We start from the raw sequence: 127,066 nt of genomic DNA on the forward strand, positions 1-127,066 counted from the left end.
CCAGCCTCCTGTTCTCCCAATGACCAGCCAGATGCCTGCGGGATCCAGAAGCAGGATCCGAGCACAAGGGCCCTCTGCCCTCCTCTGGGTTCCAGCCAGTGGCCTTCAGAAGCATTGCTGTCTCCAACTGCTGAGGCAGAACACAGCCCTTGTGGGAATAGTCCTCTTCTCCGTGAATTTATCTAATCCTCTTTGAAAGCTGTTCAGGTTGTTGGCTAGCATTGCTTTCTGTGGGAGGGAGTTCCACGTTTAACTATGTGCTGCATGGGAAAGTACTTTCTTTTACAGTGGTACCTCGAGTTAAGAACTTAATTCGTCCTGGAGGTTCGTTCTTAACCTGAAGCTGTTCTTAACCTGAGGTCCCACTTTAGCAAATGGGCCTCCTGCTGCTGCCGTGCTGCCGCCACACAAGTTCTGTTCTCATCCTGAAGCAAAGTTCTTAACCCGAGGTACTATTTCTGGGTTAGTGGAGTCTGTAACCTGAAGCATCTGTAACCTGAGGTACCATGGTACTTCTCCTGAATCTTCCAACATTGAGCCACATTGAGTTCTAGTGTTATGAAAGAGGAAGAAACACTTTTCTCTATCCATTTTTCTCCATAGAATCACAGAATTGTAGAGTTGGAAGCAGTGGCATAGCGTGGGTTGTCAGCACCCGGGGCAAGGCAAGTAATTTGCACCCCCTAACCTGTGGATTTGCGCCCCCTAACCCTAACCCCCAGATGTTGCGCCTGGTGTGGCGCCCCCCCTGCACCCCCACGCTATGCCACTGGTTGGAAGGGACCCCAAGGTTCATCTAGTCCACCCCCTGCAATGCAGGAATCTCAACTAAAGCATCCCTGACTGATGCCCATCCAGCCTCTGCTCAAAAACCACCAATGAAAGAGAGTCCACAACCTCTTAAGTTGTCCTCCCAGTTTGGTGTCATCTGTAAATTGGATGAGCATCCCCTCGATTCCTTCATCCACGTTGTTTATAAAGACGTTGAACAGCAACAGGCTCAGGACACAACCCTGCGGCACTCCCCCCCTTGTCACTTTCCCCCAGGGTGATGAGGAACCATTAATGAGCCCTTTGGTTTCCGTCAGTCAACCAGCCACAAATCCACCTAACAGCTCATTCAACCCACATTTTACTGGCTTCTCTGCAAGAATATCATGGGGAACTTTGTCAAAAGCCTAAGATACACTACATGCACAGCATTCCCCTGATCTACCAAACTCGTGGATCAAAAAAATAGATTCTTTTGACATGACTTGTTTTTGAGAAACTCATAGTAATCACACCATTCTTCTCTAAGTGCCCCAGGCTGACTGTTGAATGATCTGTTCTAGAATATTTCTATTGGATGGATTTTATAGACAATAAAGGATATATTTTACAATTTATCCTCCATGTTATTCATGTTTGTGAGCCAAAAGTTTAAAGTAATCAGTCTTGCGTTTAGAAGTCATACACTTAGTTAGCAGAGTTTAAAACACCCTCCCTTGCAGCATTAAAGTGGAATATTTGGAACTAGGCTGTGTGACCTTATTTTTATTTATTCAGGCTGTGGCAACAGACTTTATTTTTCCATGTTCCTTCTTAATAAAAGAAGTACACAACAGACAGTAAATTAAGCATTCAAATAGTATTTATTCACATAAAGTATTGCACTCAGTTCCAGCAGTCAGTAACAGAAGCAAGGCAGGCACATTCTACTTATAGATTACAAAATACATACTTTAGTTCAAGAATGGAGTCTCTGCTGGAGCCAAGACCAGACAGACATCCATCTGTCTCAGAAGTATTTTGGCAAAGGGAATGAGTTGTGCGGCAGGCGAAAGTAGAAAGGATTACACCCTCCCCCTCCCATCTGCCATAAAACCCAAGGGAAGGGGAGTCACACAGTGCCTACTCTAGTAATCATGAATTCTGTGAGTCTTAACTCCTTCATAGCCTTATTTAGCAAACATGCATTTGTTATTTTGACTGCAAATTCCCGCTCTTTCCTGACATCAAGATCAAGCTGACCAGTCTGTAGTTACCTGGGTCTTCTCTCTTCCCCTTTTGTGAAGATGGGGACAACGTTTGCCCAGCTCTCGTCTGAAGGGACATCACCTGTTCTCCAAGAATTCTCAGATTATAGACAGAGGCTTGATGCTGTGAATAATTTTATAAACTCCTATCATATCACCCCTGTCACTCACCTTTCATCTAAACTAAAAAGTCCCAAATGCTTCAACCTTTCTCCAGAGGGGAGTCTCGCCATCCTCTTGAATATTTCGGTTGCCCTTTTCTGAACCCTCTCCAACTCTCCAACATCCTTTTTGAGTTGAGGCAACCAGAACTGTACAAAGTACTGCAAACGCGGCTCCACCGTAAATTTGTATAATGGCATTATGATATTGGCTGTTTTATTTTCAGTTCCTTCCCTAATATTCCCTCGCATGGAATTTGCCTTTTTCATGGCTAATGCACGCTGGACCGACATCTTCATCAACTCTACTAGGATGCCAAGGTCTCCCTCCTGGTCCATCGCTTGCAGTTCAGAGCCCAGGAGGGTGGACATGAAATTAAGGTTTTCTCTCCAGCATGCATTATGTAATGCATATGTAATATGTACATATGTAATATGTAGCGGGCATACTACAGTGGTGTTGTAATTGCAGACTCCTGTACACAGCGTAAGGATGAGCAGTACATGCCACATGCTTAACTTTACTTTATTTACACTTCAGTGCTGAGAGATTACAAGCGTGCATCTTGCCTCTGCGAGAGCAGAGAGAGCAACTCCTTTCTCCTCGGAAAACAAAGAACACCGAGAGAACAGTGAAAAACAGGAAACCAGTGTACGTCACATCCAGTCTCCCATTCCCGTGGGAAACCCAACAGTACTTTGACTGTGGAATGCAAAACATTGTCCCGTGACAAGCACTTCGCTGCACAGTGAAGGAAGCAGAAACCAACATCCTCCCCCTTTCTGTGAACATCACTGGGCAGCGTGTTCGTACAATATCAGTACAAACCCAACTTCTGTACATAGGTACAGTGTTGATCCCTTGATACAATCTTGGACAATACATCAGCAGGAATTTCATTACCTGGCATATAGGACACCGTTACGAGTCCCTTCTGAATACATTCCCTAGCATGTTGCAACTTCAATTGCAAGTGCTTCGTGCTTTGCTTACAACCTTCAGAATTCAGCAAAGCCAAACATGCTTTGTTGTCCTGGTAAATCTGGATTGGACATTTGACAGGAATCTTCATGTCTTTGCACAATTGTAACAACCATTCACAATCCTTAAGTGAATAAGACTGTGCATTCAGTTCAGCTTCACAAGTACTTAAGCTAATTGTCGTCTGCTTCTTGCATGACCAATCAAATAGACCCTGATTGTACATGTAGCAAACTCCAGATGTACTTTTCCTGTCTGTAGTGTCACTTCCAAAACTTGCATCTGCAAATATCTCAAGACCACCAGACTTCTGATTGTTAAATCTCAGTCTGTAATGCATAGTGCCCTTCAAATAGCGTGCTATGCGTTTCAGAGCTTTCCAGTCCTTAACACTAGGATTGTTGACTTGTCTGCTTAGCAAATTACAGCTAACAGCAATGTCAGGTCTTGAACATCTGGCAATGAAGTTTAGCTTGCCTAGCACACTTCTGTACAGTGTAGTGTCAGAAAATGCTTCTTCAGTGTCATCTACCTGATAACTTGTTGTCATCGGTGTGTCTACAGGGTTAGCATCCATCAGGTTTAGTTTGCTTAACACATCAGCAATTTTCCGTGACTGGTGTACTAGAATGTTACCATTTTGATCTCTCTCTATTTCCAGAGATAGGTAGTTGTTTACCTCACCAAGATCTTTCTTTTTTTTATAATATACTTATTAGCAATTTTTTAATTTAATTACAATTACAATTCCAATAAACAATACCATAGAACATATCTTTTAACATAATCTTCTTAACTTCTTTGGACTCCCTCACATGTCCTGCTCCTGCGTTCCTAGCCAAAAAGATTTTTCCAGCAAATTTATCCCCTTATTTCGATTCTTGTTATCTAATTTTCAAAAATTATATCTCTAATTTTTAATATCCTTTATTCAAATCTAAAAGAATTAAATATAACTTAAAAACTTTCCAAAAATTTATCTTTTCTTAAATTTAACTTATCTTCATATATCACTTCCTCTATCTCAATGGTGCTCAGTTGTTTACATTCTAGCATCCTCCTTAACATTCATATAATTTATAATATTTTTGTAGATAGATCTTGAATTTCTTCCAGTCTTCTTCCAACGTCTCTTCTCCCAGGTCTCGGATTCTGCCCGTCATTTCAACCAGTTCCATGTAGTCTGTCAGTTGCATCTGCCATTCTTCCAGCGTGGGTAGATCTTGGGTTTTCCAATACTTAGCAATAAGTATCCTTGCTGCTGTTGTTGCGTACATAAAAAATGTTCGGTCCTTCTTTAACACCTTCTGGCCAACGATGCCCAAAAGGAAGGCCTCTGGTTTCTTAGGGAAGGTATACTTAAATACCTTTTTCAGCTCATTATATATCATTTCCCAGAAAGCCTTCACTCTAGGGCAGGTCCACCAGAGGTGAAAGAATGTTCCTTCATTTTCCTTACACTTCCAACATTTGTTATCAGACAAGTGGTATATTTTTGCAAGTTTGACTGGGGTCATATACCATCTGTAAATCATTTTCATAACATTTTCTCTCAACGCATTACATGCAGTGAAATTCAGCCCAGTAGTCCACAACCTCTCCCAGTCCTCAAACATGATGTTATAACCAATGTCCTGTGCCCACTTTATCATAGCCGATTTGACCGTTTCATCTTGTGTATTCCATTTTAACAGCAAGTTATACATTCTCGAAAGTACTTTAGTCTTGGGCTCTAGAAGTTCAGTTTCTAACTTCGATTTTTCCACCTGGAATCCTAACTTTTTATCAAGTTTAAAAACTTCTTTAATCTGAGCGTAGTGCAACCAGTCTCACACTTTGTCTTTCATTTTCTCCTGACTCTGCAACTTCCAACTATCTCCATCTTTTTCTAAAATTTCCCAATACTTCGGCCATTTGGCCTCCATATTGAGTCTTTTCCGGGCCTTAGCTTCCAATGGTGAAAGCCACCTTGGAGTTTTATTTTCCAATAAGTCTTTGTATTTTGTCCAGACATTAAACACTGCTTTTCTGACAATATGGTTCTTGAAAGTCTTATGAATTTTAACCTTGTCATACCACAAATATGCATGCCATCCAAAAGCATTGTTAAATCCTTCCAAATCTAAAACATCAGTGTTTTCAAGAAGCAGCCAATCTTTCAACCAGCAGAAATTTTCCGTGATTGGTGTACTAGAATGTTACAATCTTGATCTCTCTCTATTTCCAGAGATAGGTAGTTGTTTACCTCACCAAGATCTTTCATGTCAAAGTGCTCTTTCAGTTGAGCTAGGGCGTTATTGTACATTGTGACATCTTTCCAAAAGAATAAAATATCATCAACATAAAACAAACAATACAGCTTCTTTTGCCCCTCCTCTTTGACAAATACACATGGATCAGCTTTCCCTTGCTGAAAACCTAGAGAAAACAATACTTCAGTGAGTTTTGTGTGCCAACACCGTGCACTTTGTTTGAGACCATAAAGGGACTTCTTTAGAGCACAAACAAATCCCTGTTTTACCTGTACGCCATCAGGTGGAAGCATATAAAGTGATTCACCTAGAGATCCGTACAAAAACGCTGTATTCACATCGTGGTGACTAACATGTAGATTTTCCTCTGCAGCTAGCTTGAGCATAAGCCTAATGCTCTCATATCTCACTGTGGGTGAGTAGGTCTCGTGATAGTCTTCACCTGGTACCTGTGCAAAACCTCTGGCTACCAATCTGGCTTTGTGTCTGACTATCTTGCCATTTCGATCTGTCTTCGCTTTGAAGACCCATTTGCTTCCAAGCAGTTACATTCCTGGAACTACTGGAACTAGCTCCCATGTTTTATTTTATTTTATTTTTTTAAATAATTTTTTATTGATTTTTCAATTTTATCGACACAACAACACTAAATAATACATACAACAACAAACACACACAAAAAACATAAATCCTACTTTCTTAACCTCCTTTTCGTAAGCCTCTTTTCTCGGACTTCCCCATACCTTCCCCTTTTTGCATCCTAGTTTCACAATTTTTCAGCAACTCTTTTAGCCAATTAAAGTTTAAACTTATTCTCCTATTCAATATCACATTAAATCAAAAAGAATAAATATAGCTGTAAATATACATCTTCCTTTCCCTTCACACTTTAACACTCCTCAATTTTATAGCGATTTTTAAGATATACTTTAAACTTCTTCCAATCTTCCTCCACAGTTTCTTTCTCCTGGTCACGGATTCTGCCGGTCATTTCTGCCAGTCCCATAAAGTCGATCACTTTCGCCTGCCATTCTTCCAGCGTGGGTAGCTCTTGTGTCTTCCAATACTTTGCTAGTAGAATCCTTGCTGCCGTTGTGGCATACATAAAAAAGATCTTATCCCTCCTTGGCACCAGTTGGCCCACCATACCCAAAACAAATGCCTCTGGTTTCTTATGAAAAGTACATTTAAGTACTTTCTTAATTTCATTATAAATCATTTCCCAGAAAGCTTTAATCTTCGGGCAAGTCCACCAAAGGTGAAAGAAGGTACCTTCAGTCTCATTACATTTCCAGCATTTATTATTGGGCAAATGATAAATCTTAGCAAGCTTGACTGGGGTCATGTACCACCTGTAAATCATTTTCATAATGTTTTCTCTTAAGGAATTACAAGCCATAAATTTTATACCTGTGGTCCACAACTGTTCCCAGTCAGCAAACATGATGTCATGTCCTAGGTCCTGTGCCCATCTAACCATTGCTGATTTAACAGTTTCATCAATTGTATTCCACTTCAACAGCAAGTTATACATCTTTGATAGGTTCTTAGTATTGGATTCTAACAATTCAGTTTCTAACTTTGATTTTTCCACCTGGAACCCAATTTTCCTGTCTTGTTTAAAGGCCTCCATTATTTGATAATAATGGAGCCAATCTCGTACCTTGGACTTTATCTTCTCAAAGCTCTGTAATTTAAATTCGCCACTTTCTATTTCTAAAATCTCAGAATATTTTGGCCAATTAATTCTCGTGTTTAACTTCTTCACCTCTTTAGCCTCCATTGGTGATAACCACCTGGGAGTTTTATTTTCCAACAAATCCTTATACCGAGTCCAAACATTATATAATGCTTTCCTGACAATATGGTTTTTGAAACCCTTGTGCACTTTAAGCTTGCCATACCAGATATATGCATGCCAACCAAACATGTTATTAAAACCTTCCAAATCCAGAATGTCTGCGTTTTCAAGTAGTAGCCAGTCTTTCAACCAGCAGAAAGCTGCCGATTCATAGTACAGTCTTAAGTCTGGCAGGGCAAATCCCCCTCTTTCTTTTGAATCAGTAAGTATCTTAAAGTTTATTCTGGGCTTTTTGCCCTGCCAGACAAATTTAGATATATCTTTCTGCCACTTCTTGAAACAATTCAGTTTATCCACAATTTGTAATGTCTGAAACAAAAATAACATTCTAGGCAATACATTCATTTTAATCACTGCAATTCGTCCTAGCAAGGTAAGCTTCAAGTTCGACCATATTTCTAGATCCTTCTTAATCTCAGTCCAGCATTTATCATAATTGTCTTTAAATAAATTCACATTTTTAGATGTCATATTAATTCCCAGATATTTCACTTTTTTTGCCATAATTAGTCCAGTTTCCTCTTGGAACCTCTCTCTTTCCACGCTTGTTAGGTTTTTTTTCCCAAAACCTTGGTTTTTTGTTTGTTCAATTTAAATCCTGCTACCTGACCAAAAACTCGGATTAGTTCTAAAACTCTTTTTGTACTAGTGTCTGGCTCCTGTAGGGTCAAAACTAAGTCATCTGTGAAAGCCTTCAGTTTGTACTCTCTGGCTCCGACCTGAACTCCTTTTACCAGCTGGTCACCCCTTATCATGTTTAACAGAACCTCCAGGACTAATATAAAAAGTAACGGGGAAATTGGGCACCCCTGCCGTGTCCCTTTTTCTATAAGAAGTTCATTCGTAACCACATTATTTACAATTAGTTTTGCCCTTTGTTCTGAATATATTGCACCTATACCATTTTCAAATCTTTGGCCTACCCCCATCCCATGGAGATTCTTCTTCATAAACTTCCAAGAAATATTGTCAAAGGCTTTCTCCGCGTCCACAAAAATCAAAACTGCCTTTGTATTACTATTAACTGTCAGCATTTCTATTATGTCAATTATGTTCCTTACATTATCCGATAGGTGTCTACCCGGGAGAAAGCCTGCCTGGTCCTTATGAATCTCCTCCACCAACACTTTCTTCAATCTTTTTGCCAAAATGTCTGCAAATATTTTATAATCCACATTCAGTAAAGATATTGGGCGGTAGTTCTTGATCTGTTTTTTATCAACCTCAGTCTTTGGTATAAGTGTAATAAAAGCTTCTTTCCACGATTCAGGTGCCTTCCTCCTCTCTAATATTTCATTGCAAACCTCCTTAAGCGGCTGTATTAACCATTCCTTTAACGCCTTATAGTATCTGGAGGTTAGTCCATCTGGTCCTGGAGATTTCCCTAGTTTCATATTCTGAATGGCACCCTCTATTTCTTGCTCAGTTATTTTCTCATTCAGAGTCTGCACACTCTGTTGCGAAATTTTTTGTAATCCATATTTCTTAAGAAAATCTTCTATTTCTCCTTCATTTTCTGGCCCTTGTGCATAGAGTTTTCTGAAATAACTCTGAAAACAATTACTGATCTCATTTGGCTTAGAAATGCTCTTTCCATCCACCTCCAAGCTTGTAACAGTGTTCAATTTCTGTCTCTTCTTCAGTTGCCATGATAGGAGTTTCCCACATTTATCTGCTGATTCAAATGTCCTAGCTCCCATGTTTTATTCCTTTCTAAGGAATCAAGCTCAGCCTTCATGGCATTTAACCATGGCTCAGCTTCCTTTGAATCCAAATCCTGGATTTCTTGGAAACTTGAAGGTTCAAATACCTTCTTGGAGCTTTTAACAGCTGCTACTGCTGTCTTAGCAAATTCATCAGCAAATCTCCTTGGAGGTCTGCCTTTTGTGGCTCTTTGTGATCTGCGAATTAGCCTTAAGTCCTCAACACTTTCCTCTTCTTTCTTAGGAGAAAAGTGACCTATTGTGAACAATGGTTCTTCCATTTCTTGATCAGAGCTTTCAGAGGGTCACATAGAGGCTTTCGCACTCTTGAAATCCTCTGAATCATCCAATTCAGTTTCAGACTCAGAATCAGAACCTTCATCAGTGGGTGTGGGTTGTTGCGGCTGCTTTTGCTTATCATCAGTCTCATCACTGTCATCAGGATAACATTGGAAAATTCCCACATTCTCCCCCCATTTTGCATTGTACTCAACACTTCTTGTGAGTTTAATTGTCTTAGAGTCAGTCATCATTATTCTGTAAGAACCTTTCTGATAACCTAGAAAGATACCATGCAATCCACGCTTGCCTAACTTGGAGCTTTGTGGTGTGTGAACCCACATGTCAGAACCAAAAATTCTCATGTGTTTGATGTATGGTTTCTTTCCAAACATCTTCTCATAGGGGGTACAACCAATCGCTGAAGATAACCAGCGATTATAACTGTAAAGAAAACACGAGAGAGCTTCGGCCCAATAACTCTCTGGAAGATTTGCATCATGCAGCAAGGTTTTTAACCCTTGAAGCAATGTCTGATTTGCCCTCTCGCAAAGTCCATTCTGCCATGGCGAGCGAGGACTAGACAAATCGTGTTGAATTCCTTTCTCAGTCAGAAAAGCTTCAAACTGCTGAGAAGTGAATTCCCCCCCATGATCAGTGAAAAGAGTCTTTATCTTCTTACCATGCACATTTTCCAACCAAGCACAGAATTCCTTAAACCTTGGAAAAGCCTCTGATTTCTGCTTGAGATTGTACACATAAATATACCTGGAAAATGCATCAATGAGAACCATGAAGTACCTATTTCCACCCAAAGAGGGCGATAGTGGACCAACCAAATCAGCATGAACAACTTGGTATGGTTCTGTAGCTTGCCTACTAGACACCTTACCTTTCGCAGCCATTTTCACCTTGTTTGCTGCGCATGCTTTGCACTTCATGTGGTACCTGCAGGGTTTAATAATCATACCTTCAACCAAGGCAGGCATTTTAGATACTGCCTCAAAATGCAAATGACCAAATTTCCTGTGAAAATCATGAATACATCCTGCATGCAAACTTTTGTTAGAACCTGCAATGCAACAAGTTTCATCCTGCACAACATCATCATAATACAAAACAAACAAACGATCAACATATTCAGCATGCAATACATAATCGTTTTTCTTTGGGATGGTGCATTTCTTGTTCTTGAAGGAAACATCGATTTTCCGTTCATTCAGCTGCGCAACACTGAGTAGATTGTGTGTGGCATCTGGTACGTAAAGCACATCTTGTATCGATAAGTCCAAACTGTGAAGAACAACAGTTCCGTAGCCTTGACTGGGGATCGTGTGGTCATCCGCCTGGTGAATCGCACCTCCCTGCGGTGTAAAAGACATGAACAGTCGCTTATCATTGCACATGTGGTGGGTCGCCGCTGAATCAACAACGAAGAAAGATCTAGATGGGGAAACTCAGCCAGAAGGGCGGGGTATAAATAAATTATTATTATTATTATTATTATTATTATTATTATTATTATTATTATTATTCTGGACCTTTGCAACCTTTGGAGTGAAGCGTGAGACCATTGCCTTGTGCTGCGTTGTCCTGGACACCGGACCTTTGCCTTTGCTTTGGCCTTTTCCACACGATGAGCTTTCGCTGCGCTGCTCTGTCTTGGCCCTGGGATATCTGCATTCCCTCTTCATATGGCCTAGACGTCCACACGAGTAGCATTTCACTGCCTTCAAAGCTTTGGCGCCATCTGGTGGTTCCACTGCATTCTGGGATGACGTCTGTGAAGACTCCCCCTTACCCATGCAGCTAGCACCCCGGCGGTCTGCTTCATTCAGAATCACAGCAGTAACATAGGCTACTGTGAGCTGAGCAGTTGGCTGAACAGCAATCTGAGTGCCACAAGCATCAGCCAGCCTTCTGCAGCTAGCCATCTCTGCTGCTTTAAATCAAGCTGCGTCTGTGTTCTGCAGCCGCTTCATTCCAAAAGCACTTTTAAAAGTACTTTCGGTTTTCAAGCCTCCCCCAAGCCTCTGCGCTTGTGCTTTAGAGCCTTTGCCTGTTGCCGCGGCAAATCGGCTTTAAAAGTTCAAAGTCCAGCCATAAAGCCATCAACTAGAAGCTGGCAGGCTGCCCAGAGCATGAGCACATACCTCTCATCAATCAACTTGACGCGCAGAGCAGATAACACCCATCCGTTTCTCTGTTCCTCTGCCGGCATTCCGACTCGGCATCTGGAGTCCATCCTTCAGTTTGATTGCGTTTTTCTGGGCCCGGAACCAAAAATGTTGTAATTGCAGACTCCTGTACACAGCGGAAGAATGAGCAGTACATGCCACATGCTTAACTTTACTTTATTTACACTTCAGTGCTGAGAGATTACAAGCGTGCATTTTGCCTCTGCGAGAGCAGAGAGAGCAACTCCTTTCTCCTCGGAAAACAAAGAACACCGAGAGAACAGTGAAAAACAGGAAACCAGTGTACGTCACATCCAGTCTCCCATTCCCGTGGGAAACCCAACAGTACTTTGACTGTGGAATGCAAAACATTGTCCCGTGACAAGCACTTCGCTGCACAGTGAAGAAAGCAGAAACCTGGTTCTCAAGCTTAATCCATTCCAGGAGTCTGTTTGACTTCTGAAACCATTCAAAAACCAAGCCGCGGCTTCGGATTGGCTGCAGGAGCTTCCTGCACTCAAGCAGAAGCTACGTCAGACATTCAACTTCCAAAAAACATTCGCAAACCGCAACATTTACTTCCAGGTTTGTGGTGTTCGGGAACCGATTTGTTCGGCAACTAAGCTGTTCGGGAACCAAGGTTTGACTGTACATAGAACTGCATTTGCCCTTTCCCATTCACTCAGTTTGCTCTTCGCAACCTCTTTTTCTTTGAGCAACCCTGAACAATCTCGTGTCATCAGCATATGCAGTTTGAGCCTGAGAGTAACCACTCCTGGTGCTGCGGACGCAGGATGGTGCCTGCATCTTCAGAGCAAGAAGACACATGGGGGGGGGCTGGGACTTGGGCATGATGGACCCACTCTAGGCTGGCGGGTGTGTGTGTGGAGGCCTTGGAGCAGGTCCTGCCAATCTGGCCCTGGCATCTCCAGCCCCCAGAGGAACTGTAACGTGATGCAATCTAAACCACGGAGAAGAACGCTGCAGGCCCCTCACCTTACAAGGCTGGATGGCTGCCAGTCCCATAATTCATCAGAGCACCCGGGGGGCATTTTTGCATTGCCCTGTTTTTAAGTTTGCTTTGATCATGCAAGTCCAGGGCCCTCTGCACTGCCAAAGCCTTGCTAAAAGTAAAAGTGGATTTATGGTACAGTCAAATCTGGTCCATAGCTGAAAGATGAATTCAAAAACTAAGCTGCACTAGAGGGTGAACAAAGAATATTCACTTCCGACTATTTGGCAAACATTTATTCTATATACAAGTGATGATGACAATGTTCAAAAGACCGCTGTGAAAAAGATGACTATTTGGAATTCTCTGTGACGTTTCAGCTTTAAGTGAGAATGGCACAAGACCCTGAGGACAGTAGCCTGATGATTATTGATGAAACAAATCTTTTTAAAAAGGTTACTTCCCTGCAACACCAATACTACTACTACTAATGCTTTTTCCCAGGGATGGGGAATGAAACAATAAAAATTAGCATTTTCAATGTGCATGTTTAATTTCATTTTTATCCCACTGTATCATCTTTATTTCTTTATTCTTGTACATTGTGGAAAGGTGTGTTCCTACTTTAATCATTTAAATATTAGAACCATAGAATGGTAGAGTTGGAAGGGACCCTGAGGGTCATCTAGTCCAACCCCCTGCAAGGCAGGCATAAATTAAAATTCAATTTAAAAAGTGCCAATGTACACCAGGAAAATCAGACTGTAGCCCATTTGTGATATGATTTCACCCCCACATCTAGAAGTGTGTTGAATAAGAAATCTTCTAGCACCCTGGGGCACTCTGCAAAGGAACTGATCTATAAATCTGCGATAAGCTGTGCTTTAAGACGGCTGGTGGAGGCTGCTGATGTGCTTCTGTCTTCTCCATTCTGTTCCTGAGTCTGTGCTGTGCCCGCCCTCCTGCTTTATGCTACCTTTCTACAACCGAAAAAAGCCTAAGGATCTGAATGTGGGAATGTTGAGGGTGGCAGGAGAGGATATATTAATTATCCTTCCTAACTTGCACTAGCAAGCTTCTTCACTTAGCAGAGTACATTCCCCTTTACGCAGCAGAAAACTTGTTGCAAACTTGTGTGAGTTTCTTAAGACAATAAGCAATTCAGTCTGGCTTGTGCAGATTGAGATATGTTCTAATATTCCTGGTAAGGGCCCTTTGAATCCCTCCTAAAAGAACAAAGACACCACAGTCTTATTCATAAGTAACAAAAACTAGTTTTACTTACCATCAGGCAGAGCACAGTGTGATCCCTGAAGGCAGGCTTAAGGCTTAAAGTTACAAACAGGTTTACATCCATGTGCTTACCAGGAAAATACTCCTCAGCTTACAATCTCAATCCTTTGCAAGCCTTCAAAAATACTCAAAAATACGCTACGCTGGGGCCCATAACCCTTTGTGGGAATGTTGAGGGTGGCAGGAGAGGATATATTGATATATACTGATATCTTTCCTAATTTGCGCTAGCAAGTGTCTTCAATCAGCAGAGTGCGTTTCTTTCCCTTCTCCGACGGCAGACTTCCTGGGCAGACACCTGAGACACCTGAGGGCTCTCATGCCCAGATGCTCAGATGCAGGGAGTTCATGAGCAACCCCTCAATGGTTGAGACGGTGAGGAAGCCCAGATCCCACACGTGGCATGGGTGGTCCTGCACCCAGCAGAGCATCAGCACCCACCGAGAGAGGGGCACCCCCGGCACCCCCCTTGCTCTGGCGCAGGCACCCTTGGAACCCAGCTGGCTGCTGTGGCAATAAACAAGGCATCTGTCGCCATGGCAATGCTCCCTCCCTCCCTCCCACCCTGCGGCCAATGGGATGAGGGTTCCCTGGCTACAGCTGGCCTGGTCTGGCCTGCCCTGTGAGAAGCCCAGCCGAGGTAGGAGAGCTGCAAAGCCCGGCCACCAAGCGGCAGTTCTGCTCCCCACCAACCCAGCTCCCCCCGCTATGGAATGACCAGCCTGTCTTGACGCACCCTGTGCCCACCCCCCTGACACGGGATCATCTTTGGGATGGTCCTTTCACAGCCCTTGTATCTGTTTAGCAGGGCTTAGCATGACTCAGTCCCCATGAGGACGGCTTCCTCCGCTACAGACCCTCCGTAGGGCAGAGAGGGCCCTTCAGAGGCTCTGGGTGGGTGTGGCCCAAGAGTGGCCTTCTCTGTGGTGGCTCCTAATCTGTGGCACTCCCTCCCCAGAGAGGTGTGTCTGGCACCTTCATTATAAGACGCACCTCCTGACCCTGCCCTTTGCCACTTGTTGTGTATTTTTAGGACCCAGCTCATTTCCACAAATTTAGCTCGTTTTAATATTGCGTCTCAGACTTGGGGCCTTGGGGTGAATTGTGGGTAAATAATATTCATAATCACAATAGGCAGTGTGGTGTAGTGGTTAGTGCTTGACCAGGACCTGGGAGAGCAAGATTCAAATCCTCACTCAGCCTTGTAGATCCCTGGGTAACCTTGGGCCAGGCACTCAGTCTCAGCCTGTCCTACCTCGCAGGGTTGCTGTGGATAAGAAAGACATGAGGAGAACCATGTCCACCACCTTGACTCCTTGGAGAAAAGGTGGGGTATAAAAGAAATAGATTAAATAAATGAAATAAGAAGAGTTCAGGGGCAGAGCGCATCCTATGTTAAACTATGGAACTCCCGCCACGAGGAGGCAGTGATGACCACGAACTTGAATGTCTTTGAAAGAGGATTTGGCAAAACCACAGAGGATGGGGGGGGGGTATCAATGGCTACTAGCCAGGAGGGCAATGCTCTACTCCAGAGGCTTTCAACCTTTCTGAGTCCACGGCTCACTTGACCAACTCCATTTTTTCCTGCGGCTCCCCTGTGGGGCTCAGGAGCCCAGTTAGGTCCCCCCTTGCCTGCAGAGCTGGCAGCCCCTCACCCCTTTTCCAAACACCCTCCCTTGTGGAGTGTTCCCTCAGCCTCCTCTCCTCTGCCGCCCCATGTCTCTGAGCTGCCCTCCTGCCCCAAAGAGAGGGGCCTCCCAGAGCCACCATTCGCCTGTGGGGCTTAGAGCCAGGGCTGCTGCAATAAACAGCTGTGCAAGTCTTGGGGAGGCAGAGACGCAAGAGGGCATCAGAGGAGGGAGGGAAGGAGTCCAGAGGCCAGTGTTGCCCATGGCACCCCTGACCACCATTCAGGGCACCTCAGGGTGCCACGGCACGCTGGTTGAAGACCACTGCTCCATGCAGTTGGAGACAGCAGTTCTCCTGGAAATCTCAGGAGGAGAGCGCTGCTTGCAAGCTTCCCATTGGGCAGCCACTGAAAGAACAAGGTGCTGGACTGGCAGGGGCTACTGGCCTGATCCTGCAGGCTCTTCTTACGTTCTGATCCTGCTGTGTATGGCAGAAGGTCCCAGGGTTGGACCTCAGCACCTCCAATGGCCTTCCGTACTGAGGCTGGGAAAGACCACTGACCCTCCTGCTGCCATTCGAGAGTGAGGAGGGCTGCTTCCAGTCAGAGCCAAGGAGGCCCAGATAAGTGGCCAAGGGGTGGGCTCCAGGCAAGGCCTCCCCTCCCTGGGCTCACACATCCAGACTGTGTCCGCCTCTGCCCTGGCAACCTCTTCTCTCTGCCTTTTTTGGCCAGTCTCCAGCTGCTCCTTCCTTCCTGTTTGGTCTCCAGCACTGTTGCCTAGTGACGCACAATGCCGCCACCCCTTCCCTTCCCTTCTCTTCCCCGGCTGCACCCTGGGAATCCCGGTCAGCCCAGCCCCTGCACTGCTCTCACGGGCCCTGTTTGCATCCCAGAACAGCCAACATGGAAGAGGAGCCCATTGAAGACGTGCCCATGGGGCCCTCGGAGGAAGAGCAAGAGCAGGGGGGTCAGAGGACCTCCTCCACCGCCCTGGAGGTGGAAGAGGAGATCATCCTGCCTGCTTCCACTTCCTTAGATGATGAAGACGAGGAAACCATCTTGCCCGTGTCCACATCCCTGGAAGGGGAAGATGGTGGCAAGGAGACGTCGCTCCCGCCTTCGGAGTGGGAGACCTCTGAGTCGCTGGTCCCGCAGGAGCAGAGCCCCAGCAATGATGGGTCTTCTTCCCAGCCTCTGGAGAGCTCTGAGCCCTCTTCTTCCTTGGCCTCCTCACCTTCCTCATCGCCCGTTTCCTGGAGGAGGCAGAAGGAAAACCAGCTGCAACCCCTGGAGGAGGTGGAGGTCACTGAGGAGACCACGGCGGAGCTCAGCAGCATCCTTCCCCAGAGGAGCCTGGAGAAGAAGGCCAAGAAGAAGGGCGCCATGGTCAAGAAGGGAGCTCTGAGTAGGTGGCGCGGGATCTGACCCACAGGGCAGGGGGCTTCTTGGGGAGGACTTTGGGTTGGCTGTGCCCGGGAGGAGGGGTGAGGGTTCTGGGGGAGCAACATGTAGCACCTGGAAGCTCTGCAGGACAGGGAGTCACAGCATCATAGAACTGGAGAATTGGAAGGGATCCCCAAAGGGCATCTAGTCCAACCCCCCGCAATGAAGGAATCTCAGCTGGATCATACATGACAGGTAGTCACCCAGTCTCTGCTTAGCGCTTAAAAACCTCCAAGGAAAGGGAGTCCACCACCTCCTGAGGGAGACCGATCCGCTGTTGAACAGCTCTTACTGCCAGAATTCTACTGTGCTACTATCTTCTTTAAGGGACGCGGGTGGCGCTGTGGGTTAAACCACAGAGCCTAGGACTTGCCGATTAGAAGGTCGGTGGTTCAAATCCCCACGACGGGGTGAGCTCCCGTTGCTCGGTCCCTGCTCCTGCCAACCTAGCAGTTTGAAAGCAAGTCAAGTGCAAGTAGATGAATAGGTACCACTCCGGTGGGGAGGTAAATGGCGTTTCCGTGCGCTGCTCTGGTTCGCCAGAAGTGGCTTAGTCCTGCTGGCCACATGACCCGGAAGCTGGACGCTGGCTCCCTCGGCCAGTAAAGCGAGATGAGCCACGACTGGACCCCAGAGCGGCCACGACTGGACCAGGGGTCCCTTTACCTTTACCTTTACCATCTTCCTTAGTGAGTCAGGCAAACTGCTGTTCCAAATAATGCTTTTTGAAGAGCGGGGGGCCAGGGGGTGAGTTTGTGGAACCAAAGCAGCGGGGCCCCAAAAACGTTTGGGAAGCACTGATTTAAATCATTCCTATTCAGCCTTTCTGAAGTGAACTGAGCAGATCACGAAGCACCAACTCTTGCTGGGCTGGGCTTACATGTTTATGAGTAAATGGCAATCAGTCCATCGGAAGCCTTCCTCTCCTAATCCTGCTGGGCCGGATCCCGTCTCTCTTGCCAGACTACGCAGTGAGGCCTGTGGTGCCAGCTGAGAAGGCAGAGCTGATATCGGTGGCCAAAGCGATGCACCGGGAGAACTTTGGCAAGAACGTCAAGGAGCTCTTCCACCTGGAGAAGGAGGCAGCTCTGAAGTCCATCGAGACAGGTGGGCGGAGCCTGCAGGCCAGGCAGATGCTCCAACCTGTAACGTGTGTGTGAGTATGCCCAGGCACACGTGCAAAGTTCCGCTTTTAGGCAAACAAAACCCAAGGCACGTGTGCAGGAGGGGACCCACCTGCCTTGGCAGCAGCACATGTGGAAAGCATCTTGGCATCAATGCCAATTGCAAACTGAACATGAGGGAGCAGGTTGGGACATGGGTGGCACTGGGGTCTAAACCACTGAGCCTCTTGGGCTTGCCGATCAGAAGGTCGGCGGTTCGAATCCCCACAACGGGGTGAGCTCCTGTCGCTCTGTATCAGCTTCTGCCAACCTAGAAGCTCAAAAGCACACCAGTGTAAGTAGATAAATAGGTACGGCTGTGGCGGGAAGGTAGACAGAATTTCCATGCACTCTGGCTTCCATCATGGTGTCAGAAGCAGTTTATTCCCGCTGGCCACACGACCCAGAAAGCTGTCTGTGGACAAACGCCGGCTCCCTTGGCCTGAAAAGCGAGATGAGCGCTGCAACGCCATAGTCGCCTTTGACTGGACTTAAGCATCCAGGAGTCCTTTACCTTTTCCCTTTATGAGGCAGCAGTGGGACACAGCTGCAAGTGCAATTTCAGGCTGCATTAATACAACCGTAGTCTCCAAATCAGGAGAAGAATTACGGTAGTTCCATTTTATTCTGAGCTAGTCAGGCCTCACCTGAAGTCCTCTGGGCGGTTCTGGAACAGCTTCAGAGGTGGAGGGCTCCAGAGGAATGGAGAGCTAGTCCTGTGCGGACAGGTCAGAGGAACTGGGTGTGCTGAGCCTGGAGAAGAGAAAGAGAGGGGGCGACAGGAGTCTTCTTCTTCTTCTTCTTCTTCTTCTTCTTCTTCTTCTTCTTCTTCTTCTTCTTCTTCTTCTTCTTCTTCTTCTTCTTCTTCCTCCTCCTCCTCCTCCTCCTCCTCCTCCTCTTCCCAAGGCCTGACAGGATCTCACAGCCAGAAGGGGCTGCTGTGGCTGGTTCTTTACTGCCTGCGAGGGCAAATGAGGCAACCGTTTGCCAGTGGAGCCAGTGGGCTTTCTCATCACGGGAGTTCCTTGAGCAGAGGCTAAATGCCCACCTGCTGGTGATTCCCACAAGATCCCCTTTGTCCTGACTCTACGAGTCCCTCTTGCAGCTCGAGGGTGAGCTAGGACAGCCTCCCCAAACTCCACTTCCGAGGGTTTCTGGCAGGACCATTTCTGCCACTGGATGTACTGGAAGCCCAGCATTTGGGGGCTGAAGAACCCTCTTTTCTCTCTCCCCAGGTAAGACACGAGAGGACCATAGATGCCAACTGTGCTGTGCCAGCAGGGGCAGCCCCCATGAGGAGATGTCGGGCCCCCACAGTGTTTCTGCCACCCCCAAACCATACTGGCCGAGGAGGTAATCCCCATTCCCAGCAGTGGGGTTATGAACAGGGGAAGCGGCTGGATCCTGGTCCCGTCTGTTGGCTCACCTGGCACAGCAGGATCCGCTGTGGCTCTCCGGGGACTTGGGCAGGGAGGGGCTTTCCCCAGCCTCCCACCCCAAATCCAGTGAGGGGGCAGGGGGCAGACGCAGACCCCATGAGCTGGGCTCTGGCCCTGACCTTTCCCTCAAAGCTTCCCCAGGCAAGCAGCACCCCCACGCCCAAAGTCTGTTGGAGTGTAGAAGGAAGGGCACAGCTTGGCATGGCATGCCCCTCTGTCTCCTGGCCCAGAAACGGAGGCGGCAGCAGCCCTTGCCCTCTCCCACGGGGTCAGGATTAGGCCCAGGAGGCATTTGGGCTCCCTAGAGGAAGGTTGCAGGGGGAGATGGGGCCTTTTCTGTGCTTACAATATGCCTTTAAAGCACATTCAGAGAGCGACTGTAGTTTACCCTTCAGCCACTACAGTCCTTTCCACAGGGGTTAGGCTCAGCCTGGTAGAGGCAGCGCCTGGTGGTCTGGAGTGGCCAGGCCCAGATATCAGGGAAGGAGTGTGGGGGAAAGCTCCTCACCTGTGCCAGTTTGGCCCAGGCAGTGGGTGGGCTCAGCTCCCCTGCCTCCCGTCTGCCTGAAAAGCCGCCTCTCCCACAGGCCTCTATATCGGCTGGCGCTGCCCAGAGTACCTGTGGGACTGTTTCCGCGTGGGCGACGAGTCCAAGTGTTTCTGTGGGCATCTGCTGAAGCAGCACCAGGTCTATGTAGGTAAGTCATGGTCATGGGGGGGGGAGGTAAGGAGCTGGCAGTCACGTCGTTGGCCCTGTCTGAGAGAGGACAGAGGGAACTGCGGGCATCAGAACCAAGGGCAATTCTGAGCCCTGCAGCAGAAGTGGCAGCTCCCCCCCCTTATTGGTTCGCCCATAGCCCTTGATGTGCAGGTCTCCTGCTTCTGTCCATGGAGGTTCCACTTAGCTCTCATGGCAGTTCCTGCTTGATGTGCCCTCCGTCAATGTGCCCAGTGCTAATGATGGCACTCAGGTGGCGAATGCAGTCATCATCTCACAAAGAAACGCTCCATGGCGAGTTCAATCATGGAATCCTCCAGGAGTTTTCAATTCTTGGATCCCCAGAATCAGCGGTGGAGGAAGCCGCTCAGGCGCCTGGGGTGGGGTGAGCCCCCCATAGGGGTGGGGCACACTGCAGGCCCTCTGGAATCTGCCTGCCCCCTCCCACTCAGCCACCCTACAGCTGGGAGGGGGGAGGCAGTGGGCGGACCATTTGGGCAGTGCAGAGTGGTGGCTTGGGCGTGCTTCAGGCTCCGTGGTGAGTACCGCCTGGCATTTTGTCGTCCCCCTCAGTGGTGACACCCAGGGCGGACCACCCCCCCACCCCTATGCCCAGAATGAGAAGGGACTGGGGATGCCCTGCAGACTGACCCCAACCCCAAACTCACAACTGTGTCATGTTTCATCAACAGTGTAGATAAAAGCTGGCACACCTAGGGCACGCCCAGGGCTGGATCTGCTGCGGCAAATCTTGCAAAGTGATGGCACAGGAGATATGGGGCACGTTCAGCTCCACAGGGTGGGGCATCTGTCTCTTGCCACAACTCATCTCTGAGCAGCTCCTGCCTTTCTTTCAATTCCCCCCAAGGACTTCCCCAGCCCCTGCTTGGGCTCCTTCTGTCCCCCCAGCTCTTCCTGACCAGCTAGCTCACTGCCACTCCTTTCTCCAGACAGGCGGGCGACCGTGCCCTGCACCCTGCAAGGGTGCAAATGCCAAGCCTTCATGTTCATCCCCTCCCGCCCAGAGGAGGTGGGCGAATTCTGGCTGCGGAGGAGAACCGGCTTTGACCCAGCGGCCTGGCGGGCCAAATGCCGCTGCAAGCACACCCACGAGGAGCACACGCCCAACGGAGCCCGGGGCTGCGGTGCCCGAGGTGGGTGTCCCTGGGGTGCAAGGAAGGGGAGAGGGTGCCAGGCATGAAGGCCTGCCCTCTGCAGTGGGTTGGACTAGATGACCCTGGGGACCCTTCCAATTCTACATTTCTCTCTTTGCCGAAGCCCATATCCTTGAGGGTCTCTTGGCTGCTCCTGCAAAAAACAGGATTTCAGGAGAATCAGAACCTGAATGTCCATTTGTTCCCATTCAGATTTAAAGAGCAGTTTTCACGAATAAAGGACTGGGGCAAAAAGAAAAGGGCACTCAGACACAGCACTATAAATTGTAGACCTGTGCCTAGAAAGTGTGGGGCAAAAGCTTAGTGCGGGTGAGCCCTCTGGTTTTACAGAAATCCCTTCTTGCCCTGAGCTCTGAACAGCCCTTGTTCCTGCTGTGGGGGACACAGTTTATGAACTCTTCCAATAACCCCCTCCCAAGGGGCCTCTTTGGGGTCTTCCCATGAGCCCCAGGAGAGTTGAGAGGGGCATGCAGCCTGGCCTCGAATGGTGTCCTGCCCCCACCCCAAACAGGACTCCAGACCCTCCAAGGGTCCCTCTTTTCCAGGGACGTCCCTGACTTAGAGAAGCCGTCCCGGTTTCTGAGTTGATCCCAGAATGTCCCACTTTTCCTTAGGATGTCCCTATTTTGATCGGAGAAAGGTTGGAGGGGATGGAGCTATGTGACCCCTGAGCCGCTGGAAGGCATTTTAAAAATGCTTAATGTTTTTATATATGTTGGAAGGTGCCCAGAGTGGCTGGGGCAACCCAGTAAGATGCGTGGGGTTTAAAGAGTAAAATTATCGTGATGGATAGGGATGCCCCCATTTTCATTGGAGAAATGTGGGAGGGGATGGGACCAGAGGAGGGCCAGTTCACCCATTTCAGCCTGACAGCCCTCTCTGTATTACACAGCCCCCCAGATCCTCCCATGCCTGGAAATGGGTGGCCCAGGTGGGCCTCTTCCCCCACTTTCTTCACAACAACCCTGCAAGGTTGGTTCCTGCCTTGCTTGAATTCAGGGCTGTGTGGGACCCTCTCCCTGCTGCAGAGACGCCCCCACCCCCCAGACTGGCACCCCACCCCCCAAGCACTGACGCCCCGCTCTTTTTCCGCCCTCTAGGCTGCTCCTGCCTGGCTTTCACCTCCAACTTCTTGTGCGCTGCCTGCGACCGGCGCTGGGAGGAGCACGAGACTTTCTTTGAGTCGGAGGAGACGCGGCGCAAGGGGGGCCGGCCGTGCGGTACGGGCAGGAGAGGAGCAAGGAAGGAGGGAGGGGGCACTGTGGGGGCCACATTTCCCACTGCCTATCCCTCTGCTGCCCACAACTGAAGCTAGCCAGTTTCCCGTCCTCCCACCCCAATTCCATGGGGCTCGGCTCCAGTGGAATCTCGTGAAGCACCGAGGGCAGCCCCACATAGAAAGCTTGCAGTAGCCTGGCCTTGAGGTTGCAAAGACATAGATCAGGGGTCAGCAGACTTTTTCAGCAGGGGGCCGGTCCACTGTTCCTCAGACTTTGTCGGGGGCCAGACTATATTTTGAAGGGAAAAAATGAACAAATTCTTATGCCCCACAAATAACCCAGAGATGCATTTTAAATAAAAGGACACATTCTACTCATGTAAAAACACATGAGACATGCGACTGGGCCACATGCAGGCCCCAGGCCTTAGTTTGCCTACCCGTGGCATAGAATAACACACTCTGCCGCTCTCTTTCCTTGGATATGTTACTCCAATAACCCAAGCCATACCTGTGTGCTCTGAATTTACCTTCTGAGATTGTGGAGGTCACCCTAACTTTTCACAAAACCGCTGCCAGCCTTGCCATGGGATTCTCGCATTGCAGGGGGCTGGGCTGGATGACCCTTTGGGGTCCCAATTCTTTGAACAAAGTAACATCCTCATTTTCATCCCTGCAGTTACCCTCATGTTCAAATTCAGATTCTTCAACCATCTGGGAGTTTTTCCACTCAATATTCTGGTTTCACAGCCTCCCCGATTCTTCCTGGAGAGCCAGCCTTTGGGTGTTGAGTCCTCCTGGCTTCCTGGGGCCCTTCCTCCTGCCCCCCCCCCTGCCAGGCTCCGTCCCACACCTGCCTCTCTCTCCCCCAGGAGAAGCCTATCTGCCTTTTGCCGAGATGCCCGAACTGCGCGATACCGTCCTGACGGGGCGCTCCGAGGACAGCTCTGCCTACCAAGCCCTGCAGGGCCAGGCCTTCCCGGCCCTGCCTGCCCCCTCTGGCTCACGCGCTCTGCCTCTTCCCCCCTCAGGGCCCCGGAGGATAGTGGAGAAGGACCACAAGAAGGCCTGAGGGTGGCCGGCGGACGGGACCCCCCACAGCGAGAGGCAATAAAGAGAGGCTGCTCTAGCCGGCCGCGTCTGGGCGTCTCTTCCGGGCCCCTGGGGGGTGGGGGGAGGGCTCTGCGGGGAATCCAGGGCCAGAGGGGGCTTTGGGGCAGGAGAGGGGTAAGGATGGGATTCCTTCACGTATGACCAGGATAGTCTTGTTCTCACAGGGGCCAAATACTCCAAGGAACCTAGGGATCTGGACAGACTGCCTCTGGCCCTGGGAGTTCTGTAGGATCATGAGAAGAGCTTGGCCAAAGCGTCCTGTTCTCACAGCCAGATGCCAAATGGAACCCTCAAGCAGACTGAGCTCAGCTGCAACTCTCCTGTGGCTTCCAGAAACTGGGGTTCAGAAGCAGCAACGCCTCCAGCCACAGAGCACAGCCATGGTGACTAGCAGCCTTCAATAGCCCTCCACTCCATCAGTTTTCCATTTCCAAGTTGGTGACCAGCATGGCCTCCTGTGGCTGGGAGTTCCACAGATTAATGGTGTCCTGAGGACTTCCTTTGCACAATGAGGCTCCCACAGTAGCTGCCTCGCAGGAGAATGGGCAGCTTTTTCTGAACCAGCTACCAGCTGGGGCTTCCGTGGCAGCCTTTGAGAGGGGTCAGCTGGCAGGAGGCTAGGGCAGGGCCCCAAAGACTGAGCCAGGGGGTGCCACCCTCCAGGCCAATGGGTGGGCCCAGTGCCTTTTTTTCTAGAAAAAAGCTGAAGTTGGTACAGGAAGGGCTTGTTCTGGCCCTGGCCCCAGCCTCCCCATCGGCCTTGCAGGGGATGCACTCGCTGACCCCCGGGGCCCCTTCCCATTCTGAGATTCCTCAAAGTCGGACGGCTTCCCTCCTGCCAGTCCTCGTATTACCCGGGGCTCCTGCCCCACTGGCGTGGTGACTTGGGCGCCTCAGCGGCTGCTGCGCCCACCCTGCCCCAACCCTTGTGAGCGCTGCCAGCGATGTGTCCAGGGCACACTCAGCCAGCAGCAGAACTCGCTGCATAGCAAGGGGGAAACATCACTCGCCACACCGCCCATTCTCACATTCCCCAAGGAGGAGTGGGACGTGTGCTCTGGCCAGTCCGGGGGGGGGGGGCAGTGGCCTGGTCCCAGCAAGGCTTTCCCCACGACACAGCTCCCCATGCAGCTGAGTGTCGGGGGGGGGAGGCTGCCAGTACTGTGCGCTGCAGAAAAAAAGCACTGGGTGGGCCTTTCCTCCACCTTTCTCACTAGCTGCTACGGATGCGGCTGGCGCTGTGGGTTAACCCAAAGAGGCTCTTGGGTCTGCCGATCAGAAGGTCAGCAGTTCAAATCCCTGTGACGGGGTGAGCTCCCGTTGCTCGGTCCCTGCTCCTGCCCACCTAGCAGTTCAAAAGCACGTCAAAGTGCAAGTAGATAAATAGGTACCGCTCCAGCGGGAAGGTAAACTGCGTTTCCATGCGCTGCTCTGGTTCGCCAGAAGCGGCTTAGTCATGCTGGCCACATGACCCGGAAGCTGTGTGCCGGCTCCCTCGGCCCATAAAGCGAGAAGAGCGCCGCAACCCCAGAGTTGACCACGACTGGACCTAATGGTCAGGGGTCCCTTGACCTTTAGGAGCACAATGGCCAGAGAGTTGGATGGAGAGCTGAGCTGGAAGCAGGAGACCCAGAGACCCGCTTGCTCTGTGCTGGGTATCCAAAGCCTCGACTGTTTGGGGGTTGGTGCTGTGAGCCTCTCCAGCCTGCGCTCAGGTTGTAGAGCAGTGTAAATGAAACCGGATACCCTAAACAGCACAATGGCAGGACTCTTGAGCAAGAAGGATGGGAGGAGGGTGGCAGCAGAGGAAGGATGAGGCCCTGCCTGCTTAGCCTCTGCAGGGTGGAAAGCCGGCCCATTGCTAGGGGGTGGTGAGGAAGGCCCCCGCCAGGCGAGGGAGGGGGGCAAAAGTGTTGTGACGTGGGGTTTGTGATTTCAGCTCTCTTGACATCATATGCTGGAGACAGTTCTCTAGTAACACTTCTTTATTAAAGCAAACAAGACTGAGACTTGAGGAGGGGAGAATATCAGACAATCACAGTCCTGCCTTTTGGAGGCAACCAATAAGACAGAGGATCCAAATACAGCAGCTTAAATGAACCAATAGTAGCTGTACCCTCTGGAACCAAAAGGCAGTCACTTTACCCTAATGCAAATACAGACAATAATAATACAGATATAAAATCCTTTGACTCAATACACCACACCCCTCCCCCCCTAGTGAGCACAGCAGACGTAATATCTCAGGTACTGTGGGGTCCTACAACTTCTACTTGATCTCCTGACAACAGGTGTTGCCGGTTCTGGATTGGGTGTCACCTGTGGTAGGGGGGCTGCTATAGGGGTTTCGTCAGGAACAGATGGAGTCCCAGACATCTCAGGGTCCCCTACCTGTACCTCGTCATCCTGAGGACCAGCAGACCCTGGTTCATTGCTTGTGGCCAGAGATGTCTGGGCTGGACGCGAGAAGGGCAGAAAGAGCACCCAGCTGCCAAGGGAGCCCACGTGGCTCTGTGCCGCTGCCCCTGCCCCCTTCCTGGCAGGGGGGCGGGCGATGGCCCTGCTCTTTGCACGGGGCATGCCTTGGGCACCGGGCTGTTTCAGCTGGAACTTGTGGGGACTCAGTTCTGGCCCCTCCCAGGCGGGCCCCCTTGCCATTCCAAGAGAATGAGGAAGGTGAGTTTCGGCGCCTCTTCTTCTAGAAAAATAGCGCTGGACATTGCTGTGAAATGGGCCCAGCAAAACATGGGGGTCAGCTGAGATTCCCCTCCCGCATTTCCAGATTTGCTTTTCTCCCTCTCTAAGGAATCCCCACGCAACTAATGAACGGATTGTTAATGGGCGTTTGCACAAGCAGAACGAGATTTGCAACGCATCTACTGTATGTGAAATATACAAATCGCCTCCCCCAGCAGCGACGCGTTTCCCGGCGGCGCCCTCCGGCCGCTAGGGGGAGCCGGCGGCCCTCCCGCCTCCGTGGCCGCTCCTTCCGCCTGGCGCGCCCCGTGGTCTGCGAGCGCGCTCGGCTCTTCGGCTCCCTCCGCCTTCGCCTCCCCCGGCGCCGCGAGTTCGATCCCCGATGGCGGCGGCGGCGGCGGCGGCGGCGTCCGCCTTCCCGCGCGCCCTCTTCCCGGGCTACTTCCAGGCGGGGCCGCCCAGCCGCCGGCGCAGCGCCTCCCGGGCCAGCCCGCTGGTGGCCGGGTGGGGCTGCTACGGGCAGGTGCTGCCCGACCCCGCGGCGCCCGGGCAGGTGAGGGGGAGGGGCAGAGGGCGCCCTGCCTTCCTTCCCTCTGGCTGCCGCCGGGGGTGGGCAGTGGGACCCCCCTCCCCCTCGCCACCAACGGCCCCCCCTTCTCTTTGCCCCGCAGGACCCGCCGCGCTTCGTCCCCCGCCGCCTCCCGAAGGCCGTCGGAGAGAGATGGACGCCCAGCGAAGCCGCCCCGCTGCCCCTGACGCCGCCCACGGCCGGTGGGTGAGCGCCCCTCGGGCAGGAGAACGCGGGAGCCCGTCGGGGCGCCGACCTGAATCATATAGGGGGTGGGCAGGTGAACAGATCACACGCCACGGGGCACGCAGGTCATTTCAGTGGCAACCCCCTGGCCCTAGGTCAGAATAGCCCGCGGGGGAGGCCACCCCCCCCGTCTAGTCCAGCATCCTGGTGGCACCGTGGGCAAAGAACTGAGATAGACTGCCTCTCGGCCTGGAGGCTCCCGAAGAGCATCGGAAGACCCTGGCTGCTGGATCAGGCCAGAGCGGCCGTCCTGTTTCGGGACCCTCTTCTCCCAGGGGCCAAGCTGATGCCCAGGGAAACCAGGGGGCAGAAGACAGGCACAACTCTCCCCTCCGCTGGGCTTTGCTGCCTCTGGAGGGAGAGCGGAGCCATTGGGGCCGCCAAGAGCCTCTCCTCCTCCTCCTGGAATTTATCCAGTCCTCTTCTCAAGCCCTCCAGGATGTGGCCATCCCTGCCTCCGGTGGGAGGGAGTTCCACAGTTTAGCCATGCCCTGCTGGCAGCTGCTTCCTTTGGAGTCACCCGGCAGGCTCCTGTGAACTGGCCGTTTGCCTTCTGGGGTGTCAGGCAGAAGCCTCTGCCTGGAGACATTGGGGCTCAGCCTGTGCCCAAGAGGCGCCTGCTGTGCCGGTGGCAGACAGACTCTCCTTCTCTCCCAGGCTGCAGGGTGCCCCCCGTGACTCCCCAAGACATCCTTTTGCAGGGCCTGATGCTGCGCTCCTCGGAAGCCACCAACTCTGGCGCTCAGGCTGCCCTGGGCTTCCCAGATCAGGTAGTCAAGAGGGGGCCACTGGAGGGGGGTGTTGGAGGGCATCTGTGGGGGTGAGACCCCGGGCAAAGGCCCAGCCTGTCCCCTCTCTGCTCCCGCAGCTGGGCGCCTTCTTTGTGGACTATCCTGACGTGGCCTTTGGCACCATGGGGCAGCTCCTCCAGGACAACTTCCACCTGGCAGATGTGCCAGTCCAGGTGAGTGGCTCTCCCTTGTCGCTGCCCAGAGAGTTGGGTCCTGCCCCTCTGGTGTGGGGCAGAGCAAAGGGATGCTGGTGGAGGGAGGAGCCTCCTTCAGGCGGGGAGTTTGTTTCTTTGTTTGTTTGTTTGTTTCATTGATAGCCCACCTTTTAATACATGCCAGTAGCACCTTAAAGACCAACTAAGTCAGTTCTTGGTATAAGCTTTCGTGTGCATGCACACTTCTTCAGATACACTGAAGAATATACACCCCCGTATATGATTCAGGTCGGTGTGTATCTGAAGAAGTGTGCATGCACACGAAAGCTCATACCAAGAACTGACTTAGTTAGTCTTTAAGGTGCTACTGGAAGGAATTTTGTTTTGTTTTGACTATGGCAGACCAACACGGCTACCTATCTGTGACTTTTAATACATGGTAATCCCCACAGAACTCTAGCCCAATAGTTGCCATTAATTTGATTTGAACTGATTTTAGAATGAATTGATTTTAGATGCTGTATTATTTTACTGTTGTTAGCCCGGCTGAGCTTTGGCTGGGGAGGGCGGGATATAAATAAAATATTATTATTATTATTATTATTATTATTATTATTATTATTATGGATCTCCCCCTCCTCTTTTAATCCCCCCAACAATAACCCAGTGAGCTGGGTTGGCCTGGGCCCAGAGGCGCTGACTGGCCTAAGGTTCCTTAGCTTCATGTCCAAAAGGGGGATTCGAACCCTGGTCTCTCAGTCTGACACTCTAACCACTAGACTGCAGTGCCGTCGTGACTTGAGGCATGCTTGGTCTCCCCGTTCTCTTCCGTTCCCTCCTGGCTGCCCCTCTCTTCTCCTCCGTCAGGAGGAGCAGCAGCAAGTTCTGCTGTGCATCCTCAAACTCTCCCCACAGCCCTGCCAGGTAGGCCAGCCTGAAGGGGGGGGGGAGAGTGAGACTCTTTCTTGGGGCTGCGCCTGACCCTCTTGGCTGCTTCCATCCCCTGCAGAGGAAAAAGCGGCGCAACGTCTGCCGGGTGAGCCACCTGCTGAAGCACATCGATGCCCCTGATGCCGTGAGGTGAGTGACTCGCCTTGGTCAGGGTGGGGGGCAAAAGCGGGGCAGACGGGTCTTGGGGCTGGCACTGTGGGTTAAACCACAGAGCCTAGGGCTTGCCAATCAGAAGGTCGGCGGTTCGAATCCCCGCGACGGGGTGAGCTCCCGTTGCTCGGTCCCTGCTCCTGCCAACCTAGCAATTCGAAAGCATGTCAAAGTGCAAGTAGATAAATAGGTACCGCTCCGGCAGGAAGGTAAACGGCGTTTCCGTGCGCTGCTCTGGTTCGCCAGAAGCGGCTTAGTCCTGCTGGCCACATGACCCGGAAGCTGTACACCGGCTCCCTCGGCCAGTAAAGCAAGATGAACGCCGCAACCCTTTACCTTTAACTTTTTAGATCAAGACCACCCCCGGAAACATCATACATGCATCACAGAAAAGGCGGTCTAAACATAAATTTGAATGTTTTTTTTTCCTCCTGTCCTTGTTTATCTTCTGTCTGGCAGGTTACTTGATTGGATTGCCTGGGTAGCCTGGCCAGTCTTTTGTAATGATAAATACTTAGTTCCTGAGCCAGGTCACAGGCTCACACCCTATTCATATCTTAAATGTGCCCTTAAGACAGGATTTGTGAAGGAAAAGACAATGGGGAGGCTTTTCCATTTTCCTTTGACCTTGCAGAGAAAGCATTTGGTCAGTTTGGGACAGTTGGGGAATCAAAAATGGTTCCAGGTCAGTCTTCCTGTGCTGACCTATGTACGTGCTCGGTTGGCACACTTATGAACATTTCACATATATCTAAGACCTCAAAATTCCTATTGCACCCCACAGCTGCAGCTTCTTTGGGGGCAAGAGCATCATGCGCCTGTGCCGGGACTGGCTCTTTGAGCTGCCCCTGGAGCTGATGGCCGACTGGCTGCACGAGGACCTGGCGGAGCAGTGGAGGCGCCTTTCCTTCGACGAGACCCCAACCGGGGGGGCCTTGGCCTGGCTGCCCAGAGAGGGCAGTGGGGGGCCGTCCTCCAGGGGCTGCCTGGTGTACCCCTCTGGGGAGGCCATGAACCAGCTCTGTATCCTTTTCCGTGGGCAAGAGGCGCTTGGTTGCAGCTGGCTGGCGAGGGAGAGCTCTGGGGCTCTGACCTTTCTTATAATAATAAATAATAATAAACTTTTATTTATACCCCACCCTTCCCAGTTCAAAAACCGGGCTCAGGGCGGCTAACAACAAATTTAAAACAATTATAAAAGTAGCATAAAATATGGTATAAAGACATGAATAACAATAAAATTCAAAAATCAATTAGATAATCCCCAGGGCTAGCTGGCTGAATTGGTCCTACTTGGGACAGTGAGGAGACCAGGGGAGAATTAGCTGTGGGGTCTCAGAGTGGGTGATCTTCATAAAAGGGGAGGAGGAGGGAAAGAAGGGGAATAAAAGATCAGGCTGAATTCAAATTAAAGGCCAGGCAGAATAGCTCTGTCTTAAAGGCCCGACGGAAGAAGGTTAAATCCTGCAGGGCCCTAGTCTCCTGGGACAGAGCATTCCACCAGGTCGGAGCCATCACTGAGAAGACCCTGGTGCAGGATAGTCTGACTTCCTTAGGGCCCAGGACCTCTAAACTATGGTTATTCATGGACCTTAAGGGCCTCCGCGGGGCAGACCAGGAGAGGCTGTCCCGTTGATACCAGGGCCCTAAGCCACAAAGGGCTTTAAAGGTCAAGACCAGCACCTTGAACCTGACCCTATACTCTTCTGTGGATCTTGCATGTGGGTTTTCTGGGTGGTCTCTCCCCACCCCACCTGTTTGTCGTGTCCCTCCCCCTGCCAGACCTCTCCTTCCTCTCCCTCGAGACCCGCCCCCCGTACCCCTTCCTTAGCTGCTCCTTCATCAGGCTTCCAAGACGTGGCTCTGAAGCCCACCACCAGCGGCTCCCTGAGGCCTCGAACCCGCGGCCGCCCTGCCCAGTTTGAGCTCAACGGCCGGGTCCAGCAGGTGGCAGCCGCCCAGGTGGACGGCATTGGTGAGTGAGGCGTCCTCCAGAAATCGCTGCCCTTTCTCCCCCAGTATTATTCCGAGGGTGCTAAGCCTGGTCTCTCTGCTCTGCACCCCCATGCACAGACTTTGTTGGGGTGCGCTCAGATTACCACTGCGGCGCATGGAAGATGAAGCTGGGAGGAGCCCCCATCCTGCTCCAGGTGGTTGGCACAGAGACCCCCTGCTCCTCCATCGCAGTCAGGTAAGAGGGAAACAACGGGGGCTTGGCCCACCTTTTAATTTTTAAAAAAACCTGCCCTTGTGATGTGGAGGCAAAGTCATGTTTGGGTACAGCCTCCTCGACTCTCTGGCCCTTCTTGTTGCGTTCCAAAGGCAAGGAAGGATTGGACCCTGATTAATAAAATGCACATGAGGCTTGGCCAGCAAGGCTCTGGGAGGCAGTGCGAATAATAATCCGTCACACCCTGGCGCAGGCCCCTTTATTAACAAAAGAACGTTTAGCACAGCACTTGTCAGAACCAATCAGATGTCCTGTGAGCATTTCAAAAACATCCCCAGGTGGGACAAAGTCAGATCAGAGAAATCCTTGTAACTGCAAAGAAACTATTTCCTACTTGAGCATGCATACATAGGTAGAGGTAAAGGGACTCCTAACTATTAGGTCCAGTCGTGGCCGACTCTGGAGTTGTGGCGCTCATCTCGCTTTACTGGCCGAGGGAGCCGGCATACAGCTTCCGGGTCATGTGGCCAGCAGGACTAAGCCGCTTCTGGCGAACCAGAGCAGCACACGGAAATGCCGTTTACCTTTCTGCTGCAGCGGTACCTATTTATCTACTTGCACTCTGACATGCTTTCGAACTGCTAGGTTGGCAGGAGCAGGGACTGAGCAAAGGGAACTCACCCCGTTGTGGGTTCGAACCGCCGACCTTCTGATCGGCAAGTCCTAGGCTCTGTGGTTTAACCCACAGCGCCACCCGTGTCCTATGCATACATAGTTCAGAGTAAATAAAATAGGAATCAAGGAGGAATGCGTTTAGCAAATCCCAGAGGTCATAAACAGCAGTAAACAGGAAAGGAAGGACAGGTAGTATTTGCCATCTCGTTGTGAGCTCTCTTCCTGGCCCTTAAAATCTACCTAAAGATTAACAAACTACATCAAAGCTACTGGTGAAGCAACCAGTCAGAATGCTGATACGTGCCTGTGAGGCAGAGAAAAGGAACAGTAGAGAAGATGGGCAGAGATGCAGAGGCTTGTGGGATTTGATCAGAAATTATTGTCAATGAACCAAGCCCAGTTAAAGCAATGCTTTCATGGCTGACACAATGGCGTGCTCCATTTTTCATAATTCCTCATAGCAATCCCACCTGACCTCCACACTTCTCATCAAAGGGGTCTCTTCAGCTTTCCCGGGGCCATGAGACTGTTCTGTGTGTCCCCCCCCCCAACCACCCCCCTGGCCCTCTCTGCATGCCCAGAACACTGGATTCATTATCCTTTTATCTAAACGAAGAAGCACCACGTTGTGAAATTCATTAAAAGATCAGACTGTTGGAAAGAAGAGAGAGAAGTATTGCCAGCCCACAGAGAATCTCCTGGGGAGGGGTGTCTGGGTGCCACCACAGAGAAGGCCCTGCTGTGCTGCGTCCCAGCCAGCCCCCCCCCCCCGATGGCCGCAGAACCCCTTTTTATGTGTATTGCTAATGCTAACCATCCCTTAAATGTTCTTTATTGCTCGTGGTTAACTGATCTTAATTGATGCTTCTAATATTCCTTAGCAGTTTTATTGCAAGCAAGTCTAGTGGGGTGTAAATCTTGCTACTTGAAGATGGAACGGGGCTTGAGAGGCTGCAGTGGGGCAGCCCTGGGGCTGGAGCTAAGTCTGGGGAGGGGGCGAGGGTCTCTGCTTCCCCTGCTGGGCATGATGCCTCTCCTGTCTCCCTTGCAGCCCCCACCTGCCTGGCGAGCTCTCCTTCTGCACGCACAGCGGAGCTCTCTATGTCTGGAATGTGGAGACAGGGTGAGCACTTGGGGGGGGGCTAATAAGGGCCCCCCTTGTCTTGTATGCAGATGAAGATGGATGGGGGGGGGGAGAAGACATGCTTGGCCCTGTCTCTGGAGGGGAGGGGGGCAAAGGGAGAGTTCAAAAGCCCCTGAGGATGACATTTTGGAGTGAGGAAAGGAAAGGAAAGGGAATGAGAAGTTACTTTGGAAAAGCTTTCTTCCGATTTCTGCCCCCTCGAAACAGGCAAAACAGAGAATGTTGAAATTCCTTGGGTGACTTTCTCTCCCAATAAACAAAGGGCTGTTTTTTAAAAAAATTGTGGAGTTGGAAGGTTCCCCAGGGGTCATCTAGTCCAGCCCCCACACACACAAAGCAGGAATCTCAGCTAAAGAAGTCCTGGCAGCTGGCCATTTGACCCCTGTTGAAAAACCTCCAGTGAAAGAGAGTCAAGTGTTGGAGTCGTCAGCGACTCAGCCTTCGTATTTGGGGCTTCAGGTTTGAGTATTGTAAGAACCCGGCTATGTAATGAGATGCCCCGGGGGATGCAGTTGTGCCCTTCTGATCTGCAGACTCAGAGGCGTTCGAAAGGGAGACCTTCCCCCAATGCAACGGGGTGAGGCCCGTGCCAGCAGCCACCCTGGGCCCAGTCCCAGAAGCCAGCCCCTTCTCCTGCCCCTTCCTGGAAGATTCAGGAGGGATAAAAGGAAGTTACCGTATTTTTCACGCCATAAGACGCACCTGACCATAAGATGCACCTAGTTTTTAGAGGGGGAAAGCAAGAAAAAAAAATTCTTTAAAGGCAGCGCTGAGCAGAGCCTGTATGCATCCCAGGCTCTGCTCAGCGCTCACTTTAAAGAGCCATGTGGAGCGTGTGTGCGGTGCTTGCAGGCTTTTCCCCGAGGAGGGAGAACGGCAGCCCGTCACTGACAGGCTGCCCTTCTTCCTCCTCAGGGAAAAGCCCCCAAGGGCCACACACACGCTCCGTGCGGCTTTTTAAAGGGAGCACGGCTCTTGGGGGCTTTTCTGGGAGGTGGGGGAAGGGACAGAGGCGCTAAGCCAGAAGCTAGAACAGTGAGAGGGAGTGCTACGCAGCTCTCCCTCTCCCTGTTCTGGCCTCTGGGATAGCCGTGCAGCCTGCATTCGCTCCATAAGATGCACACACATTTCCCCTTACTTTTTAGGAGGGGAAAGGTGCGTCTTATACAGCGATAAAGTTCGGGATTCATGCAGCCCATCGTTAGACTGTGGAACTCCCTGCCACAGGAGGCAGAGATGGCCACCAGCCGAGATGGCTTTAAAAGAGGATCGTGTTGGTGGGTTTCTCACAAACATCTAGCTGGCCCCTCTGAGAACAGGATGCTGGACTGGCCGGATCCAGCAGGCTCTGAATATCCCCCAGAGCTGTGTTGGGCTGGCACCCTGAGGCTGGCATGGAGTGCAGGTGAGCCATACTCTGCCCCCGCTAGAAGAGCTGAGCCAAGCGCCAGTCCGTCATGCCCTCTCCTTCTTGCCAGGCTCCAGCGGCTGCACCAGGACAGTGAGACCCTCTTCTTCCGGGACCCTTCCCCTTGGCGATGGAGCGAGTTTACTGCCCACCCGCGGGTGCTCAGCTTTGCCGACCGTACTGGCCTGGTGGGAATTGACCAGAGGGTGAGACTCCGGGGGGGGGGAGGTGGTCCGGGGGTGGAGGCAGGGAGAGGAGATGCTGCAAGGGGGCTCCGCACTTCCTGCTGCTGCCCCACCCAAGGCAGGTTCGGGGGACGAGAGGAGCCCCCAGGGGTGGCGCCAAGGGACCCTGCTCTCCGGGGCTCAGGCTGCTCCTCTCGGTTCCCCCAGGTGTCCTCTCAACATCGCGTGGAGCTCTTCAAGGTGGGGGGCGAGGCCGACTGCCAGCGGGGGGAGCGCGTGGTCCTCTCCAAGTATCTGGGCCAGGCTGAGCCCTACCAGCACCTCGTTGCCACGCAGGTGAGTGCCAGGGCTTTCCTCATCCTCCAGAGACGGGCACAGGGGTCCTTTTGGGACTTCCCAAGCTGGAGGGGGGGGGTTAGGGTTAGAAGAAGGTTTCATTTTTGGAATAATAAAATTTCAGAGTAGTTTTTACAGTTAGATCAAAAATTACTGATTTGGTTGTACTATTAGAAATACATAGACCGATAATTCTGAAATTTATTGTGAGGATTAATAAGTTAACATTATATTTGGACAACTTTTTTGCTGTACTTTATTGGAAGGATGATAATAATAATAATAGTAATAATACTACAACAAAAATACTGTAATAATAATTTATTATTTATACCTTGCCCATCTGGCTGGGTTTCCCCAGCCACTCTGGGCAGCTTCCAACAAAATATTTAAATACAGTAATGCATCAAACGTTAAAAGCTTCCCTAAACAGGGCTGCCTTCAGATGTCTTCTAAAAGTCTGGTAGTTGTTGTTCTCTTTGACATCTGGTGGGAGGGTGTTCCACAGGGCGGGCACCACCACTGAGAAGGCCCTCTGCCTGGTTCCCTGTATTCTCACTTCTCGCTGTGAGGGAACCACCAGAAGTCCCTCGGAGCTGGACCTCAGTGTCTGGGCAGAATGATGGGGGTGGAGATACTCCTTCAGGTATACTGGTCCGAGGCCATTTAGGGCTTTCAAGGTCAGCACCAACACTTTGAATTGTGCTCGAAAACGTACTGGGAGCCAATGTAGGTCTTTCAGGACCGGTGTTACATGGTCATGGCGGCTGCTCCCAGTCACCAGTCACCAGTCTAGCTGCCGCATTCTGGATTAGTTGCAGTTTCTGGGTCACCTTCAAAGGTAGCCCCATGTAGAGCGCATGGCAGTAGTCCAAGCGAGAGATAACCAGAGCATGCACCACTCTGGCGAGACAGTCTGTGGGCAGGGAGGGTCTCAGCCTGCGTACCAGGTGGAGCTGGTAGAGAGCTCCCCAGGATACAGAATTGACCTGCGCCTCCATGGACAGCTGTGAGTCCAAAATGACTCCCAGGCTGCGCACCTGGTCCTTGAGGGGCACAGTTGCCCCATTCAGGACCAGGGAGTCCTCCACACCCACCCGCCTTCTGTCCCCCCAAAACAGTACTTCTGTCTTGTCAGGATTCAGCCTCAAACCCTTGGGGTCCCTCCCAGCTCTCCAGTTTGAGGAGTCTGTGTGCTGTGAGTGTTGTTCTCTCCTTCCGCAGTTCTCGGTCTACGTGCTGGACGAACGCTTCCCCCTGGTGCCCGCCCTCAGCTGGGAGCACATGATGCAGCGGCCACCCATCTACGGCCTCCTCAGCCCAGCCCTCGCTCCGCAGCGCAGCCACAAGCTCCTCCTGGGCTCCCACCACGACCAAGAACTCTTGCTGCTGCAGTACACAGGTGGGGGGGGGGTGAGGCAGGGGCTGGGGGGTGCAGGGAGTGGACCAGAATGCCCCACAATTGGCATATGCACTTACTGGGGTCTGAGCGGGTGGTGGCTGACCAGAGACCTTGGGCTTGTGGCGGAAGCACAACAGAGATGCCCAAACGCCTCTCCTGCCCGGAAGTGGGCTGTTGAAAGAAGCAGAAGGACGGCGATGGCTTTAAAAGAGGAGACAAAATTTGGGGCGGGGGGAGTTGGCCCCTGGCCAGGGTGTCCTGGCAATGCTCCTGTGGTCAGCAATGCTTCTAGATCCCAGTTGATCCAGCGGCCAGGACGTTACCGTATTTTTTGCTCTATAAGACACACTTTCTCCCTCCTAAAAAGTAAGGGGAAATGTGTGTGCGTCTTATGGCGTGAATGCAGGCTGCGCAGCTATTCCAGAAGCCAGAACAGCGAGAGGGATTTCTGCGCAGCACTCCCTCTTGCTGTTCTAGCTTCTGGCTTAGCCCCTCAGTCCCTTCCCCCACCTCCCGGAAAAGCCCCCAAGAGCCATGCTCCCTTTAAAGAGCCACACGGAGTGTGCGCGCGGTGCTTGGGGGCTTTTCCCCAGGAGGGAGAAGGGCAGCCCATCAGTCCCTTCTCCCTCCTCAGGGAAAAGCCCCCAAGAGCCACACACACGCTACGCGCGGCTCGTGAAAGGGAGCGCTGAGCAGAGCCTGGGGTGCATTCAGGCTCTGCTCAGCGCTCCCTTTAAAGAATATATTTTTTCTTGCATTCCCTCTCTAAAAAAATAGGTGCGTCTTATGGAGCAAAAAATACGGTATGCTCTCGCACTCCTAAGTAGGACACCATGCAGCACTGAAACTATAAAGCCCCCTCTGGCAAGGTCTGCTGGTGCCCCCCAACTTCAGTGATGCAAGATTGGGTGACCCCACCCCTTTGGCCTGATCTTGCTGCTCCAGAGCTTTACTGGTGGTATGAATCCTTGGGGGTCACAATGGGTTGGCTGCGCTGGGAGATGCGGTTGTGGGCTGGCTGACTGACCCACCTCTTTCCGCAGGTGGCGCCGACACCCCTTGCCAGCTCTGGGGCCCCCCACGGAAGGTCCCTTCCATCCTCGAGAGCCTGCCCCGCTTCCCTGTGCAAGTGCCCATCCGGCAGGAGGCTCTGCGCCAGCGTCTCGCCCTGCCCACCGCAGGTACGTAAGGGGGGGGGCTTGAGCCAGATCTGGAAGCAGCTTAGACACACGCCCTCCCCCAAGTGGTGAGCAAGGGCAGCTGTGCGACCAGTCCCTTCAAAATCCGACCGAAAGGAGCGGACTTCATAGAGGAGACCATGTCCAGGAAAATGGTGGGAGGCATTGCTGAAGAGAGAATTAGCATGTATGTTGAAGAACAAGCCTTGCTTGAAGCAGAACCAGCATGGCTTTTGCGAGGGGAAATCCTGTCTCATTAGCCAATGAGAATTCTTTTCAGAGAGCCCACAAGCAAGAAGAGAGAGGTGGCCCCACCAGGGTCAAAAGTTTCCCGGGCTTAGGGCAACTGAAAACCACTGTACAGCTCAGGGAATTACAGTGGTACCTCGGGTTACATACGCTTCAGGTTCCAGACTCCGCCAACCCAGAAATAGTACCTTGGGTTAAGAACTTTCCTTCAGGATGAGAACAGACCTCCAAGTGCTTCAGGTTAAGAACAGTTTCAGGTTAAGAACGGACTTCCGGAACGAATTAAGTACTTAACCCGAGGTACCACTGTACTTTTAATTAGCAATCTCCCATTCAGCTTTGAAATGTTGGACTAGTGTAATTTAGCTCTTGAAATATAGGAGCTGTTTGTTTGTTTTTTAAAAAATATTTTTATTGCTTTTCTATTTTTTTCCATTTAAACCTACTTTTGACATGCTCATCTTAGCATCTACTTCCCTCTCTCCCGCTTCATGGTTTCCCAATTTATATCTTTACATCCTAGCATTTATTAGTTTTCCCTTTCTCTGATTTTAATAGGAAGAGGGTACATATCATGAACATTACAAGTCTTCTTACAACCCTGCTAGGGTTGTTAATTGCTTACAATGTTCGTCTCCCGCCAAGGATGCTGGACTCTCCTTCCCTGGAGGTCTTTAAGCAGAGCTTGATGCCCTTATGCCCGGGGTGATTTGGTTGAGATCCCTGCATTGCCGGGGGTTGGACTAGATGACCCTGGGGGGCCCTTCCAAGTCTTAAGATTCTGTGATTCTGTGAGTGGTGTGGACAGATGTATTTGTGTAGTGTAGTGCTTGAGTGGTAGACTCGTAATCTGGGGAACCAGGTTCGGGTCTCCTCTCCTCCACCTGCAGCTGCTGGGTCACCTTGGGCCAGTCACCCTTCTCTGAAGTCTCTCAGCCCCACTCACCTCACAGAGTGTTTGTTGTGGGGGAGGAAGGGAAAGGAGAAGGTCAGCCGCTTTGAGACTCCTTAAAGGGAGTGAAAGGCGGGATATCAAATCCAAACTCTTCGTCTCTTCTTTTGTGAAAGAAGATGCTCCACAGCCCTGACCCCTTTTACTTTACTTTTACTTTATTGCTTTATTACAGTCATAGACCAGCATAATTAATACATATAAATAAATAAATAGCATAACAATATGAATCTAAGCGAATAATCATGAAATAAAAGGGAGCAACAACCAAACGTAGATTTAAACATATACATTGTTGTTGTCGGTGAGTCGTTTAGTCACGTACGACTCTTCGTGACCCTGTGGACCAGAGCACGCCAGGCACTCCTGTCTTCTATGTTTAATTAAGTTTTCTAAACATATACATAGAAAACTTAATTAAGCCTAGATAAGGGTGAGTACAAATTTATAAGAAAAATTAAAAGATCAACACAGCTGTATGGGGTGGGCTTCAGAAGTGCAGATCCAACAATATGGGCCTTCAGTTTAGGATTCAGTTGTAGCATAGACCATTCTTTGTTGGATATCTATCACGGCAGCGTGAAATCTGGTGACTGAACATGTGACTTCTGGGCTCTCCTGACCCCTCGAAATGAGGGGCCGGACTCTCTGGCCGTGCCCTCTTTCCTCCACCAAGTGCGGCCCCCCACTGACGGTTCTCTTCCACCCTCAGGCATCGCAGCCGCCCTTGGTCAGCAGGGCCAGAGTCAGACCCTGCTGGTCTTCCAGCTCTCTGAGGCCGGCGATCTCTTCTACCAGCCCTTGCTCCACCAGGAGGAGGACGAGGAGGAAGAAGGAGCCTCTGAGGGGCCACAGCTGGCCCCCGAAGCCCCGCAGGAGGAGGAAGAGGAGGGTGCCCCCCGAGGCCCTGACGAAGCAACCAGATCCTGCGAAGGCTCCCCTCCACCGCCTGCCGCGCCCGCAGCACCCCTCCCCCCCCCTGTGGCTGCCCCCTCCGCTTACCAGCGCTGGATCAGGGCCTTCCGGAAGGCCTGGAAGCGGCTCCCCGAGGCAGCCCAGGGCCGGGCGCGGCTGCCGGCCGTCCTTAGCCAGAGCCGCCTCTTCGCTCGCCGGGAGCTGCGGGAGCCGGCCGGGGATCAGGCCCCCTCCTATGTGGAGGCCCGGCAGCGCCTGCACCAGGCCATGCGGGAGAAGCGGGCCGTGTGCCCCTGGGAGCCGGCTGGCAGGGCCCCCTCGCCCCCAGGGCTGGAGCAGGAGGGCCCCCCGGGGGAGCTGGGCCAGCGCCTGGCCGCCTCCTGGGCCGGCGGCTGGGCCGACTGGTGGCAGGAGAAGCTGGGCGCCACCAAGGTGCAGAAGCAGCGGGCGCTGAGGGAGCAGCGGCGGAGGCGCAAGAGGGCGCGGGGAACCCCCAGCCTCTCGGGGAGCTTCACCTCCACCACCAGCTACCAGTCGGACGCCAGCGACTCCTCCTGGTGGGCAGCCAGCAGCCAAACCCCCAGCGAGGCCCCCACCGACTCAGAAAGCCTCTACTCTCTGGCCTCTGCCACCGTGAAAGCCCCCTGCCTGGCACCCGAGTCTCGCGTCTCCGTTCCCTGCTCCCCGACTGCTTCCCAGGGCCCCCCGCCCGACTCCCAAGGCCCCCGTGACGCTTCCCAGGGCTCCCCCTCGTCCTCGCAGCTGCTCTCATCCCAGACCCTCTCCACCCGCGGGATCCCCAAGGAGCGCCGCCAGACCCTCCGCAACTACCTGGCCATCTTTGACGAGCCCGACGAGACCCCGGCCGAGCTGCCAGCCAGCCAGGCCTCCAGCCGCGGGAGCCAGCGCCCCCTCCCCTCCTCCCAGGGCTCCCAGGGGCCCCGCAAGAGACCCCGCATGGGCTTCTGAGCCCCGCTCCTCCCCGTCAATGGAATAAAGCTGACTTTCTGCCCAGCTGGGCCTCGTGAGTCCTTTGGAATCTCCTCCGACAATGATTAACGACCTGAGCCTTTGATGAGGCTCCAAGCACGTTCCCCCATTAGGCAGAGTATCCAGCAGACAGGGAAGGAGCCGAGACAATATGAGCTACATTGCAAAGAGATTTATTCCTAACTACGCAGACAGAAAAGAAATATACATGCGCTCTCTGTGAAAGCAGAGAACCAACTGAACAGCAAAGGAACGGGAAACCGTAACATCACATCTGTCTTCCGTGAGACTTCCAACAGTCTGAAATCTCTGGAATGCAAAACAGAGTCTTGTGACTCCAAGCAACTGCACAGTGGCAACACACAGAAACCTCACCGTGGCTTCCCACCTCCTCACGGGGGTCTCATCCCGGGGTTGGGGGGGGCCTTCCCCACACACACAGCAGGGTCCTCCTGTCTCCCCACCCCAGTGGGCTGGGCACACAACCTGCCTCCTCTGCCCTTTCCTTTTTTATATGCCGTATATACTCAAGTATAAGCCGACCCACATATAAGTCGAGGCACCTAATTTTACCACAAGAAACTGGGAAAACTTATTGACTCAAGTATAAGCCGGTTCACCACACCAGAGGCTGGCAGCAGCAGCAGCAGAGGAAGGAGCAGCCAAAAGGACCCTCCCTCGAGTATAAGCCAAGGACGGGCTTTTTCAGCATTAAAAATGTGCTGAAAAAGTTGGTCATACTTGAGTATATAAGGTATATAATATTTTATTGAGTTTCCATTTTATAATATGTAAATATATCCTTATTTTTCACATTATTTTTTGCTCATATGAGCTGGTCAACTCCCCTCCTGCCTCGTGGTTACGCCTTAATTCAGGCTTCCTCAACCTCGGCCCACCAAATGTTTTTGGCCTACAACTCCCATGATCCCTAGCTAGCAGGACCAGTGGTCAGGGATGATGGGGATTGTAGTCTCCAAACATCTGGAGGGCTGAAGCTGAGGAAGCTTGGCTTAATTCTTCACTGTATCATCACATTTGTACCTCTTCCTGTTTACATTTCATCCATTTCAACTATTACGTTTTCAAATAAATATAAAAAGGTCTGAATCATCAACATTGCAAGTCTTCTTCAGTCAGTCCTGCTGGTGTTGTTAATTCTTTGCAACTGCCTTTTTGGAAAGCTTGATCACGGCTGGTTTCGGATTCTTCCTGTCAGCTTTGCCAGTTCTGCGCATTCTGTCATCTTCATCTGCCCCTCTTCTTTCGCTGGCAATTCCCGTGGCTTCCATTTTGGGGCCAACCAAGTCCTTGCTGCCCTAGTTGCATACAACTGATTTTATACTGAAATGATTTTAGAATGTTGTATCATTTTACTGTTAGCCGCTCTGAGCCCGGCTTCGGCTGGGGAGGGCGGGATATAAATAAAATTTTATCATTTATTATTATTATTATTATAAACAATTCCTCTGCCTTCCTTTCCTTTCCTTCCTTTCCAGCCTTTCCTCCGGGGGGTTGGACTAGATGACCCTCAGGGCCCCTTCCAACTGTACAGCTCTCTGCTCCCATGGGCTGCTGCCTCCACCTGGCTCTGCCCCTTAAAAAAACCTTTCAGTTATGGGGCCCGGGGGGGGGAGGGCTGGTCCACTTAGGGGGCCCCAGAGTGCTGCGAAGGGATGCAGGATTTGACACCCACTTCAAAGCAGGTCTTTCCAGGGCTGGGGGTTTTGGGGGGCGGCTTCCACTTTCATTTCCTCCCCACCAACCCCCCCTCCCCATGGCTTGGGCTGTGTAATGATGGCGCATAAGGAGAGCTGCTGGATCAGGCCCAAGGGGACCCTCCTTCCCAGTGGCCCTCATCTGCAGGTAGACTGCTTCTGGAGCTGGAGGTTCCTTAAGGTAGGAAGAGCCTGCTTGCCGGATCAGGATAGGAAGGGGTGGCGGGCAATAGGTCCAGCCCCCTCTTCTCGCTCCGGATAACCAGTTGCCCCAAGGGGGGAGCCCTCCAAGGAGGATCCCAGCACAGGAACAACCTTCTCCCCTCCAGAGGTTTTCAGCAAATGGAATTTGCAAGCATTTCTGCCTCTGACAGAAATGGGAAGTTTTTAGTGTTTGATATTTTATTGCTTTATTATGAATAATAATATTGTGTTGGGAGCCTCCCAGAGTGGCTGGGGAAACCCTGCCAGATGGGTTGGGTATTGACGCGCAGAGTTAATAAGGCAGAGTTTTAAAGAATAAGAGCTTTACTGAGTGAAAATAAACTTCTTCATAAACAACATGGTTCCAAACAGTTTGAGATTACACACTGCTCACAACAGAGGCAGACTGACTCTGAAATCTTACAGAGAAGAGAGAAAATGACTGCTAAGTATAAATATATTATTATTATTATTATTTATTATTATTTATTATTATCATCTGACGCAGCAGAGCCGCAGCCCTCGAGAGCCCGCTCCTCCACAAAAAGCCATTCAAGGCCCTCACTGCCTCCAGGGCCAGATTTACGTATAAGCCAAACGAGCTCTAGCTTAGGGCCCCACTCTCTTGGGCACCCCAAAAAAAATTCAAGGGGAAAAAGCTGGATGTACATTTCCAAAATATAAGATAAAAACCAAGTAAAACCTGCATACAGCAACCATGTTTTGAGTTGTGTCGGCTCCTAGGATGTAAGTCATGGGTCCCGCCTGCTCCCTCAAATATCACGGCTTTGCTCATTTCTATATATAGGGTGCCTCCATTCTGCATCTGCAAATGGCTTTAGGTCCATCAGTGGCCATCTAGCATCTATTCAACACCAAAAACAGCTACAATTTGTTGTTGACAAAGGACAGCTGGACATAGAAAGGGCCCCATGACCTTCAGGAGCTGAGGGCCTCAATCCGGCCCTGCCCTGACTCCCTCCTGTGCAGGGAGTTCCGCAGGTTAACTCTGCGCCTCCTGCAGAGGTCTCGGGCCAGCGAAGGGTTAAGGACGGGGCGGGAGGACCCAGGCGTCCGAGGGGCGGGGCTCCGGCGGCAGCAGAGCGGGCATGGCGGCGGCGCTGGCGCGGGGGGCGCTCCGACGAGGGCTGCTCGGTCGGCTGCAGCAGGTAGGGGGGCGCCGGACGCCTGGGTCCTCCTGCCGCCCCGTCGGGGCTCTCTCTCCTCCCCTCCGCGCCCCCTGGGTCTTGGCTCCCGGGCGGAGGGGGGCACGAAGGTCGCCCCGTCCCGGCAGCCGGGGGTCCCCGCTGCTCCGGACCCGGGGGCGGGGAGAGAGACCCTCCTCACTTTGGGGGGCGACGTGGGTGGTCTGCCTTTCGCTCTCGACGGGAAGCGTCTCTAACTCTCTCACTCTCTCCGCCCCGCCCCCCCCCCCCGAGGGAGACCTGGGCGGCTGCAGCGCCTCCAGCGGTGACGGGAGGGGCGCGCACGGGCGCGCGCGCGGGGAAGCGGGGGCGCGCGCGGCTCATTTGTTGCGTCTCTCTCCTGCAAGGAGTTCAAGGCGACCTGGGTGGTCCTCTTCCTCTTCCTCTTCCTCTTCCTCCTCCCCAGTTCATCCTCACAACAGTCCTGCGAGGTGGGCTCGCTCCCAGCCCGGCCCTCTCGTCCGCACAACAACCCTGCCAGGCAGAGCTGTCAACTTCCCCCCTTTTTTAAAAAAATAATTTGTATTAAATTTAATATATAAATTATAGTACAAACCACAATATTTCATCACCTATACAATCTTTTTTGGACTTCCATCAACACCTCTGATGATCCACCGTTTTCACCACTTCTTATGCATTTCTGAAGTTCATATTGCCTTTAATTATCTTAACTAACCATCCTCCCCTTTATCCATTTTTGCAATACTTCCAATAATTCTCCTCACAAAACTTCTTGCAAACCTACAAACGTGGTCTGATCATCCCAGTTACTTTTCAAATAGTCTGTAAATTTACTCCAGTCTTCTGTGAATTTCTGGTCCTGCAGATTTCGAATCCTTCCTGTTAGTTTATCTAGCTCTGCATAGTCCATTAATTTCACCCTCCATTCTTCTTTTGTCAGTAATTCTTCTTGCTTCCATTTTTGTGCCAATAATATTTTTGCTGCTGTTGTTGCATAAAAAAACAACTTACATTCTTCCTCCCCTTTTTAAGGGAAATTCCCTTATTCCGAATAGGACTCCTCACAAGAAAAGGGAAAAGTTGACAGCTATGCTGCGAGGTGGGCTAGGCTGAAAGGGAGCACCTGCCCCCCCCCAAAAGTCACCCCGTCAGCCTCCTGGCCATGGGGGGATTTGCACCCTGGTCCGGCGCTCTAACCACTAGGCCACTGCTGCCCCACGTGGAAAAGCAGTTTGGGCTGCGGGGTTCTGGCAGAGGGTCTCACCCAGCCCCTGTCTGGAAAGAGGGACTTCAGGGAGTGAGCCCAGGCCCTTCTGCATGCAAGCAGGTGTGTCCCCCCCCCCCCCCCAAAGGACTTCTTAGAGCTGGAAAAGGTTCAGAAAAGGCGACAAAGCTGCTGTGGCAGAGTGGGTATGATTGAAATCAAATCGGTTTAAATCACAATTTAAATCACTAGTCTTTAAGACTTGATTTCAATAATTGTTTTACAGAAAGACTCCTTATTGCTGGTATAATCTTAATATTTACAACCAGATGAAGGTTTCCTTTTTGAAATAATAAAATTTCAGAGCAGTTTTTACAGTTATATAAAAAATTACTGATTTGGTTGTACTATTAGAAATACATAGACCGATAATTATGAAATTATCGTGAGGTTTAGATTTGGACCACTTTTCTGCTGTACTTTATCCGAAGGAGAAAAATAATCAGGTCCTTAATAGCAATTTAAATAATTTATTTAACTAAAACAATAACATTGTTACGGCAAAAATCTGGGTGCGAGGCTGCTCTGCCACCCAGCTCATCGGACTAAGTCCGTGGGTCCCTGCGGAGGAAAATGAGCTCAGCCGGAGACAGGAGCAAACTGCAGAAGATCCAAGTTTATTGCGCAACAGGTTCAAGGCGAGATTGAACAGTGAGAAAGGGGTGACATGAGTTTTTGAAACTCCCTCCATGTCCCAGAATACAGTGCAAAACACGTCATGAATACATTAAAGAGAGGTTTGGTTACACAGATTACATCATGAATATATTAAAGGGAGGTTGGGTTACACAGATTAACATATGGAGGAGGGAGGGGGGAATATGCAGAGCTACACCGGATTAACATAAGGAGGAGGGAGGGGGGAATATGCAGAGCTGGAGATATGCACAGATAAACACTTCCTGGGGATGAGAAAACAATAGTCCCAAATATGCATAGTCTGCCACCTGACATTGTCTGGAGGAAAGGCTGATCAGAGCAATTTGAAAGGATTAGGGTCTTGACACCTTGCTTGAGGGATTATGCTGGACAGGGGAGGTGTGATGGAGTCCTAGAGTAATTGAGCAAACTGGCACGCTGATTTTCTATGAATTTTATAGATTTTAGTCCCTTTTGACATTGACAATTGGAATAAATGGATATATTGTAGCGAAGAAGAAGGTAAAGAAGACATGCCCCCCCCCTTTCCGTATCAGTCCCCCATTCGGAGATAGATTTGCATTAAAGTTCTGTAAGAACTTGCAAATCTTTTCTCCGCACCCTAAATCTCGGTGAAGGTAGGGGTGCCGTGTGAGTGGGAATAGGCCCTAATGGAAAAGGAGGTGGGTTGAGCAGGGCAACAAAGGAGGGAGCAACACGGACCAATACAATGTATGTTTATGTTATATAGATATGCACTAAATAATAACTTTGTATCTATCGTACTAGATGTGTGGGTTTGTGCAAACCTGAAGGGGACTTGCAAGCCATGCCTCTTAAGGTCATTTGCAAGTATAGTAGTGCAGATAGCTGGATATAGGATATCGCATAAAGGAACACCTGTTGTATTTTGTTCAGTAGTGGTCTATGCTTTACGTTTAGCAGGAAGGTCCACTATTGACTGGAAAAAAATGCAGTTTGCTTTGCCCCCCGCCATTTTGTGTTCTCAGGTGTCAAGGTAGCTCTTCTGTGGTCTCACGTGTCACAGTAGTGGCAATCCCTGGTGAATCCACTTAGGGCTTTCATATTAGCCATGTTGCCTGGCACCCATCACAGCTGGCAGGTTTGGACACGTCCTGAGGGAAATGTCTTTACCTTGGCCTTTCTATGGGGTTTTATTTTAGAGGCTCTGGTCTTGCAGTCATGGGAAGTTGCTCACTTGCACTTAAAGGACCAAAAGCTAATTGCAGCCTGGATACACATGCCCAATTCACACTGGGTCCAATTTGAATTTATCTTGCCCCATGGTTCTTAACTCTTCAAACCAATCTGTTAAAAGAAAACCATTCTTAAAAGGGGCACTTGTCCAAATAAGTCAATTTAACTCTATAAGGGATCATTCCTGCTAAATCAAGGCATATACACCTTCCTGAAGCTTCTCCTTGGTAAAGCGAGTTTTAACACATTTTAAAATGGGTAGGGAAGGTTGGCAGTGTGCCAGGTGGGACAGCGAAATGTGGTTATCTAAACATTGAACTACACAATAGCCTGATCCATTAGAAAGCATAAAATGTATGAAAATCCTCCATTGGGGTATAAGGAATAAGGCAGTATACATTAAACATAAGACAATTACACACACACACACAAAAATTCCTCCCTTTGTGGAAATAACACTGTCAAACACATTTCAACATTCCTACATAATAACACATAATACACAACAAACTAATTAAATATCAGTTGAATATAAAGTCAAAATTGTCCTTGCAATTCAACTCCTCCCCTCTTTGTCAGCCCCACTTCCCCTTTGAAAGAAATTGCTGTGGCCACTTTGAAAACTTTGGTATCTGTTGTTGTTGCAGGTAATAAGTCTCGTGGTAGCGAAGCTTTTCATTGGATCTGTAGTAACACACTTGTAGAAGTGATATCCTGTAAGGACAGGGTGGACTTAAAAGACACAGTTAAAATAATAATAAAACACACACACAAACACACACACACAATGACCTATGAGGAACCAAAATAAATAAATGCTAAGACACAGAATTTTAAGAAATCTGAAGTAACAATGAAAATAAAAGAGTGTTTCTTGATGTGACAACATCGGCTAGAGTGTTAATAGCAAAATACTGGAAAATGACTTAATGGCAATGTAACTTTGTGCAAGTACCTTGAACAGCCAAATGACAGAATTAATAAGAAATGCTCAGGCAAAAGGTAAACAAATACCATTCCACAAACAATGTTTGGTTATGCTTCGATTAATTTCATAGACATCATGGAAAAATGGATTAAATAAATGGAAACAGATTATTTATAACTTTAAAAGTGTCAAAGACACAAAGGGATGGAAGTCACTAATACAGCAGGGATTTCACAGAACAGAAAGAAAGTTGTTGTGGGAGGAAAAAGGGACAAACACTTTGTTATCGGGGTTCACATATCCTGTTAAAAGGGAAAATTATTTCATGTGAGAAGCCTGTCAGGAAATGCTGTTCCTAAAATGCACACAAACAAAGTCTGTGACTTAAATCCCATTGAGGGGTGGAATGCTTTGATATTTACCTGTGAAAAGAATTTGACATGTTAAGATTTCAAACTTGAGACACATTAAGGGTGATTTCTCTCAATGGTTCCAAGTTTTACATAAACCTCCTCTCCCCCCCCTACAGTTCCCCCTCCTTCCTCTCTCTTCTTTTCCTATCTTTTTTTTTTTTTTTTTTTAGCTGATCTAGTCTCTGTGCATGTGTGGAGTTCATGTCTCAGCAAATCTTTTATACTATTGAAATGTTGCATCTTTCGGCAAAATTAGAATTTGAATAAGGGAAGGGTAAGGAGTAGATTTTAAAAGAGGGTTAGATTTAAAACAAAAAAGGGAAACTCAGCAATTGAAGTATTCACCAACAAAAGCTAGCAATTTCAGCCCAAGCAAAGCGACTGCTTCCTTTATGTACAGGAAAGGGCTAATATCCCTCTGGCCATTCGTGGAACAATGCCGCGCCCTTATATATGGGAAAAAATGGCCAGAGTCAATTCATAGGATTTTTTTTTTTTTTTTAACATTCTAAGTTATTTCGGCCTTACCATTTGCAGACAAAATTTTCCTGCCCCTTTATTTACAGGATTGGTCAAGGCCCATATGTATTTGTATGTGTTGAAACTTTGAATTGACTTTGAAGTCTGATTTTAAATAGTAGACAAAATGATAAACACTGTAATCACTGAAATGCTTGATATTACCAGTTGTGCTTCAAAACATCACAGCTTCACCTCTCACCTTTTAAAACTAAAGAGCAAAGCTAGGCTGAATTTCAACTCCATCACCACACCAGAATTTAAGAATTACCCTGCAATGCTTGCGGACACATGTCCTTCCACACAGCCACAAATTGGGAGAGTCGAAAGGGACCCTGGGGTCATCTAGTCCAACCCTCCAAAATAAAGGGTTCACAGCAAGATTTGTACTACACACACATACTTATGTACACAGGCACTACTGGGGAAGAGAGCACAATCAATGCTCCTATCATGTACTAGGGAAGAGGAAAATAAAAATTCCCAACTTTATACAGAACCCTTTAGCAGATCTTGAGATTAGTTTGAGTTTACTTCCTTAGACGTGCAAGTTCCTTAGAGTGCAAGTTCCTAGACAAATGATCTTTAAAGAAAGATTGAAGTGAACATTTTCTTAAGATAGGGAGAGGATCTCTTATAAAGCATAGTTAAAACAGCCATAGATTTGATTTAAAGGGAATACAAAAGTGACAATTTTTCCTGAATTTGCAGAGGAATAGTAAGCCTAATCTGAATTTGCAGAGGAATAGTAAACCTAATCTATGCCCCCCCCCTTTTGCAGTTTCCTTTAAAGGAAGCTTACTCGGAAGTAAATTTACCTGGCACAGAAGAAGAGGAAAGAAAAAAAACCCTGAAAGAGACAGAATGAAACAAGGGGGGGGGGCATTTTCTAAGAAAAGAGGCCTGATATCAGGAGCCTTACAATAACTCTTCTGTCCAACCAAATCAAAGTTAAAACTGGACTCAGATATTTTCTTAGAAGGAAGACCATACTTTCATAGGCATGTGCTTCATGAAATAAATACACTGCATTTTAGCTTGAGAGAGCAGTTGTGCTCACCTACGCTTTTGCAGCAGAAACATCTAATTCACATTAGAAACATTCACATTCCAAAATAGACTGTAGACTCACGATCTGAAAAGTTGCGGCAAAGCAAGAGGTGGGGTAAACATTTGCACCCTTCATTCTCATTTTGTCTTATTTAGGACTGATAAGGTCCAGATACGGTCCAGCATAGCTTCCTTAAATTTAAAATTTTGAAGCAAGCTTGCAGTTTAAACTATGCGCGCTTAAGAAAGGCAGTCTGTCAGAGACAGAAGGAACAGACAACACACATAACAGACAACATGTAAACACACATATTCTCATATATGTATTAACACACAACACACATAACAGACAACATGTAAACATATATAGTAGGAAGGTCCCACAAGGTTTTAAGAGCTTCCTTGCCTCTTCAAACACCACCAGTTAACCAGCCGGCCAACGCAATTCGGGCTTGGCGGAGGCGGTGCTGGTGGGCCAGATTTCAGAACAGAGGTTCTCTAATTTTGCTTCAATAATAATTTGTCGTCAGGAATCGTCTTCCAATACGTGATGACAAATTGGAGAGGAGAGTCAGGGTCCTTCTGAGACTGAGATGGCTTTCTAGAAGCCTTCTTCCCAGAGTGAGCCCGCTCGCGTTTGGAAGCCTGGGTACCCATTTTATGTTTTACGCGTGTCTAGACAGAAAGAGGGAAGAGAAAGGGCGATAAGGATTGGTATATCTAGGAGATTGATATACTTAATACGGGATTTATAGTAAAGAGGGGTCTTTAGTCGCTTGGCAACTTCCTTAGAGGGTTTTTAAAGAGCTCTAGCTATCCGGTATTCCTTCCTATTTCCTTAGTCAATAACCTGGGGTCCTTTTCCACTCTGCCGATCCCGCCCAATTCCTCATGGGCTATCCCTCCTGGCAACCTCCTACCTATCGTCAATCTCAGGAAAAGGGGCCCTACTGAACGCCCGCGCCGTGCGGTGCCAGATCGGGTGATCCCTGGATAGAGTTTTGAACCGAAAATCCCCCTTGCTTTTGGAAGCGGGCTCACGCACGATACACGTGTTACGTGGCACCGACCAGTGCGGCTGGGATTGGATAGAAAGCAAGACCACTTCCTGCCCCCTAGCAAGGACGCTCGGGAAGTTCGGAAAAAGAACTCCAACCCCTTGCTTTCAACTGGGATACCCGTTGCAGAGAGTCGGCTATCTTTCAAGTCGGGTCTCTCCGTCTTACTTTCGGGCTCCCAATTGGTGCGGCTGGCTGGAGAAATATAGAGAAAGAGATAGAGCTCAGAACCCCCCTTTTGGGTCGAGCAGCAGTCCACGGTCTCTCTCACCAATTGGACCAAGAGACAGGCGAGAAGGAGCGATAGAGAGGAGGGCAGAGAATTCAGTTGCCAGGAGATTTCCACCCCTTTCCCACCAGTGCACTGGGTTTTTCCTTTCTCTTATACTCACGTGTCTTCTATGATGATCCCAGGATGAATAAGCCGGCTGGATCCCTCTTTGCTCCCCGGCTGAACTCCTGGGGCTTTTGATTACCGCCCGGAAGATGGCCGGGGGTCCAAAGGATCTTCCCAGGCAAAATGGCCTGGTGCCGGCTGAAGATTTCGGGGCCCCCGGTCAGCAACGCGGGAGAACCGCATGCCCCACGTTGGGCAGCCAACTGTTACGGCAAAAATCTGGGTGCGAGGCTGCTCTGCCACCCAGCTCATCGGACTAAGTCCGTGGGTCCCTGCGGAGGAAAATGAGCTCAGCCGGAGACAGGAGCAAACTGCAGAAGATCCAAGTTTATTGCGCAACAGGTTCAAGGCGAGATTGAACAGTGAGAAAGGGGTGACATGAGTTTTTGAAACTCCCTCCATGTCCCAGAATACAGTGCAAAACACGTCATGAATACATTAAAGAGAGGTTTGGTTACACAGATTACATCATGAATATATTAAAGGGAGGTTGGGTTACACAGATTAACATATGGAGGAGGGAGGGGGAATATGCAGAGCTACACCGGATTAACATAAGGAGGAGGGAGGGGGGAATATGCAGAGCTGGAGATATGCACAGATAAACACTTCCTGGGGATGAGAAAACAATAGTCCCAAATATGCATAGTCTGCCACCTGACATTGTCTGGAGGAAAGGCTGATCAGAGCAATTTGAAAGGATTAGGGTCTTGACACCTTGCTTGAGGGATTATGCTGGACAGGGGAGGTGTGATGGAGTCCTAGAGTAATTGAGCAAACTGGCACGCTGATTTTCTATGAATTTTATAGATTTTAGTCCCTTTTGACATTGACAATTGGAATAAATGGATATATTGTAGCGAAGAAGAAGGTAAAGAAGACATGCCCCCCCCCTTTCCGTATCAACATTATAGCAGATGTATCCACGTTTGTTAACTGATGTGGTTAAACAATTTTTAAAAAACAACCACCACCTTAGACTGAGTTTCAGCACACATGAAAAACTTAAAACAAATCCTTATTTCCTGGTGAATAGCCTTTGGACTATAATGTAACTGAAATAGAAAATCTTTGGAAAGTTTTTTCCTCCAAAAGCATTTTATTTTAAAAATCCAATTTATATTTTAAAAATCCATTTAAACAAAAAAAATCATTTTGATCCATCCTGTGCTGTGCAGAATGGTGGTGGGGGGAGGCTAGACTGAGAATGTGGGGGGCTCCCCCCTCCAGCCTCCATAGCCCTTAGCAGGAAGGGTTGGCACTGCCCACCCTCCAGAGACTGGCAAGGTCTTTGCCCATGGCGGCTGATCCTTCCCTGTCTGCCTGCAGCCGAGGGCGTTTGTGGCCACCCAAGGGCCCCCCGACGGGGAGGTGGAGAAGGCCCAGCGAGCGGCCGAGGGGTCCGGCCCCACCATCTTCAGCAAGATCCTGGACGGCTCCATCCCTGCCAACATCATCTACAAGGACGACCAGGTGGGTACTGGGGGGGGCGGGCGGGCAGGGGCTTGGAGTTTCTCCCCCTCTCTCTCTTTTTGAAATATTTTTTATTGGTTTTTACAAGAACAAATTTAAAAGACTAAAAAGGGAAAAAAACTTACCATATGCATATATGAGATTCTCTGAATCTCGTGACGTCCCCCATCTGACAGGCCCTTCTGGCTGGCTTCCCACAAAAGTTTAAAAATACATTAATGTCAGGGCACCTTTCTCTGCCCCTCTGGGGTCAGGCAAAGGAGGCCTGGCACCGGGCGCTTGAGGGTCCTGGGCACCCCCTCCCTCCCGCCCACGGGGCTCCTGACTCTGCCCCTCCCTTCTCCGCAGTGCGTGGCCTTCCGAGACGTGGCCCCCCAGGCTCCGGTGCACTTCCTGGTGATCCCCCGGCGCCCCATCCCCCGCATCAGCCGCGTGGCAGAGAGCGATGCCCAGGTGAGCGAGGGCAAGACTGAGGGCACCCCGGGTTCTGCCCCAAGGGGGGCGGGGGTGGGCCAGCCCTGCTCAAAGGGGGAAGAGGATCAATAGGGAACTGGCGTTCAGAGATCGGCGGGGGGGGGGGCAGAAACCCTCAACCGTGGCACAGAAGTGAGAGGGCAGCTGTCTTGGAAATGATAGTTTCATTAAGGAGGAATTCCAGGTCATCTAAAAGGAGCCCTGGGATTCTAGTCCTCATTAGAATCTCAAATTACGTGTAACAGTCTCTATTATGGCCATATTCCAGAGGGAGCGGTAAAAAGCGTCCCGGGCGAGGACTTTTTCTCTCACTTGTGCCCTTTCTTTCCCATTTGTGGAAAGTTCACATGTAATTTCCTTGGGGCAGGGACCTGCCTTTGCAATTTATTTCCTAACGCTCCGGCCAAACGTCACGGGCACCAAGGGCCAGTGCTGGATTTATGTATAAGCTAAACCAGCTATAGCTTAGGGCCCCATTCTCTTGGGGCCCCAAAAAAAATTTAAAGGGAAAAAACCTGGATGTCCATTTCCAAAATATAAGATAAAAAACAAATAAAATAAAACCTACATCCAGCAACCGTGTTTTGTGTTGTGCAGGCTCCTATGATGGGCCCCGCCTGCTCCCTCAAATATCACGGATTTGCTCATTTCTATATTTCACTATTAATATACTTCTTAGTTGTGTTTCAGTTCAACAATTACTTTGATAAAATACATATTTTGTTATGTGCAAATGGCTTTAGATACCTTTTAAGTCCATAAATTACCATATAGCATATATTCAACAAACCTAACTCTGGCCCTGCCAAGGGCACATTATCAATGCTCCAATGCTCCCAAAGCCCTTTTGTCCCTTATTTGAGGACTTTATTTGAGGCTCCCCGTCTGTGGAATGCTCTCCCCAGGGAAGTTGGCCTGGCGCCTTCATTACACACCTTTAGGTGCCAGACAAAAACGTTCCTTTTTAACCAGGCCTTTGGTTGATCCGATTGAAATCCTATGCCCTTTTAAAATGTGTGTTTTGGTCGGGGAGCTATTGGGTTGTTGTTTTTATTTTTAATGTATTTTGTGGTTTTATATCTTGATTTTATTCTGTGAAACGCCCTGAGACCTCCGGGTACAGAGCAGTATATAAATTCAATAAATAAAAAGAATAGAGAATAAGAATTTATGTGGTTACAATATTTTTTTAAAGTGGAATGTATATAGAGAATACTTTTTAAAAAACATTGTAACAACATAAATTCTGTGCCAGGTTTGGATGGATTTTCTGCATGAATTGGGTGATAGTTACAGAGCCAAAACGATGAGTATTTAGGAGAGATGAATCTTAGTGTGCAGTGAAAGGAAACTTAGGAACCACAGTGGGGAGATCGGAAGTCATACTAGAATTAGTGAAGAATTAACTCAGTTCTGGATGTCAGAAGTGTAAACTCTTTTTCGGATTACTTTTGGTTGAGTAGTACATACAGTGGTACCTCTGGTTAAGAATTTAATTTGTTCTAGAGGTCCTTTCTTAACCTGAAACTGTTCTTAACCTGAAGCACCACTTTAGCTAATGGGGCCTCCCGCTGCCGCCGCTGTGCAATTTCTGTTCTCAACCTGAAGCAAAGTTCTTAACCTGAGGTACTATTTCTGGGTTAGTGTAATCTGTAACCTGAAGTGTCTGTAACCCGAGGTACCACTGTATTTGATGTGTTTTTCTTTGTTGTGCTATGTTTTTTCTTTTAAAACCAACAAAGCATATACAGTGGTACCTCGGGTTAAGTTCTTAACCCGAGGTACCACTGTATATATATAAATATTATATATATATATATATATATATATATATATATATATATATATAATAAAAATCAATAAATAATCAGAATAAGAATCTGCCTGCAACGCAGAGGCTGGGTGGGGGTCCTGCCTGGCCCTGTGGGTCTCAGAGCCACCCCTTCCCCTCCCCTGTCCCCAGCTCCTGGGCCACCTGCTGCTGGTGGCCAGCCAGACGGCGAAGGCCGAGGGCCTAGAGGACGGCTACCGGGTGGGTGAGTAGCAGCCCAGAGCGCCAACCCCCTGCCCCCCACCCCGCGAAATCCTGCCCCTCTGCCCTGGGCTAGAGAGGGGGTTTGGTCCACCCTGGAGGCTGGCAGGAATCCTGTGTGTATCCCTCTGGGTGGAGACTCCCTGGGACGTTGTCCTCCCGTGACCCCAAGATGCCTGACCTGGTTGGAGTCCGGGAAGAGGCACTGTGCCCCTCTGAATCCCGCATGCCTCTTGAGGGGGGCACCATCCCCCTGGAACATCCCTCTCTGGGAGCGCCAGCCGCCCTCCTCCTTTCACCTGGGCAGCCACTGCATGCTGCCCTCTCTGCACAGCAGCCCTGCAAGGTAGACCAGGCGCAGAGAGAGGGCCTGGCTATCCTGCCCCCCAAGTCGCCCCTCTGGAGCCAGATTGTGGGGCCCTCTTCCTCCCCCTAGGCTGGGGCCCTTGCCTTGGGGCCCTGGGGCGCTTCTCCCCTGCACTCTCCCTGCAGCATCAGAGCCCCCTGCCAATTATGCTTCTGCCCTTTCTTCTCTTCCAGTGATCAACGACGGGAAGCAGGGGGCCCAGTCCGTCTACCACCTCCACCTCCACGTGCTGGGCGGGCGTCAGATGGGCTGGCCCCCCGGCTGAGCCCCCAGCCCCTCAGCTGGGCCGCAAGGGAGCCACCCTGGAATAAACGCAACAGCAGCCCTGGGACCCGGTCGGCGTGGTCTTTGCTTCGGGTGGGTCCTGGGGGCGCCTGCTTCTCCTTCTCCCAGGGCAGCTGGGGCTTCATCTGGCTCACAGCTCCCCAGAGAAGGGTGCAGAATCAGATAATGATGGAGCTGTGGAATTGGGAGGGACCCTCGAAGGTCCTCAGTCCAACCCCCAGGAATGTGGGAAGCGGGACTTAACACACTTTCCCTGCTGCAGGAGACCCTTTGCCCGGATCTGATCCCACAGAGACTCTGAGCTTAGGGACGTTGATTGCAAGAATTGCATGCTGAATAGGAAAGATCCCCTCTTGCAATTGTTATAAGAAAAACCTGCTCCTTTTCCCATCATGGGGTATTCCAGAGCCCATATAGAGTCCTTAAGGGGGTTCCCTATTGGTAGGAAAAAATATTGAGAAGCAAAGCAACTAGTAAGCCTGATCTTTATTAAAGTGTTGCAACAGGGTCTTTCACTCCCCACACGTAGGAGGGAGGAGGAACCCAGAACATTGGTGTGCAAGCCTCTATATAGATTTTTGAAATTGCCTCCCCTGTAGCTCAAGGTTAAGGTAAAGGGACCCCTGACCGTTAGGTCCAGTCGTGGCCGACTCTGGGGTTGCGGCGCTCATCTCGCTTTATTGGCCGAGGGAGCCGGCGTACAGCTTCCAAGTCGTTTCCAGCATGACTAAGCCACTTCTGGCGAACCAGAGCAGCGCACGGAAACGCCGTTTACCTTCCCGCCGGAGCGGTACCTATTGATCTACTTGCACTTTGAGGTGCTTTCAAACTGCTAGGTTGGCAGGAGCAGGGACCGAGCAACGGGAGCTCACCCCGTCACAGGGATTTGAACTGCCAACCTTCTGATCGGCAAGTCCTAGGCTCTGTGGTTTAACCCACAGCGCCACCTGCTCAAGACCACCCTCCAAAACATCATCCATACATCACAGAAGGAGGCTGTCCCCAGCAGAAATTTGAGTGTGTTGCTTCTCTCCTGTCTGCCAGGATACCTGATTAGGCCTTATCAATTGCCTTTTCTGGGTAGCCTGGCCCTTCCTTGGAGAAAGTAGATCCTTAGTTCCTGAATCTCTTCCGCATATTGAGAGTGATACTTGCCAGGCTGTATCCGAAAAGGGAGGTGTAAGCAGTGCCCACAGTCCAAAGACCACTGCAAAGCTTTCCCCTTTTCCTTCCTCCTTGCAGAGAAATATTTGAGGTCCATTTGGGAGAGTCAAAATGGCTTCAGGATTGTTCTCCTGTACTATTTCAGACACGTGGTTTATATACTTATGTGCAAGTTTGCCTTGTACATTTATGAACATTTAGTTTATGTGTTTGAGACCTTAAATTCTTATAACATGTTCAAGGGAGATGCTGCTCCTGTGAGCCAGGCTTGCTCTTCCATCTCAGCCGGAGAGAGGCAAAAGACGTCTTTCTCCTCTCCATCCCGTGGCTTCAAATATCAAAGCCAAAGAGCAAAATACTAAAACTCATCCACCTTCCCTGGACTCCCCAAGGACCTTACTCTCGAGTAGGAGCCTTTTCCTTGCCCCTCTCCCAGACATGCAAATATTTCCTTTTACCCCCTTGAGTGGTCTGTCTCCGGCTGCCCAGCTGTCCCTACAGCTTCCCCTTGGCAATCTCACCCCGTCCCCAGGGGGCCACAAGAAGCCCCTTAGCCGGGAGATGTGCCATACCTCCCTCCCCCCCAAAAAAAACACACCATGGAGCTTTCGCTCCCTTGATCTTTGAGCCTCGGGGTATTTTGGAGGATTCCAAGTTCCCCCTGCAATTCCCTGCAAGGAGCAGATAGGCAAATAGGCCCCCTCATCTGAGAGGCAGCAGTCCAGACACAGAGCCGAGGACCACAAAGTCCGATTCCTTCTCGAAGGTGTCCTGGTCTGGTCCCCACATCTGAAAAGGAAAGTGTGGGGCTGGGAGTGAAACAGAAGAGGGGGGCCGAAAGGATTCAGGGCCATTGCGAAGACTGACGGAGTGGGACCTCCATGTGTGTCTTGGAGAAAGGAGACCCCTGCGTTTCTCTCTTGTAACGATGGCCTGGGGGCCATCTCCATGGAGGAAGAGGAAGAAGGCTGCCAATGGCTGTTAGCTCACAACAAACCTCCAGGCGCAGACGCAGTCTATCCCTGAATGCCAGTTCCCAGAGGCTTTGCCACAGGAGATTTTTGCCCTGCTTCTGGGCTTTTGCAGGCATCGGAGTGACCACTGTGGGAAGCGGGAAGCCGGATTAGATTGTCCCAAGTGGGTCTAAATCATCTTAGCTCCTCCCCATTAAGGTTTTCTGCTTCCGGAGCTTCTCTCTCTGCAAGGCCTATGAGCTGCCCAGTTTCCACTTCTGTGGGGCAAAGGTGTCGTTCTGCCTTTGGCCAGCTGGGGGCACTGCTTGCCCACCAAGTGAAATTCGGGTCAGGTGAGCTCCCAGTCAGCAGGATGAGCCGAGAGGTGGCTTTGGGTCTCCCTGAGGGGCCACAGCACCCAAGGGTGCAGGCATGAGAACAGAAGCACAAAACCAGACACCAGCCTCACCTGGGGGCAGACTTTCTGCAAACATTGTGGAACAAATCAAGCTGGGATGGCCAAAATGGGCGGGTCCTTTCGCCCTTCTAGAGTGGTCACTCCCCTCTGGGGAGGCTGCCAGTCTGGACCTGTGCTGTGGGAATGCCCAGGGGATCCTTTCCCAGATGTGCTGTCAGTTATTTGTCAGCCACAGTTGCCCCCAGACCCTCGCCTGAAGATCTGGGGGACTTCTCCATCCTGAACAGCAAGTCATTCAGCTGCTGCTGTCCTGTGGTTGCCAGAGTAGGTCCCTCTCCCTGTCTCTCTCACAGGTGTGTACCTGGCTGTGTGAAAGGTAGAGGGACCCCTGACCATTAGGTCCAGTCGTGACTGACTCTGGGGTTGTGGCGCTCATCTCGCTTTACTGGCCGAAGGAGCCGGCGTCCAGCTTCCGGGTCATGGGGCCAGCAGGACTAAGCCGCTTCTGGCGAACCAGAGCAGCACACAGAAATGCTGTTTACCTTCCCGCCAGAGCGGTACCTATTTATCTACTTGCACTTTGACATGCTTTTGAACTGCTAGGTCGGCAGGAGCAGGGACCGAGCAACGGGAGCTCACCCTGTCGCGGGGATTCGAACCGCCAACCTTCTGATCAGCAAGTCCTAGGCTCTGTGGTTTAACCCACAGTGCCACCCATGTCCCGCCTAGCTGTGTATACACACACACACACAAATCTTTGTTCACAGCAAGCGGCTCAGGAAAGGTCAGCGAGGCAAAGGACCTCTTTGGACGGAGGGAGGGCAGCAGAGGCTGCTTCACGACAGCTTCATGACCAGAAGGCGAGGCCACCATCCGTCATGTGCGTCTAACCAGGGGTGAGGAGGCCTGCCTTGCCTGCAGTGGCATAGTGGGGCACAGGGGTGGTTGCCCTGGGCGCAAAATTTGTTAGGGGCACAAAATTTCAGTGCCTAGTACTGCCTCAACATAGCTACTTGGCTGTTAAAAACAGCTTCTCCAGGAAGAGACCTCCATAGACAACGGAAATACTTTTCTTATCTCTACTGCCAGGATCTTGCAGTTGAATGCACATGCGCACTCTGACCGTTTCCCTCCCTCCCAACCCGCTTTGCATGGCCCCGAGCGCTGGCAACCTGCGCTACACCACTGCTTGCCCAGGGAGTCCTGCTTCCCACCCCCAGGCTCAACATGGTGTTAGAAGGTGGATGGGAGTGAAAGGAGCCGTCAGCTCAGTTTCTGTGTCCTACATTGACTGGGGGGGGGGTGCACTCCGCAGGGTCTTGGGCAGAGAAAGGTCTTTCCCAGTCCGGGGGGGGGGGGGGAGCATGCTTCATCCAAGGTGTGGGCTCAGATCCTGAGCCTTTCTGGCTCATCTCCAAAACCTGGGCGTTTATTTTGTTGCGTTTTATCCTAATACATTGTACACCACCATGATAGACAGATAGATAGATTATAAATACATAAATGAGAATTTTATTTTAAGGGCCTTAAAACCTTTTTTTGCCATGGCCTTTGAGGACTTAGTTTACAAGCTAAGTGGCGTGTTCTTTCCTTGAAAGGTTCTCTGGTCTGAGTACCCTGGATGGAAATGGATATTTTAGACATTCATTGATTTTATTGCTGGGTTTTATGGATTTCCATTGTGTATGCTTGGAAAATGCTTTGAGAGGCAGTTTTGCCTTAAAGGTGGTTGGGAAAGTCAAATGAATAATAGTGATAAAACCTCACATTTTGCTTTGTTAATGGTAGTGGGATAGGAAGCCGTTGTCCTAATCTCATCATAAACAAAGTGTTATTTTTCCAATTCGTTCATTGCCCCAGACAGAGCAGGTGCTGTAGTTCAAGCTTACAAGCAAGTTAATATATATATATAAAAATTAGATTTTAAAACAGCCACCACAATGAATTAAACATTATAAGAATATTAAAAACATCTCCATTGCTAGCTATACCGGCAGAGTATTCCTAAGAACCAAAACATTTCAGCCTTGGAGTGCAGGAAGGAAAGTCAAGGTGTTGGGTCCAAATAACGTTTACTCAGAGGTGATGCACTGAAATGAATGGACCTCAGTTTACCATGTCTAGTAGTCCCAATGGGTCTGCTCTGCTTGGGACCAGCACAGGATAGATAGATAGATAGATAGATAGATAGATAGATAGATAGATAGATAGATAGATAGATAGATAGATAGATTCTTTATTGTCATTACACAAGTGCAACATTGCACAAGTGCAACGAAATTGGATGCCATCCCTTAAAAACAACAAAAGCAACACAACAACAACAACCAAACAAACCACATTCCAGCCACACCCACACCCACACCCATCAAACTCCCAGGTCACACTATCGAGTTACTGCATTTAAGAAGGCCACAGCTCTTGGATAGAAACTATTTTTCAGTCTATTTGTCCTTGACTTGATGTTTCTGTATCTCCTGCCAGAAGGCAGTAGTACAAACAGACTGTGTCCCGGGTGAGATGCATCCTGCAGGATATTGTTTGCTTTCCTAAGACAGCGGGAACCGTACAGTTCTTCCAAAGATGGGAGGGGATGACCAATAATCCTTTGGGCTGTGGTTATGACCTTCTGGAGCACCTTCCTCTTCCTAGCTGTACAGCTGGAGAACCAGGCACAAATACAGTATGTGAGAATGCTCTCTATGGAGCCTCGGTAGAAGGACACCAGCAGTCTCTCACTCAGATTGTTCTTCTTTAAAAGTCTTTAAAAGGATGCGGCCCAAGATGCAGCCCATGGAACAAATGGACCAGGTGGCCCCCAGAGTCGCTTCTACTACCAGAAAATAGGGAGGGGGGGTGCCTTTTCCAACTCTACGGTTCCATGAAATGTGCTGTGTCTTTCTTGATCAGCCCAGAGACCCAACTAGCCCAGCATTTCTGTTTGTGGGGATCACCAGGTGCCCCCCCCCAAAAGCAAAGGAGGCATGAGGGAGACATGCACCCAGTATCTGGCCCCGGCCTCCGCTGCCTTGACCCCACTGGGTGGGGTCCCAAATCTCCTCTCTGTGGGGGAGCCACAAGACAGGGAGGGGGGTCGGAGTATAGGGGTGACTGGCTGAACCTGAGGGGGGGCCAGGGCACAGACACAGCAGCAGCGACGAATCCTGTAGAAAACACAACTAAAAGCAGTTTAGAAACTTGTTCCAAATAACTTTTTCATGCAGGGCGATGGGCCCCTGTTTGCTCGGAGGGGCCCGGAATCCATCAAGGGGGGAAGGCGAAGTGGGCTCCTGCTCAGTCCCTTGAACAGCCCAACTTTGCCATGAGGCCCCCCATTTGCTGACCCGCCCCCCTTGTTCCTCACTGAGGGTTTGCCAAGCGTGCCTTCCTCTTAGCATGTTTCTCCTTTGCATCCTGAGTTCGAGTTTCTTCAAAACCCATGCGCTCTACGTGGGGCTACCTTTGAAGGTGACCCGGAAACTGCAACTAATCCAGAATGCAGCAGCTTGACTGGTGACTGGGAGTGGCCGCCGAGACCACGTAACACCGGTCCTGAAAGACCTACATTGGCTCCCAGTACGTTTCCGAGCACCATTCAAAGTGTTGGTGCTGACCTTGAAAGCCCTAAATGGCCTCAAAGGCCCAGTATACCTGAAGGAGCGTCTCCACCTCCATCATTCTTCCCGGACACTGAGGTCCAGCTCCGAGAGCCTTCTGGCGGTTCCCTCACTGCGAGAAGCCAAGTTACAGGGAACCAGGCAGAGGGCCTTCTCGGTAGTGGCACCCGCCCTGTGGAACGCCCTCCCCCCAGAAATAAGCAGCTGTATCATATGAAGGCAGCCCTGTTTAGGGAAGCTTTTAATGTTTAAGCTGTATTGTTTTTAACACTCGATTGGAAGCCGCCCAGAGTGGCTGGGGAAATCCAGCCAGATGGACGGGGTATAAATAATAAATTATTATTATTATCATTATCATCCATTTCTCCTCCCGCTTTGGTCTCTGCCCCCACCTGCGGATAGTTGCTCAGAGGAGGGAGGTGTGTGCGGCCGCAGACCGAGGAAGGTGCCCCCCTGCTGCTCTTGAAGCGAGATACACCCCGAAGCTGGTGGCAAGGAGTTCCGCAGGTCGACGCGCGGCACCAAGCGCTCTTCCCTTTGGCTTCTTCCCTTCGGCCGGGAGGGTCCGCGCTCTGCAGGGCAGGAGTCGCGCCTCGGTCCCTCTTTCTTTAGCCCCGCCAGCCCCCCCCCCCATTCTGCAGGCGCGCGGAGCCGTCGGGGCTCCGGAGGGACAAGGCTCGCTCTCTTCCCCTCGCCTCGCCTCGCCCGCCGCCTAATTTTAGCGCGTGGTGCCCAGGCCTGGGCCCTGCCTGGCACGGGCGCGCGGCGGGCCGGGCGGGGTCTCGTCGGGGGTCCGGGAAGGGAGCCGCCCGGCCAGAGAATGCCCCGCTTGTTCCCACCGGGAAGGCGGGCGGGCGGGGCGCCAGGGGGCGCTGCGGAGTCGCTGAGCCAGCTTTGCTCTGCCTTGCAAGGGGGCGAATGCAAGCCGGACGGGGGGAGCCCGTAGAGCCCCCTTTCCTGCCTCTATTAATAATAATTCGCCTTCGCCTCCACCTCAGGACTGCCCCGGAGCACGGCTCAAAGCTGCGTGGGTCAGAGTCGGGCCATCGGCCTGTCTAGCAGTCTTCCCTGGCGACCCCCATAGCCAAGTAAGATGGTCTTCCATGAAGACGGTCTTAGCAATCTATAACACACCGTTAACAAAGGAACAACTAAAACATAAACTAAACATCACAATTAAAGCAAAAGACACATTATATGATTAAGAAATCAATACAGTATTTATAATCTTATCTTCTTTGGCGATCACTCTTAGATTGTCTTCCATGAACACAGTCTTAATTAATGTATCTGTAAGTAACTGTGACACAGGTGGCGCTGTGGGTTAAAGCCTCAGCGCCTAGGACTTGCCGATCGAAAGGTCGTCGGTTCGAATCCCTGCGGCGGGGTGCGCTCCGGCTGCTCGGTCCCAGCGCCTGCCAACCTAGCAGTTCGAAAGCACCTCCGGGTGCAAGTAGATAAATAGGGACCGCTTACCAGCGGGAAGGTAAACGGCGTTTCCGTGTGCGGCTCTGGCTCGCCAGAGCAGCGATGTCACGCTGGCCACGTGACCCGGAAGTGTCTCCGGACAGCGCTGGCTCCTGGCCTCTTGAGTGAGATGGGCGCACAACCCCAGAGTCTGGCAAGACTGGCCCGTACGGGCAGGGGTACCTTTACCTTTTTAAGTAACTGTGAAGACAGGAGTGCCTGGCGTGCTCTGGTCCATGGGGTCACGAAGAGTCGGACACGACTAAACAACTAAACAACAACAACAAAGTGACTGTGGAGGCCAATTCTGGATCCACACTTCCTTCCACAGTGGGGACATTGGTTTCCGGGCGGGAGTTGATCACGGTGTGGATTTGCCAAGTGTGCCTTCCTCTTAGCACGTATCTCCCTTGTGTCCTGAGTTCCAGTGTTTTCAAAGCCCACGACACCTTTGGTCAAGGCTGTTCTCCAATTGGAGCACTCACAGGCAAGTGTTTCCCAATTGTTGGTGTTTAAACTACATTTTTAAATATTTACCTTGAGGGCAACTTTAAGCCTCTTTTGCTGACCACCAGCATTACGCTTTCCATTTTTAAGTTTGGAATAGAATAGTTGCTTTGGAAGACGACAATCAGGCATCAAAACAACATGACCAGTCCAATGAAGTTGATGTTGAAGAATCATTGCTTTGACACTGATGGTCTTTGCTTCTTCCAGTACACTGGCATTAGTTCACCTGTCTTCCCAAGTCATGTGTAGAAATTTTCAGAGACACCATTGATGGAATCTTTCGAGGGGTTGGAGATGGTGTTTATAAGCCGTCCATATTTCACAAGCAAGGTTGGTAGTACAATAGTTTGTAAACAAGTATTTTGGTTTCCGTGCAAATGTCCTAGACCTCAAACAATCTGCACATCAATCGGGAGAAAGCTGCACTCGCAGAGCTCAGGCTATGCTGGATTTTGGCATCAATGTTGGCTCTTGTGGAAAGATAACTGCCCATGTAGGAGAAATGATTGGCATTTTCCAACGTTACACCATTGAGTTGGATTTGTGGTGCTGCAAAGGGGTTATTTTGTACTTGTTTGTGCAGCACTTTGGTTTTGTGGATGTTGAGTGATAGGCCATGCTTTCCGTAAGCTTCTGTGAAGATATTTAGGATGGTTTGGAGGTCATCTGAGCGTGCACACACTACGTTGTCATCAGCAGACTGAGGCTCTGTGACGGAAGTTATGGTAACCTTACTCTTTCCTTTCAGCCTGCTCAGATTAAAGAGCTTTCCATCTGTTCGATATATGATTTCTACTCTGGTGGGGAGTTTCCCTTTGACAAAGTGTAGGATCATGGCAATGAAACTAATAAATAGAGTTGAGACGATAACACAATCTGTTTAACGTCTGATCCCACTGTAAATGGTTCACTTTGAAAGCCATTGTTATCTGTGATTGTTGCTGTCATATTACCATGAAGGAGCCGAGGAATGTTCACAAATTTATCTGGGCAGCCAATTTTTGGAAGGACAGTCCACAGGGCATTAAGATTTTAAGTGTCAAAGGCCTTAGTCAGCTTGATAAACGCCGTATACAGGGGTTGGTTGGGCTCTCTGCATTTTTCTTGAAGCTGTAAAGCGGTGAAAATCATGTCCACTGACCCCCTAGAAGGTCGAAAACCTTTTTGGGATTCAGGAAGGGTTGCCTCGGATAAAGTTAGGAGACGGTAGATGCACCGCCTGTCCTTCTGAAGGAGACCGTGAGCTCAGCCATGAAGCTCCATTTGCAGAGGCAGCCTGCCTGTCGATATTAGTTGCTGACGGACAACAGCAAGAAGGGCTGCTTGGCTTCCTTGAAGCCCCTGACCAGCCACTGGGCAAAGAGGGTGAGTGCTGCTGGCCTGGGAGGGGGGGCACTTGGGTTTGATCCAGCAGGCCAGACGTTGTTCTGTGAGGTGTGAGCCAAGGCCAGCTAAAACTACAGAGCTGGGAGGGGCCGTGAGGGTCATCTAGTCCCACCGCCTGCAGTGCAGGAATCCTTTGCCCAATGTGGGGCTTGAATCCACAGCCCTGAGATGAAGAGTCTCGTGCTATCCCAGATGCCTCAGAACATCCGAGGAACCTGCTGGATCTTGCCCAGCCTCCTTCTCTCCCTGAGGCTGACCAGATGCTCATTACAGGAAACACACAAGCAGCACCCCAGCCCAAGAGCAGCACTCTCCCTCCCACACTTTCCAGTAACGGGGGTTCAGTTGTGGAGAGAGAGCATCAGCCCCTGTGGCTCCCAGCCTTCAAGATTCCCCATCCTCTTTAGCACCCCATCCTTCCATCACTGCCTTTCTAAACATGCTTAGAAAACGTCAAGATTGTGCAATAATAATTGCACCGTACACTTCTAAATTTAAACCTGCATATTGTAGCATTTCACACACAGGTTGTTGCCTCAGTCCTGCCTTTTTCACAGTCTGACAAACAATTGCAGAGTTTCCGGTCTCCTTCTGCTTTTAATTCTGCCTTCTCTATGCCCATGAGGATCATTTTAGCCTGCTGAGGACACCTCAAGATTTGTTCTTGCAAGCCCAGGTTGAAGGCATTTCTCTCAGTTTCCTTCCAGCAGAAATCCTGACCTTGGAGACATTTTGCTGCTGCCATCAGGAAGCGATCGATGCGCAACCTTTTAGAAGTAAAAATAGGCCCTCGTGGGCCAGGCCGGTTTTCTCTGGCTTCTGCCAGGCACTGAGCAAAGGGAAGCCACAGTTCACCTCTGGAGAGTCTGTGTGGTTCTTCCTTGAGGAGAAGCCGGGTGTTGCAGAGGCTCCCCAGGACCTCCCACTGCCTGGAAGTGAGGGTGAAGGGCGGGGGAATCATAGGAAATGGCCTTGATACAAAGGCAGGCCTTTGGTCAATTGAGCTGAGTACCCTTCATACTGAGAGACTTTGGGTAGAGTTGGAAGGAACCCCCAAGGAACATCTAGTCCAGGCATCCCCAAACTCGGCCCTCCAGATGTTTAGGGACTACAACTCCCATCAAGACCAGTGGTCAGGGATGATGGGAATTGTAGTCCCAAAACATCTGGAGGGCTGAGTTTGGGGATGCCTGATCTAGTTGAACCCCATGTTCTCTGACCAAAGCCTTCTTGGCCTCTCCCTTCTGGGGCAGCCAAAACACCATCTGCAAATTGGGGGGGGGGGGGAGTAGAGCTAAAAAATACAAGTGGGGTTAGTGACACACAGACTTAAAGGAGCCACAGCAGAATCACCCCAGCCCTGAAGAGCCCTGGAAGCAGTGGGGTTGGAGCCAGAGCCAGGCAAGTGAGAGATGCCCCCCCGCCCCCGCTCAGCTGCCCACAGTCCAAGGCCAGGCCCTGACAGCCACCGAGATGTCTGGGAGCAGCTGAGGCTACCAAGGGAGAACTCCGCCCCACCCCCGCCAGTCTCCTTTGGGGACGTGCGTCATCCCTGGTGGGCTGTTAGGAGTTTCCTAATGAAAGGCAAACAGCCCCCCCCCAGCGCGCGCGCACACACACACACACACACACACACACACACACACACTGCCAAGCCCCATCGGTCATTGACTCCTCCAGCCAAAGTCAACAAATAGCAGAGCCCTGAGCACACGGTGGGGGCAGGGAGAGAGAGGCCTGAAGGAGCTGTCTGTGCAAGAGAAGCAGGGAGCCAAGGGCCCCCAGAGGTCAACCCAAGGGGAGACCTCACGGCCTGGGGGCCTTGGAGGGCTGCCCTCCAGCAGCTCTCTCTGTTGAGGCTCTCTAAGGCTGGCTCCATTTGCACCCTCCTGGTGCACAACCCTCCTGGTGCATCCAAAATTACGGAATTTCATCTTCAGGAGAAGAACAGGCTCAGGAGTAAATTCTTCAGAAACCTGGAGTCCCTGAAGGGGGGGGTGCCTGGCATGCCTCCTCCTTTGGGCAACTCCTGCAGCCGAGCTAGTGCCAACATCTTGCTCTGCTTTCCCTCGGCGGCTTGGAAGAGGGAGGGCTGGTCCTCTGGGCAGCCCAGGAGCGCTAAACACAAGCTTGCACCCTGGGGTGGTCAGTTGGGTGCTGCAAATGCAGCCAACACAATGCAGGAGGCAGGAGGTACAAGTTACCGGTCTCTGCAGCCACAGCAGCCGCTGTGATTCTCCAGCCCCCAGAGGCACACTCAATTGTCTCTCCAGACAGATGGATGGCAGCAACAGAGGGCGAAGGGATCCCCACCCAGTCCGACTCCTTGCAATTCAGGAACCATGACGGAAGCATCAAAAATCTCCCATGAAAGAGAGTCCTTTCCCTTTCGAGTGAGCCCCCCACCCCACAGGCACCCCCCCAAGTGCTGTGTGTGGGTTTAAGGTTCCTTAACTCAAAGCTGGAAAGGGCACAAAGAGTGCTGAGAGGGGGTGCTTTGAAAGAGTGGCGTGAGTGCAGCGCAAAGGAGTGGCTGCTTCTCCCCACTTACCAGCTGGACTCTTGAGATCCCAAAACCTCACATGGACCTCCCTTTTGGCTCAGGTGGTCCTGCAGTCCGAGCCAGAGACATGGGAACCCGTGGGGGGCTGGCGGGGGGCTGGCTTGTTTGTGCACAGCGCCCAGGACGGGGTTTGGTGTTTTCTGGTCATTGAACTGGGAGAACAATGGCAGAGGTGGAGGAAGAGTGAACGTCTTGTGGCTTCTTGTGGCTCCTGTCCTCGTAGATGAGAGACTCCCCTCCATCCGAGAGAGGGCTTTCCAGGTGCGAGGCTTCAGAGCCCTGGGCTGGCGTGGCCTGCTTAGCAGTGGCCCCTTGGCGCAAGCAGGCAAGCCTCTGCCAGGGCCACTTCCTCCCAGGGAGAACCTGCAGGCCCAGACTTGGACTTCTCCTCCCGCCATCCCACTTTCGTGGTGCAAGCGGGGCGAGCGAGGGAGCAGCCTCAGAAGCAAAGGCTGAGCCAGGGGCCCTCGGAAACCTCCTTGTGCCAGGCCAGCTGCCTCCTCCTCCTCCCGACCCACAGCAGAGGGAGAGCGGCTGGTTCAGGCTCTGCAGACCACATTTCCCCAGCAGGGCCAGGCCAGGCTATTCTTAGTCCCACAGGTCTGGGGGGTCCAGAGTGCAGCAGCAGCAGCAGCAGCAACAGGCTCCTCCACCAGGCACCCAATTGACTGCCAAACAGCTGCCCCTGCCACCCCCCCCCCGGCTGCAAGTGGGGCTGTCTGGCCTCTCCACCAGGCTGGGCACAATTGGGAGACGGGTGGAGTTTCCAGAACTCTCTTTCTAGGCTCCATTAAAACAGCAACAAAAACCCAGCCATCAATTTCATGACGTGCACACATGCAATCAATCAGCAGGAGCCAGAGGCAGCTTTGCCATACTTCTCCTGTTAATGGGGGGGGGTCTTTCCAGCAAGACCCACGTTGGAGCCCCCATTTCGGCCTCTAAATATGGCTGACATTCTCCTGCAAGGGCAGAAGCTTCTGTCACTCTCCTGCCATTTGAAATATTTGCATAAATAGTTTTTATTGTTTTACACTGTAGCAGGAACCCCCCCCCATCATTCAGTTTGTACAAACTTCACACACACTCACACACTACATATGCTACGCTTCTGTTATAAATTCATAGAAAATCAACCATACATCAGATCTGCACTGTTCCACATTTATTTTACTCCATGAAGGAAGGACTACAAAATGGGGAAGGTTTGATACAGGGCAGCCATAATCCCTTCAGCATCCCAGCACATCCACAGGAGCCCTGCCCGTTGCTATGCCAACCCTGATGGTCCTAGACAGAAGACAATCAAGATCACAAAGAACTTCCATATGGGAGTGGATTCAGCATGGACTGGAACAAAGGACAGGGGGGCAGGAAACTGCAAACTCCCCTCTGTCACCTGGAAAGTACTCATGGGGAGGGAGAAAGGGGGAACCAGCCAGGTGACAGGACACTCAGGTTACCACCAACTCCTCCCTCAACCCCTCCTTTCTGTGATGTATGCATGATGTTTCTGGGGGTGGTCTTGATCTACAAGGTGGCAATTTCAAAAGTCTTTATAAGGCCTTGCTGCCGTTTTTCTGGGTCCCTCCTCTCTCCTGCAAATGAGGGGAGCACCCTGTTGCAACAGTTCAATAAAGGCCAAGCCTACAGGCTGCTGTTTTGCTCCAAGTTATCCTGGTTGGTGTCTTTGTTTTTGTCCAATGATGTCAATGTTTGCTGTGCCTTAAGCAGCTGAATTGCAGCCTGGGGTTGAGAGTGGGGGCTTTCAAAGTGGGGCACCTTAAACTCTGGCAATGCCCGTCTGGCCCGGTGGGGCTGTCACCCACCAATTAGCCTGCTCTGATTTTAAAAAGGCTCTTACGGCTGTTTTATTCTGATGGGCATTTCTTATGTTGGAGACCTGAGTGCATTTTTATTTACTTTTGCTCAGCTGCTGATTGTGTGATTTTTTTAAAATTGATTTTATGGAAAAAATACAAAAGGGTGTCTGTCAATACAGAGATTATAAATGTAACCATTATAACAAATGCAGGAATTCTGCCCCTTTCCCCTATTGTGGCTTCAATATTTCTAACAGATTTTCTCAGTAGTATAATATATAATATATATTACATAAAATTGCTCTCTATTTCAGGCATTAGTGAGTACGAACTAGGTCAAATTTTTTTAAGGGAAACATTAATAACATAGAGCAGTACACGGTGATGTTTTATGCTGCTGTTTTCACTTGGTGCTTTTTAAATCAGGTCTGGCACCTTTTTGTGTTGTGATTTGGATTCTTGAGTTTGGTTTTGTCATAGAGAGGGTGGGTTGTGGGTGTCCTAATTAAAAAAGAATAATAAGCATAACACAAATTGTGAACTGCTTTGTGTGACTGAAAGTTTTTTTAAAAAAAATTGTGGTGGTGGGGAAGGCTGAGAATGCCCCACTCCTGCCTGGACTGGAAGTGCTTAGGGGGAAGATGTGATCCCAAAGCAAGTGTCTCAGCCATTGGGGGGGGGCTCTAGGTTATGCCTGGCCTGACCTGCACTCAGCTTGTAAACTGAGGAGACCATCCTCTCTGCAGAAACATACTGGCCTGAAGCTCTGGAATGGTGTAATGTTAGAAAATGTCAATCACTTCTCCTACCTGGGCAGTTATCTTTCCACAAGGGCCAACACTGATGCCGAAATCCAGCATCGCCTGAGTTCTGCGAGTGCAGATTCGTTTACAAAGCTATTGTACTACCAACCTTACTGTACGCTTGTGAAACATGGATCACTTATAAAGGCCATCTCCAACTCCTCAGAAGATTCCATCAGCGATGTCTCTGAAAATTTTTACACATCACTTGGGAAGACAGGCAAACAACTTCATTGGTCTGGTCATGTTGTTTGGATGCCTGATTATCGTCTTCCAAAGCAATTACAGTGGTACCTCGGGTTAAGTACTTAATTCGTTCTGGAGGTCCGTTCTTAACCTGAAACTGTTCTTAACCTGAAGCACCACTTTAGCTAATGGGGCCTTCTGCTGCTGCTGCTGTGCCACCAGAACACGATTACTGTTCTCATCCTGAAGCAAAGTTCTTAACCCGAGGTACTATTTCTGGGTTAGCGGAGTCTGTAACCTGAAGCGTATGGAACGTGAAGCATATGGAATCCGAGGTACCACTGTACTCTGTTCCCAACTTAATAATGGAAAGTGAAATACTGGTGGACAACAAAAGAGGTTTAAAGACGCTCTCAAGGTAAATCTTAAAAATGTGGTATAAGCACTGATAACTGGGAAACACTGGCCTGTGAGCACTCCAACTGGAGAACAGTCTTTGTCAAAGGCGTCATGGACTTTGAGGACACTCGAACTCAGGCGAAAGGGAGAAACATGCTAAGAGGAAGGCATGCTTGGCAAACCCTCACCGTGATCAACTCCTGCCTGGAAACCTATGTCCCCACTGTGGAAGGACGTGTGGATCCAGAACTGGCCTCCACAGTCACTTACAGTGGCTCTAGACGCCTGCTTCTTGGGAGAAAAGCAATGACAAACCTAGACAGCATCTTAAAAAGCAGAGATATCACCTTGCCAACAAAGGTCCGTGTAGTTAAAGCCATGGTTTTCCCAGTAGTGATGTATGGAAGTGAGAGCTGGACCATAAAGAAGGCTAGTAGCACCTTAAAGACCAACTAAGTTCTTGGTATGAGCTTTCGTGTGCATGCACACTTCTAGTGTGCATGCACACAAAAGCTCATACCAAGAACTAACTTAGTTGGTCTTTAAGGTGCTACTGGAAGGAATTTTTTTTGTTTTGACTATGGCAGACCAACACGGCTACCTATCTGTAACTGTATAAAGAAGGCTGATCGCCAAAGAATGGATGCTTTTGAATTCTGGTGCTGCAGGAGACTCTGGAGAGTCCCATGGACTGCAAGAAGATCAAACCTCTCCATTCTGAAGAAAATCAGCCCTAAGTGCTCACTGGAAGGGCAGATCCTGAAGCTGAGGCTCCAAGACTTTGGCCACCTCATGAGAAGAGAAGACTCCCTGGAAAAGACCCTGATGTTGGGAAAGATGGAGGGCACAAGGAGAAGGGGACGACAGAGGACGAGATGGTTGGACAGTGTTCTGGAAGCTACCAGCATGAGGGAGGCAGTGGAAGACAGGAGTGCCTGCTCTGGTCCATGGGGTCACGAAGAGTCGGGCACGACTAAACCACTAAACAACAAGTCACTTACAGACTCAACGTTAAGACCGCGTTCGCGAAAGACAAACTTATTCAGTTTTGAGTGATCGCCAAAGAAGACTAAACGGAACATCAGGATACTGGAGGGTCCACACGAGAGGGACATCATATTTGGCCCTCTGAGAAGAGCCAGAGGAATGAATAAGAGGAGCAGCGGATGCAGTCGAGCTGAGCCGGGCGGAGGAGGGGAGGGAGCTGGAGGAGATCAGCCCCAGGATCAGCCCCTGGCTTCTGAGCACGTGCAGAGTGGTGACCTACAGCTGCAGCCGAGAGCAGCCTTCGCGGGCCAAGGAGCTTGGCGGCGGCACGCAACCCTCGGGCACGACAGCTTGGCAAACTCCCCGCGCCCGCCGCCTCCTCGTCGTCTTCGCCGCAGCTGCTCGGCAGATGCGCCCCGCGGCCCGCCAGCCCCTTTCCGGAGAGGCTCAGGGGAGGCAGGCGGGGCCTTTCCGCTCTATCCCGGGGGGGGGGCGGCGGCTGGGGAGGGGCCTGCAAAGGAGGAGCCTATCCGGCCCAGCGCGGGGGCCAGATGTGGCCATTCGCAAACTCTCTGCCCATGGCCCGGGGCACGCTCGGCTCCTCCGTACGCGCCGTCGAGGGGGCGAACGACCAGCGTCTCCCGGACTCCCTGGTGTGGCTCTCCAGACCCGAAGGCGTCTCTTCGGCGCCCACGATCCTCTGCAGGGCCGGATTGAGCTTTGATGAGGCCCTCAGCTCCTGAAGGTAAGGGGGCCAATTATATGTCCAGCTGTTTTTTGTCAACAACAAATTGTCGCTGTTTTGTGTGTTGAATATATGCCATATGGTCGTTTATGGACCTAATAGGAGCCTACACAACACAAAACACTGTTCCTGCATGTAGGGTTTTTGTTTTTTTATCTTATATTTTGGAAATGTACATCCAGGTTTTTTCCTTTACATTTTCTGGTGGGACCCTAAGCTATAGCTTGTGTAGCTTATACGTAAATCCGGCACTGATCCCCTGCCCTGGCCCCGACAGCAGGGGCGGGCTCCGCGGCAGGCGCTGCCCCGAGGGAGCGGGCGAGCCGGCTGCGTCTCTTCCAGGCCGGCTTTGGCCCCGCAAGGCGCAGCCTCTTCGGCCAGGCAAGAGCAGCAGGGCTGCAGGTCTTCGCCGGCTCCGGCTGGCTCCCCACTGGACGCCCATCGGGGCAGAGAGCGGCGTCGCGGAGCCTGGCGCGGGCGAGAGGGGCGGGACAGCGGCCCTCGGCGCGCGCCAATGAGAGCCTTTCCTGCCGTCGGCTCCTGGCCAATGGGCGCGCTGCGTCGCCGTCGCCATGGTAGCGGCCAGCTGGTCCCCCGGTCCGTGTTTGGTGTCTCCGCGACGACGTCTCCGGTCCCCCACCCCGAGCGGCGCCGGTCGGAGGGATGGAGCCGGAGGGCGGGTGAGGAATGGAAGAAAGAGACGGAGGGGCCTCCGCGCGGGGCGGGGGAGGAGGCGAGGAAACGCCGAACACGTGTCTTTTTGCACGTGCGAGTGGGGGCCGTGGTCTCCTGAGCCGCATGCCGGTGGGCGGGCAAAATCAAAAGTGGGCCCCACCCAGGCAAGCAAGGGGCATGCTCACAGCAAACTCTAGCCAGGCAAAGGCCCCTGAGAAGGGCACATGGCAGGGGTGGCATGGCCTCCTGGGAATGCCAAGGGCCAGGCCTGTTTGGGAGCCCGTTATTTCAAGGACTGCCCACACCGCAGAAACCGGCCCATGTTGAGGTGGGATTTGGGAGGTTTCGCTTGGGTGCCCCCCTTTAAGATTCATCCAGCTGAGAGGCCTTAGTGGTGGCCCCTGGGCACAGAATCCCCTTCCTAAAGCTCTGCAGTTGGAGCCATCCTATGTTGTGAATCGCCCTGAGATCTACAACTAAAGGGCGGTATACAGATTTAATAAATAAATCTCAGCCCCATGTGTTCCCTGACCTTCAGTTAAAGACTGAAATCTATAAGTTGCGGCAGGAATCCCCCCCTCCTGGTTTTAATTTCATTTATTGCTGTGTGACTTTGGCTTGGTGTTCTGTGTTATGCAGGGGCAAAACTAGCCTCTATTTTACCCAGGTCAAAGACCCAGTTTGGCACACATACCTCATGAATATTTGCGTACATACACACCCAGCCTGCGAGCCTCAATTCTGCCCCTCTGGAGGCTTCGCCAGGGCAACAAAACCTGGCTAGCCCCCCCCCCCCCCCAGCTATAGCACTGCCAGGCCTCCCACCTGCCTATCTTTTTGATGAAGAGCAAGATGCAAATTTTAAAAATAAACAGAGTTTCCCATTTTCTTTCTTGGAGTGAAGGGTCTGTGCCATTCATTTTTCTGCCTGGAGCAGAGCCGAGTCTGACTGCCTTTTCCCCTTCCTGAACCTGTGCAGGTCTCTGGCTCCCGCCCTTCCAGGCCCACCTGCGCCCAGCGATGGAGAGGCGGCGCCTCCTGGCCCCGAAGCCCCCTGCTGCGCGGCGGAGCCCCCTCTGTGCCCGGGAGAGGAGGGGCAGGAGGCGGCGGTGGTGTACGGCCCCAAGGAGATGCTGCCTGAAGATCCCCCGGTGGTGGTCCGCACCCCAGCCTACTCGGTGGAGCTGCCTCCCTGCCACGGGGTCCCGGGACCCACTCTGGGGGAGCTGCCGGCCACGGAACAGGAGGCCATCCCCGTCATCCCCCTGGAGCCCATGAGGGAGCTCCCCATTCGGGGAAAGTGCCTGATCTACAACTGGCAGGAGGAGGTAAGCTTGCCTGGGCTCCACACCCCTGGACGGGCAGGAGGGGGTGGCAAGACGGGGGGGGGGGAGTGTCACCAGGGAACTCCTGTTCCCCTGCATTTCCCAAGTGAAGAGACAGTCCCGCAGCAGCAGCAGCAGCAGCAGCAGCAGCAGCCCCTATGCCAGGGCATTGCTTTTGGACGCAAGGGCGCCCGACGGCCATCTAGTTCAAGCCCCTGCAGTTTGGGAATCCTGGAGAGGTGGCTGCTCAGCCTCTGTTTTAAAACCTCCAACGAAGGAGAGTCCAAGGGAGTCCTTTCCACTGCCAAGCAGCTCTTCTGGTCAGAAATCTTTAATAAAAAAAATAAAAAATTAAAAAAGAAAGTTCTTCCCAATGTTTAGTCGGCAGTAGATGATCTGTGGAGGCACACAGACCCAGCAGCAAATCCTCAGCCTCATCAGATAATAACAATAACAATTTACACCCTGCCCATCTGGCTGGGTTTGCCACCACTCTGGGTGGCTCCCAACAGAATATTAAAAGCACGATAAAACATCAAACATTAAAAACTTCCCGAAACTGGGCTGCCTTCAGATGTCTTTTAAAGATAAGAGAGCTGCTTATTTCCTTCACATCTGGGGGGAGGGCATTCCACAGGGCAGGTGCCACTACGGATGAAGGCCCTCTGCCTGGTTCCCTTCTCACAGGGAGGGAACCGCCAGAAGGCCCTTGGAGCTGGACCTCCGTGTCCGGGCAGAACGATGGGGGTGGAGATGCTCCTTCAGGGATACTGGACTGAGGCTGTTTAGGGCTTTCAAGGTCAGCACCAAGACTTTGAATTGTGCTCGGAAACGTACTGGGAGCCAATGTAGGTCTTTCAGGACCAGTGTGATGTGGTCCCGGTGGCCACTCCCAGTCCCCAGTGTAGCTGCTGCATTCTGGATTAGTTGTAGTTTCCGGGTCACCTTCAAAGGTAGCCCCACATAGAGCACATTAAAGGAGCCCAAGCAGGAGATGACTAGAGCATGCACCACTCTAGATCAGATCTCCAGCACCACAAAACTGCCTTCAACCTTCAGCTAACTGTCCCCCCAAAACCTTGTGCCTCAATTGTCCTGCATGGGCTGGCTTGGTCATGGTTGCCATTCTGGGCAACTGGACTATATTTCCTTGACAAAAGACATGCCTGGTTCAGCTTTCCCGATGGCTGATTAACATTCTACAGCCTTTAAAATGTGTTGGGGAGTATTGTTTTGGTTTGATTTTGTCCTGCTTATTTTGTGCTTTCATCCTGTATTTTAATCTTGTGAACTGCCCTTAGATCTTCGGAGGAATGGCAGTATATACATTTAATAAATAAAATAGAAATAAAATGCCCTCTTCCCTGCTGATTGGGGAAGGACTGTCTATGGACTGGGCAAGGGCTGTGGGGTGGCTGGGCTAAATCTGTTGCCCCTCGCTGCCTAAAGGGAGGAGAGCCCTGAATGTGCCAGGAGACCCCAGGGAGAGGGAGCAGCGGGCAGCCCCTTGCCCTCCCCTGGGTGGAGTTCTCTGGCTAACCTGCAGCCGCCCTCTCTGCCCTCTTCCAGAGAGCCACCAATGCCCTGGACCGCGTGCCCTGTCCCGAGTGGGGCACAGAGGCCTCCTTCTACCGGCACGGGCACCGGGGGCTGCTCACCCAGCACTTTCTGGCTGGCCTGAGCAGCAGCACCACCACGAAGGACGCCTACCGCAGGCCCTGGAGGACGGGGCTCCCCATAAGAGGTGAGGATCTGGGGAGGGAGGGGGGGGGTGCAGAGCCGAGAGCTGCCTTTCCAGACGGCCAAGGAAAAAACTTTGCCACAAAAGTGCCAGGTTGGGAGGCCTGCTTATTGGTTGCTTTCCGGTTTCCCCTCGTTAAGCAGACAGACACGTTTTGTTCTCGGGTCCAGACCCGCCCAAAGCACCCCCCCCTCCGGCTCTGTCCCTGACCTGGAGGGCTCTGACCACTCAGGCAACACAAGGCGGGTGGGTGGTCCCTGTGGGTCAAAGCCCCTTCCTCAAAACAGGGGCTCCTCCTTGGCCTGAGCTCAGTCAGATACGGGCCTTAAATGCCTTTGAAGCATAGAATTGTAGAACCAGAAGGGGTCCCGAGGGTCCCCACTGCCAAACCGCTCTGGCCACCAGAAAGTCCTTCCTGCGGTTCGCTGGGAATCTCCTTCCTTGTCACTTGAATCTGTTGCTTTGGCTTTTCTCCTCAGGAGCAGCAGAAAGCCAGCTTCCTCCCTCTTCCATGGGGCAGCCCTTCTGGGGGCCTTTGAGGCTCTCCGGTGTGGGCTGCCTTGAAAAGCCAACGTTCCATGGGAATGACGACATTTTACCTTTAGTTCCTCCTTTTCATCTGGCTTTCCGTCTTCTTCCGTGTTCGCTGCCCTGAGCCCTCGCGGAGCTGGGGGGGGGGGGAGCAGCAGCTCCTCCTCCTCCCTTCAATCTCTGGGAGTCCAGAGTGCGAGGGGCCACAGGCCGGAGACCCTTTCCATGGGGCTTCTTGGAAGAGGCGGAGCCTGCCTGGCTGCTCTGGGTGGGTGTTGGGGGGGCACTGGCCTCTTGGACGTCTCCAGCTGCCGTTCAGGCAAAGCTCTTAGCAGCCTGAGCCCCCACCCCCCAGAAATGGCTTCCCCCACCCCAGTCTAAATCAGGCTTCTCAAGAGTCACCCGCTGTAGGCAGGCCAGCTCTGCTCCCCCAGGCTCCAAGCAATTGCCATGGGTGCTGCAAGGGGCTCTTCCTTTCCTGGTGGGTGCCTTGCAAGGCTGAGATGAGTCACCGGCAAAGCCCCCAAAGGCCACCTGGGCGCCCCTCCCCTCAACCTGACTGTCTTCTCAGAGTGATGATGTTGGAGCTTCACGGCTGAAACGGGATCTTTGTGAGGCCTGGAGAGCTGTAACCTGAGCTTACCTGGGTGGATCACCTTTGCATTCGCACCCTGAGCTGCCTTGTCTCATATAAAGAGGAAAGAGTGAAGCCGTCCCTGACCTCTCGCCTGGGTCCCCCTTTCCTGGGCAGCTTCTTCCCACCGCCCCTCACAGCCACCCCCCCAGCCCAAGCGCACTGGGCAGCCTTTCTGTGCAACATTCCTGTAGCCTGATGAGGATTTCACCACTGCTAGTGGATCAGGCCAGTGACCCATCTCATCCAGCCTCCTGTTCTCACAGTGGCCCACCAGATGCCAGGGGGAAACCAGCAAGCAGGATTTGAACCCGAGTCCTCTCCCCTCCCGTGGGTTCCAGCAACTGCGATTCAGAAGCCTTGCTGCCAGAGCTGAGCCATTGTGGCTTTGAGCCCCCAATATCCCTCTTGTCCTCTCTGAATGTGTCTCGTCCCCTTTTCAAGCCATCCAAGTTGGTGGCCTCACCGCCTCATGTGGAAGGGAGTTCCATAGTTTAACGGTGCTGCACGAAGGAGGACTTCCTTGATCTGCACTGAACCTTCCAGCATTTGGCTTTGTTGGGACACTCGGGAGTTCTGGTGTTAGACCAAAATATAAGCCCCGAGAGAGGGGGGGAAGAGCCCTCCCCTGCTTGGAGCTTGAAGACGTCACTGCTGCCCAGGGAGGCAAAGGAGACTGGCATGTGGGGGGTGCAGGCAGAGGAGGACATTCTGCTCCCCACTTGAGGCCCTGCCCGGCCTTCTGAGATCTTACCTCCTTCCTTGTCCTCCTCCGGCAGGGCAGCGTGAGGCCATGCTGGAGTGGCTCCTGTACCAGAAGCACAGGTGAGCAGCGCCAGGGCAGCAAGTGAGCCGCGGGTGGCCCCCTCCTCTCCCAGCTGGGCCCCCCCTGCTGCCCCTGGAATGGGCTTTCCAAGGCGAGAGAAGCTTCCTTCCCTCTGGCTCTGCAAGAGCTTTGGGGTACTCCATTGTGCAGAGCTGCAGCTCCCCCCCACCAAGTGACCAGACCAGGAACACTTGCTCTGGTGCTCAAGGGGGCAGCCTGTCCCTGGGCTTCCCTGCCCCAAGGCAGCCCTGGGTGAGAAGGTGTTACACAAAGCAAAGGAAAGACCATGAAAATCCCTGAAACAAGAAGTAATTTACTAGAAATATTATCTTATAGAATTAAACTAAGTAACAAAAATCAAAAAGTTTACAGAAAAAATTAGAAAAACCTAGAATTGAACAAAGCCTTAACGGGATGCTGGCTACAAACCTTGTTTCTTAAATTTGTTTAAAATCTTTTAAGGCTTATGATTTCTCTATTTCCTTCTGAGGAAACTGAATAGTTCAGTGAAACGAGGTTTGTAGCCAGCATCCCATTAAGGCTTTGTTCAATTCTAGGTTTTTCTAATTTTTTCCTTAAACTTTTTGATTTTTGTAATTTAATTCTATTGTGTAATTCTATAAGATAATATTTCTAGTCGATTACCTCTCGTTTCAGGGATTTTCATGGTATTTCATTTGTTTTGTGTAATTTTTCAGTTACGTGACTGTCTTTTTTCTGCTAGATGAGAGGGCAGGTGGGCAGGTGCCCCCCAGTGGTGGTGCGTATGCCCACGCTGCCCAGGGTGGGTACGGTCCCGGGGGGGCGTGGCACAGAGGGTGCCCTCCCAGGCGCGGAATAGCTGCTTAGGTGTCCACCCACAACTCCCAGGTCTCCCCCAGCTGTCAAAACGAAGGAGGAAGGGGGGGAATGTTGTTGGCAAAGGGGTAGGCTTGGGAGTCACCCCCCAGCAAAGACATCTAGGGTGGTGCGCCCCCACTGCACCCCCCTTCCTCCACCCCTGGTGTCCCCTTCCCAGAAGCAGATTGCGGGGTCATTCCACGTCAGTTCAACGCAGTCATGCCACCCACTGTCTCGGATTTTGATGAAACTTGATGTACACCCTTCCCTTATGGTTGAAAGAAACCCCCTTAAGTTTTTCCCCTCTATCTCAAACGGTTTTAATTTTATAGCACTTCAAAGTTTCGTGAAACCTGTGTTTCTGTCCCTCTTGAGATCCTCGACCTTGTGTGCCTTTAATTTTCTTTCTCCATAACCAATGATCAGATCTCTTTGAAATTTTACACAGAGATCAGTAACATGATGAGGATTTCAGGAAAAAAATACACCAGGACTCAAAAGATTTTATAAATGCCTTAAAAAATGTATAATTGTAGCTTTTTTGGTGGAAAAACTAGGTTTAGAAAACCTAAATTTTCAGCATTAGTGCACAATGCAATCAAAAGGTTTTGATGGTGACAATTATTGCAAAGACATGTTCTTTCTCAACAAAGAATAAAATTTATGGGTCTCTTATGTCTGATCATTGGTTATGGAGGAAAAATAAAATGCACACAAGGCCAAGGATCTCAAGAGGGACAGAAACACAGATTTCAGGAAACTCTGAAGTGCTGTAAAATTAAAACCTTTTGAGATAGAGGGAAAAAACTTAAGGGAGTTTCTTTCAACCATAAGGGAAGGGTGTACGCCAAGTTTCATCAAAATCTGAGATGGTGGGTGGTGAAACCCTTGTTTTTTGTGTTGATTTGATGTGGAATGACCCTGCAAGCAGGTGGGGATGGCACAATGGAGAGGGAGAAGCAATGGAGCTCTCCAAGGAATGGGACCAGGGCACGGACTGTTAAGCTGCCCACTTTTGAGAGTGGCATGGAAGGGGCCTGGCGCCGAATGCCAGTTTGCCCCTTTCGAAGGAGCTGTTGCAGGATCCTTCTGATCCCTCCTAACCAGCGCAGTAGACTTTTCCTGAATTGAAGAAGGTGTTTGAAGAATGAAAGAAGCCTCCCTTCCTTGCCTTGACCCTTTCCTGGTAAGTCCAGCCAAGGGACGGAAAAGAAAGCAGGACAGGAATCTGTGCGTGGGGAATAACAAAAGCACGGGTAGGCAAACTAAGGCCCGGGGGCCGGATCCAACCCCATCACCTTCTAAATCCGTCCCATGGATGGTCCGGGTATCAGCATATTTTTACATGAGTAGAATGTGTCCTTTTATTTAAAATGCACCTCTGGGTTATTTGTGGGGCACAGGAATTCGTTCTTTTTTTATTTTCCTTCAAAATATAGTCCGGCCCCCCACAAGGTCTGAGGGACAGTGGACCGGCCTCCTGCTGAAAAAGTTTGCTGAACCCTGAACAAAAGGAGATTGGAGACCCCTTCCCTCAGAGGCAGGCGGAGGGTCTCGGGGTGCAGCATCCAGCCCGCGTGCCCCAGATCTGCACCTCATGGGGGGACCCTCCCTTTCCCCATATCCCATAGGGCCAGAGAAGGGAGGAAGGTTTGGGGGGGGGAGATGATGCAGCACCCCAAGCTCAGATCTTCCTGGGAAATCTCTCCTCAGTGGGCAGGGAACTGGACATTGCCCCCCCCCATTCCAAGAAGCTGCTTCCCAGCCCCTCTGTCCTTCTCTGCAGCAAGGAGCTGAAGGAGGAGGACGACGGCCCCCCATGTGGGCCCATGGATACCATCTCCACGACGCACGACCACTATCGCAAGGAGGGCTTCGTGTCGGTGGCCCCTGCCCCCACCAAGGTGAGAGAGAGGCAGTGGCATGGGTGGGGCAGGCAAGCGCCCCCCCCAGGGGCATCCCCCCAATCCACCCAAAAAGGAGGCTGCCATGTGACTCTTGCTCTCCCCCCCCCCCCACAGCCCCACGACTACCGCCTGGAGCAGCCGCAGACCTTCTGGTTGGAGCACTGCCGACAGGTGCCGGTGAGTGGTCCCCCCTCTCCGACACCCCACCCCCACCTCAAATGCCCTACATTCTCTCCCCCCCCCCCCCGTGGTCCTGACTTTGAAGAGGCTCTGGAGGGCACTGAAAAAGGAAGGGGAGCAGGAGCTGGGTTCTCTCCTCCCCCCTTGCACCTGTTGCTTTCACTTGACAAGGCTGCCCCCCCACCCCCAAAAAACAAGACAATGCTGGCTCCCTGACAGGCAGAGGGAGGGGGTGGCCCACAGTGCGTTTGCCGGCCCCCAGCTGTCTTCTCACTGTTTCTGCCCACCCCCCGCAGGGCGTCTCCAATATCCGGACCGGTGACACCCCCTTCAAGAAGTGTGCCACGTTCACGACCCCCACCACCGAATACCTTGACCAGCCGCTGCCCTACGGACCAGAGAACTACCCCAAGCTCTAAGAAAATAAAGTGGGGCAGCTATTGGTAGATTGGGGGTGCTGCTGCCTGGCTCTTTTTCTCCCCTTGAAGCCCCCTGGCTGGGGGGGGGCAGGATTTGAGAAGCTCCTGGACAGGCAAAGTGTGCCTCTCCATTTTGGATCTGGCAGCGGAGCCCGGCTCCAAGGGCCAGGAGGTAGGAGAGCAGGGAGGGCTGCCCCCCAGGCACCTTCTGACCTCCACCGGCCCCCTGCTCTGCCCCGAACAAATCGCAAAGGCTGCCCCAGGTTAAAAAGTCTGTATTTCGACAAAATATTTTGCACTATATTTACACCCGGAGGGAGGGGGGAGGAACAGCGGCGCACTGGGTTGGCTCAGCCGGCTGAGTTGTGGCGCAGGATCCCACCTGCGGCGGGGGGGGGGTCAGGAACCAGCCAGCCCCCCGGCTGGGCGTGGGGAGCACAAGCGGCCTGGGATGATCCATGCTCCGAGAGGTGCGCTGCCTCTCCGTGGGCTCCTGGGGCCTCCTTGCTGGCACATCTTGGTCTGGGTGGGGGCAAGGGATGGAGGAGGTGGCAAGACTCAGCCCTGAGCACATTCCCCTGGGAGGGGGCTCTCATCCTGCCCCATCTTCTTCCTCTCTCTCTCGCTTTCCTCTCATGGCCGGGGGACGATATGGCTCCAAGTGCTCCCTTCTCTCGGTCCGCCCGCCTGTCTCTCATGGCTGGGGTGGGGGGGGCCTTATTGCTCCAAGGCTAAGGGGAGTTTCGGTGGCTCTTGGCGGTGGGAGGAGCCTGCTGCCCGGTACCCATAAGTGGGAGGAGTCACAGGAGGGGGAGGAGCCACATCAGATGACCACGTTCTTCTTCTTCTCGCCCAGCAGCCAATAGGTGCGCAGCTTGCCCTTCCCCTGCCGTGGGGAGAAGAAGAGGCTCAGCCCTGGGACAGGTTGCCCCCCCCAAAAAACCACCTGTACCCCTCACCCAGCAGAAACCTAGGGGGTCGTGGCTTCCAGCACCTTGCCACAACTCTCCCAAAGGTCCAGGGCAGGAGGACCAGGAACAGCGACCTTTTCCTCCCTGGTGGGGGAGCCAAGGGTCGGGGGCTGCCTGGTGGGGTGGGGGCTGCCACACGGCTTCCCCTCCCTCCCTCCCACCCAACCAACCAGGGAGGATAGAGACCCCCACCTTCATCTCCACATCCCCCCTCAGCTCCAGCTCAAAGCAGCCAAACTCGTCCAGGTTCTCCTTGGTGGTGCTGGAGACGTGGATCTTCAAGGCTGGAAGACACAAGGGTTGGGGGCTCAGGGCCAATGGGACCCCCCCCTCCTTCCCAAAATGGGGCCAGAAGAGACAGGTATGGGGCAGCCAGCATCCACGTTGGGCTGGAGGGAGGGAGGATGGACACCAGTTGTGGGGGAATCATAGAACGGCAGTTGGGAGGGGCTCCCAAAGGTCCTCTAGTCCCCCCCCTGCAATGCTGTGCAGCAGAAACTTCAACAAGGTTGGGGGCGGGGGGGAGAGGGGGCTCACCCTCGCCGCTGGACTCCATGCGCGACGCTGTGTTGACGGTGTCCCCAAAGAGGCAGTAGCGGGGCATCTTGAGGCCCACCACACCTGCGCACACAGGCCCTGCAGGCAGGCAAAGGGAGGCGGCGGCTTAGAATCGTAGGGTTCGAAGGGACCCCCGAGGGTCATCTAGACCAACCCTCTTCAACACAGGAATGGCAAGCGTCCCTGACAGACAGCCCCCCCCCGACCTCTGCTCAAAATCCTCCGGTGAAGGACCTGCTGCCGGTGCCCCCGCTGTGCCAGGACTCACCCGAGTGGATGCCAACGCGAAGGCGCAGCTGCTCGTTGGGCCGGTGCCGGATGCGAAAGGTCTTGACGGCCTCGAGGAGAGCTAGCGCCATGCGGACAATTTCGTGGGCGTGCAGCTTCCCGTTCCGGACCGGCAGCCCCGACACCACCATGTAGGCATCGCCAATCGTCTCCACCTGTGGGGTGAACCTGTCAGGCCAGAAGTGGGGAGGGAGGCCCTCTTCCCTACAGCTATACGGTCCAATCCTGGCTCTAGGTTGGGGGCTGAGGGACAGCTTTGGGTTCAACAGCCAGGACCCACAGGCACGTTTTGCACCCACCTTGTAGACGTCGAAGTTATCAATGATGGCATCGAAGCAGGTGTAGAGGTCGTTGAGGAGGGTCACCACCTGGAGAGGGAGACACTCAGGTAAGTTGGGGGGAGCCAAGGCAGTGGGGCAGAGGAGGATCTTGGGGGAGAATGAAAAGATGGGGGGCAGAAGGGGCAGAGTTGCTAAGGGAGCTTGGGAGGGGTGAGCTTCCAGGGGGAGACAGAGAAGAGGTTGAGTGAAAGCACCAGGAGGGGGACACAGACATCGCTATAGGGCCACCTGGGGATTTTCACTATGGAGTCCCCAATGTGCTTTGCTTAGAGTCATAGAATTGTAATAAAAATAAAAATAATTTTTTTTATTTATTTATACCCTGCCCTTCTCGGTTCAGAAAACCAGGCTCAGGCTGGCTAACAACAAATTTAAAACACTTAATTGATGCAACAAAAAACAGCATAAAATACAGTATAAAACGTGAATAAGAATACATTCAGAATTCAAAAAACAATTTACGGCTGGAAAGGACCCCAGAGGTCCTCTAGCCTAACCCCCCCAGGACTCACAGCTGAAGAATCCCTGGCAAGTGCCCACCCAAACTCTTTGGAAGGAGGGTCCACCACCTTCCGAGGCATTTTCCCTTTACACCTGATCCAAGGGGGCAATGTGTCGTAAAGGTAAAAGGAAAAGGACCCCTGGATGGTTGAGTCCAGTCAAAGGTGACTCTGGGGTTGCGACGCTCATCTCGCTTTTCAGGGAGCCTGTGGCGTTTGTCACAGAAAGCTTTCCGGGTCACGTGGCCAGCAGGACTAAACCGCTTCTGGCTCAACGAGACACCGTGACGGAAGCCAGAGCTCGTGGAAACGTCATTTTCCTTCCTGCTGTTAGAATTCCTGCTCCGTGATTGCAGTCATGGGATTTTTGTCTTTCATGTGACAGTGTACGTTTTGACGCCACAAAGTGGGAAGTGACGGAAACAGGATGTTTGTGTTACTGTGTTCTGTGAAGTGGGACTATTGTCCTTTGTTCTTTTTCTCTTTGCTGTCTGATGCTAGAGAGAGAGGGAGCCATGTTGCAGTGCTCCCTGTGTGTTTATATGGAAATAAAGTAGATTAGCCAAAATGCTGAGTTGCTGAGGTCTGTCATGCAAAGGTGCGCAAACTCTGTGGATCCTTAAGTGTGCCAGTGTTGGTTGGTATCGGTTGCTGTGATGTTCGGGCAGAAGAAAGCTTTTGAAGCTCCCGAATGAACGACCAGGAAGGAGAGGGAAAAAAAAAATTCCTTCCAGTAGGTATCTGAAGAAGTGTGCATGCACACGAAAGCTCATACCAAGAACTGACTTAGTTGGTCTTTAAGGTGCCACTGGAAGGAATTTTGTTTTGTTTTGACTATGGCAGACCAACACGGCTACCTATCTGTAACAGGAAGGAGAGAACATGCCAGTCGGGCATGTGTCTCTGCCAGGGTCCTACTCGAGTGTAGGACGAACTCCTGACACCTGCCGCAGCAGTGTGGTACCCTAACTGAAGCTGAAGACGACTACAAAGGTGTCAAAGCCAAGTGTGCCATCTGGCATTGCAGGGGAGTGGACTGGATGACCCTTGGCCCCCCCTCCAGCCCTACAATCCCCTGACACCAACCGCCTCCCTCTGCTGCTGGGAGGGGGTGTGGCCAGGGGGGTGGGTGAGGTCAAGCACACCCCCCTCTCAGCCAGCCTAGTGGGACAGGGCCCCAACCCCAGCCCCCCTCGCCCCTGCTACCTGCATAGGGGTGCTCTCGGCCGACAGGGAGGTGAAGCCCACGATGTCGCTGAAGTAGATGGTGACGCAGTCAAAGGCTTCAGCCTGGACCGTCTCGCCACGCTTGAGCTGCTCGGCCACTGAGCTGGGGGGGGGTACGCAAAGTGAGCCACTGGCTGACCCCCAACCCCTGCGCACCCATTACTGTCTGGGCAGGTGAGGGTGGGCCTCTGGGGTGGGCATCTCCCTCAGTGCAGCAGGCAGGCGGGCGAAGGCAAGTACTCCGCTTCAAGGTGGCCCCAGATCTTCTCCCTACTGAATTGGGTGGGGGGCAGCCTGGCTCAAAGGTAAAGGTATAAAGGGACCCCTGACCACTAAGTCCAGTCGCTCATCTTGCTTTATTGGCCGAGGGAGCTGGCGTACAGCTTCCGGGTCATGTGGCCAGCATGGCGAACCAGAGCAGCGCACAGAAATGCTGTTTACCTTCCCGCCGGAGCGGTACCTATTGATCTACTTGCACTTTGACGTGCTTTCGAACTGCTAGGAGGGCAGGAGCAGGGACCGAGCAACGGGAGCTCACCCCGCCGCGGGGGGTTTGGACCACCGACCTTCCAATTGGCAAGTCCTAGGCTCTGTGGTTTAACCCACAGCGCCACCTGCGTCCCTTATAGCCTGGGTTACTGGGTAGGATAATTTGGAGAAATAGTGTAGGATGGCCCCTGCTTTGAAAGGTAACCGATTGGGGTGGGGGCTGGCGGAATTCAGTTGATTAGGGAAATTTAATTAATATGGGGGGGGGATGAACAAAAGAGGGAAGTGGGGCAGGCAATCTGCCAATTAGCCAAGGGATTTAGATGGAGATCTGGTTGGCTTACTAATCCAGCATCTATACCTATGAACTGGCACTTGCCTGGCACCACCTCTGCCTGCCTGGCTGGGTCCGCATTCTACCCCCCCCCCCACCAGTGCCCCCCACCCACCCCAGGCGACTCACTGGGGGAGGATCTGGTAGAGCAGGTTCTCGGCCTTTCGCTTCTCCTCCAGGTAGGCCTGTGTGCGCTCCTCCACCAGCTTCTCCAGGTTGTTGGCGTACTGCTCCATGCGAGAGAGCAGGTTGTCTAGGATGCTGGCGCTCCCTTCCCTGCGGCAGGAAGTGCGGGTGAGGGGGGCAGGGCTCCTTCACAGGCACATCGGGGTGGGGTGTGGCTCCCCCAGCATCGGGGGGGTCTCCCCCCACCCACAGGGGCTGAAGCTCCTGGAGGTGCTCAGGATAGGACTCTGCTGCAGCAGCAGAACCTGCCCCCCTTTCCCCGTGATTTGCTCTCACACCCTCCCCATCAATAAAAATGAATAGAAATACTGTATTTTTCCATATATAAGACGCCCCCTTTTCCGGGGGACTCAAAATGAAGAAAATGGGGGGATACACTATCCGCGTATAAGATGACCCCCAATTTTTTAACAAAACTGTTTAAGAAAAAATCCTTCCAGTGGGGGATTGCGCTGAAAAACAATTGAAGAATAACAAGAAGAAGAAGAATATTTCCTCTTGCATGCCAACATAATATGGATTCATTAATCACGATGGAAAAGTTCCATACCAGGGACTGCGATGATAAGGAGGGGAACTGTGATATTGGGAATAAATAACAGAGAAAACGCAGGAACAAAAATAAAAGACTTTCTCCGGGCCAGCCGGAGATGATGTGGCAAGATTTGATGTGTTATTAATTACAATGTTAATAAAAATTATTTGAAAAAAAATCCTAGTCTTATACACAGAAAAGTACGGTACATAGCTAAGGTTCTCCCCCCCCAACAAAACGCCTGCCCCCCATAACAAAAATGCGGCCAGCACCCACTTGTTGAACCTCCGGATGAAGATCTTGATCTGGGCGAAGTCGGGCCGCTCGGTCAGATCCTGCGCCCAGCAGCGCTCCATCAGGAGGGCCAGCTCCTCGCTGTGCAGCCGCAGGTCCACCGTGGGGCGGAAGTGGGGCCTCTGGCTGTTGCGCACCTTCTGCACGATCTCTGCGGGGTGGGGAGGGCGAGTGGGGGGAGTGAACGCGCAGGCCGGGCGGAGTGGGGGGGCACGGCCAGCCGGTGGGAGGCTGTTATGGGGCGGGTGAGGGGGGCGGAATGGGTGACTGGGCCACGGAGACAATGAGGATGTGGGCGTGATGAGCACCCTGAGGGTGTCGGAGGGAGAGGCGGGGGAGACAAAATAGGGGAGGGGTCACCCTGGGTGGTCAGCAGCGACAGACGTGATCACCATCAAGTGATGCCGGTCGGTCGGGGACACCAGGCCACAAAGACGAGCTGCACGTGCTCCTTCCTCCTCCCGAGGCCAAAGGCTCTGATCCGGGATGCGAAGGCGGCCACAGCCCAAGGGAGCCTGTGGGGAGACCTGAAGAGCAGGCAGGTGGAGCAAGGGGGGCTTTGCAGGGGGCTCGGGACAGACCCAGAAGAGGTCGCCAGTGTGTGCCCCCATCCTCTTTTGCTCACGCAGAAACGCGCATGTGCTTCCAGCATAAGCGGCAGTTGTGTCTCCCCTGTGATTGGCGGAGCTGTGAGCATTGTCCCCTCTAAACACAAAGCCTGGTGGGGCGAGGGGAGGACTCCCCACCCAGATCAGGAAGGCTTCCTCCCCGGCTGCTGGGACAAGTGCCACGCATAATACCTGGTGGGTGCTGAAGTGTGGCAGATGACGCACCCCTCCCAGGTAGGACCCGCACCCACCCCCAGGATAGGCTGTGGTCGAAGTGTGACCAACTTTGTGAGGGGGTCTCCTGCCCATTCATGAGCTAACACCCAAGGACCCCGTGGTGGTTGTCATTACCACCTCTGCCACCGCCCCCCAAGGGGCCAGGGGTGGGGCTCGCCTTTTCCCTCTCCCCTCACCCTTGGGGCTGAGGTCCATGCCCTCGATGTAGAAGGCTCCATTGCGCAGCGCAATCTCTTGAAGGATGATCCCAAAGCTGTAGACATCAGCCTTCTGCATGGCCAGTGGGGAGAGGACCAGAGGCCCCTTCTGCAGCAGCTCTGGGGCCGTCCACAGCTTCTCTGGGGGGTAGGGGGAAAATCAAGGAAAGGAGGTGGGGGTCAGGAGGCCAGGGGCTCCCACCTCCGCTCCCAATGGCAAAGACCAGCCCAAGTAGTGGAGGTGGGGACCCCTCAACCTGGCAGCATGGGCACTCGCTGAGCCCAGAGAAGTTAGCAGAGAAGGCCCTCGCTGGTCTGGAGGAAAAGGGGCAAGGCAGGAGATGGCACGTCCTGCCGCCAGGGTGGGAAGGATACTCACTGGCATACAGGGCATGGTTGCCCTCGCTCTCACTGCACTGCCGGAAACTAGCCAGGCCATAATCTGTGATCTTGAGAACGAAGCGACTGTCCACCACGCAGTTGGACGACTTGAGACTCCCGTGGTAGCCAATGATGCTGTTGTGCAGGAAAGCCATGCCCTGTGTCAGGCAGAGAGGGGGAGGCTGCTGAGAAGGCCCCGCAGGAAGAGCCGAAGCAACAAGGGGCACTCTCCTCCCAAGCCAGGAGGCGCAAGGCCAGGGCAGGCCCCACGACCCACGCAGGTGATTGGGTGAGCATGTGGGGGTGGGACTTAGAGGAGAAGGTTCTCGCAGAGGGACCCAAACCAAGGAAAGGCTTGGGAGATAAGGGCACTGCTGGCCAGGAAGGACCTGGAGGGCAGAGAGGCCCTACTCTTGGGTGCCATCCTGGCAGCGGCTGGAGCCCCCACAAAGAGGCTATTTGCCCAGTCTGCTCTGGGGGGCTCCTCTCTTTCAGAGGGCAGCTGCATTTCCCCCATCAAGCCTGGTTGTGGGGCTCCTCTTGCCACCTCCCGAGCCCCCCACCTTGACAATGTCATTGATGAGCGAATAGCGGAACATCCAGTCCAGGTTGATGCTCTCATTCTCCAGGACGTCCTGTCGGGGTGGGGGTGGGGGAGGGAGGGGAGACGAAGCAGAGCAGCAGTTAGGTCTTGCCCCCGTGTGAAAACAGCCCCTCCCACAGCACTGGGGGGTTGGGGAGGGCACTGCACCCCCCCCAGGAGATGGCCAGAGGCACAGCAGCCAATGCTCACCGTGACCTCCCCCTCCTTCCCCAGCTGCAGCCATGCAGCGAACAGACACACACCTGTGCCCAGGTGCTTCCTTACCTGCAAGCTGCCCCGGGGGCAATACTCAGTCACAATGCAGATGTTGGGCGGGTCAATGCAGGCCCCGATGAAGCGCGTCAAGTGGTTGAACTGCACGTCCCGCATCTGCAGATGGGCAGAGACAGGTAGGAAATCTGTCGGCCAGGAGCCCCCAGAATGGCCACGAAGGTTGGCAAAGGCTGGTTTATGTGGCCCATGCCTTTATGTCCTGTCTCCTGGTGCCATCCTTCCCTCCTCCATCTGCCCACAGGCACACACATAAGGAGGGGAGGGCTGCATTGCTAAACTGTGGAACTCTCCCCTGCAGGAGGCAGTGATGGCTACCAGGGCCGGATTTAGGTTGGATGAGGCCCTCAGCTCCTGAAGGTCATGGGGCCCTTTCTATGTCCAGCTGTCCTTTGTCAACAACAAATTGCCGCTGTTTTGTGTGTTGAATATATATGCTATATGCTAATTTATGGACCCAATAGGTATCTAAAACCATTTGCACATAACAAAATATGTATTTTATCAAAGTGCATCCAGGTTTTTTCCTTTAAAAAAAATTGGGGCCCGCAAGAGAGTGGGGCCCTAAGCTATACCTCAATCCGGCACTACCAACCAAGAGGGCTTTAAGCAGGGATTTGACAAATTCCTTCAGAGGTAGAGAGATCAATGGCTCTGAGCCAGGATGGCTGTGGTCTGCCTCTGAATGTGTCTGAATTCCAGTTGCTGGAAACCAAGGGAAGGGAGAGGGCTGCTCTTGTGCCCAGGTCCTCCTGGAGGGTTTCCCATTGGAGGCATCTGGTTGGCCCCTGGGAGGCTGGACCAGATGGGCCCCCTTTGGCTCTTTGTGGTCTCTTATGGAACCTCCAGACCCAGAGGCAGTCTATCTCGATTGCTGGGTCTGTATGGGTGAGAAGAGGCTGCTGAACCAGGTGGGCCATTGGCCTCATCCAGCAGGACTCCCTCGGGAGGTTGTGGACCTCTTCTTCACTGGAGCTTATAAAGTGGAGGATGGGTGACCATCTGCCTTGATGCTTGAGATTCCTGCACTGGAGGGGGTTGGGATGGATGACCCCTGGGTCCCTTCTAACGCTATGATTCTGTGATTCTATTCTTATGCGAAGACAGCTTGGTCCAAAAGGGGCAGTGGCAGCCCAGGCAACAAACATGCTCTCGGTGTGGTTCTGGGCTCAACACCTGCTGGAGCCAGGCTAGGCCCCCCAAGTCGTCCCCCACCCCAGCTTGGCTTCTGCCCCCAACCCCACCCCATGGCAGGTACCTACGTGTTTCAGCTCGAAGAGGACCTGGCGGGTCAGCTCAATCCTCTTCTTGTTGACATGCTTGATGGCCACGACGTTCCCCTGGCCGAGAAGAAGAGGGGTCAGAGGGAGAAAGGGGGAGGCGTGGGACCCCCATGTCACCGCTCCCTACAACCTGAGCCCCCAATAGATAGGAAGGAGGGCCGAAAAGCAAGGCACTCACCTTGAAGAGCCCGGTGTTGGCGAAAATCTGGTATTTGCCATGTGCTGTCATCAGGGAGCCGTAACTGGAGCCACGCTGAGAGAAGACAGAGAGTCACCTGCCTGAATGGCAAAAGCCGGGCAGCTGTGTCTTTGTGTGTGCCAGCTGGGCAGCTGCCCAGGCCAGAGCGGGAGGGTGGGAGGGGGAGGGGGCTGCTGGAGAGGAAGGAAGAGCAGAGGAGGAGGGGGCTTGGAGGGCCCCATGGCAGTGGGGGGGGGTGTCTCTGGGAAGACCATGGGGCTCCAAGGGGACCCACCAGGGAGAGAGTGAGGCGGCTCCCAGCCCCCTTGTAGTAGCGCTCTGAGCTCCCGAACTGGAGCTCATCCCAGCGGATCCGCCACAGCATGCTGGCCAGCTCCTTCTCCAGCATCAGCTTCCTGGGGAGGAAGGGGGAGGAGTCAGTCCAAGGTGACCCCGCCCACTGCAAATCCAGCCTCTCTTTTCCCCTCAAAGGAGCCCCACCCCACCCCAAAATGCCTCCTCTGGGAAGCCCACCAGGCTGCCACTGCTCACACGGCTTGTCTCTCCTACTCAGAGGTAGACTGCTTTTCAGCATGGAGGCTCTGCTCAGGCGTCCTGGCTAACAAGTGCTAAAAGGCTTTGCAGCCAAATCCCAAATGCATGTTTTGCTAAAGCACAGGGTTAGTACACAGAGAGTCACTAAACTACCCTGTGTGCGTGGCCGCTTCCTTTGCCTCCTCTGGTCGGGAATTCTGGAACAAAGGAGATGGTCCCTTGCACTTCCTTCTGCCTCTGAGGAGACTCTGTCTTCCCACCATTCTTCCAAGTTAAGCAGACGTGTGTCTGGCAGCTCCAGAAACACACACACACCCTATTTTGACACTACCAACTTTTACTTTACTGTATCTTAGAAGTATTTTTCTGCCTATTACTTTGCTGTCTTTGCTGCCTGCGTCGAAACGTAAGTAAACTTTTTTGGCTTATCTTACTAGAAACGTGGTTCATTCTCTGCAAAAGGGGAGAAGAGGGGGAAGGGCAGCAGAACACAATGAAAAGGTATCCCTAACCAATTCCTAAGATTCAATAAGTTGCCAAACATGGAAGTGTTTCTGCTTTTTGTCTTTCTCCCACACACGTGGGGTGGGTGGTTTAAATTTTAATCTACAGATTTAATCCTCACTCAGTCTCCCACAGTCCTGCTGCCTGCTCTGGAGTCCCAGGTGTGAGGCTGGGTTGGAATGACTCACAGAAGAAACAAAGGTGTGTTGCTGAGGCCTGGCTGTGGTTCCACAGTGGCCATTTTGAAAGCACTCTGTGCATGCTCCGGATCCCTCTGGGCTCTGCCATCTTTTCACATGTTCTGGGACTGGCAGGGCATTGGAGTGGACCAGTCGGTCTGGCCAGGCATACACTGAGGGCTGGGAGGAGAGACCGCTTGTCCTTGGAGAAGGTCACAGGGTGGGGTGGGGGCATCCCTTGCCCAGAGCAGGTCCAGAGCTACTGAGCCAGCTGGCATCAGCCAAGCAATGTTTAGAGTCCTGAGCAGCTGCAGGGGCTGGAGTGCGATTCACAGAATCACTCTGGGGCTCTGGTTCTCCTCCCCACTTGTGGCAGCTCCAGAATGCAGGGGGGGGGCAGTGCAGTGGAAACACTTGGCTGAGCCACAGGATCTGAGCTAAGCCAGGTGGGCACAGAACCAAGCCGTGGCGTTTCAGCCCCACCTGTCGGGGGGGGGGGTCCTTGCCACCCCTTGACAGCAGACGGCGCTTTGCCTGAGCACCTTGGGTCTCCCTCGCTCCCACCGCCCAGCTTCATGTGGGCCTCACCTGGGGCTCACTCACCTGAAGATCAGGAAGCTGGAGACTCCAAACATGAGGAAGGTGAGTCCTGCGCCCAGTGCCACAATGGCCAGCGTGTTGAGGGGACCTGCAAGGACAGTGGCAGAGTGGCACCAGGGGGCAGGATCCTGGCATACCTGGCCAGAATAGCCTCAGGAGGAGATCCGCTTTGGCCAGCTGGACTCGCTGAAACATAGGGGGGAGGGGCAACGCTGCCTATCTGGGGGGTGGCAAAAGGGGCAGCAAAGGAAGGTGAGAGGTGACCGTCCCCCACCCTCAGGCTTGGGGTGCAATGAGCTGGGAGGGCCAACCCTCGGGGGACCAGATGCACCCACTTTTGTCACAGGAGGGGTCGTCCATGTCAAAGCAGGGGGGGTTGTCCAGCGGCGGTGCCCCCTTCACCCAGGGGATGGCTCCCAGCCAGTTCATCTGCTTCTCTGCTCCCACATAGTGCCCCACTACCTGTGGGGAGAGGGGGAAGAGTTTGGCTCATGTGGGCGGAGGGTCCCTGCCGCGCTCCAACACACCCATGTGGGCACCCAGCCCCCTCTCGCCCTGGGGCAGCCCCAAGGGCAGGCATTCCAAACTGAGGACCAGATGCAGCCCTTCTTCTCCCCAGAGGACTCCTCCCTGGCGCCTGTTTGGTTTGCCCCCGTCCCCGTCCCCGACCCACTCTGGGGTCACCCTCTCCACACTGCTTGTTTGCTCCCACTCACACCTGGAATTTGCCACTCTCCACGTCTGCCATGGCCCACAGGTTGAAGTCTGTATCACGGTCATTGTTGTCATCCATGCTGACTGTCCCAGTGACCCCTGTGGGCAGGAAAGAGAGGAGGCTGTATGTGGGGAGCAGTCAAACACAACTATGCACGAGTGCCAGCTAGTGCAGAAAAGGGTTAAGATCATAGAGCTGTGTTCTCAGGTGGGTCACGCCCCCTTTTCACTGGAGAGAGAAAGTGAAGCCTTCTCTTCCTGTCCCTCACATTCTCTTCTCGCCATGTAACCTAGTGCTCTAAGATTAGAGCATGTATTTGAAGCCATCTGTATTTTTTACCCAAGACTTTTCTACCTGCGTTCTTCTTGTTGCTGCCTGGAATAATGCACAAATCAGACCTTGGAATTTGTAAGTAACACACTGGAAAGTGTGTAAAGCCCTGTGTTTTGAATCCAGGTATCCAGCTGATTTTTTTAAATTTCCCCTACAGACATGGGTCACGGCGATCTATTTTCTTACCAGAATAAGAGTGTAAGGATATCCTGCTGAATCAAGCCAAGGGGGCCCATACCATCCAGACCCTGTTCTCACAATGGCCAGCCTGATGCCCCTTGGGCCTCTCCTTTCTTGGAGGTTTCCAGGCAGAGGCTGGATGGCCATCTGACAAGGATGCTTTCTTTGCATGGGGTTGGACTAAATGACCCTCTGGGTCCCCTCAGCTCTCCCGTTCTACGCTTCCATTCCTGTGGCTTCCAGAAACCAGTGTTCAGAAGCACGGCGGCCTCTGATCATGGAGGCAGAGCAGAGTCGCCTTGCTTGGCCCCCATTGCTGCTCATGAAACATGGCGGGCGAGGAGGAGGAGGAGGAGGAAGAGATGGCCTCCTGCCTTGTCATCTGTGGGATGTAATCCACTGGGAGCAGTCAAGTGCAACATTCCTTGCAATGCTAGAGAAGGCATGCGAGGGAATGTTTGGTATAGCCAGTCAAAACTTCCTTTTCCTCCTGGCTGGAGCATCCTTCCTTTTTCATGTGATAGAAGGGGGGGCGTGACCTCACCTGTCCAGGTAACAAAAGGACGAGTCATGCAGCACACCTCCCTGTTTCCTCTTTTTGTCCTGTGAGCTGCTGGACTGCTACCTGCAGCCACTAAGGTAAATCTCCCTTATGGGGCAAACCTGTTTGTATGTAACTTTAAGCCTCAAGCCTGCCTTCAGGGATCACACTGTCCTCTGCCTGATCAAGAGTAAACTTTCTTTTTGTTGCTTATGAATAAGACTGTGGTGTCCTTAATCTTTCAGGAGGGATTCAAAGGGTCTTACCAGGAAAATATTAGGACACATTTCAATCTGGACAAGCCAGACTGAATTGCGTATTGTCTTAAGAAACTCACATGAGTTTGCAACAAGTTTTCTGCTGTGTGAAGGGGAATGCATTAATAAGCAATATATCCTCTCCTGCCACCCTGAACATTCCCACATCATCATGCTCTGGGGACCCATTCCAAGCGTGAGCGCCCGCCCCTGCCTGCCTTGTCCTCACTCAGGCCAGCTGCCAGCTGCCTCCCCCATGCCCCCTGCCCCGCCCCGCCCTGCCCCGCCAGCCTCCAGCGCCCAGTTACCCTGGAACTTGCGCCCTTTCATCTTCTCCAGGATGCGGCTGGTGTTGCGCTTGGTGCCGCCCTCTTGCAGCGTCTCGTTCAGGGCCATGGCGTAGAGGAGGAGCCCGTCGTGGAAGCAGCCGGCCACAAGGTTCTTCTGCCATGGGGGGGGGGACAGAGAGAAAGGTGTGACCTTACCTGTGCAGGTAACAAAAGCAAAACCTCCCTCTTTTCCGTCTTCCTTTTGTTGTGTGAACTGCAGTGACTGCCAGACTGCAGTCACTGGGATTAACCCCCTATATGGGGTAGATCCATATATATACACTTTGTAACTAAGTCTGCCTTCAGGGATCCAACTGTGAACTGATAATGTGAGTAAACTTCTTTTATATACTTTACACAAGATTGTGGTGTGTTTATTCTTTTAAGAGGGATCTAAGGGAACTTACCAGGAACCTAATAGTGAGAGGCTCACACAAGCCTGCAACCAGCTACCCGCTGTGCGTTTAAAAGGGAAATGTAAAACTCTGCTAAGTAAAGGAACTTGCTAGCCCAAGTTAGGAAGGATATTAATAAACAATATATCCTCTCACGCCTCCCTGAACATTCCCACAGCCTTGTCAGAGGCCCAGCCCCTGGGACTCAGCAGTGCATCTGGAGGAGCCTTGTCCAGCCTCCATCCCTCTCAGGTCCTGGGGGTCAAGGGGGACCAGCACCCAAGGGACAGAGCAGCTGTCTCCTTATGTCCTCACCGTTGGCCAAGTTCAGAAGATGTTGCAGGAATGTCCCACGGAAGGAATCCCCCTTCAGGCACAGGGACTTCCTCTCAGGCCTCCCAGTTCCACTCCCCTTCCACCCCAACCAAAATGTCCATTTTTACAGAGAGGAAGGGCTGCTCTTTGGAATCCTTATCTGTGATTCCTGCATTGCAGGCAGTTGGACGTGATGATGACATTTTGGATCCCTTCCAGCTCTGCCATTCTATGGCTTCAGCAAATGGCCCCTGAGGAAGAAGATTCCTCTCCTCCAAATTCCCACCACACCCTCTTTGCAGTGTTCAAAATTAGCCAGGCTCTCTGCCACTTGCGACCAAGTGAAGATGCCTGGCTGCCAGGATGGCGCCTGACGTCTCCACCATCTGCAGGCCTGGGGATCCTTGGTTCTGGGCTGCTTTCATACACTAATACTCTCCTGCAGGAATAGGCCAGGATATATGTGGACTGTCCCTCGAAGTGACTTTTCTTCTTGAAGTTCTCAAAATTCTTAACCTAGCTCAGGGTTGTCATCTGAACTAGCCAGATGTTTAACTGATAATCAATCAGTCAGTCCATCATCTGAAAAATAAGACTTCAGAGCCATCTTGCCCCAAAATGACAACCAGATATTCCATTTTGGTGACCGTAACCCTGGTTTAAGGAACCATTTGACACCTAGCTTATATATCTGAATTTGTAACACAGCCTCTTTGTATAGCTGATGGCATCCCACTTTTCTTCCTCTGACTCCTCTTAGCCTCCCTATTTATTTCTCACCTTGCCTTCCTCCTCTCAGAACCCCATGGCTGCAGCAATGGGCAGGGGGGTGCCCCCATGCTCTCCTCACAACCACCCTGCTAGGTCATGGGCCACGCAGCGAGCTCCCTGGCAGAGCAGGAGGGAGGGGGGAGAGGAAGCCTGGAAATAGGAACAGTAATGCGGGGAACAGCAATGCGGGGGGGGCAGCTTCCTGTCCGCAAAGATGGGTGCAGATGGGCCTTGCTTGGGCTGAGCTCCAAGGTCTCCCCTCCAGGCACACACCTTGGGGAGGAGAGCTTCCGTTCCTCCCCAAAGATCTTCCGGGGACGGGGAGGGAAAGACTCAGCTCCTCACCCCAAGAACGGTGGGCTTTGTGTCCCTGCCTCTGGCACAGAAGCCCCTCTCCATCTTCCAAGACAGGCAGGAGAAAGAGGCTCTCCAGACTGGTCCTCTGCAGCTGATCTTTATCAAGCTTGCAACATCCTGTCCCAGATCAGGACTCTCGTCATCGCCTCCCCCACCACAAGAGCAGGAGAGGAGGCTGCTGGATCTGACCAGCGGCCCATCTACCTCAGCATCCTGTTTTCACAGGGGCGGAAAAGCAGCAAGCAGGATTGAGGCCCGAGAGCAGCCCTCTCCTCTCCTGGGGTTTCCAGCAATGGGCGTTCGGAAGCATTGCAGCCTCTGATTCTGGAGGCAGGCAGAGCCATCAGGACCAGCAGCCCAACACTTGGCACCCATTGCCACTCATGGGAAAACAGAGGAGGAGGAGCACCCATCCGCACACCCACCCACAAGCCCATTCACAGCCAGCTGTTCCCCTTTTCTCTTTCCCGTCACATGCTGGGAAGGCTCCCAGAGCTACCAGCCAATCACCTATCCCACACAAGCTGTGAGATGCATATACCATATTTTTTGCTCTATAAGACGCACCAGACCACAAGACGCAGCTAGTTTTTGGAGGAGGAAAACAAGAAAAAAAATATTCTGAATCTCAGGAGCCAGAACAACAAGAGGGATCGCTGCACAATGAAAGCAGTGATCCCTCTTGCTGTTCTGGCTTCTGGGATAGCTGCGCAGCCTGCATTCGCTCCATAGGACGCACACACATCTCCCCTTACTTTTTAGGAGGGAGAAAGTGAGTCTTATAGAGCAAAAAAATATGATAAATGTAACAACAACAACAACATTCATCCTGGTACATGAATGGACAGGGAGAGGGAAGGGCTCCCCACCCCAGGACCCCTTTGCAAGGCATAGAAAGTGTGGCCAAAGGGGGCAGACCTTGGTTCAGGGACCCCCAGCCAGCCAGCCAGCCAGCCGGTGACTCTCCTCCTGCGCACAGGAAGAAACAACACAAAGATGCTGGGAGGAGCATCTCTGAGGGAGAGCTGAGTTCTGGGTTTCCCAGGAGGGCAGGCAGGCAGGCAGAAAGCCCCCACCTCCCCACACTGTGCTGAGTTACACAAACACCTCTCATCTTGTCCTGCTTCCTTCTTTCTAAACCTAAAAGCCCAAAACTCTTTTAGCTTTTCCTTGTTGGGAAGTAAATCACATCTTTGTCTCCCAATTATTTTTGTTGGTTCGGAATTTCCATTGGAGATAAATTCCTTAAGCCATACTGACTCGGGGAACACCCTCAAGAAGCACCGATAACATAGCAATATTAATAATGTGATTTTTTTAAAATTAAGGATATCAATTCCTGCATTGCAGGGGGCTGGACTAGATGACCCCTGGTGTCCCTTCCAACTATACAATTCTATTCAACTATGAATGCAGGCATCCCCAGAAACTGCCGGGTCACGCTGGCCAGCAAGAACACAGGGAGACATTTGCCCCCTTTTGCTAGACGGAGAGCTCCTTGAGAGCAGGTTCTGCCACTGACCACAAGGGCGGACTCTGCTCTTCCTGTAGATTGGTCACAGGGAGCCTGATCACTGCAGCCGCCCACCTCACCCCCAGAGCCTTCCTTTCTCTGACGTTTCCAAGATGCCTGTCGATTTGGGGAAGGGGCTCTGAGCCCCAGGTACTTGAGCTCCCCAGACTTTGCAGCACACGGGACCTCAGTCGGTGGGTCAGAAGCCATGGGGGGCTTGCGAGGGCATCCCAGATGGAGCAAGGCTGTTGCCAGGCCTACACAGAGCTAGTCTGAGGCCTGGGACTGGAGTCTGGTTAAAATAAAATGACAGAGCAGCTGGTCCAGTTGCATATGATGGCTTGGGGGCGCAGCCGACGTAGCTGTAGGGAGGACTGTGTTGCCCCCTGCCACCCTCGACATGGGCCTGGCTATTACTGCCATGTGGGACACCAGCTAAGGCCACAGATGGCATCTGGGCTGGGACACATTCTCCTATTTGTGGCATTTCCAGTCAAAATCACAAATGCATGATTGCCAGACAGGCACACGAGGGTCTGGCACTCATAGAGTTCCTGAATCAATATAGAAGTATAGAAGGGGCTGTTTGAGGTTACTTCCTTAATGCTTTTGCAGAAATTTCTAACAGAGGAGATAGTCTTATCTACTTCCTCCCTGCCTGAGCGCGCTCTCTCTCTCTCTCTCTCTCTCTCTCTCTCTCTCTCTCTCTCGCTCTCTCTCTTCTTTCAAGCCAGCAATGTGAGTAGATGTACATGCCTGGGTTCCAATCAAAACCCAGACTCCATTTTGGAAACTAAGTTTGTATTTTGTAACATAGCAGTATTTTTGCCTGCATACGACTTTGATGTATTTGCTGCCTGCATTGAAATGTAAGTAAACCTTATAAGTTTATCTTACTAAAATGTGTGGTTCATTCTTAGCAACAAGGACAAAGAAAAGGGAAGGTCAGTAGACCACAAATAAAGAAGGATAGCTTCCGCTAAGCTGCCACAGCACATAAGTGTTTATACTCTGCCAAAAGGGCTTCACAGCCTGTTTTGCTCTCCTATTTCTCCTACACATGTGGGGCAGGAGGTTTAAGTTTTAATTTACAGAGAGAAAGAGAGAGATTGCTCAGCACCACTGATTTTCAGAGTGTTTTCAGCCTTTCAGCCTAGAACCAGTGCAAAAATCACTTAGCAATAATACTAATGGAACAAGGGAATTATCACTTTAGCATCGATACTGTATAAATCAAGCTTGAATGTGCAAAAGGGGATCCCTTGGTGCAGGCTGGATCTCAGGTCTGGACCAGTTGAAGATCCCCAGGAGAACACGTCATTTTAAATGACATCATTTGGCTTTCCATTCACTTTTCTGTCTGTTTGCATTTTATTTTGCTGTCAAATCGCTTTGGGACATTTCTTTTTTTTTGCATAAGAAGACTAACCCATTCTAAAAATACAGTAATAATGCTTGGGGGCATTACGCCACACGGTCCCATCTGCTACCTTTGCCCCCTCGACTGGCTCCCCTCTGTCTCTGAAGGCCCATTACCAGCATCTTGGCTGGGGAACATTTAGCTCACCCTCCCTGGAGGGACCAGATGCTCCTCAGCTCCTGGGGGGTCCCTCCCAGAAATCCCTTTCACGGCTGCCCTGTGACCCTTTCGATGCTAAGTGGCGCCTGACTGTCCTTCTGCCACAGACGCTGCCTCTGCTGCCTGCCCAAAAATGCTGCCCAGCGCAAGCTGTAAGGGAGATCCCCCCCAAACCCACAGCGCCCTCTTTCTCCTCATCTTTGGCTCCCCGTTTGGAGCACCTCCCCTCAGCCTGGCAAAGGCCCTCACCTCAAAGCCCAGGCCACAGGGAGTGCCTGCCTGCCTGCCTGCTCCCTGCTCTGAAGCCAGTCCCTCTGTGCCCCCCTCCGCAGCCCCCAAGCTGGCCAGGGGGAATGCCTCTGGCCCCACAGTGTGGGCTTCTCTCCTCCAGAGGGGGAGCTGGGGGGACGGGGACTTACCAGCGAGTCATTGAGCTCCACGTTGGACTCCCTCCGGGCACGAAGGATCAGCTGGCTCTGGAAACTCTGGTATTCTGGGTTCTGGGGCTCATGGTAGGTGATCACCAGCACCGTCTGCAAGAGAGGCAAGGGGATGTGAATGGCGGAGCTGGAAGGGACCCCAAGGGTCATCTAGTCCAGCCCCCTGTGATGCAGCTAAAGCATCCATGATGGATGGCCACCCAACCTCTGGCACCCGGTCACCCTATACAGAGGCACCCATGAGGAGTCAGCACACAAGGCCGAAACCGTGGGGGGGGGGGCACGAGGCCCTGCCAGCTCCAGCTCCAGCTCCAGCTCCAGGCCAGGCCTTCCTCCCCTCTCTCAGCTCCTTAGGCAAACTGGGCCCCCGGCTGCCTTCTCACCCTCAGTGAGGGGCCCAACTGAACCTGACCAGCCAAAAGTACCTGCAGTCTGGGGTTACTCACAGGGGGGCCAGGGTGGACCAGTCTTCTTAACTCAGCCCAAAAGCTCTGCCCACAATTGCAGATACTGAAGAAATGAACCTCTGCTGCCAATTCTTGTTATAGACCAGTATGAAGTAGGCAGCACATAAGCGGCACACAAAACACTACCAAACCATTCTACGTTCTCTATCTTATATTAATAATCCAAAAATTGAGAGAACAAGGTACAAAGTGTCGGTGATGTTACATCTTTGTTGACAGCGGCATTGGATCATTGATATCTAACCCATGAGCATAACATCGCTGACACTTTGTTTGATCAAACCTACCTTTGTTGATATCTACAGGAGCCTGGCTAAAGGAACTTTAAAGACTGAATCTTCCTTTTGGACACAATTTGAATGAGTTTTCTATTTGTGGCTTTTGTAGCAGATTTTGTAGCTTGTTCTCTCAATTTTTGGATTATTAATATAAGATTTAGAACGTAGAATGGTTTGGTAGTGTTTTGTGTGCTATGTGCTGCTTACTTCATACTGGTCCAAAATTGCAGATTGGCAGCAGAAGAAAGCTGGCCTTGCTTAAAGCCCCAAGAGGAAAGCCCTCTGTGCCTGCTCAGAGGTACTCTTGTCTTTAAGATTAAGTCATATCATCTGATGCACCCATTGGACTCCCTCCTGAGCAGGCCCTGAAGCCCCAGGACCAGCCTTCATCATGGCCCACATCTTCTTGTTGGACTAGATGATCCTCAGGGTGTCCCTTCCCTTCCCCCCCCGCCCGCCCCCGCTGCTGGACTTACTCGGAAGGCCTCCTGGAGGCCTCCTGGGTCCCGGCCCTCCTTGCTCTGCCAGGGCTTGCCCGCCTCCCGATTGCCCTCGGCTCGCAGGCTCTCTCCAAAGACGTCCACGTAGAAGAAGACGTAGTCTCCCAGGGTCATGCTCTCGTAATGCGCCAGGCGCAGGATCTGGTGCAGCATCTCCAGCGGCCCACAGATGTAGATGACTGAGGGAGGAAGAGCACAGAGGGAGGGGGCTCAGGCAGAGGCAGGGGGAGCCCCCAAAACAGGCACAGGCAGGATGGACACCTGGAGCCTGCTGGGATGCTGCCGGGGAGACGGGGGCATCAGGCAGGCCCCAGCTGGCTCCAGCCACCGGCCGGCAGCCGGACGACCACCGGTCTCCCTTGGAACAGCATCGGTCAGCGAGACGAGCCTCAGATACGTTTAGAGCCCCGTGCATAAATCTTCTCACAGCAGAAGTGGCGGACAGAGAAATGTGTAAGCATATTTACAGCATTTATTCAGCATAGTTCAGGCACAAAGGAAAAGCATGTCTGCTTCCCTTCGTCTCCAGCAAAAAGCAGCTAAAAGCAAAAGCAACATACAAACAAAAGTTCCCAGCAGATCTGTGCTGGAAGTAAACAGGCATGTGACACACAGCAGTCATGCCTATTCCTTTTTAAGATGGAATGGAATGACTGTATATCCTAACAGAGACAAGCCCTCTCTTCCCAAAGAGGGACACATGCAGAAGGAACAAAGGCACACGTCAGCAGGTGATAGTGATATGATAGCCATGTTCAAATATATAAAAGGGTGTCACATAGAGGAGGGAGAAAGGTTGTTTTCTGCTGCTCCAGAGAAGCGGACACGGAGCAATGGATCCAAACTACAAGAAAGAAGATTCCACCTAAACATTAGGAAGAACTTCCTGACAGTAAGAGCTGTTCGACAGTGGAATTTGCTGCCAAGGCGTGTGGTGGAGTCTCCTTCTTTGGAGGTCTTTAAGCAGAGGCTTGACAACCATATGTCAGGAGTGCTCTGATGGTGTTTCCTGCTTGGCAGGGGGTTGGACTCGATGGCCCTTGTGGTCTCTTCCAACTCTATGATTCTATGGTCCTGCCAGCCTTGAAAAGGAGGAAAGGATTAAAGCAGGGGTAGGCAAGCTAAGGCCCATGGGCCACAAGCGGCCCACGGGGGTCATTTAACTGGCCCACGAGCCCCCCCCAAACCAAGCCTCCCGCTCGGCGAGTCCCCATGCACTGCGCTAAACCGGCGCAGCATGGTGCAAGGACTCACTTCCGTGATGCTGGAAATCGCATCTATGTGGATGCAGACACTGAAAATCACAGGCACGCACACAATCTGGCCCATGGAGGGATCTCAGCTGGAGTGAACCAGCCCAGGCGAGGTAAACCTTGATGACCCCTGGATTAAAGGCACTTGCATTTCTGTACAGTGGTGCCTTGGTACTCAAACGCCTTGGTTCCCAAACACCAAACACCCAGAAGTGTTCTGTTTTCGAACAATTTTTGGAAGCCGAACGTTCAATGTGGCTGTCAGCTATTGTGTCCAGGGCACCTGCACCAATCAGAATCTGTGCCTTGGTTTCCAAACATTTTGGAAGTCAAATGGACTTCCAGAACGGATTAAGTTTGACGCTTTTTTCTTTGCTATTTATTTTGTGTTTTTGTTTTTGAGGCTTTTTCGGTTAATTTGTTTTTGTGACTGTGTGGAACCCAGTTCAGCTACTAATTCATGGATTGTGTGACTGTGGAAATGGATCAAACCCCGCCCCCCCATTCAAACAATGACTATCATCAGTGCAGGTAAGAATTTTTTTAATTTTTATCATGTACAATACTGTCTTATTTATTTTATAGTACAGTACATTGATTATTGCTTTCATTTTATGGATCAATGGTCTTGTTAGATAGTAAAATCCATGTTAAATTGCTGTTTTAGGGGTTGTTTTTAAAAGTCTGGAATGGATTAATCCATTTTGCATTGCTTTCTATGGGAAGGCACGCCTTGGTTTTGGAACGGACTTCCAGAACGGATTAAGTTTGAGAACCAAGGGACCACTGGACTCAGCTACAAACGACCCGTTTTCCCTCTTGTTATAACCTAGGAATGATTTTGCTGCAGCAGCAGATCGGCTCTGTCCAGGCCGCCACCCTCCTCCTCCTCCTCCTCCGAGTCCCTGTCAGGGCACAGACTCTCGCAGCATCTGGTCCTTAAAGGCCGGCTGTCTTTCTCCAAGGAGGCGCCAGGAGTCCTTCCATTTCATTGTTCCTCAAGAGCAAGGGCGTCTGAAGTGCTTCCTGACCGGTTCTTTGCTGCTCCTGGAGGGCTGTGGGGCTGAGGGTTTGCTTCCGTCAGGCTATCCTGCTCTTCTTTATTGCTCCCGTTTTGGGGTACCCAGAGAGGACAGCCTAAGCCCAGCTCCCTTCGTGCCACCTGCCCAGAAGCATAGACCACAAGGTGGGGGGCTGCTGCAGCCCCTGGCTAAGACCCAATGACAGGGAGGGAGACCCTCTGCATGCCTGCTGCCTTGCCCGGCCTCAGCTCCTCAGATGGCTTGGCTCATACGGACGGAAGAGGGGGCGCTGGACCAGGCCAATGGCCCATCTAGCCCAGCATCCAGGACCCGGGGGCACAAGAGCATCTCTCTCCTCCTGCAGTTTCCAAGAAGAGCCTGTTGGATCAGGCCCAAGGGGGCCCACCTGCTTGAGCATCCTCTTCCCCACAGGGGCTGGCCAACCAGGTGCCCGTTATGGGGAAGCTGAAAGTGGGGTCTGAGCACAAGAGCACTCTCTCTCCCACTCCTTGGGAATCCCAGTATGCAGAGTTTTCTGCCTCCAAAAGGAGAAGCAAAGCATGGATAGAAGCCACCGATAGCCTAAAGGGACCCCTGACCATTAGGTTCAGTCGCAGACGACTCTGGGGTTGCGGCGCTCATCTCGCTTTACTGGCCGAGGGAGCCGGCGTACAGCTTCCGGGTCATGTGGCCAGCAGGACTAAGCCACTTCTGGCGAACCAGAGCAGCGCACAGAAACGCCGTTTACCTTCCTGCCGGAGTGGTACCTATTTATCTACTTGCACTTTGACGTGCTTTCGAACTGCTAGGTTGGCAGGAGCAGGGACCGAGCAACGGGAGCTCACCCCGTCGTGGGGATTCGAACCGTCAACCTTCTGATCGGCAAGTCCTAGGCTCTGTGGTTTAACCCACAGCGCCACCTGCGTCCCAAATTGTCTAATCCCCCTTTAAAGCCATCATGTTTTGCAGCAATTGAACCGTGCACCCTGTGAAGAAGTGCCAATTCCCTTTGTCTCTCCCAAATCTTCCAGCCTTCAGTTTCATTGGGTGAGTTAGAGAAAGAGAATCTTCACCACCATTCATAATTGTGCACGCCTTGGGCATGTTACCATTTATTGGCCCTTCTTTGTAAATGACAAAGACTTGCTCCAAGCCCTTGATCATATGATTTCCTTCCTCACATTCTGTCCCATATCATGGCACTTCAGGGATGGGGCCTGGGGGTCCCAGGGGGTCTCCCACCCAGGCACTGAGCTATCTGTCAGGTTTGGCCTGGCAGCTTTTTGAAGAGCTGGGAGGGAGCCTTTTTCAGGCTGGAAGGAGAGGAGCCCCGTGAGCCTCGGGGCTTGGAGAGAGGGCTGCCACAAATCTCTGGCTGCCCGGCCTTTGTTTGTTTCAACCATTTGTATTCCACCTAATCACAGTCATCTCTAAGCAGCGTACAAGAGACCCAATGCAATAAGACTAAAAATGACTTAAACGTTTCACATCAGAATTCAATTAAAAAGCCAGCTGGAATAAATTTTTAAAAAGGCATTGAGTAGCCTCTGGAGGTTCAACATCATACCCTCCAACATTTCTCCAGTGAAGATAGGGACGTCCTATTCCATAATAATAATGATATTTTTAGTATTTATACCCTGCTCCAGCCACTCTGGGCAGCTTCCAACATACCGTATATGAAAACGTAACAAAAATTTAAAACACTAAGAATCTTCCTGGACTGCCTTCAGAAGTCTTCAAAAGGATGTATCTTATCTCCTTGGCTCAGGGGTCACATAACTCCATCCCCTCCAACATTTCTCTGAAGAAAATAGGGATGTCCTAAGGAAAAGTGGGACATTCTGGGGTCAAATCAGAAACCGGGACGGCTTCTGTAAATCCGGTCCTGTCCTGGAAAAATAGGGAGACTTGGAGGGTCTGCCCCAGGGAGGAGGCCTGTCTGACCTCAACGGGGAGGGAGTTAGCTTCACACAGATGAGCCAAGGAGGCATCTGAGTCCTGGGGGACCAGGGACAGGGACTCCACTGAGGACCTCAGGGACTGAGCAGGATGAGTGTGATCCAATCTGTTCGGCTGATGCTTGAAGCTGACCTGGTGGCGTATGGGCAGCCAATGTAAGCTTTGGATCATGATGAGCTGGTGATCATCTGACCCCATCAACAGTCAAGCCTTTTGCTCCAGCTGCAGCCTCCAGACCAAGCCCAAGGCCGGCCCCCCACCCAGAGCACATTGAGGCTACCAATGCATGTGTCACCATGGCCAAATTTCCCTTGCCCAAGAATGGCCATAGTTGGCAGACCAGCCACACCTGGTGAAAGTCACTCCTAGCCACTGAGGCTATCTGAGCCTCCAGCAACAAAGACAGAAATCTCTGGACATGGGAACCGCCCCCCCAAAGTGCCTCCGTCTTCCCAGGGGTCAAGCTCAGACCTCCGGCCCCACTGCTGTGCCCAGACCACGGTCCAGGTCGTGCCCATCCTCTCCCGACTCCGAGGTTATGGCGAAGGAGCAGCCCTGGCGCAGCCGAGGCAGCGAGAAGAAACAGCACAAAAACATGTTTGGGTTTGCGGTTGTGGAGAAAGAATTTGCAGGTTCCCGGATTCCAGCACCTTCTGCCTGGCTCCGTAATTGGAAACAGAGGGGCCCCGCCAGCCAGCTCCAGTTACAGGAAGGAGGGGGCGGCTCCTTGCGTGGCACATGATGGGGGGAGCCCTGGCCCACAGCAGGCTGCCTGCCCTAGGAAAGTGGGCTGCAGCTTCTCCAGAGAGGAGAGGAGGGGAGGAAGGCCCTCTCCAAACCTCTCCAGGAAGCACGGCCCCCTCCTTCCCCACCAAGGCCTGAAGCGCTCGCCCCAACCTGGCCCAGCTGGCAGGCAAGGGATGTTGAGCAACAGCTGGAGAGGCAGCAGATGCTGGGACATCGGGCAGCCCACACAGTCGCCCAGGGGAGCCCCTGAATGCCCCCTTCTCTCACCTTCCCTTTTGCACGAACCCCAGCTCTGGCCTTTGAGGAGCAGGCAGGCAGCAGACCAACCTCCAGGGCACACACGGCGCATTGGCACGACTACCTCGCTGCCTGGAATGCAGGCCATGCCTCTCTGATGCAGCACACCAACGCTGTCACACCAGCAAAGGGTCACGGGCCCCAGGGCACCGTTCGGACTCCAGACCCTCCCTCGCCTTTGTCTCAAGTGGCTCTGGTTAGGGTGGGAGAGCAACTGGCACCCTTGAAGGGGGGGCAGGGAATCATTATTGCTTCCAAAGGCAAAAACAGATGGGAGGGAAATGAGATCAGGAAATTAGGTTGCACCAGAACCGGCAGCCTGGGATGAGCCCCGGCAGAGTCCAGGCATGCCTTCCAGATTTCCGGGCAGGGAGAGGAATTCGAGTTCAGCTGAAGGACTGGCTGGCATCAAAGTCCGCCTGACTCCCATCACAGAAAAACTGACAGCTTGATGAAGGGCTGTCCACCATACAGAAGGACAAGCCTCGCTTTGGAAATGGCGGCCTGGCTGCAGCCAAGGCAAGTCCTTCTTTGCCAACCCCTTGGAGTTCTTCAAGTGTCAGCAAGCAAGTGGACAGAGGGGGTCTGATAAGACCCTGCAGACCTGGACTTTCCCAAAAGCTTTTGACAAAGCCCCTCCCACAAGGGTCCCGAGTGACCTTCGCAGTCATGGGATAAAAGGGAGGATGAAAAATAGAAACAGAGGGTGGGAACAAGTGGCCTTTTTTCACGAGAAGCCGTGCTATTTTTCTAGAAAAAGAGGTGCCAGAACTCACCATGAACGCCTCCCTTGTTCTCTTATAATTTCAATGGTGCCCACCTGAGAGGGGCCAGAACTGAGTTCCAGTGAGTTCCAGCTGAAAAAAAGCCCTGATGAGAATACAGTGGTACCTCGGGTTAAGAACTTAATTCATTCTGGAAGTCCGTTCTTAACCTGAAACTGTTCTTAACCTGAAGCACCACTTTAGCTAATGGGGCCTCCTGCTGCCACTGCACCATTTCTGCTCTCATCCTGAAGCAAAGTTCTTAACCCGAGGTACTACTTCTGGGCTAGCGGAGTCTGTAACCTGAAGAGTCTGTATCCCGAGGTACCACTGTATATTAAGCAGTGTGGTCTGGGCATAAGGAATGCTAGAGGAGTGGAAGTGACTAGCTTAGAGGTGGCTTTACAAGACAATTTAAGCAAATTTATGATGGAGGAGGCAGAGGAAGAAGAGGAGAAGTAGGCCTGGCAACAACTGAGGTTTTCTGTGGCTGCAACTCCTAGGAACCAAAAACAACCCAAGAGTCTTGTGTGACCTTAAAGGCTAGCCACTTTATTGCGGCATAATAAGCTTTTGTGGTCTCGAGTCCACTTCATCGGATGCAGAAACCCTCACTCACCCATTGGGAGGGAGGGTTGTAAGCAGGAAGATGAGAGAGAAATGAAGTGTGCAAAGTCCAGGCAAGGACTACTCAGTTAGAACTAGGCAGCCTGCAAAAGAATGAAGGGCCTTCAGCACCATGACAGGTGATGGACTTGGTGTTGCTGAGTTAACTGGCAGCTGTGTTGCGAAAGGAGGCCACTGCCTTTGTTCAGACCCAGATATATAATATTGCACTTATTGGTGATTTACGTCAGGCATTTCTTAGACAACAAGACACATCTGACAAAGAGAAAAAGGCAGAGAACCAAGAGGAGCCGCCTCCTGCAAGAGAGGGCAGAGAACCACTTGCCTTCCCCTCCAGCAACCAGCTGAAGGCCCTTCAATGCCCCACCAAGGATCTCCAGCCTTTGACCGCGAATCTTCTCCCCCACAGCAGGCTGCTGACAGATAACCCCCTAACCTAAAACAGCTTCTCAGCAGCAGCAGCAGCAGCAGCAGCGACAGGCCCATCTGAGGAGAAGCAGACCCAGGGGCAGGCCCTGCATCACGCACAGATGCCAGCTCTGCCCGCCATGCCAGATCCGGCAATACTACCACCGACTCCAGAACACCAGGGGCTCCTTCAGTTGCTCTCCTTCCAGCCTGACATAAAAAGCCCTTCTGCAATTCTGCACCAGACAGAGAGGCCCGTCTCTGTGCAATAGGAATACTGGTCAGGGAATGAATTGCCTGACCACTATAGTCCATTCATTAGCAACCTAAAGGCTGGATTACTGTAAACCAGGGCTGTGCAGGGCTACCCTGGGGTCTGGGGCAGAATAATGTTGTTGTTGTTGTTAAATGTTTATACTGCCCTTCATCTGAAGATCTCAAGGCAGTTCACAAGATAAAAATACAGAATAAAGCCACAAAATGCAGAATAAAGGCAACTACAAAACAATAACCCCCTCTCCACTTTTAAAAGGTCCTAAGGCTGTTAATCAACCCAAGGTCTGGTTGAAGAGGGATGCTTTTGCCTGGTGCCTATACCTGTATAATGAAGGCACCTGGTGAGCTTCTCTGGGAAGAGCATCCCACAGATGGGGAGCCACTGCAGAAAAGGCCCCTTCTTGTGTTGCCACCCTCTGGATGTCTCGTGGAGAGGCACACAAAGAAGGGCCTCAGAGGATGACCTCAGGGTCTGGATCAGCTTATATGGTGAGAGGCGGTCCTTGAGGTGTTGTGGTTCTGAGCCATTTAAGGCTTTATAGGTCAAAACCAGCCCTTTGAATTGTGCCTGCAGTTAGACCAGGATCAGCATTATATGGTCAGCAGTTTTGTCCCAGTGAGCAACCCGGCTGCTGAATTCTGCACTTCAGCTGACATTTCCAAACCATCTCCAGAGGCAGCTAAATCTATAACACATCGCAGCAATCTAACCTAGAGGTTACCAGAGCATAGACGACAGGAGTGAGGCTGTCCCTGGCCAGGTAGGGATGCAGCTGGGCTACTAACCAAAGCGGATGGAAGGCAGCTGGACTGCTGATGGGGGCCCAGGGTGACTGGGAGCGGCCACTGAGACCACATTGGCTCCTGAAAGACCTACATTGGCTCCCAGTATGTTTCCGAGCACATTTCAAAGTGTTTCTACTGACCTTTAAAGTCCTAAACGGCCTCAAAGGCCCAGTAGACCTGAAGAAGTTTCTCCACCCCCATCGTTCTGCCCGGACACGGAGGTCCAGCTCCAAGGGCCTTCTGGTGGTTCCCTCCCTGCAAGAAGGGAGGTTACAGAGAACCAGGCAGAGGGCCTTCTCGGTGGTGGTGCCCTCCCTGTGGAATGCCCACCCATCAGATGTCAAGGAAATAAGCAACTATGTGACTTTAAGAAGGCATCTGAAGGCAGCCCTGTTTTGGGAAGTTTTTAATGTTTGGTGTTTTATCGCTGTTTTTAATATTCTGTTGGGAGCCGCCCAGAGTGGCTGGGGAAACCCAGCCAGATGGGCGGGGTATTAATAATAAATTATTATTATGATATTATAAACAGCAGCATTGGCCGCCCATACACTATCAGGGCAGGGGCAAAGTCCTTGTTTTACTTTACAAAGTCCTGAACCACTTAGCTCCAGGGCACCCCAGGCACTCCCTGATGCCTTCTATCCCAGCTCTGGCACCAAGATCATCTGCAAGAGCATCGTTGGCTGTTCCCTGAGTTGGCAAAGCTCCTTTGACAAGAACAAGAAAGTCCGCCTTGGGTGTCATCAGCCTAGTCCTGTGGGATGTTCTTCCATAGAGATTTCGAAGGCACCTCTCATTCTAAGTTTGCTGAAAACTTTTCTTTGCCACCGGCCTTATTCAGGCAATTCAGAAAAAAACCTTCTGTACTTGTTAGCTGATGATCTATGATTTTAAGTTGTTATGTGTTTTCTCTTGTATATATGTCATTGTTGTAAACCACTCTGAAATTTATGAAACTACAGTACTGTATACAAGTGTTTTTGATAAGTAAATAAAGCTATAAATGGACACAAATCTCACACCAGAAATCGCAATAGCCAAAAAGCAGCAGGGGAGCATTGTGAGGGCTCCCAGGTCACTCTGTGACCAACCTTAAGGTGGCCACGTTGGAAGGGGGATTGTGACACCATGCTGCTGAATAACATGAAATTCATTATGGGCATAGAAAACTAGAATATAAGAACAATAGAATTATACTCATTATTTTCCATCATTAATTTCTCTCATTGCCTGTTAGCACTGTGTGAAGGACTTCCTTTTATCCATCCCAAATCTTCCAACATTCAGCTTCACTGAATGCCCACAAGTTACACTGGTACCTTGGTTTCCAAATGCCGAAAACCCGGAAGTAAGTGTTTCAGTTTTCAAACTTTTTTGGAACCCAGACATTCTATGCGGCTGTCGGCTATTGATTCCAGGACACCTGCACCAATCAGAAGCTACACCTTGGTTTTTGAACATTTCAGAAGTCAAACAGACTTCCAGAATGGATTAAGTTTGGAGCTTTTGTTTTTGCTATTTATTTTGTGTTTTTGTTTTTGAGGCTCTTTTGGTTAATTTGTTTTTGTGACTGTGTGGAACCCAGTTCAGCTACTGATTGGATTATGAGACTATCCCCCTATCCATTCAATGATTATCATCAGTGCAGGTAAGAAAAAAATAATAATTTTAATTTTTATCATCTACAATACTGTTTTATTTATTTTATAGTACAGTACATTGATTCCTGCTTTCATTTTATGGATCAATGGTCTTGTAAGATAGTAAAATCCATGTTAAATTGCTGTTTTAGGGGTTGTTTTTAAAAGCCTGGAACGGATTAATTCATTTTGCATTACTTTCTATGGGAAAACGCGCCTTGGTTTTGGAATGCTTTGGTTTTGGAACGGACTTCCGGAACAGATTAAGTTTGAGAAGCAAGGGACCACTGTACAGTATTGTGAGAGGCAGCCATGCTCCCTTAATACCTGCTATCATTTTATAAACTTCTACCCTCGGGTATAGGGTGGCATATAAATTCAATAATTCAATAATAATAAGAAATATACCATGCCACCTCTCTTACTTCTCTTTTCTCCAAGCTATGAATTCCCAAACGCTGCAACCTTTCTGCAAAGGAGGGTTGCTCCATTCTCTGGATTGTTCTGGTCGACCCAAATGACCCGCCTGTATCTGGGTGCAAGAGGGGAGAAGCCTCAGCAGGAGCTGCAGAGACAGCCAGCAGCTTGCAGAAGGACAAAAACAGTACTCTGAGCCTGCACAGAATGCTCAGAGACAGTTGGGGTTGGGGAGATGGAATGAAGTGCCCTGGGAAATGGCACGAGGGACTGGCTCGCACACTTCAGTGCAGGTCCCACTTGTTATGTCCCCGCTAATAATGGATCTCCCATGAAACATGTAATTTAGCCCTCAGCTTTAAGCCATAAAAATCACAGTGTGGGCGGAAGGAAGATTTGCCACAAGGCATTGAGGGGTGACGGATGACAGCTCTCTGCTCTGCTGCCTGCTCTGGCCAAGCTGCCAGCCTCGGCTCAGGCTGCAACAGGCTCCTCTGGGGCAGCCCTTCCCTGCAGGGCCTCTCCCCTGCCCCTGCCTGCAGCTCACAGCTCTGCCTTCCCCCTTAGGGCCTCCAACCTGGGGTCTCCAACCTGCTGCTGCTCCCCAGGAAGGGAGGGGAGGTTGATGCAGTGCAAACACTGGGAGAGGAACTAGGGTGTGCCTGTCAGGGTGCTTGCACTGCGCTGACCTGCAACCACCTCCCCACCCCCTCTCCTTCTGGGGCTGGAAGGGGAGCAGGCAGCCTGTCAGTTTGCCAGTAAAACTGAACTACTGTGTCACGAAATGATGCATGTCTAAAAAGTGTGTCAACAACATGGAAAGTTCTGTTTCAGGCTCTAGGTTTGGGTCACATCAGACATGACATTAAATGTGTCTTTGCATGTAATGTGCTCTCTCACTCTCTTTAATCTAAATAGCAGCCTCTTGGAGTGGGGGAGGGCAGTAATTATCAGGATCAAAGCAGGCAAGAGTGGGTTAACCCTTTCCTCCCCAGCTGCAATCCTGATGAAAACAGCTCCTCCAAAGTGCCCAGGACCTTGCTGAGCTCAGACCCTGTTTGTCTCCTGCCTAATCTTGGAATTTCAAACTCTGATGCTGAAGATCAAAGATTAGGTGAATATTTGCTGTGCAACAGCTGTGGAGCCCCCAAGAAGACTGAGGGAGAGCACTCACATCCAAAATTCTCTGAGGGATGTTGAAGGCGTTTTTAATTTAAACCACAATCCTATGCGTGTCTATTCCAACACAAGCCCTCTGCAGCTCAGTGAGGCTGACTCCCAGGTGAGTGCTGTAGATTTTACAAAAGTCTGCCATAAGAAAGATGCTTGAGGGCCAAAGTATGAAGTGGGAGGAAGGGAGAAGGGGGCTGGGGAAGGGGTTGCTCAGAGAAGGCCCAGGGCTGGGGGGGGGGAGTGAAGGGTCAGGCAGACCAGAAGATCCCAGCAGAGCCTCAGACCGGAGCAAGAGGCAGCAAGCTGGTTCTCCGAGGGCCAGACCCCCCTCCCCTAAGAGCAGAGGACAGGACCATCCTCTGCCTCCCCCCACAACGCAGCCCTCCGGCCATCTCACGGGAGCCTGGCCTGTGCTTGCAGGAAGGGCTGGGGAAGAACCTCCCGCCCTATTCTCAAGCCACAAGGTCAGGCAGGAGTTCAGCGGCAGTTCGGGGTTGTTTTTTTGGTGCAGGGAGAGAGAACCGGGGCCGCCGTCTCCTCTGGGCTCCCAGCAACTGTCAGCCAGGAGACATCAAACATCTCGGCCGGCCTTCCAGGGGTGTGACATTCCTGAAATTCTCACATTTAAATCTAACCCAGCTCCCGTCGTAAAAGACGCAGCAATAAACTTTTCCCCCTCTTGGAAGGGGGAGAGGCGGCGGCTTCCCGACAGGCAGGCAGACTGGCTCTTCCCTACAAAGACCGGCCTGAGATGGGTCCCAGCGCGGCCCCAAGGCAGCGGCACTGGAAGGCACCTCCAGCCCCCGGAGCCCCGTCTCAGGCCGGGCCGGCTCGCCCACCCATCCGTCCGGTCCCCGCTGGGCAGCCGGCCGGAGCGGAGGGGCGGCGAGCGGGCCGGGGGTCCGCCCTCTTGCCCGGGGCTGGCGGGGGGGCGACAGCCTCCTCGCGGAAGAAGGCGGCGACGGCAGCAGCAGCAGCAGCAGCTGTTCTTTTCGCTCACGGCGCCCCTCGGCCTGCGCCAGAAACGCCCCCGGAAAGCTCCGCGGAGGCAGCTGGCCAGGTGCGGCGGCGGCGGCGGCGGAGGCTGGAGAGGCGAGCGCGCGGCGCATCCGGCAGCACGACGGCGCTCCTGCGTCCGCTTCCCTCGGCCCCCGGTCCGGCCGCGCGCTCGCCCCTCCGCTGGCCCAGGGGGCGTCCGGCAGAGGCGCTCGGGCCAGGCCCCTTCCCCCGGCCTGGCCGGGGGGGCTGATCCCGCCCCACGCCTTCCTGCCTCCCTCCCTGGCTGTCTCAGGCGGGCTCCGTGCCCGTCCCGATGACACAGCAGCAGCCGAAGAGGCTCCATTAGCAGCCGCAGCTGCAGCTCGGATCGATAAGTGCCTCCTGGCGCATCCATTAAGGAGGAGTGTCAGGCTGCCCTTGGCCAGCGGCCCCCCCCCCCGCCCGCGCCCGGAAAGTGGAGGGCTCGATCCGGCTTCGGGGTCTGGGAGCGCCACCCCCACCCCAAACTGCCAAGCGGTCCTCGTAGATGCTGAGATAGTTCCAACCGGGTTCCCTGGATGGATGGATGGATGGATGGATGGATGGATGGATGGATGGATGGATGGATGGCCCTGGGATGGGGGGGGCATCTATTTCTCCGTGGCCACACAAGGGCAGTTCCTCCGCCTTGGCTCCCCCCCCCCCCACCAGTCCAGGAGTGCCCCCCTCCGTCCCCTCTCGGAGTCGCAGAGCCCAACTCGTGACAGAGATCTCGATCTCCGGCCCAGAGGAGGCCCGACGGCAGCGGAGGAGGTGCCGTCTCGCCGGGAAATGCCCGCAGTCTGAGCGGGGCTGGGGCGGGGGCTTCATGCAGACGGAGGTGGGAGGGTGGGATGGACTGCAGGCACCCGGGTCACGAGCCCCCCCTTCCCGTCCAGGAGCAGCAGCAGCAGGCGGCCCCCAAGCGACCCGCTCACCTCTCCCGTTGGCCCGGATGAACTGCACGGCGGTGTCCGGGCCGCCGCCATCGTCTGCGGCGCCGCCTGCGTTGCTGCTGCTGCTGCTGGCGTTGTCTCGGGGCGCGTAGATGTGGTAGCCGACGGTGAGGCCGGCGTGGCGGAGCTCCTGGTAGACGCCCTCGATGGTAAAGTAGAAGGGCCGATCGTCGGTCTTTCGATCGACGTAGAGGAGCGCGGCGCGGGAGCTCCAGTTGAAGCGCTCGTGCAGGAGGGCCGCGAAGGCGCCCAGCTTGGGGGCGGACGGGCCGGTGCGCACCAGCGTGGTGTAATGCTCCTTCTTGTGGCTGAAGTCCGAGGCGACGGCGCCGGCCGTGAGGAGCGGCAGGCCCCAGTGCGAGGCGAAGCGCCCCACCGAGGCGGCCGGGTAGACGCAGCCGGGCCCCAGCAGCACGTCCGGGTCGTGGTAGAGCTTCAGGTCCACGGCCTGGAGCGGCGCCACCGACTCCGAGCAGGCGCCGTTCAGCTCCGACGTGGCGTTGACGGTGCGCATCGACAGCCCGGCGGCCCGCAGCGCCGGCTCCAGCGCCTCGAGGGCCAGGCGCACGGCGGGGCCCACCCGCGGCAAGGCCCACGGGTAGCTGGGGTTGTGCTCGGGCAGCACCAAGGCCACCGTCACCACCGTCGCGGCCGCGCTCCCGTTGGCGCCCTCGCCCAGGCCCGACGAGGCGGCCGACAGCGACAGGGCCACGGCGGCGACCACCAGCAGCGACGTCGTTGGCGAGGCCATGGCGGGGACGCGAGGAGGGAGTCTGCTCCGCTCGGCTGCTGCGTGGCTGCCCGGGGGCCGCTGCCGCTCGCCACCACCTCCTTCGCTTCGCTGCTGCCGCCGCGGCGCCGCCGGATCCCTTCTGTGGGCCGCCGGGCTGCCCTGCGCTCCCCAGGAGAGGCCGCCCCCTCCGCGGCCAGCCCCAGCCGCCCACCCTGCGCCTCCCTCCGGACGCCGTGCCAGAGCCGCCTGCAGACGTGGGGGGGCAGCGCCCCCTGGTGCCTCCGTCCGCGTCCTCCGACGCCGCCAGCCCAGGCGCCCCACCAGCCCAGCGGCCGCGCTCCAGAGGCGGCGGCCCGGGGCGCGGCTCCATCCCGCCCGCCGGGCAGGACCTGGCCCGCTGCTACTGAACGCGGCCGCTGGGTGGAGGGCGGCCCGCCCGCCTGCCGGCTCCGCGGCAGCTGCCGGGACGCCTCCATCGCGCGCTCTCGCCCTCGAGCGTCCTGCTCGCTTCGCAGCCCGGCGCTCCTTGGGCGAGGGAAGCTCGGGCGGGCCACGGAGCGGCGGCGGCGGCGGCGGCGGCGACCCGGACTATCCCGAGCGCACACGCTGCCCTCGGCGCCTCGGAGCGGGGCTGGCTCTTCCTCCTCGGGGCCTCTCTGGAGGGTTTCTAGCGGAGCAGGAGAGGCCGGCTCTCTTTCTATCCTAGCCGCGGATCCAGCAGCCTCTTGGTTCGCTCTGCTCCTTCCAGATGGAAGGAACCGGGCGGGAGCGCCGTCCAAGCCGCTTGGAAGCTGTGCGCGGAGTCCAGCCTGCGGTGGCGGCTGAAGAAGCCGGAGACGCGCCTCTCCTCCGGGCAGCTGCCGGTGGAAAGGGGCCAAAGGCGAGGCTCTCCATTGGCTCTCGCTTGCCCTCTCCGGAAAGAAATCTCGAGGGCGACTCAGATGCCTCGCTAGGGCGCGGCAGTCAAGGAGAGCACCGGAGACCCGGCAAAGTGGGCGGAAAGGGCAGCCCCGAAGCCTTGGGGGTCTTTTTACTCGCAGATATGGGGAGGAACATAGAATTATAGAGTTGGAAGGGACCCCCGGGGTCATCTAGTCCAACCCCGCAGTGCAGGAACCTCGGCTAAAGCATCCATGACAGATGATCATCCAACGTGTGCTTCAAAACCTCCAAGGCAGGAGAGTCCCCCGTCTCTCCCCGTTCCACTGCCGAGCAGCTCTTGCCACCAGAAAGTTCTTCCTGATATTGAGTCGGAATCGCCTTTCTTGAAACAACCAGTGGTTCGAGTCCTACTCCCCTTCATTAGTGGAAGGGGGTCAAGATACCCCCAGCGCAGCATTAGGGGCGGCCCCAGGGACCCTGAGGAGCAGCGCGAGAAGCACGACCCGATGTGAGGAGTCGTGTGCATGTAGGACTCGTGTTTGGTGCCTTGGCTGTGCCTCAGATGCTCTCGGATCTTCCCATACTGATGCTCCGAGCCATTGGGCAGCGCTGAGCCCGGCCTGTGGTGGCGCCCCGGTTTGATAACCCCCCGATCCTCCTAGCCACTCTGGTGCTGGGGTGGGTGGGGGCTATATATTCTGAACACACAAAAGGAAATAACTTCTTCAAATGACCCGGTTTCGTCCTGGCGAACCCCGGGTTCTCTGCAAGCATTGCAACAAATCCTCTCGCCTTCAGCAGATACGAATGCAATAGAGTTCTAAAGCGGGAGGGGGGTGAACAATGATGTCTCAGGCCAGCATCCTCCCGTCAACATGCACGCCCTCCCCCTATTTCTGTTCAGGGACCTTAGCCAAAATCGCCGCTCTGCAAAAGGCGGAGAGGCATCTACTGGTTGACCTCTGGATGATTTGAAAAGGATTTCCAACTCCCAATTGTTTAATCAAGTTTAGATTACTGCAACGTGTTATACGTGCGGCTGCCTCTGAAGGTGGTTCGGAAACTTCAACGAATGCAGAATTCGGCCGCCAGGTTGCTCACCTGAGCACCTTCCACCGATCCAACCGCCTACAATGCAGGAATCTCAGCATGTCTTCAGGCACCAGGGGAAAAGGTTTCTCTTCACCGGGTATTCGGCTGATTAACATTCTGTGGTTTTTTAAATGTGTTTGTGGGAGGGTTTGCTTCTGTTTCTGTTTTGTCTTCTCATTTTGTGTGTTTCTGTTGTAAACTGTCCTGGGATCTTCGGGTGAAGGTATAGTCTACAGTATAGAAATTTAATTAACAACAACAATAATAATCTTAACAAAAACAGCATTCATTCGACACCAAAATGACTCATCTCTCCTGAATTAGGCTGCTGAAATTCACTTATTTTTGTCTGCTCCGTACAGACCGCGGGCGCCCCCTCCGGGATGAGGGACGAGGCCACATGCTCGCGCCGCTTCGGAGAGGCGGGCGAAGTCGCTGCAGCCTTGGCGGCAGAAGGAGGCGACGCTCCGCCTCTCCTCCTCTTCGGGCTCCTCTGCGTTGTCGATGTCCTGGATGGAGGGCAGTATGTGGGGAGCCCTCGCCCGCCGTCACCGGAATGCGAAGGAGGCAAGCGCGAGGCGCCCCCTCCCTCCGCCTAGGGATGCTGGCGGGACCCCTTCCCGGCAATGGCCGCGAAGTGACCCGGCCCCGACGTGTTTTGGGGTCCCGAAGTTGGTGTGGGCAGGGCCGGGCCGGTGGGGAGGCCCCTGTCCTGGCCGAGTCTTCCTTCTCCCATAGTTCTCCACTGGCCACAGAGGGAAGAGAACTTTGGTCCAGCCCAAAGATTTGGCGGGGGAGGACATCACAACGGCCAGCAGAGCTGGGGGCACCCGTCTGCCTCGGGAGACAATGAAGGTGTGTGCCTTTGGGGGGGGGGGAGTCAAACGGCTGGGAGCTTGCAGCGCCTGCTGTGGCTGTGGAGACCAAAGCAGGAGAGACATGTTTTGTTGCAACTGGGCAGGTGAAGGTGCCTGGCTGTGTTGCTGCAGATGGACCAGGGCGTTTCTCTTCTCTTTGCTCCTCCCAGCGGTCATTCCTCCTCTGGTCACTGCTGTATCTGACTGTCTCCAGGTACTGCGATCATCACTCCAGCCTTCACGTCTCCTTTGCATGCTTCTTGTAATGCGGAGTTGTTCTGCCAAGGGGCCTGGTTTCCCCTAGGGAAGGATCCTTGGCAATCCTGCCATCTTCCATTCTGTGTACATGACCAAGCCAACAAAGACAAATTATCTTCCATAAACACGGTTTTAACAATGAGTCCGTAAGTGACTGTGGAGGCCAATTCTGGATCTATGCATCCTTCCACAGTGGGGACATAGGTTTCCAGGTAGGAGTTGATCACGGTGAGGGTTTGCCAAACACGCCTTCCTCTTAGCACATTTCTCCCTCGTGTCCTGAGTTCGAGTGTTTTCAAAGCCCATGACACCTTTGGTAAAGGCTGTTCTCCAATTGGAGCCTAGGGCTTGCTGATCAGAAGGTCGGTGGTTCGAATCCCCACAACGGGGTGAGCTCCTATTGCTCGGTCCCTGCTCCTGCCCACCTAGCAGTTCAAAAGCACGTCAAAGTGCAAGTAGATAAATAGGTACCGCTCTGGTGGGAAGGTAAACAGCGTTTCCGTGCGCTGCTCTGGTTCGCACTGTCTGGTTCGCTTAGTCATGCTGGCCACATGACCCGGAAGCTGGACGCCGGCTCCCTCGGCCAATAAAGCAAGATGAGCGCCGCAACCCTAGAGTCAGCCACGACTGGACCTAATGGTCAGGGGTCCCTTTACCTTTATACTACATTGTTTTAGACTTGCCTTGAGACAGTCTTTAAACTTCTTTTGTTGACCACCAGCATTACACTTCTTAAATTTGGAAGAGAGTAGCTGCTTTGGAAGACGATAATCAGGCATCCGAACAACATGACCAGTCCCAAGAAGTTGATGTTGAAGAATCATTGCTTCCACACTGGTGATCTGAAGAAGAAGACGACATCACGGAGACATACATGCTGGGAACCTGGGCTTGGGGGAGCACATATTTGCCAGAAGCTCTGCCCTGCCGTTTGATGCCCCAAATCTCCCTGATACGGAGCATGTGGAAGGTGCTGAGGCATCGCTCCTGAGGGTTGTAAGTTGTCCAGACTCACGTCCACAAAGCAGCAGGCTGTATGGTAGACCTTCACCTTGGTCTTGGTCACCAGCATCACATTCTCCCATACCTTGACGGAGAGGCGAGCCCTTGCTGTGGCTGCCTTGCCAATAAGCTTGTCCAGCTCAGCATCGATGGAGAGGTTGCTGGTCATGGTGGAGCCCAGGGAGACAAAGCAGGGGGGGGGCATCCGGGGTCCCAGCAGCGCCTCCTGGTCCCACCTGTCTAGGTTGAGAGTGCCGCCTACTGGCCAGTGATGGAAATGCAGCTTCCGTGCTATCAGCACATATGGTACTTTTCTTTTCTTAGTTTTTATTAAAGTTTTTTGGTGTTGCTCTTATACCCAAACGAGACATGAAGGCTGGCAACATCAATCCTGCTGCGTGGAAATCCCTTTCAGACAACTGAGGAGGAATGACCGCTGGAAGGAGCACAGAGAGAAGAAACGCTCTGGTGCATTTGCAACCGGACGCCTTCATCTGCCCCCGATGCAACAAAACATGTCTCTCCTGTATTGGTCTCTGGAGCCACAGCTGGCACTGTGAATGTCACCCCCAAAGGCACACTCCTCCACTGCCTCCCGAGAGAGACAGGTGCCAATAACCAGATGGCAGGCTGTGGCCATTATCTTACAAAAGAACTTGTCTGATTAGCTCAACAACAGAATCCTGGATCCAGTACCACCATATTTAGAAGGTGCTCAGGACACCATGCAGGGAAGCATGATGGAGTCAAGACAGTGCGCTGCTGGTCAACAGCCACAGAGGTGGTGGGCCCTTGGAGGTTTTTAAGCGGAGGTCGGGTGCACACCTGTGCTTTAATTGAGATACCAGCATTACAGGGGACTAGATGACCCTTGAGGTCCCCTCCAACTCTACAATTCTATGAAATATCTATGAAAATAATCCTGGAAATGGGTTCTGTTCACATTTCACCCTAGGTGGATTGTTCCAGGTTTGCAGCTCTGCTTGGAACAACCCCCATGCACGAAGCTTTGTTTTTGTGAGGAGTGGGCAATCATTTAACCCCCCCCCCCCCGCCCCTTTGGAAAGAGCCAATGCTCCCGGCTGAGGCATCCTGCTTGCTGCCTTTGTCTGCTGTGAGGGGCCACACATGCCAAACAGAGTCAGATAACTGACCTGCTCCAGAGACGTCCCATCAGCCAGGAATTCCCTCTGTGGCCAAAGTCAACTGCATCTTGATAACTTATGAATAGATGTTCTTGTCTGAAGGAAATTCCAACATCCTTATGTAAACGTCTGTCCTGAGGCCAAGAAAACCATCTTGGTCTGCTTGCAGGTGACTTCAGACATTGGACAGCCTGATGGGGGGAGGGGGAGAAGAGCCTCACCCAGCATTGGAGGAAACAGGACAGAGGGAGGCCGATTCACATGAGGCAACGGGCACATTGCAGGTCCGGGGTCTTGCAGGGGGCCCTGGAACCTTCCAAGTGAATCACTAATATCCTGAGCAGCCGTACAGTGCAAGCATGATGTGCGGACTCTTGAACACAAATATTATTATTTTATATCTATTTATATCCCGCCTTTCCGATTTGATTTATTATATTTCTATGCCTCTTTTCATTCAAATGTATCCCAAAGCAGCTTACAAACACTAAATCACAATAATGATAGAGCATAATAAAGCATCACGAATGCAGCATAAATCATATAGAATAAGAAGTAATCAGTGAAACAATCGCAATCTATAAAACACTGTTAACAAAAGAACAGCTAAAACATAAATTAAACATCACAATTAAAGCAAAATACACACTATATGATTAACAAATCAATACAGTATTTATAATCTATGTTTTTGGGCGATCCCTCATAGCCGAGCAAGATTGTCTTCCATAAACACAGTTTGAACAATGAGTCCATAAGTGACTGTGGAGGCCAATTCTGGATCCACACGTCCTTCCACAGTGGGGACATAGGTTTCCAGGCAGGAGTTGATCACACTGAGGGTTTGCCAAGCATGCCTTCCTCTTAGCACGTTTCTCCCTTGCGTCCTGAGTTTGAGTGTCGTCGAAGCCCAGGATACCTTTGGTAAAGGCTGTTCTACAATTGGAGCACTTACAGGCAAGTGTTTTCCAATTGTTGGTGTTTATACTACATTTTTTTATATTTGCCTTGAGACAGTCTTTAAACCTATTTTGTTGACCATTAGCATTACACTTCCCATTTTTAAGTTCGGAATAGAGTAGTTGCTTTGGAAGACAATAATCAGGCATCCAAACAACATGACCACTCCAACAAAGTTGATCTTGAAGAATCATTGCTTTGACACTGGTGATCTTTGCTTCTTCCAGGACACTGGCACTAGTTCGCCTGTCTTCCCAAGTGAATGTGTAAAATTTTTCAGAGACACCATTGATGGAATCTTTGCTGGAGTTGGAGATGGCATTTATAAGTGGTCCATGTTTCACAAGCGTACAGTAAGGCTGGTAGTACAATAGCTTTGTAAACAAGCATTTTGGTTTTCCTGTGAATGTCCTGGTCCTCAAACACTCTGCCCTTCAATTGGGAGAAAGCCAAATGCGCAGAGCTCAGGCAATGCTGGATTAAAACAATATTAAAACAATATTAACAACCTTAACAATACAGCAACCAAAAAATAAACTGAGCACTGTTAAGTTCATTTTTATAAATACCATATTTATTTTTGTGTCTTATCTTACTCTGTGCACTTGTAGTTATGCATTTTTTTATCTTTCAGTAAAGTTTTTTTAAGTTCACACACACACACACACACACACACACTCTTCCCACCGCCATGACTCATAACCTTTCGCTCATTAAAATACCCCAACCCCTAATGTCCATGGCAGCAACTCCCTCCTGAGGGCTCCTTGGGCTGGAGGTGGGGCAGCAGAGGGGAGACCAACCAGCTACTGACAGCAAACAGCGTCTCTCTGCACCTGCAGTTCTTCCTCCTCGGAAAGAGCTCCCTTGGGAAGGCTCCTAGGGCTGGAGGGTGGAGCAAGCAAGGGCTCTCTGGCCCACATGGAGTCTCTCTGCCCTCACCCCCACAGGGACCCCCGATGGCTTGCAGATAAAATAGAAACCGCTAAAAACGTAGGGGGGAAGCTGCAATTAAAAAGCAATCAAGTGCCAATAGAAGTAAAACCATATACAGAGAGGTCTATTAAAAATACAGATAATTAAAATAAAAAACATCACCTCACCATAAAAGTATAAATATTAAAAACAACTCAAAAGCCCAAAGGAGAAGGAGGAGGCAGCAGCCAGTCAGTCCAACCTCTCTAGGAAGGGAGCCCCAAAGCTGTCTTCCCCCAGAGCTCCCTGGAGGACTCCTGTTCCAGGTGGGCTGAAAAGACCCTCTTGGGTGGGGTGGGGGTCCTCCTTCAGAGGGACCCTGCATTGGGGGGGGGGCACTGATGAAAGACTCCCTTCGCCTCATGAGGCTGTGCCAGGCAGGGTCCCAGAAGGAAAAGCAGCAAGGAAATTAGGAGAGGAGGTTTGTGTCCTACGTGACTAATTGCTGCCTCATTACTTCATTAGGCCTTGGGGGTCTGCTGGGCAGTCTCTGGCTGGAGGGGCAGCAGAGGCTCCTGCTCTGGGCAGAGGGAGAACTTCCTCACGGCAGATGCTCACAAGGGGGACTTGCTGCCTTCGGGGAGGCTGGGCCCCCAGGCCCCCACCCCCATGCCCCCAAGGCGGGCAAATCCCTGGCCTCTGACAGGTGCTTTTCCAGAGCAGCAGCACCACCTGCTCTTTCGGGTGCATTAGACTCCGATATAGGAATTCTAAGGCCTTATATATAAAACATAAATGTTCATAAATGTACAAGGCAAACACATGCATAAGTATGTAAACCACGTGTCTGAAATAGTAGAGGAGAGCAATCCTGAAGCCATTTTGACTCCCAAATTGTCCCCAAATATTTCTCTGCAAGGAGGAAGGAAATGGGGAAAGCTCTCCAATGGTCTTTGGACTGTAGGGGCTGCTTACACCTTCCTGTAAATAGAGTCTGGCAAGTATCTGTTAAGCTGAGCACACTCTCAATATGCGTAAGAGATTCAGGAACTAAGGATCTACCTTCTCCAAGGAATGGCCAGACTACCCAGAAAAGGCAATCAGATAATAAGGCATTATCAGGTATCCTGGCAGACAGGAGAGAAGCAACACACTCAAATTTCTGCTGGGGACAACCTCCTTCTGTGATGTGTGTATGATGTTTTGGGGGTGGTCTTGAGCTCCAGGGTGGGCAATCTCAAAAGTCTCTATAAGAGCTTGCACACCAATGTTATGGCTAAAATCTGGGTGCGGGGCTACACTGCCACCCAGCTCGTCGGACTAAGTGTCCGCGGGTCCCTGCGGAAGAAAAATGAGCTCAGCCGGACAGGAGCAAAATGTGGAGATCCAAGGTTTATTGCGCAACAGGTTCAAGACGAGATTGAACAGCGAGAAAGGGGTGACATGAACTTTTGAAACTCCCTCCATGTCCCAGAATACAGTGCAAAATACATCCCAGTTACATCATGAATACATTAAGGAGAGGTTGGGTTACACCGGATTAACATATGGAGGAGGGAGGGGGGAATATGCAGAGCTGGAGATATGCGCAGATAAGCGCTTCCTGAGTGTATGCATAGTCTGTCACCTGGCATTGCCCGAGGAAAGGTTTGGCAGAGTGATTTGACAGGATTAGGGTCTTGACACCTTACTTGAGAGATTATGGAAGACAGGGGGAGGGGTGATGGAGTCCTAGAGAAATTGAGCAAGTATATTGTAGTGAAGAAGACATCCCCCCCTTCCGTAACACCAATGTTCTGGGTTCCTCGCATCCCTCCCTGCCAGGCTCATGGGCGTAGCATTGCATTGGACTAGATGATGTTCGGGATTCCTTCCCACTCTACAATTCTTGAATTCTGCTCCAGAAGTCGTCCACTTCTCCTCTCCCGACCCAGGTCCCTCACTCAGCCCTCGCTGGGCCTCCTGCCACTTGGTGAGTCCAAGGGAGACTTTGGAGCAGAGCCAGCTACAGGCTTCAGGATTCCTACAATCTCGGCCTGCACCTTCTGTTCCTCCTAGATCAGCTAGCTAGGGGTGATGAGAATTGTAGTTCAACAACATCTGGGGACCCACAGGTGGAGAAAGGCTGAGCTAGAGGCAAAGGGCAGCAGCCGGATATTTAGTTGAGATTCCTTGAGTTGAAATTCCTGCACTGCAGGGGGTTGGACTAGATGGCCTCTGGGGTCCCTTCCAAATCTATGATTCTGTGAGGAGGAGGAGGAAGCAGCTGCCAGGGGATGCAAAGGATCCGTTTTGCAGATTCAGCACTCTCTGCATTTCAAACCATCCTCCCTCTCAGGGGTAAGACCTGAAAAATACAAGAGCACCACCGAGCAGTCAGTGGAAATCTGCTTCAGCAGAATGCGCAGGAGTGCGTGGGCTCCAGGTTAGCTGTGATGCATCAACACCCACCCACCAAGCCAGATGTTTCCTGGAGTTTCTGGAACATTCTTCTCCGGGGGTTTTGGGCCAGTCTGCGGGAGCCCCTTCCGCTTCTCAATATCTGTGCCAGGAAAAATATCAGGGACTGGGAGATGGGGGGGGGGGAGGAAGAGGGGCTGGAGCTCACTGCTCCCCCAGCCACAAGAGAGCAGGTTTGAACTGGGGCCCCCTCCCAAACCAAGCTGAACTATTCATGCCCCCCAACCCCAAAGAAGCTGTTTGGCAGGGGGCTGCTCAGAGCCCTTGCATGGGATGCTCTGCAGGTAGGACACGTTGCTGCCCTCTTCAGGAACACTCCCCACCTGCCTCCCTCCACACAGGCAGGCAGATGCACAGGTAAGACCATGGTCCACTGAGCCCAGTATTGTCTACACTGACCGGCAGCAATGACTCTCCAGGATTTCAGAGCAGCCTCACCATCCCCCCCCAGGTGCCTTCAGGGATGGAACCTGAGCCTTCTGCTGGTGCTCTATTCAGAGAGAAGGGGGTGGGCACACTGCCTTGCAAGGACTGGAGGGGGGCGGGGCACACCTAGAAATGGCATCTGCTCAGGATGTCTCTCTAAAGTTAGGCCAGAGGCTGCGACTTGGAGGGTCTAGCACCCATGTTTGAAATTCAGCCTTGGGGGGGGGGGGTTGCTGGAAAAGACCCCCTTGAGGCTGTGCTGGTGTCCTCTCCCCTGCCAGGCTCCATCTCTCCAGGTGGGGGTGCTCTTGCTGCTGTACCCAAAGCACCCCTCCCGCTCCTTCCTGTGGGAATGTCAGGAGAGGAGATACTGCTTTGATAAGATCTCTCCTCGCTCACTAGTGGGTAAACAGCAGAGCACGTTCCCTTTGCAATCTCTCAAAGGACCTGTTGATGGCATTTGACCACTGTGCTGTTGAGAGTGCATTAACTTATGGTCTGTGCGTGTGGTTTGGGAGCTGCACGGTCGGAGAAAAACAATACTGTCCAGGGTTGTAAAGACTGCGGAGAGAATAATTGGGTGCACTCTTCCCACCTTGGATCAAATCTAGGCTGTCAGGTGTCATAAGAAAGCGGCAGAGATAGCGCAGGA

At 52.1% G+C, this 127,066-nt stretch overlaps 5 protein-coding genes across 18 annotated transcripts; 4 read left to right on the forward strand and 1 right to left on the reverse strand.

Moving 5' to 3' along the window:
* Window positions 1–14,248: 14,248 nt before the first annotated feature.
* FAM221B (family with sequence similarity 221 member B) lies at window positions 14,249–23,597 on the forward strand. Of its 11 annotated transcripts, none has more exons than XR_014556276.1 (8): window positions 14,249–14,318; window positions 16,205–16,716; window positions 17,718–17,906; window positions 19,153–19,270; window positions 19,944–20,054; window positions 21,025–21,228; window positions 22,350–22,469; window positions 23,341–23,597. XR_014556276.1 is itself a non-coding variant. In XM_083703053.1 (8 exons), exons 2-8 carry the CDS (start codon window positions 16,215–16,217, stop codon window positions 23,538–23,540), a joined length of 1,440 nt encoding a protein of 479 aa, XP_083559179.1. In that variant the 5' UTR covers window positions 14,249–14,318; window positions 16,205–16,214; the 3' UTR covers window positions 23,541–23,597. The 11 variants fall into 11 exon arrangements, 10 of the variants coding, with proteins under 10 accessions (XP_083559179.1, XP_083559184.1, XP_083559182.1 ...); XM_083703053.1 differs by having other exon boundaries at window positions 21,029–21,228; XM_083703058.1 differs by having other exon boundaries at window positions 21,029–21,228; window positions 23,500–23,597.
* Window positions 23,598–26,957: 3,360 nt separating this feature from the next.
* Window positions 26,958–40,774, forward strand: TAF1C (TATA-box binding protein associated factor, RNA polymerase I subunit C). Of its 2 annotated transcripts, XM_083702666.1 has the most exons (13): window positions 26,958–27,049; window positions 27,750–27,862; window positions 27,961–28,056; window positions 29,048–29,118; window positions 29,924–30,162; window positions 30,986–31,114; window positions 31,213–31,330; window positions 33,036–33,107; window positions 34,607–34,742; window positions 34,929–35,057; window positions 36,282–36,459; window positions 37,503–37,640; window positions 39,551–40,774. In XM_083702666.1, the coding sequence occupies exons 2-13, from the start codon at window positions 27,800–27,802 to the stop codon at window positions 40,720–40,722; spliced, it is 2,541 nt and encodes an 846-aa protein (XP_083558792.1). In that variant the 5' UTR covers window positions 26,958–27,049; window positions 27,750–27,799; the 3' UTR covers window positions 40,723–40,774. The 2 variants fall into 2 exon arrangements, with proteins under 2 accessions (XP_083558792.1, XP_083558793.1); XM_083702667.1 differs by lacking the exon at window positions 33,036–33,107.
* A 2,950-nt stretch (window positions 40,775–43,724) lies between these two features.
* Window positions 43,725–55,997, forward strand: HINT2 (histidine triad nucleotide binding protein 2). 2 transcript variants are annotated; one of them, XM_083703034.1, is made up of 5 exons: window positions 43,725–43,834; window positions 52,650–52,793; window positions 53,142–53,246; window positions 55,231–55,303; window positions 55,840–55,997. In XM_083703034.1, exons 1-5 carry the CDS (start codon window positions 43,775–43,777, stop codon window positions 55,929–55,931), a joined length of 474 nt encoding a protein of 157 aa, XP_083559160.1. In that variant the 5' UTR covers window positions 43,725–43,774; the 3' UTR covers window positions 55,932–55,997. The 2 variants fall into 2 exon arrangements, with proteins under 2 accessions (XP_083559160.1, XP_083559161.1); XM_083703035.1 differs by having other exon boundaries at window positions 55,231–55,299.
* A 16,574-nt stretch (window positions 55,998–72,571) lies between these two features.
* SPAG8 (sperm associated antigen 8) lies at window positions 72,572–82,077 on the forward strand. Of its 2 annotated transcripts, none has more exons than XM_083702935.1 (7): window positions 72,572–72,972; window positions 74,627–74,975; window positions 76,542–76,716; window positions 78,658–78,703; window positions 81,331–81,448; window positions 81,566–81,628; window positions 81,928–82,077. In XM_083702935.1, the coding sequence occupies exons 2-7, from the start codon at window positions 74,778–74,780 to the stop codon at window positions 82,048–82,050; spliced, it is 723 nt and encodes a 240-aa protein (XP_083559061.1). In that variant the 5' UTR covers window positions 72,572–72,972; window positions 74,627–74,777; the 3' UTR covers window positions 82,051–82,077. The 2 variants fall into 2 exon arrangements, with proteins under 2 accessions (XP_083559061.1, XP_083559060.1); XM_083702934.1 differs by lacking the exon at window positions 72,572–72,972 and adding an exon at window positions 73,536–73,652.
* A 232-nt stretch (window positions 82,078–82,309) lies between these two features.
* NPR2 (natriuretic peptide receptor 2) lies at window positions 82,310–116,628 on the reverse strand. The gene is made up of 22 exons (XM_083702636.1): window positions 115,667–116,628; window positions 102,316–102,518; window positions 101,074–101,187; window positions 95,704–95,839; window positions 94,088–94,182; window positions 93,705–93,831; window positions 93,373–93,457; window positions 91,827–91,947; window positions 91,532–91,606; window positions 91,333–91,410; window positions 90,065–90,169; window positions 89,760–89,831; window positions 89,195–89,354; window positions 88,795–88,956; window positions 87,756–87,924; window positions 86,888–87,034; window positions 85,915–86,038; window positions 84,167–84,235; window positions 83,848–84,022; window positions 83,559–83,657; window positions 83,214–83,305; window positions 82,310–82,936 (listed from the first exon to the last, which is right to left on the reverse strand). Exons 1-22 carry the CDS (start codon window positions 116,433–116,435, stop codon window positions 82,874–82,876), a joined length of 3,240 nt encoding a protein of 1,079 aa, XP_083558762.1. The 5' UTR covers window positions 116,436–116,628; the 3' UTR covers window positions 82,310–82,873.
* Between the last annotated feature and the right edge of the window lie 10,438 nt (window positions 116,629–127,066).

Source organism: Podarcis gaigeae, assembly GCF_964106915.1.
Source record: "Podarcis gaigeae genome assembly, chromosome: 11".
Taxonomy (NCBI): domain Eukaryota; kingdom Metazoa; phylum Chordata; class Lepidosauria; order Squamata; family Lacertidae; genus Podarcis; species Podarcis gaigeae.

What these genes read in the sequence shown, in the direction of transcription:
- SPAG8 (XM_083702934.1), top strand. An exon ending in TCTACAACTGGCAGGAGGAG is followed by an intron (nt 74,976 to 76,541) that starts GTAAGCTTGCCT and finishes GCCCTCTTCCAG; the next exon opens with AGAGCCACCAATGCCCTGGA. An exon ending in GACGGGGCTCCCCATAAGAG is followed by an intron (nt 76,717 to 78,657) that starts GTGAGGATCTGG and finishes CTCCTCCGGCAG; the next exon opens with GGCAGCGTGAGGCCATGCTG.
- NPR2 (XM_083702636.1), bottom strand. Translation starts at nt 116,435, where the DNA reads ATGGCCTCGCCAACGACGTCGCTGCTGGTGGTCGCCGCCGTGGCCCTG. An exon ending in CATCCGGGCCAACGGGAGAG is followed by an intron (nt 102,519 to 115,666) that starts GTGAGCGGGTCG and finishes TTCCTCCCTCAG; the next exon opens with TCATCTACATCTGTGGGCCG. An exon ending in ATAACTTCGACGTCTACAAG is followed by an intron (nt 84,023 to 84,166) that starts GTGGGTGCAAAA and finishes TTCACCCCACAG; the next exon opens with GTGGAGACGATTGGCGATGC.
- FAM221B (XM_083703053.1), top strand. Translation starts at nt 16,215, where the DNA reads ATGGAAGAGGAGCCCATTGAAGACGTGCCCATGGGGCCCTCGGAGGAA. An exon ending in GGTCAAGAAGGGAGCTCTGA is followed by an intron (nt 16,717 to 17,717) that starts GTAGGTGGCGCG and finishes CTCTCTTGCCAG; the next exon opens with ACTACGCAGTGAGGCCTGTG. An exon ending in AAACCATACTGGCCGAGGAG is followed by an intron (nt 19,271 to 19,943) that starts GTAATCCCCATT and finishes CCTCTCCCACAG; the next exon opens with GCCTCTATATCGGCTGGCGC.
- TAF1C (XM_083702666.1), top strand. Translation starts at nt 27,800, where the DNA reads ATGCTGCGCTCCTCGGAAGCCACCAACTCTGGCGCTCAGGCTGCCCTG. An exon ending in GGAGGCCATGAACCAGCTCT is followed by an intron (nt 30,163 to 30,985) that starts GTATCCTTTTCC and finishes CTCCTTCATCAG; the next exon opens with GCTTCCAAGACGTGGCTCTG. An exon ending in GTCTGGAATGTGGAGACAGG is followed by an intron (nt 33,108 to 34,606) that starts GTGAGCACTTGG and finishes CCTTCTTGCCAG; the next exon opens with GCTCCAGCGGCTGCACCAGG.
- HINT2 (XM_083703034.1), top strand. Translation starts at nt 43,775, where the DNA reads ATGGCGGCGGCGCTGGCGCGGGGGGCGCTCCGACGAGGGCTGCTCGGT. An exon ending in TGCTCGGTCGGCTGCAGCAG is followed by an intron (nt 43,835 to 52,649) that starts GTAGGGGGGCGC and finishes GTCTGCCTGCAG; the next exon opens with CCGAGGGCGTTTGTGGCCAC. An exon ending in TGGCAGAGAGCGATGCCCAG is followed by an intron (nt 53,247 to 55,230) that starts GTGAGCGAGGGC and finishes CCCTGTCCCCAG; the next exon opens with CTCCTGGGCCACCTGCTGCT.